Consider the following 144,179-nt stretch of genomic DNA (forward strand, 5'->3'; position numbering starts at 1 on the left):
GCATGGCTAGGACCAAAAGGAACAATTTCACCCATGCATCAAGATCCAAGACATAATATTCTCTGTCAGGTGTTTGGCAGAAAACGTGTTATCTTAGCATCACCAGATGACACAAAATTTCTTTATCCCCACGAAACTGAGTTCTTCCTCAACACTTCGCAAATCAATGCTGAGGAACTGGATTTTGATAAATTTCCACTTAGTAAAAATGTTAAATTCTACCATTTGACTTTGCAGGAAGGCGAATGCCTTTACATGCCACCGAAATGGTGGCACTACATTCGCTCGGAAAGTAAAAGTTTTTCAGTTAACTTTTGGTTTGAGTAGGAAACGGCTGTGTTTTAAATTAATGGAGAAATATTTGTCAATATATTTGTACGAATTATTTAAAAAATGTGTTTTTTAATTCCGAAAGTTAGGAAATTGAAAATTAAGTTTTTGTTTGGATTTGTGTGTGTAATTGTTCCGAAATAGTTTTTCAAATAGAAAAATAGAAAGTTCTTAATAGAAAACCTGGGAAAATGCTTGGGTTCGATTCGGATAGTATAATTCGTTATTAGGGATAAAGAGGTAAGCCTTGTTGTTTTTAAGCCAACCTTATTGAGGTATGCCGGAACAAGTTGAAGGAAGAGAGGAAGGTACCAAAAATGACTTGAAAAAATACTGCAATGTCCCAAAGATTAAAATATCTATTTTGGGTAATGATGATTTTTGTTTACTTTTCCTCGATTCTTACGTATCCTTTTCAATGATACTCCCTTTTTCGGCTTTGTAGATAAAGCTCAACCCTTTTATAGGAAGTTTGATGCCAATTCAACGCTGCCAAAAAGTGCTACAACTCGCTCCCTGTGCCTTAAAGCGTAAAGCGCACTCCTACTTTAGCTGGACTCCTCAAACATCGCAAAGTACAATTATACTAACCAATACATTCTGGTATACCACAGGACTGTGTTCTGTCTTCGATACTTTTTCTCATTTTTATTAATGATCTCCTGCCTACAACTTCTAATGAAATGAAATGTTTCGCATGCGATAGAATTCTTAGCTTTTCATATTCCTTTCCAGAGTTACATCTCTCCTCTTTGGATGTGGGACTGCAACGAAAAAATATGATAAGCTCATCAAAAACTGGACTTTAGAAATAAAAAAAGGCTAAAGCTATTTTTAAACCAAGATAAAGCCAGCTAGTCATAGCTATTATTAGTAGCTAAACCTGGACAGTTCTAGTTAGAGCTATTTTTATTTAACTTAATATCTGTAGAACAATTCTTAAAAAACTACTTTTGAGGTGCTTTTCAAAGAAATTCCAAAATTGGAATGAAGAAATTTGGTTTATTTTTAGCTCATTAATTTCTCTGAATTTCATTTCTGTGCATTCCTCTCCTATGAAGGTTCATTTCACCTGAGTTATTAGCTTCAATTTCACCTAGTTTTTATTGTTGTTGTCTGCTTTGGCTTGAATTGACTTTCTTATAATGAACTGTTATGAAAATCGTCAGGTCCCAAAAGAATGGGATCCATTTTTGTTGAAACATTGTGAATTTTTTAGTTGCTTTACATGTTAATTTTACATTAAGTCTGAAGTAACCCTTCCGTCTAATGTATTCATTAAGCAATCTTAAATACTCAACAGCTTCATAAAACGTGTACATTGCATGTTTTGCTTCGATTTTCCTACACGATAAACTTTATGAAAGTCATCATCACTAATTTCTGACCGTTGTCTATAAACTCGGTCATAATCGCACTTTAACTGAAGAGAAGTCCTAAAATAAGCACTAGCCAAAGCTTTCTAGTGAGGGGTCCATGAATCTTGTTATTTTTATAGCTTTAACTAAGCTTAGCTTAAGCTACAATTAATAACGCAATTGGAGGTGGATAAACTAGCTAAAGCTCAAGTTGCATGAACCTAGCTTTAGGTGTTTTAACTAGTTATTACTTTTAGTTTCGAACTAAGGTGTGTTTTGAATTACACAAAAACCTACACATTGACTTAAAACCTTTTAGTTTAACCTTAAGCCTTACCTTTTTACTTGCGACTTATGTATAGGAACTACATATGTATATGGCAAATATTGCATTCGAACAAAATTTCAAACTCGAGATTTTAATCAAACATGATATTGCGATGGTAGAGAAGTCGAAAAAAGTGGGTCCCGCGATTCCTTCTGGTCTGTTCTTTCTGTCTGTCCACGGTCCTACAGCCTAAACCATTGCGTCGATTGAGTTCAAACTTGGAAGATAGATATGCCTTAGTCGTTTTTTTTCCATTTTTTATTAAGATCAAAACTAACGAATTTTCTCAAAAACAAACCGATAGTTTTTTTTTTAATTTCCCTAAAATTTTTTTATTTTTTAACGTGGCTTCTTTAAATAAGAAAAACGTATTTTTGTATTTCTCCGGAAAGGAACTGCTCATAGAACCGTTATTTCGTTTTTAATTATCTTAGCAACTTATGATTTTTTTTTAAATTAAAAAACCGCTCTAACGATTTTTAAAATAAAAATTTAAAAATCAAATTTTTTTAATTTATAAAATGGCATTTAAATTTTTGAATAGTACCCGTGGCATGATGGTTAGTGCGTTGCGATAGGTCTTGGGTTCCATCCCTGCCTGTGCCACCTAAAGTTTTTATTCACGGGTACTGCCTCTTGCGAGGAATTGACAAATTCTCCAAGAGTAATTCTTGTCATGAAAAAGTGCTTTCTCAAATTAGCCATTCGGATTCGGCATATAAACTGTAGGTCCCCTCCATCCCTGCAATTAACCGCACACAGGAATGTTTGGGAGTTGTAAGTCACCAGGCCCTGGTTCTCCACGGACTGTTGCGCCATCTAATTTATTTATTTATTATTTAAATTTTTGAAGACAAACTTATTTTTTAGGTAAAATTTTGAATCTTAACATTTTTTTGTTTTAATCTCATCTCACCAGATCAAATCCTATGCATGAGCCCAAAATATATTTTGACAAAACTATAATTATGCCTACAAGTATTTTTCATTTCTGTGATGAGTTGTCCTAGGATGAGTTGTGTCTGGGGATGAATCGCGCGGGGTTTTTTGACAAATCAAATGGCATTTATATCTTTGAAGACAAACTTATTTTACAGGTATGTTTTTACTTTTTTTAAACAGACTCTTTGCATACAGGATTAAGTTCGTGCGACCTAGTCGTGCATTTTATTTATTCACGATACCCAATGAAAATCGGGAATAAATGGCGGCGTGGAATTTAATGCTTCGAAAACTTAATGCTGTTCTTTACTTGTATGGTTAAAGCGCTATATACAGAACAACAGGATATTCTTGGTGCATCACCCTTTGTGGAATGATCAGATACGCTATGTTGCCAAAAAAAAAGTCTAAAGATGTTTGAGTTGCAAGGGATGATACATGTATTTTGTCTGTCCTTGAGCAGTATTCAAAGAAGTGCTCCTCTCAACCTTTTAATCGTTATTTTAATGGATTCCTCTCAAGCAGTTTCACCGTAGTACCCGGGTTTCCATGAAAGCCTATAAGTTTACAGTTGAAAACAACTTCAGCCGTAAAGAGATAAGTTCTTTAGCCGTACAACGCGAATGTGATATACCTTAGAAAGCTCTGTCTGATCCAGTCAATGTAACTTTCAAGAATTCAAAATTAATGTAGATTAGATACACCAACACTTACTTTCAAACCCCCCCTTCTATTACTCTCGCCGTTCTTCTGGGATATTAATGGTAACCAAATAAAATTCCACGACCCTATAGTCACTTTATAATTGAAATAACTTGTGGCCTATTCAACAGGTGTCCTTTTCGCAGTGTAATTTTCTATTGAGCACTTACAAGCAGTGGTCCGTCAACAAACGGAACAACGTAATTCAAACGACGATGATCAAAACTAAAAGGAGAAAAATCCTTATTCCTTTGAATTTTTCCCAATCGATCTTCCATTCCAATGCAAGCAGATTTAGTTCTCCGTTCGATTGGCTTTGCGATGATAAAGAAAAAATCACAAGGCCAATCGTTGGAAGTTTAATCTCGAAAATCTCTGTTTTTCGCACTGTGTTCGATAACCGCCTTCACCAGAAAACAAATTGTTCATTATATTACCTCTCCATCTAAAGAAATAAATTAAATTGAAATTTGAACTATGTATCTGAATTTTATTATCACTTTGCAGTTTATCTAAAGGCGAAGAATTAGGGAATCATATAATATTCTTAGAAAATAAATAACGCCGAGATAACATTTTCTAATCTAAAGACCAAAAGTAAATTCGGTCGGCAATCGCCTAAACATAATAAATTGATAGGCAATTTGAGGAAAATTAGATACCCTCCATCAAAAATAACGTCATATTTTCTTAGTATTTCACAACGAAATTAAGAAATGTTGATAAAAAACACCTGTTTTCATGACCTACAAACTTGCTTGAGAATTTAAAGTGTTTTTTTCCTAAGTTTAGAATTCTATACGTGATGACGAAAATGTTATTAAATGTTGTTAATGCAGATTAATTTTTCCTTATCTCGTTTTATTTTGTTAAAAAATGAGTGAAAATGCAGAGAATTTGAACAAAAGTTTTCGAGCATTTTGGCATTATAAATAAATGTAGCTACGGAACTGGCGTTTGTTCTGCTCTGCTCTGCAACAACTTCTCATTCTCGATGACATAGCTTATTTGAACATACGTTCTCACGATAAAACAAAACTGCTGCTTTCTATTTTTAAACGCAGTGGCAGTCACCTAGCAAATTAAGATTTCATTCGATGTAGATTTTCTGTGTAGATTAAACGAATTGTAGATATGCATACACAGAATTATGTCCAGCAAACAAAACAAATGATTCATCGTTTATTATTTTTTGGCAATGCGTTGGAATGTACAATGAACACCACGTTACCCAAGATCTAAGAACACAAAAAGGTTTCAACAACTTTATATTATCATGTTTTTTATTTATTCATGTTGTTGGACTGATTTTTTATTTCTTTTCTTTTTTGTTAAACAAATTACACATAAATAAATAACACAAATATTTTCTTCAATTCTACCATTTTTATAACCTGAAACTGTAGAAAAATACATTTAATAAATCGTAATTTTTAATTCGTAACTAAACTTAAGGGTTAGAGTTAGAGCAGCATCTGACAAATATTAGGTTAATAAAGACAGAGAAGCGTGCAAAGTGTATAAGGAAAGTCTTTTAAAAAAGGGAATTGTATTATTAAATAATAACATTTCTTGTATATATAATGCAAATGCAATGGGAATGGAAAGATCAGACTCAGTCATTCTTCTCTCCTCCGGAAATTGTGACTTTCTTTTGCAGTTTGCTGTACTCCTCTGTCAAACGGTCGTACTCCCTATTCAGAGACTCGGCTTGAGACTTAATGGCTTCCTTGTCCTTCTTTTCTTTGTTTAGGGATGCAGTAAGATCTTGAACGCGCTTCCTCAAATCGGTGATCTGAAGAGAATAAAAAAGAGCGATTAAGTAAACCCGCCTGAAAAAAAACTCTTCTTAGTTCTTACCTCAGTGACTGTGTTGTTTGATCCGGCTTCTTCTTTAGCTTCCTTGGCCTTCTCGGTTGGTTTGCTAGACATTAAGTTGCGAGCGGCATCAGAGGCGCTTTGAGCTTGCTTCAACGATGCTTCGCTCTGAGCCAAGAGACTAGCTTGGGCTGAGATAAGTGTGACGAGGCGACGGATAACCAACACTAAAAAGATGGCGAATCCAGAGATGTAGAAGTTGCGTTGAGCCCGGAACAATCTCATGCTGTGTTGCATCTCAACGTTCAAATGCATTTCACCAGCTGGTTCGGTGTTTGAGTATTTGCGCATCTCACGGATGGCTTCGAGCAGGAAAAGAACAAGAACTCCCAACAGAAGGAAGAAATACGTGTGTGCTTGTTTCCCGAGCATTGCCAGGAATCGTGACTTGAAGAATCGCTGCCATCTGTAGGGTGATGCCACCGGCAGCACCAACAACAGGACAACCACAATTTCTGCGTACAGAAAAGAGGCGATCAAAGTCCAGACGAGACTCATTTTTCTTTTATTTTTTTTTTTTCGTTTAGTTATAAATAGTTTCCAATAGGCGGAATGCTGTGTTTTTATATTTAGGTTACGCTCTGCGGGGAAAACAGAAGTTATTTAGGGTAATCCTTGTGCTTTATTAACTTAAGAAATTTATGAATGACGGTCTTTTATAGTTATAAATAGATTTGGAAATATTTTCACTTACGTGGTCTATCGGAGCCGCTTCAACTGAATTTAAAATCAATTTGAGAGAATGAAAGCAAAATAAAATAAATCTGAGTCACTAGTCACAGAGTTCAAAGATATTTTTATTAAAATGGATGGTTCCAAAGATATTTTGAAAATAAGATGAAGAACTTTCGTACATTCAACTCTCACCTGAAAAATGTAATATTTACCTAGTTCATGAAACAGAGTACTAGAACTATATGAGTGTGAAGAGAGTGGCTTATGGGTTTATTTGTTATTTCTCATGAGAATGGCAGCAAAACTGTTGCTTCTTTATATAAAATGTCTTTGGTGTGATGCTGACAACACGAATTTGCTTATGTGGAAGGGCAATGGGAACGGAACTTATACAATCCACAAGTTTATACGAGGCGGTTGTTGCATAATTAAAATTGTCAAAAATCACACCGAATCCTTTTGAAACTCATTCATAGGATTCTGTGAACAACATGACATAATAAATGTTTTTTAAGTTCAGAACAAAAAACGTCAGTCCATTTCTAAGGCTTGTTGTTGGTCTTGTTGATATATTTTAACGGGGCATGTTATCAGCCTGTCGCCAACCTGAGGTAATAGCATGATTAGTGACTATATTAGCCAAACCTTTTCGAGTTTGCTTTTATTGGCCACCACGAAGAGGCTATTGCCACACTTCCACTATTCAGCTAATGGCTGATCGCCATCAAAATAGTAGCTGACAAAAGACATATGGGTGCGCTTGGGATGTTTTCCTTTTTTCAATAAAATTAGCTTGGAGTGCTCTGTATGAGCTCTTAACAAAATGACAGAAAAGAATTATGAACAAAATCCGAGCACACCGAGCAAAAGATTCAAAACTTAAATAAAAATGGAAAAAATAATTATAATAAAACAATCACCGATCAAATTCTTGTGCCACCTGCCAAATCGGCGGGCACAGCTATTTTTGAGCTCAGAACATGTTCGAAATAAAAAGAAACACAAATTTTATATCCTGAACGTTGAGAGGTAAAAAAGAAAAATAATTTGTTTGACTGTTCAGGCTCTGTTCTGAACTAAAAAAGAAATACGTGTAATGTAATACCTAAAAGTAAAACTTTTAGTTCATATAAAATGATATGAAGTCAGATAAGAATCTGAATAACATGAATGCAACTATTTTTGTTTGACATTTTTTGTTTGTTGTTTTATTTTGAAGTAACTGGAGTATTTCTGCTTTGTCAAATTGAAAATGATGACAGTTCTCAATTTGTCAAAGTTCCTGTCTTCAATACATTGTGAAATTTTTACCTCGAACAAAGCTTGCCTTTAAAAAAGCAATGGCAATTTGAATTAATACAAATTAAGCTCTTACCTATATTACGAATATATGAGTTGCAATAAATCTGACAAGGGAAATTTCATCTGTCACAACTTGTATAACTTTGAAAAATTGGAATAGCTAACAAATATTTGCCCACTACATAAAAGAATAAAAAGTGTTTAATTTAAATGAAAAGTATTTTAAGAGATGGGTAATAAGTTAAAATTTGAATTATGCATTGTGAAATATATTTAATCAACCTTAAGTTGCCTACAACTTAGTTGACAAGTGGGTAGCGACTTTAAGTTGCCTGGGACGATTTTTAAGCAAAAAAATAATTTGACGTTTTAAAATTCTATCAAATTGTGAATTTTCCTTGAGAAAAACAAAAATAAATTAACCACTCGTTTCTCTGATTTAAAAAAAAAAAAAAACAAAATAGAATATAAACGGAAAAAATTAAGGGTGTGCCACAAATTTTGTTTGCCACTGAGTTAAAGAAAATCTAATTCCCCATACATCTTTCAAATGCCGCTTAAAATGTGTTAATGCCTTAATTCGGAAAACTAATTCCACACCTTATTTCCAGATTCCATATTTATGTATAGCAACAGATATATGTTGACATTTGACAACGATTATTCTGGTTCTCGTGTTTTAAAAATCGAAAAACCCGAAAAGAAAATAAACAAAGCTTTCATAGTCAATCGCAGTTCGCTGTTTGATCGATATTAATAGACTAAAGACTTCGATTCACCTAAAACCATTGTAAAGCCAATAAAATGTCGTATACAAACTGGTTAAAAGACATTCGCAATGCAGAGAAAAGTTCCATGATTAGCGGCAGAGTTCGCAAGGTTTTCTACAAATTCCTGGATGGGCGTCAAATGGCTGAAGAATATAGTCTGGACACAGGAGTTATTCAGAAACGAGCATGGAAGAAATCAAAGACTCTGATGGGTGAATCTGATTGGGAAATTGAAGTTGGAGAAACGCCTAACCTCAATCTCAATACACAAAATCCCGAAGAAGGTTTCACAGTCCGCCAGAGTGTAAGCGAACCGATTCTCTCGAAGCGTGTGACCAAACATAACATCGAATGGAGAATTAGAAACTTGCCTTATTCCATTGATACGTATCAAGTCACAGCGGACAAAGAAAAGAGGGCCATTGTCGTACGAACAACGAACAAAAAATACTACAAATCTATTAATGTCCCCGAACTGGAGAGATGCAGTCTGCTTCCGGAACAAGACAACATCTCAATCCACCACCAGTACAACACTTTGATAATAACCTATAAGAAGCCTGCGCTCCTCTGTGAAATGGAGGCAGAGGTTCTACTGGTTCTAAAAGATGTCGAGACTGAGACTGACATGGAAGAAATGTTGCAAGGACTTTTGGCAAAATAGAAATAAAACGCATTTTAAAAAACTATTTATTTATTTTGTTCTTCCAATTCTGGATTTGTATCAAATCCAAGATCGAATGCTGGCAGTTCTAGTGGAGCAAGGCAGGGGAAGTCTTTGCATTCTAACTCAATCATCCAATTATTGGAGTCTTCGTTGGTTGAGGTTGAATTTGAGTTGTTACTCTCACTCGCTCCCTCCTGCTTTGTACCATACAAACTTTCTAGAGTAGACGAGGTGTACTTTGCATCGAAGTTCTCGATGGCCTGATGGATGCACACATCGCTGGGTTTGTCCAAGTCATTTGCTTGCTCTTGCTGTGGTGGCTCAATTGGTTGGGCTGCTGCTGAAGGAACTCTCGAACCCTCGTACTGTGACTGACGAATGTTGATCTGTTTAAGTTTCCGTGAAAAATGCCACTTCTCTGCGTTGAGGACTTCTATGGCCTTGGGAATTGTGATTATTTTGTAGGCATCTTCAATGTAAGCCATGGCAGTCTCCATTGCTTTGATGCCTTCATCGAAACGATTTCGTTTGAGAAACTTGTCCGCTCGTCTCTCATGGAAGTGAGCCTAGAAATAGTTATTGAAATATTTAAATTTTTGTCACTTTTATTAAAAAACATCGTTGTTAACCAAATTCAAAGGAGCGCTTTCCATTGTTTTGATTTTTTCTTGTAAAATTTGTTGTAATGAAAAATATATTTTGTTTTGAAAAATTTTCACTTTCTGTCATGTGAAATGTCAATATTGAGTTTTGAGGAGTGCTGGATGTGTTATTCCAGGAATTTAATGGTGGAAACGCATTTGAAGCGTCAACGGTGTTATTTCTCTAAGTTGCTGGCATACATACGAAATGTAAGCAACTTTCCTAGATTAGAACTTTTTTTTCAAAAATAATTTTCCATTTTAAATAGCACGCAATTTGGGTAGCTGTCACTTTAAAGGGCATATTTTGCCATTTTACAATACAAAAGCTTCAATAATGCAATTCAAATTTTAAAGGTCACCAGAAAAATTTAAAGATTTTACCGCGATGAGAATTGCCCTTTCGAAGGGTCAGTTTTTGAAGTATTTGGTGCATAATTCAGGCTCACTTTGACCGATGGCATCGATTGTGTTTCCTTTGAGAGCCACGGTAGCCTGTGGCTTATTCAAATAGACCGGTGAATTAAGAAAGCCCCACAAAAACAGTCTTAGGCAAGGTGCACACATGCAACTTTATCGAAACCAAATAGTTCAATCGTCAGTTGCCCTAACATCGCGCACATAAGCAACTCTGAAAATAATCAACAAAAAAAACTAATACGCAGGAAACATTTCATCACCTTGACTAAAATTTTCTTTCTCTCGACTTACTGAAAATTATTCAACGATTTAAGTTGAATGTCTGCGCAGTTACCTATAACTCCTTGTGACACAAACTAAGGAATTGGTTCGAGGTGATTGTCTAGTTTGAGTCAAAACACAAACTAAAAAATTGCTCGAATTGGCGACAGAATGGTTTCTGCATGTGTGCGGACTCTCATAGAGTCTATAGTGCTCAGTTTAGAAACCAAACAGTTCCGAAACTTAAAGTTGCATGTGCGCTCCTAGCCTAAAGGGCTCAAATCATACGATCTTGGTGGCCAATTCACTTTGCCTCTGCTCGAGATAACCATTTCGTGAAACGGCTAGTGCAGAATATCGATTGTGTCTTGAGTTCCGTGTCTCGTTCGCCATCCTGTTGAAACTATATGTCTTAGATGTCCATATCATATAATTCAAGCCACAAGAAATAGGTGATCATCCTATAGTGATCGCCGTTGATGGATTCTTCTGCGCACTTTCATGAACAGCGGTAATGTTTTCGCAGATAACCTCATAAAAAGGGAGCAAGGCCTTCATCGTTCTTACACCCATTTGCACTTGTTTCTTGTGACAGAAAACAAGAAAGACAATATGGCCACCATGAGCTGTCAAAATCAATTCGTCCATATTAAAAAACCATTTATAATAAAAAAAAATAATTGGATCATTATGAAAATTACAGGAGCTGGGATTTCTGTCAAGAACCCCTAAAAAACAAAAGTCATGGCAAAAACACTGTACAGCCACCATTTTGAACCTAATCGCTTTTAAAATCCCATTTCCGTAGGTCTGATTTGTTTTGTAGTACAGACATCTAAAAGTAATCTAGAAATGACCTTACTCTAAAATAATATTTTTCCCTTTCAAATAACTTTTATTAATACTCAAATTTATAAACTTTGATTTATGAAAATAAAATAAAATTTTAATCTTATAAAACATACAAATTTGATGTTGCACAAGCATTATGTTAATAAAACAAAAATCAATCCCCTGAATATTCGTAGTGTATGCAAGTCTTTTTTGTGAAAGATATTCTAAATACTCTGAACACATTCATTTTAGTACATTTTTTTGACTTTAAACTCCAACCACCTTCACTCCATGCGGTCAGTACCAAACCACTTCCTGTTCATCCATTTTTCTGTACAAATCTGTCACTTCAATTTCAACCGGCCGAAAGGAAGGACGTTAATTGACCTAAACTTAAAAAGAAAGAATTGGATGCTAGTCATCGAATCCAACAATTATTAGAAAAGAAATCTGCATTCATCCGTTCTACGGGCAGACCAAATATAATGGTAAGCTTTAAATTATGATGTTTAAGTTATTCCTTTGGTAAATTTATAAATATTTTGGCACGACGTATCTCCAGAGTCACAGAAATTGTCTGTGCTTCGGTCGCATTTTTACGTGCAAAATAAAAATCTGTCGAACAGCATCGTTTGACCGCACTGATTCACACACTGCGGCCATGGATTCCGAGACAGAACAATATTCTCCAAAAAAATATTGAAACCTGAATCTAACTTAGTTTTTATTTTTCAATTCTTTTGTAGAATATGACGTAAGTGTACCATAGCATACAAAAAATCAATATGTATCTGTATAATCTTACCTTACAACGTGCCACAGGCATCACCCACGCCATCCATGGAAGTTTCTCGGGAACCAAAGTCCAAGAGATCATTGTGTCGCGTGGAAAGAGCTTGGAACTCCTGCGTCCCGACTCGACCACTGGCAAAGTACACACTCTTTTGACTACTGAAGTCTTTGGATGCATTCGAGCATTGATGTCTTTTCGTTTAACAGGAGGAACTAAAGGTAAGAAGACATATTTTAAACCCTTATATAGTACATATGTATGTCAGTCACCAGTTAGAGAAGCACTACCCAATGCTGTAATTCCCTATTCGATGGGATTCTCTGGCATTGACTTTCAAACAGTCAATGTGCAATAGCAAAGTTATCTCTATGTCGCATTTGATGTTAATTTAAAATGTCTCATCGAATTGAAACTGCGAGAAATATTATTTAACCTCTCCCTAATTTCATGTCCCATACCCTCATGTGAATGATTTTCTTGATTAATTTTGTCAATTGCCTCTTTTGTTTTAGATTACATCGTAGTTGGTTCTGATTCTGGGAGAATAGTCATTTTGGAATACAATCCAACTAAGAACTATCTTGAAAAAGTCCATCAGGAGACATTTGGAAAGTCAGGATGTCGTCGCATTGTTCCTGGGCAATATTTCTCCATCGATCCAAGGGGTCGTGCAATTATGATTGGCGCTGTAGAGAAGCAAAAACTCGCTTATATTCTTAATCGAGATGCCGAAGCAAGATTGACGATTTCTTCACCTTTGGAAGCTCACAAGTCCAACACTTTGACCTATCACATGGTTGGCGTGGATACTGGCTTTGAAAATCCAATGTTTGCTTGCTTGGAAATCGATTACGAAGAAGCCGACAATGATCCAACTGGTAAGTAGTAACTTTTCTATTTTAAAAGACTGAAAATGGTTATTTTTTACAATCCCAAATATCTAATTCAAAATGGCGGCAAAATTGATGTGTAGTTGTTTGAAAATTGCGCCAAAAGAGCGCGAGCGTAGGTATTTTATTCATAAAATAAGCTATGAGATTTTTAGCAGCTTGAAAACTTTTCAAAAGAATACAGAAAGATTGTTAAAATTAATTTTGCAGATAATTTTATACAAAAGTTTTTTTTTCTTTTAAATATGATTTCCGGCTTAGTTCATTCGATAAGTCAAATTGTTGACAATAAATTTAGCTGTATGGAGTCAATAGGGGCTTTGATTATTGGTTTGTTAGTAAAAACGAATGACTTAATATAACCCTACAAAACTATTAGAGCCAGGACCACTTCTAAAACAAATTGGTATTGACCACATTCCGAATTTTCCACAAATAAAACCAAAATGTCGTTCCATTCCTCGATTCACTGACAACGTATACCTACCTGCATCGAAGCATCTATTACCGCGTTTGTCCAAAAAAAAATAGTCCATTTAAATAAAGTATTTTTGGTTCTAAGCCGAATTTAATTTGGAGTTGTCTTTGTGTTAAGAGCATTGTTTTAAAAGTTATTCACGTAGCAGTGCAGTACGCACACAAATAAAACCCAAGTGTCATTTCGATTCCATTTGAATTCGATTACTCGATTTAGTGCCACCATATACCTGGATCGAAAACTCTATTAGATTCCTCGATCTCCTCTTGTAACCAGGGTATATTCAATTCCCAACCCCTCTTATAACCAGGGTAAAAGTTCAATTAAAAAGCACGGAAAAGGGGTTCGTTTTTACATTTCTTCCCCGTTTTTTGTTCAGCGTTGCCATACTTTTTTGAGTTCTTTGATTTTAGTGGTCTAATGCAAAAAGTACTTTTGAAAAGACTTAAACTCGCACCCACCCCAAATCCTATAGTGAGCCCAAGCAGGGGGTTTGCAGGGGGGCAGCATGCTCCCCCTACATACCTAGCTGTTAGTACGCCATGCTATCGATTAAAAAAAAAACTTGTTTTAGGCTCAAAAAAAAGAAATATTTTTTTTTCTATGACTTAAAGTTGTTTCCTTGCCTTAATATTTAAAACATGTTCTATTGAGAACCCTACCTAACTGTAAAGAAAAATGAGAAGGAAATTCGTGCTGCGACAATGGAAAGTCGACCCGCAAAAACTACTTTGTATCAAATCCTAAACTCCTCCTAAAGGTTGCATTACTTGCTGTTAGTACGCCGTTCTATCTATTAAATATAAAACTTGTCTTAGGCGTGAAAGTTGGTAAAAAAAATACCAAAAAAGTAGTGTTAGGTCCTAAAAAGGAAATGTTTTTTGTATGATTTACGGTATTTCCCCGCCTTAATATTTTAAGCCAGCTCTATTGAGACCTCTGCCTAAAAAAACAGAAGAATACTCGTGCTGCGGTTGTGGAAAGTCGCCTCTAAATTAATTTTATGGCTATTGCGAATAATTTCCAACTGAGGCGAATTTTTGACCGCTTTTTTCCGTATGGGGCCACTTTGGTGCCATGTGTCAGCAATAAAGCACCAAATATTATATTCAAGGCGACAATCTTGTACGTTTATTATGCGTAGACATAACCCAATAGAAAATAGTCCAGTCGAGCACGCCATAGGCTTAAGAAAAGGTTCCCTGAATAATTGGTTTGGATTGTTTGGTTTCGTCGCTCAAACCAAAACATTTTGTTGGTAATAAATTCGCACGGTTTGCAAAAGTTCATAAATAACTCTTTTTATTATTAAATGGCAAAGCAAACTAAGCATAAATTAAGTAACTTCTGTCAAAACGAACAACTCCGAAAAAATGTATTGTCAAATTGAAAACCAAAGGTCTAAAAAAAAACACCCGTTAGTTAGCGAATCAGAACAAAGGTGGGTTAAAGTGAACAACATGAACTTGCTTGATGAGTAATTTCAAATATTCTATCTTTTTGTCGTACCTTCTATTCGTCGTTTTTAGTCATTATCTATACCTAACATTTTTCTTTGAACAAGTAGAATTTTAAAACTCATTTCTACGTTTAAATTATTTATATTCATATGATCTTTTTTTTAAAAGCACTTTATAGACAATTTAGTGTGAGGTAATTACTTCCTTCCATTGATATGGCAAAGTGCTAGATTAATTTGACTTCCGAACCATTGGTGTGACTATAAAAAAATTGGTCAACACTTCACTGATGCGAAGCCAACAAAAATTCCACATCTTTTAATGGGTAATGACTTTTTGAATGTTCAAACACGAGCATTATCTCCTAAAATAGGCCAATCGCGCAATTGATGCTTTAAATCGTACTTATAGATAGAGTTTCCAATATAAAGTTTACTTGAGAGAAATAACTAGATCTTTATTTTATTATCAAAAGGAAGGTATTTCATAAGTAATGGAAAACTATATCGGCCAAATAGGCTACATATCCTTCTAACGAAATTTTCCTTGATAACTTTACGAATTCTATCTTCTAGACCTTGAATTAATTAATAGACTATTGGCATAGACCTTATTTTTCACATAGCCCTCAAAGAAAAAATACTAAATGTTTTTAACCAAAAGATCTCGTTCGCCAAATGTTAACACCTCTTCGAGAAATAACTTCTTCCACGTCAATATACTTCGATTCATCTCAAATGTTACAGTAGCCTCCGAAGTGAAAATGGGCCTCATCACTGAAGATGATCCGAATAGTTTTGAGTCATTTGATGTATTTTAGACTTAAAGAAAACTCTTCGAGGGAGTTTTGAATGGAAAACGATCACAAATAAAGTATCGGTCTGTACGGTGGGCTCTAAATTCAAAGAGAGGGTGCGATCTGGTCTCTTCAATAAACCCTCACTTGAAAAGATCAAAAAAGCTTGCTGACTACTTTAGTGCTTTTAAAGCAAAAATAGTCTCAAGTTTTGAAAAGATATTTCTTTCTCTTGATGAAAAAAATATTTTTGTGTTTATAGCCACGTCACGAAGTCAAAGACTATATTGGAAGGCAGGCAAATTTGCCGAAAACGGATCACTGTTTTAAATTCATGGTAAAAAGATTCTTTCAAGGCGTCAAACAACCGATGATTAGATACTTGCTTGCTGGGTTTCGAAGAATTTTTAGCTGAAAGTTTCAAAGGAGAATATAAAAAACCTTTTACAACTAAGCAGTCCTCAACTATCTCTATTAGTTGGTATCCTAACGGTTCACAACTCTCTATGGATACATGCATGAAAAGAAAAGATATCGTATTATCTGATTTCTGTAAAAAATGTGAAGATGAGAAGAGGAAGACTCCATATTGACGAAATGTGTTACGTCTGAACTTTCTGAAGTTCTCATAAAAATCACGTTTATTTGGAGAAGCACTTTGTATGTAACCACCTACTTCCCCCCAACTCTAATCCTTTCAAAATTTTGACCCTAGATACGAGTGAGATGCTTGACTGCCGATGCTGATGCATCACCCCTCACAATCTAACCTTTGTCTTTATTCAACATACGATTTGATATCTCTTGTTTTAATGCCTAACTTTAAATTAGGGCAAGGAATTGACAAAACTGGGTTTCCGTCAACACTGGGTTACAACAGCAATATTCTCAGATCTTGAGGGACGCACACGATTTCGATAACTTGTTTCACAATCCTAAAATTTTCCATCAGTTTTACTGTTGCCAGTGGTGCTTCGCGACGACCCAAATGAGCTGCAAAATGTTCACTATTTTTTGTTAATTTATTGAATCATTTTTAAGTCCATATTTAGTAATAGGAACAGTTTTTAACTATCAAGCGTGCAAAGATGAAAGCTTTAAAAGTTCTCTTAAAAGAAAGAAATGAAACCTCTTATTGGAAAGTCTTTAAAAGCAGTCGCGAATTATTCTTTTTCTAAGTCAATAAATAGAATTGGAACTTGGAGCCTATCTAAAATAAAATATCCCTCGAAATTTATCCATTTACGAAAATTAGGGTCTCATGAGTTATAAATAAATTCGGTTTACCTTTTCACATATTTTATGAGATGAATTGCGATGGAAATTTTATTAGTGTTAGGCCTTAACCTCCGTTTATGTATGCACTTTATAGACATTTTAGTTCGGGGAAATAATGCCCCGTTATTGAATTTGGCAAAGTGCAATATTAATTTGGCCTCCGAACCATTGGTGTGACTATAAAAAAATTAGTCAACACTTCACTGATGCGAAGTCAACATTAAAAATTATTTCTCAATCCAAGTTGGATTCTGCAGCAAGAGAAAAAAGAAACACAAACTTATAAAATATTTCTTTTTTATTTACTTTCAGGTGAAGCTGCCCAAAAAACTCAACAAACACTGACATTTTACGAGCTTGATTTGGGTTTAAATCATGTTGTTCGAAAGCGTTCCGAACCACTCGAAGAACACGCTAACTTCTTGATCTCAGTTCCTGGCGGTAGTGATGGACCATCGGGGGTATTAATTTGCTCTGAAAACTACTTGACGTACAAGATCTATGGCGATATGCACGATATTCGTTGTCCCATTCCTCGTCGAAGGAACGATTTGGATGATCCCGAGAGGGGAATGATTTTTATATGTTCGGCAACTCACAGGACAAAGAGTATGTACTTCTTCTTGGTGCAGACAGAGCAAGGAGATATCTTCAAAGTCACTCTGGAAACCGATGACGATGCTGTGTCGGAGATTAAGTTGAAATATTTTGACACAGTCCCACCAGCTACTTCGATGTGTGTTCTTAAAACTGGGTTCCTCTTTGTTGCATCGGAATTTGGCAACCAGTAAGTTTGAATTTTCATGGAATCCTAACTTCACTTGCTGACAGACAATTTGTCTTTTGCTTTTTAGTTATTTGTATCAGATTGCTCATTTGGGTGATGATGACGATGAGCCTGAATTCAGTTCTGCTATGCCCCTGGAGGAGGGAGAAACTTTCTTCTTTGCTCCACGTCCTCTGAAAAATTTGGTCATGGTCGATGAAATGCCATCCTTCGCTCCCATCATCACATCTCAAGTTGCTGATTTGGCCAACGAGGATACACCCCAAATGTATTTGCTCTGTGGTCGAGGACCTCGCTCATCGATTCGAGTACTGCGCCACGGTCTGGAAGTCTCCGAGATGGCTGTATCTGAATTGCCCGGAAACCCCAACGCCGTATGGACGGTGAAGAAACGCATTGACGGTGAGTTATCTTTTTTTGGATTTTCCTCACTCAGTTTTTCACAATGTTGCATCATAAATTCGTTGATGCATTCATTTAAAAAATAGTTTAAAAAACAGACAAATCAAAAACAGTTTTTCTTTTTTAAATCATCAACTGGTGAACCCGTTATCAAAAGAACATCTATCAAACACCAGTTCTTTTTTATTTCAGGCGGTTAAATAAACAACTGGCCAAAAGACAATTGTGTTTGGTTTTTGTCTGGATAAACACGAATTTCATAAACTCTTAAAAAATATTATACAATTCTTTAAAGAAATAGGTAAGGCAACATTTATAAGAACAAAATAGACACACATCACTATTTGTGGTTGGTTGGTGGTTTTTGTAAAGAGAACAGATACTACACTCTTTTCAAAACACCAATTGAAATAAATATCCCGATTTCCTGACTTTTGTTCCATGGTCTTGGAGAGATGGTATTTTTTCATTTGTGTATAGATTTAAGTTGTTAGAAAAAGCTCTTGGCATGTGAAATGATGATCCATACCGTGTTTCAGTTGAATTTTTTTGATTAAATCTTGGTTAACTGATTCTCCATGCCAGAAAAATAAATACACATATAAAACAAATGTGGGTTCCCAGGGACTTTTTTGTATTAAACCTCGTCCTTTTTTCTTCTTGGTATTTTCTTGCAGATGATTTCGATGCTTATATCATTGTGTCCTTCGTGAATGCCACGCTGGTTCTTAGTATCGGTGAAACTGTCGAAGAAGTGACGGACAGTGGATTCCTGGGTACAACACCGACGCTTAGCTGCTCCTCGTTGGGAGATGATGCTTTGGTTCAGGTGTATCCTGATGGTATCCGTCATATTCGAGCCGATAAGCGTGTGAACGAATGGAAGGCACCTGGAAAGAAGTCGATTTCCAAGTGTGCTGTCAACCAGAGACAAGTTGTGATAGCTCTGTCTGGTCGGGAGTTGGTCTATTTCGAGATGGATGAGGTGAGTTTGAAGTCTTTCTTGATCTTTTTAAAAAGAAAAAAAATATATATATATTTCTCTGATGACAAAAACACCTAAAGAATAACCATGTTGCGACACTATGTGTCCTGCAGTGCTGAATAGAAAAATTCAAAACTTGCGTCATCCTTAGAAATGAAAGTGAAGCAGATTTCTTAAGAGTTTTTCTTTGTTTTTATCCAATTTCAGTCTGGTGAACTAAATGAGTACACAGAGAGGTCTGAGATGCCTGCAGAAATTATGTGCATGGCATTGGGAACGGTGCCCGAGGGAGAGCAGCGGTCGTGGTTCTTGGCTGTTGGTTTGGCCGACAACACTGTTCGAATTATATCCCTCGATCCAAATGATTGTCTATCGCCGTGTTCCATGCAAGCGTTGCCATCTCCCGCTGAGTCTTTGTGTTTGGTCGAGATGGGTCATGGAGAGTTGAATGAGGAGGGACAGGCTCAAGGCAAAGGAACGATATATCTCAATATCGGGCTGAGCAACGGAGTATTGTTGAGGACAGTTCTTGATCCAGTGTCTGGAGATTTGGCCGACACTAGAACAAGATATTTGGGTTCACGACCAGTGAAGTTGTTTAGAATTAAAATGCAAGGAGCCGAGGCTGTGTTGGCGATGTCAAGTCGAACGTGGCTCTCGTACTACTACCAAAATCGATTCCATTTGACTCCGTTGTCGTATGAAACGCTCGAGTATGCTTCTGGATTTTCCAGTGAACAGTGTAATGAGGGTATTGTAGCGATTTCAACGAATACCTTGAGAATTTTGGCATTGGAGAAGCTGGGAACGGTGTTCAATCAAGTTTCGTATCCTCTGGATTATACGCCACGTATTTTCGCAGTTCATCAGGACACTGGGCGAATGATAATCGCCGAGACTGATCACAATGCATACACGGAGGAGATGAAGAATGCCCGAAAGAACCAAATGGCTGAGGAAATGAGAACGGCAGCTGGAGAGGATGAGCAGGAGTTGGCAAATGAGATGGCTGACGCCTTTATCAATGAAGTATTACCTGAGGATGTCTTTTCTTCGCCGAAGGCTGGTTTGGGTTTATGGGCATCTCAAATTCGAGTTGTGGACCCAATTCATGGGCAAACGACGTTCAAGATACCTCTGACTCAAAATGACGCAATAATGTCGATGGCTGTTATGAAATTCGCTGCAGCGGCTGATGGGCGGTATTATTTGGTTGTTGGAGTCGCCAAAGACCTTCAATTGAATCCGAGACTTTCGAATGGAGGCGCTATTGATGTGTATCGTATTGATCCCACGTGTTCGCTGCTTGAGTTCCTGCATCGAACTGAGTGTGATGAAATTCCCGGAGCGCTTTGCGGGTTTCAGGGGCGTTTGTTGGCTGGAATTGGTCGGATTCTGCGCATTTATGACTTGGGAAAGAAGAAACTTTTGAGGAAGTGCGAGAACAAACACATTCCCTATCAGATTGTCAATCTGCAAGCCATGGGTCATCGGATTTATGTGTCAGACGTTCAGGAGTCTGTGTTCTTTGTGCGTTACAAGAGGGCGGAGAATCAGTTGATTATTTTTGCCGACGATACACATCCTCGATGGATAACTGCAACAACGCTACTGGACTACGATACCATCGCTACGGCAGATAAGTTTGGCAACATATCGATCCTTCGTCTGCCTCACTCTGTTACCGATGATGTTGATGAAGATCCAACTGGAACTAAGTCCCTCTGGGATCGTGGTCTTTTGAGTGGAGCTTCACAGAAGGCCGAGAACATTTCGACATTCCACATTGGAGAAATCATAATGTCACTTCAGAAAGCCACCCTTATTCCGGGAGGTTCTGAATCTCTCATATACTCTACGTTGAGTGGAACTGTTGGGGTTCTGGTGCCGTTTACTAGTCGAGAAGATTTTGACTTTTTCCAACATCTGGAAATGCATATGAGGAATGAAAATCCGCCACTGTGTGGTCGAGATCATCTAAGCTATAGGAGTGCATATTATCCGGTGAAGAATGTATTGGATGGAGATTTATGTGAGCAGTATTTGTCAATTGATCCAGCGAAGCAGAAGAGCATCGCCGGGGATATGTACCGTACACCAAATCAAATATGCAAGAAGCTTGAAGACATACGAACCCGTTATGCATTTTAAGGTTGGTTTTTTACAGTTTATATACAATTTTCTTTTTGTGATGAGACATTCTGTTTTACATATGTTAGACTATGACAATCTTTATGATTAAAAATAGAATTACTGAAAATATAGTTAATATAAATTAATGAAAATAAAATATATAATGGATTGGTTTAATAGATTTGTGTTTCTTTTGCTTTTTCAGGTAGCTCTATTTCTAATTGTGCAAAGTCAGCAGGAGAACAAAAAAAAAATCAGAATAAGGTGAGTTTTGTCTGTTTTATCAACTTGAAAAAAGTTTAGTTTATATTTCGAATCGAAGTAATTGTTAATTTTCTTAAAAAACTTCTTTTATTTTAATTTTACTTCGCTTTGACATATAAACTTGGCTTCACCTTCGGACTTATAACAGATCCTTTAAGAGAAAATTTGTACTTCGAATGACAACCAGAAAGCTTTGATACTAGCGTTTGCCTTTCGTTGTACGAATCTTATCCCATAGGGCCTGTGATAAGTTCGACTATAAGTATCGAAATGTTTTTTGAAGGAGTTGTTTTTGTGATGATATAGCATTTACCTTGGGACACCTATGATGTGTTATGATTAGTGTAAACTTATTAATTTCTGAACTCTTCGCCTTCATAATAATTTTCTTTTAGAACGTTTCCAAATATTGGATAAAAATAATAATAATTTTTTAATCTTTTTTTCAGGATATCAAACTTACCGTGGAAGAAGTTGCATTTAAAATATTTATCCATCTATAAGTTTTCTATGTAAGTTTACATTTAAAGTAAAAGAAATAAATTTTGGATTAAATTAAATTTAATTAAAAATTAAGTGTCTTAAAAGCAAATTCATTAAGTGTTAAAAAAGCTCCCGTCGGAGAAGATTCGATCTTGAAATAGTCGGGAGAAAAAACTCGAAAGCTTAACCGTAACTAAAATATTGATACCGAATTTAGGAGTAGAGATTCTATTTGTTGCTAACTCCAAACTTTGGTACTTTTGTTTTTGTTGGGATAAAAGCTATGAAGCTATCCGTAGTACGAATTTCCTCCGACGTTGATGGGGCCCTGTCATAAGGCTGATTATATGTTTCTGAAAGAGTTGTTTTTGTGATGATATAGCATTTACCTTGGGACACCTATGATATGTTATGATTAGTGTAAACTAATTTTCTGAACTCTTTACATTCCAATTTTATGTTAGAAAAATTGATTGCTAATTTCATCTAATTTTCGTACTTGTGTCTTTTTTTTACTTGCAGAAAATATTCATCTTAAACTTTAGCGTGTGTGGAAACATTTTTATTTATTCAAAAGAGGTAAGCATACAAATTTTATTGTTTTACTTGATGTATGTGATTTATTTTTATGATGAAATTAAATATGTTAGACTTATGATGTTAAATGATTTCAAAATTTTTACTGAATTTAAAATTTTAAAATAAAAAATTTTCGGATTTTCTTTGGTTTTATTTTTTAAATTAATGTTTTTTTTCTGTTTTATTTCAGGATTCTCTTCTCTCTCAATGGACTGTATTCAAAATATTAATAAGTTATTTTAAGTCACTTAAAAAAACAAAAATAAAAAAGTAATTTAAATCAAATGAATGTTTTTTTTCTTTTATGGTTCCTAAGAAGTTTTTGAAACAAATTAGTAAGGGGGGGATCTAGAAGGAACTACTTACGTATGTGAATCTATTTGAGAACAAAAAGCATTTCAATATTTCCGCAATGACGTGTTCTTGTTCTTGGGAGAAAATTTCGCGTATCAATCACGATCGGAACGAGGAATTCTCCGATCTTGAACAACTAATCTTTCGAACAGTTGACATGCAACAAATTAGGTAGAAAATATCTGTGAGTTAATTTTTGAATTTCCATTTTCTTGGCAATCGCAAATAAAATAAATGAGAACGCAACAGTACGAGTGTCTAGGGAGTATTTTTAATCCATTTATGTAGTCAGCCACGAATTCCATCTTTTTTCACCTTAACGTATGACAAAATATGCGTTGCGGAAAATTTTTCACTCCCTTTGGATATATTTCGAAAATTGATTGAATTTGCAAAACGAGAACATTTTTATTTTATTCAGCCCTATTATGGTTATCAAATAACAACACGATATTTGATAATTATCAATAAAATTAATGAATCGGTATTATGGTGATCAATTATCAATATTTTTGATAAATAGTGAATAAAAAGATCTATTGTGAATAGCTTTATTGATAAACTCGGTATTACGGCTATAAAACATAATGATACCCATAAAATATTCTATCAGCTACAAAATTTTGGTTTTCGTAAATGGTACAGAATTATAATTGAAATACGATTTATAAAAGTTTTTTTTTGTATTTTTTATTGAATATACTAATTGAAGAACGAAATGCCTTCACTAAAATTGTTGTTTGAAGGCAATTGTACTGAGGAACGAAGGTTTATCGTGCAAGCTAAAGTAAACAGTAAATTTTTTGTATTGACAAACATTTTAAACAACCATTTTAAACCTCCTGGTGGATCAACACAGGCAGGAAAATGCATAAGGCGGTCAACTGCTTCTTCGGTGTCAGTCAATCGATGCAATTTATTGAACCCTCCACCACCGGTCGCATTGAGTCCCATTTTATTTTTCGATTTTTTAATTTTACATTTTAGATCAGCCCATACCTAAAAGGTTATAAATAAAATTAGACAAATTATAAATTAAAATTAGCCAAATTTAAACACTCACTCTTTACCACTTAGTTGAGTCCCGTTCTAGAGGCCCCAAGCTATTCAGTTCCAGAGCAATGTCTTCCCATTTTTTGGTTAGGACTGGCTTAGCACAAATGCCTTTTGCAACCTCAGGATTTTCCTCCGTTAGTTCCACAAGTCTTTCTATTTGTTTTCTGTTGCTATTCTACTCCTAAATAAACAAAATATTATTAAGAAAAAAGAAATTTATTTAATGAAAACAACTTACATACATTATTCCGCCGATTTTATTTATAGACCACATTTAAAAATACTTTATTAAAAAGTAAAATAAATATTCTTCTTAATATGGAGCTCGCTTTTCGCAAAACTTTGAAGTTGGCGAGTCAGAAAAGTTCCCTACGTACAGAATGAATTAATCAACAAACTCCTGGTAAGAGCGTTGATACATATGTATGTATTCAGAATCGCAGAATGAATTTTAGTCTCTTTTAAACCTGTGAACTAAATTTATGTTTTGCTAAAAGAAAGCCCTATTTTCCTATCAGATTGGAATGAATCTTTTAAAACACGTGAGTGCTTTAAAAGTTTTCCTTAGATCATTAAAATCGATGTTCTATTTTTTGAATGCTTATTCTAAGAGGATTTCTTTTGGTAAACTTTCTTCATGAAAAAGTATTTTCCAATTTTGGACCAATCTGGCTGATAGTAAAATAGGGTTACCCAAATACAGGGTCCTGCAAAAAAAAACCTTTAGACGTTTATATTTAAATGTAGACAAAATGGTAAAGATAGATAGAGGTCTACGTGCCGTTTTTAGTAATCATAATGGTGTGTTAGTCAATTTGGTGTGTTAGGTCCGTATTTTTTCGAAGAAAAGAGTTACAGTTAAAGTTAAAGCGAATCGCTACTGTTACATGATTGAGACCTTTCTCCAACCAAACTTAAATCAGTTTACTAGGAACCACAAAGAAGTCTGGTTCCAATTTAAAAAAAAATCAATACAAATTTTTATGTTAAATTGTTTATTTATTTGGCATTGCCTTTTAAAATATGGGAGATCGTTTTGCCGGACCCTGTATATCAACTTTAACAAATACACTCCTCGCCACTTGAATAGGACACCCTGTATAGTTTATTTGCAATCGCTCAAAATAATAATGTAGTGCCCGATATTTTTGTCCATTACTTCTTCTTTCTCCTTGTTCAAATATTAAGTTCTGAAAAAAACTGTTATGTGTCTTTTTTCCACTTTATGTTAGCATGTGTTGAAATTAAAACAAAATTGTTGTGCCTTTATTTGATGTTTATCTTTGACACGCGGACTCATATTTTTTGTTGATTGAACTTATTTGTTAACTTCGACTATTTAATCTTTCGACTGTTTAATCTGAGAAAACCCTAAAATGGGCCGCGGAAAAGTGTTAACCGAGACGGAAAGAGAACAAATCAAAGCCTACAACGACGATGTCTTACCTTTTGCCAAAATAGCTAAACAAATCAAGAAGAGCGGACACGTTATTGACACATTTTTAATTTATCAGTGAAATGCCGAACATACACGCGGTTAATAATGCGGAAAGGTGACTTATTTTAAGAAAGGCGTCAAAGTCAAATCCACATGACTTTTTGGCAAAAATCAGGGAAAAATGTGGTGTTAAGTCAAGTCTTCCAAGTACGCGTCATGTTATTTGGACATCTTAACATATAAAAAGTCTGAAAATAAAGAAAAAGAAAACCTCTTAAACTCGGTTCGAAAAGAGCAAAGCCTCAGTTTTTGTAGCGCACATGTGACCTGAGAGTTTCGGAGTGGAAACAAGTGGTTTTTTCTGATGAAAAAAATCAATTCGGAAGGCCCCGATGGCAGAAACACTTTATTTGGACCGGCTTCATAGCCGTGTTGGAGTTGTAATGGTGATGTAACCTGCGAACTACAATTGCTGTCAACTACAATGAATGCATTTTCTTACAATGGTATATTGGAAAAGGCCTTTTCATACTTTCATACCCTTTTTGAAATCCTTCCGGAGGCTTATCAACATGACAATGCACCAATACGCACAGCCCGGATTAAAAACCTATATACAGAGCTACAATGTGGATCTATTAAGCTGGCGCCCTATTCTTTAGATTTAAATATCATCGAAAATGTTTGGGGATGGTTGACACATCAAGTTTATGAATCAGGACAACAATATTTGAGTGGTCTCAAACTTACTGAAGACATTAAAATAGCATGGAGCTCGATTTCACTTAATTATTTGGCTAGTTTGTATACATCCCTTTCAATCCAGATGTCTGAAGTTTTGGAGGAGAAAGGTGGTTCAACACACTGATAAATATTTTGTTTATCGACACCTTAATTTGTAATAAAAAGAAGCAGACGTCTCCGATAGGAAAATAATAATTCCGAAGTTCCTTAAAACTTCAACATTATTTAAATTATTAAAATTGGTCCCTCATAATTTTAAAAGTAAACTATTGTTGCAGATTTGTAATCGAAAGAAATTTAACGAAGTACTAACGTGAGATGTGAGTCGACAAATGTTAAGGGCATTTTTATTTTGGCAGTTCGGCCAGACAAAAGGTTATGGTCTAACAGAGTGTTATGTTGTTTTCCCAATAATTTAAGTGTAATCACTTGATCTCTTTAATAAATAAATTATGTGTCCCAATAGTTCTTTGAGAACTAGGGCCCAGTAACTTAAAACTTTCAACCGTTGCTCTGTGCGAGTCATCCTGGATTTTTTTTGCTGAATCCGACCGGCTAATTTGAGAAAGCACTTTTCATGACAAGAATTACTCTTGAAGGAGTTCCTCGCAAGGGCCCGTGGTACAGGCAATGATTGAACCTAAGACTTCTTACCATTCTTTTAAAATCTTTGCATTTGCTTAAAGTCGTTGCAATTATTACCAATAGTACAAAAATTGTATTAGCAACAGATTGCATTCTTTTGAAGCCTGTTTAGCAAATAATCAGGGTCTCCCAGAGGTCTAAGAATCTTATGACCATCTTTATTAACAATTCTATATCAAAATGAATCATCATTTATTTAATACTTTCAAGATCTTTGTTCCTGGCAATACTTTGGTTTCCATGGTCTCCCAGAGGTCAAAGAATCTTAGGACCATCTTATTAATAATTCTTGTATTCGTACATGTATTCGTGATGGTTTTCCAAACTTTCAATATTCCGTTTAAGTGTTTACAGTATTTTATACAATTTTGAAACATCTTCATAAGTTTTTTGTATTTTAGCTGTTTTTCATACATCTTAGAGAAACGCTGAACAATTCATATTAAAATAGGTTTTTAACAGAAAATAATTAAAGTTTGTATTTTAAACTGCGTCTTAACAAGGCTATCACATTAAGTTTTTGAAATACCTTTAAAAAAATATATGAATAAAATTTAAAACGGAAATTTGAGCAATAGCGGTCGTTGTTTTTAAACGTGTGGCTTACAATCTGGTAGTACCTTTTTTGGAGTTGTTTTTTTTTTTTGACAGCTGTCACTTAATTTATGCTAAGTATAGGCTGCCATTTTATAATGAATAGACATGCAACTTAAATGCAATTGCAAATTGTGCAAATATATTAGAAATATAATTGGTCGGCTCACGCAATGCGATGGAAACTTTTGGTGTTCGCAGTTCACAGTATGACGTCTTTGTAGTTTTTGTAAGGTCGTGTGAAGTCGGTTGTCTACGAAAATCATCCTGATACGATCGACGCATTGAAAAGAACTTGAGCCGCTCAATTGGAATTTATGTGTGCCAGCAGTGGCGGTTACTTGTCCAAAATCATTTTTAAAACTATAATGGTAAACCTTTATCTTTATAATAAAAGCTAATTCTTGTCCATAACATTAAATTACTTGCATTTGTTTCTTCCTCAAACCACTTGCCTAAAAAAACACCCGTTATTTGAGACTAAAGGGCTCTGTCCCACAATATAAAAGTAATGTCACATTTAAGTTGGTTACCTAATTAGCAGAAACAAATTTAGGATAACTGGAAGTTAATAAGTCAGGTAACTTATTGAATGGATGAAGTATCCAAAGGTACAGATAACTGACAGTTGACAGTGTTAAAAGTTTCATCTTATTTTTCTTCAGCATTGTGAAAGAAATCACGTATTTCGAATGGGAACAAACTTCCTTAAATATTTCCTGTCCTCAGAAGCAAAGTGACATAAGTCCAATTTGTATTTTACTTACTTTTTCTTCCAGACAAAAATAATTAAAATACATTAAAAAGTATTCACAAAGCAAATTATTTCTCTAATTTCCGATTAAATTAAAAAAAAATGTTTATTTGTGTCACTTTGACATATCCTAAAAATAAAAACAGAAAATAGCACAAAAATAACGGCATAATATCCTCAAATAGATTCTGTACATTCCCGAATCCTCCTTTTTTAAATAAAAAACTTTGTATTTTCCTCCACAAAAGTCATATATTCTTTAAGTAATATTAAAATTAAAATATTTAAATGAGTGGTAATTATTATGCGTTTCCGGCTGTTTTTACCATACTTTTGGCATCACTTAACCAAATTCTCTTAAACTCACCACGGACGACCACACCACGCCGCCATGTTTAAACACATACATTGCCATCTCTTTTCACCTACCAGCACCCGCTGCTGAACTCACATCCACCTACAGGCTGTCTCATTCTCACCTTACTTTGCCGAACCGAAACCGAAAAGTATGTCCGGGTGCGAAGTTGGTCGCAATCGCAACGTGAATAAATTGTGAAACATAAAAATATAAATTATTTTCTAATTCTTTTCACAAGGAATAAATATTTTTTAATAAATCAAAACCTTGTCTCTCCAAACCATACAAGTTTTCCCCCCAAGCTACAAAACCGCAGCGCAACTTTGAGAGTAAATAATCTTTTCATTGTTTCGCAACCAGAGCATGGAATTCTTGTAAATTAAAATAAAATAAAAAAAGAAAAAAACGAAAAGAAATTGGAAAAAATGATGAACGCCTAATGTCATGGATCCCAATCCCATCGTCGTCGTCGTCTTCGTTGAATCGGTAAGTCAGAAGAAGAAAGTCCAGATTTAAAATTGAATTAAGAAAATTATTTATAAATATTTTCCAGCATTTAATTTACTATAATTGAACTTTTGAAGTTGTCCTCACCTCAACTCTCACTCACATAAATTTCTATTAATAAAGAATTTTTAAAAAATTCCTCCTCAGCTCAGGTTTTTTTTTATTGTTTTTTTCGGGGAAAATGTGGAAATGTGCTCGACTTAAATAAAATTTGCACAATATTTTCTTTGAGATTTTTACAATTGTTGCAATTATCAAAACGCAGCTAGGTTAAGGTACTTATCTTCAATTGAGGTTTATGAGGAGGTTAAAAATTCATACATCAAACTTTTTTCATTTTTACTTTGGTTTCGGATTCGGACGACATCGACGAAGAGACGGACACGTCGCCTGTCGTGCCATCGTCGTCGTCGTGGTTTGGCTATGGCTATGGCCAGCGCCAGATCCACACTTAATGTGTGGTACTTTTTTTTGCTTCTGTACAAATTCTTTCTTTTCCGTTCCCAGTACCAGACCAGTGGCAATGTTTCACGAAATTAAGTGAAGTGTCGCGGGTTGAGTTCCACTTTTGTGTTCATATTATTCGTCTAAATATAATGCGAGGAGCTTGCTGGTGCTTGCTTTGGGTTTGAGCAGACGAACATGGTACACGGGGGACATAAAACCAAAACCAAAACCTAAACGTCGCTCGCCTTCGTTTCGTCGCCATCGTTGTCGCCCGTCACCGTCGCCGTCACCGAGAAAGAAACGTGTAATGGAATTTTATAGAGGCTAGTAGAGTTTGTGTTGTTGTTGTTGTTATTATTTTGTGCCGAGTGCCGGTCTCTGTTGGTTTTTGGTTATTTTGTTCTATTTAATGGCTGGGCTTTTATTTTCATTGCCTAAAAAAAAAATTAAACGCCTATCAGTTTGACTTGTTTGAGTGTTACTCTCAATAAATGGGTAAGGTAGGTACTACCTAAAGGAGGAGAAGAGTATTGCACATTTTGTTGGTTATTTAATTAATTTTACATTTTGTTTAATTGCAATGTTTTTAAATGCAATGATTTTAATGCAATAATTCAAAGTCCCATGTTATGATGAGTTTTCAGTTTGATTGTGGTTCGGCTTTCGGCATTTGGTATTCGGTTGGATTGGGTCATGATTATGAGGGTGTATAGATAGAAGATAGTGTGATCCTCTTCACACAGCTATATTACTTCTCTGCTCGCTCGAGTAGGTAAGTTAATTTGCCTTTTGACTTGACTTGACGTTGACTTGTTGGCAATTTTTGTGATAAGGCGACAAGTAATTTTTTATTTGATTATTTTTCTTTTATAAGAACAATAATGAAAGGATTTGGTGAATTACTAAAATTTTCATTAATTAAAATGTTTTTCATGCAATAATAGAATTTTTTAAATTAAGGTGTGTGAGAAGCACATATATTTTGTTTTTCTTCCATTGCAAATTGATAACCTACCTAGATAACATAGAATTGAAGAAAAAGGTTTATTTGAATAAATAATTAAAATTTTAATTTTATTGCCGGACATAAAAAACAAAACTGGTTTGATTAAAATAATGCAAAAGAAGATTTTCTTTTAATGCAAGAGACTTATCTGGAATGTCATTTTTAATGAGCGCACAAAATATTCTGATAGTTTAAAGGGTGTTTTTTTAGACCTGTGGTTTTCATGAACTAATAATAAGCACGTAATGTTATGGCAATGATTTCGAATGTCCCAGTTTTGGACCATTTTTTGGAGACATATGTCAGTAATAACACGCCAAATATTCGCTTCAAAGACTTCAATCGTCTCAGGCTTATCAGCGTAGACAAGAGACTTCACATCACCCCACAACAAACAGTCTAGCGGTGTTAAATGTTATTTTTAGCTTAACTATCACGATGAGGGAAACGCATTACATTGAAAGCCAAGACATTCGATTGGTCATTTGGTATGTATTCCGTTCACTGTCCCTTGCGCTCTTTAAACATAAATTTAGGTGCCAATAATTTAAAACTTGAACTTTTTCACTTTTCTTTATATTTACTAAAATCTATAAATCTATTTTGATCGATTGTGGAACAATATTTATTCCTTTCCAATTGGTCGCAAGGTCTCATGCTTTATCGTTGCTTTTACAAACAATGCTCTATTGAAATAGCCACTTGCATTCCTCCCCTTAAACAACTCAACCTTAATACCCATACTGTTAGGAATGCCTATCAGTTTAAATTAGAGCCCAATTTAGGACGTACTGTTAAGTAGAGACATTCTTTCTTTAGCCATACTACACGAATATGGAATGCTTTACCAGGCTTAATATTGTGCAGACATTCAAAACCAATGTGCATCGGTTTCTCTTTTCTAATCCTATCCTCCTTTTCTAACTGCTCGCACTGTGTTTAATCATTATAAGGGTATTCATAACCCCTTTAGTGCGCGCATTATATAAAAAAAATGGACAACAATTCTTTGTGCAGAACTTTAACAGAAGTTATGAAAACATTATTTAAATTGAACCTTGTAAATAGGAATTTGTTTTTTTTTTTATGTGAGCAGAGCACAGGGTTTCCACTCACGAACCACAAGGTAGCCGCTTTGGTCCTCTCCTTTTACCCCCCACATTAAAGATATGGAGTTGATTTTTAAATATTTTGATGTCATATTACTTTACGCTTTGAACACAACATTTTTCAATTCCATTACGTCGATGCATAATTTTTATTTTATTTAAAGAGATGGACGGTTTTTTGGTCTGGAGTAAAAGGAAATGCTTAGATCTAATTGTAAACAAATGTCAGCTAATTACTTTTTCACGGTTCCCATCGATCATCGAAATCAAGCAAGATGTCGTCATGTGTTCTTTCTGTCTGTTGTTCTTTCTCTTCTGTCCTTCTGTCTTGTATTAATGTCTTGTGTTATTATCACCTTACATAGTCTAGTCGCTCAAGGCGCCGTATTCTCTACTCTGTGCATTTATGTGCTGAGTAGTGTGAAATGTAATGTATTGTACTTTTTCACGAAAGCTAGTAAAAACTTTACCAAGTCAATACTTTCTCCATAAGCAACCCATTCCCTCTGTTGAGGTCATTCCCGATCTTGGGCTATTATGTGACCGAAAGCTTAATGTTGAGACTCTAGAACAACGTAGACAGGTATATGACATCTTGCTTATCTATCGTCTGTTTTCTGGCTTTTTTAAATTTCCCAAAACCTCATAATTCATTTTATTAGAACAATTATTTAGTTACAAAGTTTAAGTATTATGGTAATGAATTTGAGATAGCTTTGGCTTAGCCGTCAGCTTGAATGGCAATATATTATAACGATAATGAAAAGTTATATAAACACAATAAAAAGGAAAATTTAACTTCAAATATACTCAGTCATTAACAAATTTTTGTATTTAATAATAAATTTAAGAAAATTAACTTAATTCTTTCCAGTTTCTTTCGTTTAAAAATTCTAATGTGTTCATCATTGTAAAACGTTCCTTACCTTGATATGCAAGTCTTAGGTGTTTGAAGATTGGGCAAATGCTTATAAATTGAAAGTTGTCTTCTTTGGCCTTCATGTTGCACAGCGTGCAAAATTGGTCGGATGCACCATTGTATGGACTGCCGTTAAGGTAGATGAGCTCACATCTCGATTTAAACAGTAGCGATATTTCTTCGTAGCTAAGGTTGTCCTTAAAGTAATTGTTACTGCAGAGGAGAAATTTAATTGTGAATATATAATTCTACATTCAGATTGTGCTTCTTGAATCAATGCGTTACGAGTGTAGTCTTCATTTATGCATATGCAATAAGGAGCAAAGTTGTTCTTTTAAGGAGTCTAGGTTGTAATAAGAGGCAATATTTAGCGATTTCATCATTCACCAGTCGATGTTTCTTTGTTCGTAGCGCAGCAATTCTCATAATTTGAGACATACTCTCCTCTATTGACTTCCTACCAACCGCACCTCTTATGGTTCAAATGAACCCATTCTAAGAATGCTACGGAATGTCAATTTGAATGCAAACATTTTTAATTTCTATATAAACAATTCTTGGAGACATTTTCTCTAAGACTATAACTTTAAACAACCTTTTCCTTAGCTACAAATTACTTAGTTTTTAAGTTAGATTACATAAGTTTATAGCTGAATAAATTTAAATATAGTTTTAAAAAATTAAAGTGTAACATGTCGACGTCATTTATTATCTACAATTCCTTATTTTGGCATTAAATTGGACTTTATCATGTAATGGTGGCTCCCAACGCTCTTAAAGTTGCAGAACCACTTCTGGAAATAAAATTGATTGATTTGGTAATGAATTGATGGTTTAGCAGGCTGTGTGAAGAGTTGACCCATCTTATTGGAACAAAATGTAGCCCAAAAAAAAAACATCAGTAAGCATGGCTTACTAGCGTTTGTTATAAGTCGTAACGGAAGCCAAAATAGTAGGAGCCAGCGCGTTAACCACATTCGTACGCTTATTAAAGCAGTTCGGGGACGAATACCTCTAAAAATAAATAAATAAATTGGGTGGCGCAACAGTCCGTTTGAGAACTAGGGCCTAGTAACTGACAACTCTCAACCATTCCTGTGTGCGATTACTATTGTCAGGGATGGAAGAGACCTACAGTTTTAAGCCGAATCCGAACGGCAAATTTGAGAAAGCACTTCTCATGACAAGAACTACTCTTGGAGAATTTGTCAATTCCCCGCAAGAGGCAGTACCCGTGAAAAAAAAAACTTTAGGTGGCATAGGCAGGGATCGAATCCTATACCTCTCGCATGACAGCCCATCGCACTAACCATCATGCCATGGGTACTACGGAATACTTCTAAAACCCCTTCGAAAAAAATGTTAATGTCCAGAGAATTAAGTAATTTTTCCACATCCATTTCAATGCCGATTGGGGATTACCTACACATAAAGGGCTATCGGCGCTCTGAAGACCATTTGTAAATACACCGATTCTAAAAAGTTATTGTAGAAAGAGTCAAAGGGCTTTTACTTTATTATTTTTTGGAATGAGAATAGTTTTTCCGGTGCAAAAGTTTTGAAGAAAAAAAACTATACAATAAATTATCATTTCAACTAAAACTGTTACCCTAAGAGTCAAACGTAGCCATCCTCACTTCACTTCTGTAGTGGTTTTATTAAAAGTGTCACATCTCGTAATTTCTGGGAACAGTAATGTGAAAACATTTATTATTATTAATAATATTTATTAACAAGCAATTAAAATTACAAGCTAATATAAAATTTAACAAGCCTAGCTGCAGAGCTTGAAAATTCAAGTTACAATTTTTGCTTTTTTGAGAAACTCAGTAATATTATTTATATTTGTTAAGCTGGGATTATTGAGGATTACATATACGGGAATATTTTATAAATTTTTTTAAATTATAGGCTGCGTCAACAGACAATGTACCCAAATTTTTTTAGATCAAGGCGAGTGTTGCAAGTTGCATTTCACAAGTTGTATTGTAGAATTTGGTAGAGTGTCTAACAAATGAAAATGGAAGGATTCTTCTACAGAAAACTGTTGAGACAAACTAAGCCAAGACAACATAAAACTGCTTTAGGGTCAATAATGTAGATTTTAGAAAAGTTTAAAATTGGTTCTCGGGAAGTCCATGTTTTAATCCTTAACTTTGTTTTGTTGTTCCAATTTTAGAGCATGTCTGAAAGACTTCTGGCAGATTTGTTTTTAATTCTTTAGGTAGAGTTAACAAAAGCTGTGTCAAAAATATCAATAGAAATAGTATTGCTTAATTAACTAGAAAGGAACATCTCACAATTGAGCAAAAAATGTCTGTATGAATTTTCCGAATAGATTTTTTTGTTAAAATAAATTTCAACAATTTGAAAGGTAGCTATAGCCTGACATTTTGCACTGTCAAACCACAGACAAGAACCCTAAAAACTTCTCAGGCTACTAAAAAATGGGGATTAAAAAAGAACGTGAAATTTAATGCTTCGAAAACGCAATGCTGTCTTGTATCGTTAAAGCGAGATATACCCCCATTGTCATTATCCATTAATGTCACTTGCATCAAGGACTGAACACCTCGATATTCTCGGTATGTGTCACCAACCACCTCTTGTGGAATGATCACATACGCGATGTCACTAAAAATGCCTCGAGGTGTTTGTGTTTCCTCAGGCGATGCAAGAAATATTTCACCCCTTCTGATCTGGCTGTTATCTACAAGACTTATGTACGTCCAAAGCTTGAGTATTACTCCCATCTCTTGGCTGGTGCTCCTGCAAATTACTTTAGCCTCTTGGATAGTATTGAAAGTAAAGCATAAATTGATAGATGATAATATCATCATAAGATCATTTACTTCGCTTGAACATCGTCGTAAGGTCTATTGTCTGACTCTTTTTACCGCTATTTTAACGGCTTATGCTCTAGTGAAACAGCCAGGTGCATTCCTCGCCTTAAACAGTTCAACAGTAATACTCGCGCTTCTAGGAATGTTCATCAGTATACCCTCGAGCCCAACTTCGGCCGTACTGTCAAATACAGAGATTCGTTCTTCAGCCGTACTACGCGAATGTGGAATGCCTAACCACACTCTGTCTTTCCTAGTCATTGCAATATTCAGGAATTCAAAACCAATGAGCGTCGACATCAACTGAATCTGCAATTGCTTCCTATCAAATAAAGATATGTGAAATGCCAAACAATGACATATTTATATAATGTTAGGATATAAAAGGCTTGCAAAATTCTGATTCCAAAAATTGTATTTCATGTGATTAGATTAGGTTGATTGTTTGCATTTGCAAAGTATCAAAAAGAAAAACTCAAACAAACACCTTGCCATACGTTTTAGTTCACCAATTCTCAACGCGCTTAATTTTTAAAAATAGGACCAATGTAAAACGAAAAACTCAAATGCAGTAATACTAAATCTATTTTGCTGACTTATTGTCTTCGTTTTTAAAAATGAGACCAGTTTTTGTTTAAAATATTAGATTGTTAAAGGATCTTTTTTTATTTGAGTTAAAATCTTAGATAGATGTGTTTGACACATATCAAATGGGCTTATTTTAGCTTATGTTTTCTATTTATAAATAGATTTCTGTTTACTGATTATCTTATTATTTACAACTCTTCCTTAAAATGCCTTTCGATCCATTTATGCCTTAAAACTATAAGTTTAACTAATCGAATTTAATATTTCAGTAAACTCTCATGTTGAACAATAAGCTTCAGAACGAATTAACTTTAAATTTGCGGACCATCGAAAATAAAACTGAGTAGTGTAGCAATGGCACAGCATACACAACCTGTAGCTCATCAACCTCAGCCGCAGATGCAGCAGCAGCAGCAGCAACAACAGCAGCAGCAACAACAACAGCAGCAGCAGCAACAACAACAGCCGCCTCAGCAGACACAAATGCAACAAACACAACAACAGCCTCCAACTCAACCGCAACAATCTGCAACACAACAACAGGCTTCACAAACCCAACAACAGCAGCAACAACAACAAATTGCTAGCACCCCAAATTCCACGGTCTCCCAGCAGAATAACAATTATGCACACCATGCAAGCTCGGCTCAACCCGTATACAACCAGATGCATTATATGCCAGGCGTCCAACCTGTTGCAGGACCTGTCTATCCAACAATGATCCCAGGAGGAATTCCCCCAAATGTTTACGTAAATAACGTAACTGCCAATGTAAATCTTCACGGATGGACAGCTCATCCAGTTCCTACCTATATTCCAGGAGGACCACAGCACTTTATACCTGGTGAAGTGCAACCTGCTATTGCTGATCAGGTAAGTTATTTAATTACATAGAACCAAAACAAATATATTGATTAATTTGGTATTTTCTTTTTTTAAAAAAGGGCACTCAAGTTATGCAACCAATGCAGCCGGTGCCTGTTGCTGCCCCCAACCCAGGACGCAGTGCTCGACGAGGTCGTGGAAGAAACAATAACAACAACAATCGCCGCAACGATTATGTACAACGACAACAACAGGAAAGTCCAGCTCCTCAAGAGATCGTAAACGCTCAGACGGTTGATCCTCAAACAATGGCCAATGCAGCCTACCCACAGTACGCCTATCAATACACGTACCCGACATATTTTGGAGGACCACCACAAAACCACATGGTCCATCCACAGGCTCAACAAGCAACAGGACCTCCGCTATATGTTGCCAGTCCGATTTCAGTATACCCAGGTCATCAAATCTATAACTATCATCCTGGTCTAATATATCCATCGATGATGCATCCGGCAGAATATCAATACGATGAGAATGGCGATGATCAACGCAGTAACGATGGAATGATGCCCCAAATGTGGCATCACCCGATGTATCCTGAGGAATACGTTAACCATGAAATGATTGTGCCCGATGATATTAATCACAATGCTCCATCTTTGGCTTCATCCGAAACACCGAGTATGCTAAGTCCAAACTATCAAATTTACGATCCACAAATGCAACAAACTTTGGAGCTGCAACAACAAATGGGTGTTATGCATATTTACGATGATCAACAACAAATGCAACCTCATCCAGGACATTTGCAACAATTGGAAGACGATATGTCAGACTGTTCTATTCAGATGCAAGGTGGTGCTATATTGCAACCAATGCTGCCGCCATTGGAACAACAACAACCTCTCCATCATATCATACAGAATCAAATTATTCCAATAGATGCTTCAGCATTGGATCAAAGTGGTGGTAAGTGCGAATATTTTATTAATTTTTAACTAAATAATATTTTAAATTAAATTAATTTTGTTAAACGGTGAAGTGCGTATCACCAAAACGGTTCATAAAACATATCTGGTAAAAGCTAATTAATTATTAAAAGGGAAATGTTAGAGTAATCAGTTACTCGAGTATACAATTTTTCCAAGAAAAAGAAGAGTGTGCAACGTATTCTGATAAATATTCCCATTAATTGTATCTTCGTTAACATATTCTTTTACATGAAAAAAAAAACAATTACGTGGCTTAAAAATCACACGAAATAAAGGAAATGAGGGTTTTCAACTAGTAACACATTTTTTGTTGTTGAAGTCGTGGAGTTGATTTAGCAATGAAATTTGTCTAAAAGAGGCTAACTCATTAAAAAACACTATTGCGTTTCGTGCACCATGGAAAATAAGCAAAGTTGTTGATAAAATTGATATAGGAGCTGAACCTTTACCATGGCACGGATACGTATAGAAATGTCTGGTTGATAAACACATAATTGCTCGGTAAACGTTTTCTTAACCCTTTGACTTTCGTGCTTCTTATCCTGCAGTATTTTTCGTATCTCAACCTACAAAACTAATCCTTGTAAGTCGTTTCGTTTCATGTGATTTGACAGCCAATTTATTCAAATTAAAGCAACAAATCTGATCTTTTACACTCTTTTTTAACATAAAATTGGACATGATTATTCAAGAAAAATGGAAGTCAAACTTATTGAAACAGTATGGAGCTCAATAATTTACTAAAGACATCTATGAGAAAACAGTATTTTTAAGTTTATATCACATGGTTTATACCAAATAGTAAAGCTTTAGAAGTGATTTAATGCCAATGTTGATGTAGAACCACAAAATAAATAGTGTTCAACAAAAATTCATATCAGTATTGTTCAGACTTCAAATTCCAGGCTACTTTCTTAGCTAATTTTTCTGAAATGTTTTTCTAAAAAATTTCGCAGTTCTGGAAATTTTTGGATTCTAAAATTCTTTTTTTTTTCCAGTGCAGCATTTTGAAAAGTCGCTAAAAATACTGAAAATTGTTTTGTTGCCTTTTTTCGCCGGCTTTACTACTGACTAAAATGTATAATGGATACTTGGCAGAGTTTCTTTCAAAATTGGTCAATCGATTCATATAACATATGGCTAAAACTTCCAGGGCCTCAGTTTCAGTTTAGTCCTAAACTCTTCATTCGAGCAAAATTCATTATCGGTAATCATTTTTGTGAGGCCTACGATTAAAGCCTTTCATTCATTGTCACATTTCAACGGTTTAGTATATTTAAACATGACCAAGACCGTTGCTTTTGATCCAGCAGTGAACAATCATGGCAACTACTTCAATCAGAGCTACCACATTGGTTAATGCTCATGCAATATATTTTTCTATCAAGAAGAGGTGCAAAATCAAAACACGACATTTTTTGTCAATTGTTTTGAAAATAAAAAAAGAAGCGTCATTCTTATCACAATGACTCACAAATATTATAAGATTTAAGGATGTGAAGGAAATACCACTAGCGCCATATTTGTCTTAAGTCCAAGTGTTACAATTCTGTTAGTAACGACTAGTCATCATTTTCATTTGTTTGATTTAGAAAATATCATCTAAGGCCCTTATTACGAGAAGCAAATCGAATGTTGGACTTAAAGCGCACGTTTGAGAAATCCAATATAAAGCAAAATTAAGATAGGTGATGGGTTAACATCTCTTTTCCCAAACAAACTGGGTTTTGAAGTGAATAAGAAATGATATTAACGAAGTGAGTGATTTCAAAAACAATCGCTTTAGTTCGAATAAGGGCCTAAATGTTATTAAATTGACGATTCTTTTGTTATACCGAGTTTCAGTATTCTACACCCATTATGTTGTTTAATCCATAGACAATTTTATGTTTTTCTGGTTTTTTTTTAAGCCCTCCATGCCAAATTTAATTTTGAAAAGAGCTATTAAATCCTCTAAATAATTTATATTTTAAATTGATAATTTTTCCCCCTTTACAAAACTTTATCATTTTACGTGAATTAAGTCTTCTATGGAATACAATTCTAACTAATTTAGAGGATTACTTCGTTTTTAAATTAAATCATTCTTCAATCATAAAAAGGAAATTTGGTACGGAAATTAGGGGCAGTTCAAAAATCATCGGAGTTTGTGAACTTAACAAAAATGTCGTTTCTCAAAACTTGGCTTGGTTTTACTATTTCATGTGCCACAAGTCTAAAGTCTTATTGCAGCCTTCTACAATATTCTCTCATGTTTTACCTTTGCAGTAAAATCTAATTTAAAGAATTTAAGTTTCTATTGAATAATTTATCGGGATACCGAGTTTCAAAGAGCTATATTGATAGAAACAAAGTTAAGGTTTGTCTGTTCGGTCCCCCGGATTTTTAAGAGCTGTAAGGAGTTTCGCTCGAATAAGATTTCACTTCGAATTTAAAACTGACAATTCAAAAAATAGGTACGTTAAGAAAAAAGCTCTCCATAAATTTTCCCATTTCCGTTATGGAAACCGAGAATATAATCTGGACATAAGAAACCTAACTATCTCAATTTATATTTTGATCTTTATGTGACGAATGCAAAAAAATTGTTTTTGTTGATATTTGTTAAGTTAAAAGCATAGTTTGCCTGTCTTTTTGCTTAAGGAAGAGAATTAGCAACAATGCCTCGAACTGTTCGCATGCACTTAGGAGATCATACCAATACGTTGGAATTAGTAGAATTGTTCCAAGAACGAAAACACATTTTCAATTTCATTGAAGCTCAATTTATATAAACTCTAAGATTTCAATAGCATTATAGAGTAAGCCAAGTAGTTTTTGCGTATTGGTTATCATCACTTAGTTTAATTTTCTCATGAAAATAATTAAAAAAAAAAACATTTATAAATTTAGCTTTATAACAAAAAAGTTACATTTTAACGTTGTTTTCGTCCTCTTCGTCTTCAAAATTCAAGCGAAATTTCAAGCTGTTAAGTATGTGACATTTCGCCCGAATAGAATGTTTCCATAAGGAAAATTTTTCGAAAATGATTTTTTGGGTAAAACTCAAAATAAGGGAAAAAAAAAAGAAATATTTTTCGTAAAGTTCGCGCGAAACACCTGATTCGGCTGATTAACTTGGTGGAAAAAACACACGATATTTGAGACCTCTTGTAAAAACTATAAACGCCACAACTGCAAAAATTGTATTACATAACTAATATTACAATCTTAAGCAAACCATTAAGTGCTTGAATCGTTTCCGAGAAAAATGGTAACTAATTTCTTGGAACAGACTTACATTTTAGTCGCATTAAGCACGTTAGACCGAAATGCACAAAATTAATAGTCTAAAATAAGCTTCTTTGAATGATATGGATACCAGAGTTTGATAAAACGTTTTTCCTGGAATACAATCAATAAACAAATTCTCACAATTCTGTCAAATTAATTTATTTCTTTTCAACTAATTTTTCAATTTGTTGAAATAGCACAACATTCTAAATTAACCTTCACTGATAATAATAAAAAATTAACCCATTTTTGTACAACTTCTGATAAACAAAAGCACATCTTTTTCTCCACCACTCCACTCTTTTCCCAATTACATAATACAATTTGTTCTACATAGACGTAAGAAATTTGCTGCAAAGAATGAAACGAGCATTTAAGATCAATTCATTCACTAAAAACAAAAAAAATAAATTGATCTTCCATACACAACGTTTAAATTCACAGACAGCAGCGATACATGAATCGTCATTTATTGGTTGTTGTACTTGTTTACCATAGGAGGATTTTATAATTAAAACTGACCTCTAAATGTATTTTTTACGAGCTCGCCGTACTACTCTCATTGTTCTTGATTGGTATCTCCTTACCTATTTGACAGCAGTATTTCAGTAGCAAATTAATAATAATACAAAAAAAAAAAACAACCGATCATCTTCAGATGAGAGATCTATAGAAATGCAATCCAGCATGTGTAAATTTAGTTATTGTTGTAATCTAAATTGAATGAAAGTGTAATACGTTTTGTTTGTTTTCTGGTACCCCCCTAAATCTCTTGTTGTAAAGCATCTTGTTTCTTTTGTCATAGTCGTAATGACATTTTAGTTGTTAAATTTATTATATCTCAATTTGTACGTCTGTCGTAATTCAACTACGGTTTTCATAATTAATAAGATAATTAATACGATTGATTTTTTCATTCCCACCTACTACTTAAATAAATGGCAAAGAATATGTACAAATGTCGGTTTCAGGTGATGCAATTTTAATATATTCGTATATACATATTTTTGTATAGATACCAGTTCACCACTTGCACACAGATTTTACTACCGTAGTTAATTTTGTTGTTATATGTTTGTAATAAATTGATTTTAAGGACCTAAGATAAGAAAGAGTATTGGTTGAACTTTATGAATTTTGCTTCATATCCGACATGTAATTACATTTAAACAGTGTTTGTGCACACAAAATTCGCTAGAACTCCATAACTCAAGTAATTGCATTTCAAACAAGGATTATAAGAAGGTTTAAAATAAATAGGTTTACTTATGTTAAACTCCATCATGCGACGCCAATAAAAAATAACCGCTAAAAATGCCCTTTTAAAAAATGTTTATTAAGATTACGTTTACACTCTGGCATTGCTTTTTTCAATATTCTGTTAAAATTGCCATAATATGGTTAAGTCGGAACAGCGTGGCGCCCAACGAAGTCACATTTCTGCCGAAGATTTGTCAAAACATCTCAACGAATGCCATCTTATTGAAATCAAGTGCTTATAGAAGACCTGTGTTATGATTTTTTTTAAAGATGTACGCGAAACTTCCAGAGCTGCAGTCTGTTTACGCTCTTTTTTGGGCGTTGTTAAGAATTGTTCAACGTTTTCAGGGGCTCTGACTAACCTCCGGTGACCAGATTACCCGTTTTTCAAAGCTTTTGGTTAGCAGTAAAATCGTTTTGTCCGTGGTTTTTCATTTACCTTTAATTTGAAATTTGTTTTACACTCTTGACTCCACAAAAAAAGCTAATCGCTATATTTCTCATTAAAAATGGTGACTAACCAACTACACCAGACAAAATGGCATAGTCTGGAGAATCACAACGCTGTGTTGGCACCTCTGTGATGTATCTAAGTTCGTTCTGTAACACTGTAATTTAATTTGTATGGAAATACAATTCTGCGGCTCATAACTATTTTCGTTTCATTTTCTAAACAATGATAATGATCGAGACATTTAAGATTCACAAGTAATTACAATTACACCTCATTGCTGATTTATTTTTATCCAGTTTTAATTGTATGAAATACTCTTGTTTCTTTGATTCAAACTGAAAAACGGAAGAATTTAAAGCTGAATACGTAAACACAGACGAATGACAATTACACAAACAAGTTCAATCCATTACTTTGCCTTTCTACTCAAAACTGATATATCATTTAATTGTTTAGTACGGAAACAAATAAATTTATCTAACTGCATTGCATGTCCTCCATAAAAGAAAAAGAAAATCATGAACAGAAAAAAAGTCTACTGCTGTAAATTGTGTTTTCTTTTCATTCATGTGCTGTTGCTGTTATTGCATCTAACCATTTTACTATCATGTTAAATGGACAGCTTTTATCACGTACCTTACGTACGTATGTGTTATAGTTTTACAAAATAAATCCATTTGTAAACAAATAAATTTATCATGTCAAAACAGAAATCAGATGGAAAAGTTTTTGCTTTAAGGTTTGGAAATTTTGTGTTACATATGTAATACTTTCTTGTTAACTGTCTTATAAAATAAGAAATATGATTGCCTTAAGTTTGTATTTTTTTCACTGAATTCATATAGAAACAAACTTTATTGAGTTTTAATTTTGTTTAAACAGATTGAAAATATCTCCAATGATAAAGTCACATTGTTATTTTACATATTCAAAACCATCCAAACATAAATTGATTAATAGATCCTAAATATTATGTAATGACAGGTGGATAAAAAAACTAAATCAATAACAACTGTATTTGTTGTTTATTTGTAAATCTAATTTTAGATGAAAAAGTTTAGAAAAACAAAAACTTTAACACACAAATCATCGGTAACTCAATGAAATTATGTTTGTTTTTTAAGAATAAATATGTTTCAAACAATCTTTGTTTAATATGCCAATCGGCTTTTAACTTTTTTTGGAGAAACACTTGTATGCATATTTATCTGTCTCTAATCATATCAATGAATTTGTTTTCAAAAAGAGGAAAAATTAAGTTCTTATCATGTTCGAAAGCAAATTTTGGTATTCAGTGGCTAAATTCAATTCAATGCTAATTTAAACACAAGACACACAGGTTTGGTTAAAAATTGTAAGTCACTTGGCACTAGTTTTCTAAGAATTGTCGAAAATTTAGAAGATAAACCAGCTGTGGCCATAATAATAGGAACAAAACTTAATTTTTGGTAACTATGTATGTCTTTCGCACATGTGTTAGGCACATGTGTTAGGCATTTTAATTCAATTAGGTTAGTCCTACATTTTGTGTAACCAACTATAACTTGAATTCTTCTCAAGGTGCTGAATAGCACATTTGAGTGACAATTCTGCAAAAAGAATGTTTAAGAATTTCATTTAGTAATTGAACATTATACATATATAAAAAGAGAAATGAGCACAAAAGATAAAAAATGATTTGCATTACAAATCATTTAACATTTAACATTGCTTTTATTCTGATTTGTATTTGGTAAGAATTTTCTTTTAACCTGGACTTTAAATTTTACATCACTATTCTGTTTGATTTCGTTTGGATATCTATTGTAATACTGAATCGACTGATATATTGTAAATCTAATTCCGAAATTTGTCGTGTGATTTGTGGCTTGATGGATGTTGTTTCGATTTCTCACATGGTGGTTATGATAGCTACTTCTTGAAGATGATTCGGTGTTAGAGAATACTGTTCAATGTTCAATTTTGTGAATGTGGAGCACCATGTTCATTTCTGCTTCATCCTTAACCATTAGAATATGGAGCTGGTTATAAATCCAAATCCGAATAAATTTTGTAATGCATTATTTTGTGCAACTTGTAAATTTTGAATGAAACTGTGAACTGCTGTACCCTATACATTGATTCCGTACGTTAGATGACTATGATAAAGGGCACGAATTCGATCGAAAACGCCAGCTAGGGATGAAAGTTTTTTTTTCGAATGTTTTAATATGTGGTATTTCCAGTTCAGTGATGAATCCACTCAAAGACCAAGATATTTAAACTGATTAACTAGTTCCACAGTCGAGCCTTGGTAGATAATGTTAAGAGGTGTATTCGATTTGCTGAAGACGAAATATTTGTTTTTTTTTTTTGGCTTTAACAAATAATTTTTGGGCATTCATCCTAGATTGAATCTTATCAAGATCATTATTCATCCCTTCTTCGAGTTCAGTAGCAGTTCGTACAGAATACATAAAACTGATGTCATCTGCAAACAATACTGGTTATTCATTTGAAATCAAGTTTGTAAGATCTTGTATATATAGACAAAAAAGTGTCGGTCCAAGTACACTACCTTGTGGTACCCCCATCACGACTGGTTGCTCATGGCTTGTACATCCGTCCAAACTTATGTACTGATATCGATTTTCGAGGTAAGATTTGAATCAATTAAATGAAAAACATCTTACTCCTAAAGCAAAAAGCTTTCGTAGAAGGTTTTTATGATTGACGATGTCGAATGCTTTAGACAAAGCGCGCTGGCAAGGTTGTGATTGTCTTTATTCCTTTGAAGGTGTGATATCATGTCTACCAGTGCTGTTTTTGAGTCTGATTTTTTTCGCTCGATATATTTGAGTAATTGGTTGTTAATAACTTTTTCGATAATCTTCGATAAGATTGGTAAAATTGAGATAATAAGCGATAATTGTTGTAGTCTTCAACATCGCCATTCTTAAAGTCAGGGATAACTCGGGCTGTTTTCATCATACTTGGAACTTAGCCAATTTTGAAGGATTTGTTGATAAGTGTTGTAATCGGAACATCTTGGAATGGGACGGTTCTCGATAAGTTTCAGGTCCAGTACTTGGGGTCATAATTCTACTGAAAACGTCATTTTACGCGTATATTTGGACTTGACAACTTTTTTTTTTACAATCAATATGGTTCCGAAGGGCACGTTTACAGCGGTCAATTCGTTGGACCGAAATCTCTGCTATTTCGTATTAATTATTGGCTTTGAGCTCTTCCAACGTGTCGTGCGTCGGCTTGTTGGCATAAACCAATGACTTAACGTAGCCCAAAAGAAAATAGTGTAGAACTGTTAAAACACATTAAAGAGGCAGCCAATTGACTGGGCCATTTTTGGAGATAACTTCCTCATCAAACACTCGTCTTCCAAGTAATTCGGATCAAAACAAATCGGTAATCATGGCGCATCATCGCTTTCCATTCACAGTAACGTGATAATTGTTATCGTCGATGAACAATAACACGGCAGGCACTCAAACAGCACCAAACAGTTATTTTTGTGGATGAACCAATAACGAGTATTTTGATTATTGAGGAACCCCTTGAGACATCTAATCCTATCTCAAATAGTTGCGGTCACCGACTCCGAATTTCGGTAGGAAATGTTTATAACTTACAGGTGTTGCTCGTTCGTGTATTTCACTATGATGAGAAACTTGAGTTTACTGAATAAATACACAATGACAGTTCGATGATTAGTGAAATGGTGCGTTTATGAATTAAATTGAAAATTATCAAGTTCCTACGACTAATCCTAAAGTCACCGCCCAAGTTTCCAAATAGATTTTATAAGTTTGGAGTTGGAACTTTCTCTCATTGGGCAAAAATTTTATCTAACGGAACTTTCATGGAAAATTGTGTCAAAAATATGCGTAAATATGGTGTCATTAGATTAGAAGCACATCAAATGAATGGAAACAAAATGCAAGTGTTTATATTTTGTTATGTTTTTAAGCTTTTATTATGATTTTTATAATGTGTGATACCACACCAGCCTTCAAAAACAATTTCAAAAATTCTATCTTTTAAGGATTTATAAAGAGATTCTAAGTAGATCAAAGAAAATCTCACTCCAGGCCAATTTGATACCATGAATTAGCGCTTCCTTTTCATCGTATTGCTTTCCTACCTCATGTACCTTACGTGTAAGCTAGTCCCACACATTTTCAATTAGTTAAGGTCCGAGGAATATGGTGGCCAAGGCAGCAAGTGGAAGTTTAGGTTTGCAATTAGGAATTTTACCTCATGGGCTGTGTTTATGGGAGCGTTTTCCTGCTGAACAATCCATGGAATTGGTCCAAAAAGCTCGATAATATTGGGCAATACTGATTCCAGGAAGGCTTTGTATGTTTTCCTAGTCATTTGGTATCTTGGACTACCAAGTTTATAGCCCCATACTATACAATTGAGCCCCAGACGATAACGCCTCCGTTTTTGCTATAATGACGGTTTAAAAATCACTTCTCTTTCCTCAGGTGATGGAAATAATAATTATAACCATTTGGCCCATCTAGGTTAACTTTTTTTTTAAATTTTGCACATCCAAGCTCATGTGATCTTTCTCATTAAGAGGTGTTTTTTTTCTTATACTTCAGGTGCTTTAAGTGTTTAGCATGGCAAATTGTGCATTTAAAAGTGGATAAGCTACCCTTTACATTAGCTTTTTACCTGCCGATAAAGCTAAATTTGATGTTATTCGAAGGATACTTCGCGATTCGCAAAGTTTACGGCAGAGGAAGTGTTTTTTTAAATAATTTTTCGAGAAAGACGATGGTTTTTTAAATGATTGCTGACACAATGATCACTTCGATTATTTGTTTTTCGGGCTATAGCAAAGAATTAAAGACCTTTAGAGCAATAAACATCAATTCTTGCTCTTTCCTCTACTGTCAAAAATTGTGTATTATCCATTTCTATTAACACTCACTCAAAAACAATTCATTTATAAATTTTACCGTTTTTCAAAAATGCTTCTAATCTAATGACCCCATTTATTTTCACATATTCTTGACTCAATTCAAATTTTGTCATAAAAGTATCGTAAGCTAAATCTCTACTATACCCAAATTATATATTTTGTTGTGAACAAAATAGTCCCTCATTTACCATAGTTGTTTTTTTCTAATCCATCATGTATCTTGAGAAATATCTATTTTACTTTTCGAAAAAGCCTGCTTCTTATCTAATATGACCGGCAGTGTTAAACTAAGTGCACTTTGTGGAACAAATTCGTCACTAAATAGTTTGACTTGATTTTTGTTTGCTCTTTAACCTCAAATCAATTTGTAATTAATTGATTAAATGAAAAAAAACTTTCCGTGACGTTCAGTTATATTTATCTATTTTATTAATTTAAATTTTTTTAAATAAAAAGTTCTTTTTACCTCTTAATCGATTTTTAAATTGAGATTATTGTAAAAATTAGCCCAATAGATTTTGTTCTAACTAAACTAACACTTTTTCTTCTGATGATTATTATTTTCAATTATTGAAATTAATAAAATTATTGAAACTGAATCGGTCCTATTTTTAAACGCCACAAGGCTTCATAAAATATTTTAAAACATAAATTCACATATCGTGCCTGTTTGGCTAAATTTCTCAAAAAGATCTACCTTCGATTGGAATAATTTATTTATTTAACATTTTAATATTTTGTATGCTTAAACATTTTTAAATTATAAAGTTTCCCTTTCTAATCGTTTTCGCACTAACTACGGCGCCTACCACCGGTAAGAATTTCGAGATAATTTTCTCACTATCAAATTTTCCTTATATTCTCCTTATATTGTCCGATATCAGAATTCAAAATAAAACCAGGAAAGTGGTGTTTGGACAAATCAGCGATAAAAAAACCGTCCTTATCAGTTTACTCTAAATCTATTTGTATGCCTCAATTATATTAATCTTTTTCACAAAACAAAAATCAATAAAATAATAGCGATTGTAAAACAAGATTTTAACGGCGAACAATTCCGATAAGAATTTCCCATAGTAACCAAGTCGACGATGAACTCTTATGTATGGATAAAGAATTTGATTGATTTTTCTTCATTTAGCCAAATCATGCAAAAGCCCTTCAGCTCAAACACTTTTCTGACCTTCTTTTTAACTTTGAACGAACTAAGAATGTAAATTGCCTCTCCTCCCTTGAACGAGCTGTAAATGTAAATTAAAATTGAAACAAAAATGAAACAGGACACAGTAGTGTTTATTTGTTTGCTAATTTGTATGGCGTTTTTCTTTTTTCTTATATCCCTTCTCTCGTTCTTCATATTGTTTTTTATTTAGTTAATTGCTATAATTTCTTTGTAATATAACATAGTTTTAGTACTTTTTTTCTGATATTTGTTTTTGGTTTGATTTTTTTATAAATAATACTATTTTCGATTAGCACGAATAGTTTTCTTTTTTCCTTCTCTTTTCTTTATTGTTTTACTAAGAAAAAGATAAATTTAACAAAAAAAAAACAATTTTAAGAATTTTAAAATAATGAAACAGCGCGCAAATTTTAATAATTAACTTTTTACAATCGATTGGTTTAAAAAATAAATAACAATTAGTTTTTAGTTCTTTTCTTTTTCGTTTTTACATAAAATTATTTGTCATTCCAATAAGAGGTTTTCTTTTTATAACTTAAACAATTTTTTATTCTACTCGTTTATTTGTATTTGATTTTTTGTTTTTGTTTTTTTATTTAGTAAAAGTATATAATACCGTGTTTTTGCTTGTTGCTTATACAAAACTATTACATTAATTAAACTTCTCTTATACCTCACGTATTTCTTTTTATTATTATTTTTTCTTAATTATTTAAAAAAACAAAAAAGTGAACCTAATGAAATGATTGATATTTCTATCTTTTTGGTTTATTCAAATACTAGAGTTTTAAAAAAAATGATGCCTTATATTAAAATTACAAAAATTAAACAATAAACATACACATTCATCATAAAAAGAAGATACAAAAAAATAACAATTAAAAAATATAACTACTAAATGTACAAAATATATGTTTTTCTTTTTAACACTATCATCATAATCGACACCGTTATTCTTTTTGTTTTAATTATTTTTTGTTTAATACATTAGCAATTTGCGTTTATAAAGAAAAGGGCTATCAGTTAAAATAACAGTTTTATTTTTAAAAGAAAACAATTCAATAAAAAAATATTTTAAATTTACTTTTATAGTGTAATAGATTACAAACTATTCTTCTAAAATGTATATTTTATCATATATATTTTTATTTCTCTCTTTTTTTTGTTTTTAAACATTCTCTCATTAATTAATAATAATAATTTTTTGTTAAATCAAAATTATTTGGTATGTTAAGCTAAGCTGTTGTTTATATGCTCTATGTTGCTACCGCTGATGCTGAATCTGCTGCTAGGGAGGAGTAAAAATGGCATTTTTGAGTTAACAATAAAAATAAAATAATTATTTTAAAATCTCTCTTGAACTCATAAAACTGATTCGGACTGCTTATTATTATTATTCATACCTCCGGGTGGTTGTTCTTGTTGTGGGCTTGGTAGCGTTTTCACAATTTTGGGCACAATTGTGATAGGTTGATCGTCGTCTTCTAGGTCCTCGGCTTGTTCTTCGTCAATTGGCGTAAGGACTTCCATGTGAACTGGCAATTCGTCAGTGTTTGTGCAGCGCTTTAGACATGGTGCTAAAAAGCTGGTCACTGTTGAAATGGCAAAGAACGCTCCAGCCATGTAGAAAGATATGTCGTACGATGCAGTTGCATCATACACTGCGCCGGCTAGAGGCGATCCAATGATGGCGGCAAAACCTCTGAAGAGAATGAGTAGACCGAATGCATTTGTGAGTCTCTCCAAGCCTAGCAGATCGACTAGGATGATCGAAGTTAGCGATATATAGCCGGAAATAGCTATTCCGAAAAACACAGACATAATTACGTAGGACATATAGGATGAGCATAGGGGTGTTGCTGTCACAGCAAATGTGGCTATCAAGAGGCAAATATTATTTAGTAGAAGTGAATTGACTTGCGGAAAATCTGCGACATAACCGCAGATTACTCTGCCAAAGGTGTTTGTAATTCCGATGATTGCAATCAAATATGAGGCTGAGTTGGAGTCAATTCCGTCGAGCATAGCGGCGTCTACTAGATATACAAATGGAACATACAGTCCAGCCATTCCGAAAACGTTTGAAATTCCGATGAGCATGAAAACGGGATCCTTGAGTAGGCTAACATCTAACATAGTATTGAGAATTGCTTTAACGGAATCTGGTATTCCACAGCATGGACAGAGGTCGTATTCTTCACGGTGCTTCTCCGCTTCGGCGAGGGGATCTATCATACGCACATCCCGCATGCTTTTTTCGTATTTAGTGAGTGAAAGAACTGAATTTCTGTAGTTAGTTAGGGATTTTTGTGATTGGTATTGTGGTAGATTGGTGACTGATCCTGAATAGAAAATATCCTTTCGCGAGAGAGGTCTGACCATTTTGCCGCTATCGTTGCGTTGGGATAGAGACATCTTTGATGAATAATTTTCTACACCATTGCTCTCTAAATCTCCTCTCGACGATGCCCGAATGGCTGCCAATGAGGGCTTGTATCGTTCACTGCTCGAAGTTTTTCGAACTCTGTCAAAGGACGGCACTGAACCGTTCTTCGGTAGGCTTTGGTAATCGATTGTGAATGCAGGCTGTGAAGCATTGCGAATCATATCGTTGGAGTTATAAGGACTAGTGGCATCGGTTTCTGAATTACGATATGGACGACGTCCTCGACGGACTTCTAATTGACTCTGACCATCAGGTGAATTTTGTTCGTGTTGATTTTCTGCCACTTTGGCTTCGGTGATTGTGGGTAGGGTTGATACAGGGTGCAAGGTACCGCTTTGTTGTTGCGATGCTAATAAATCTAAATTGAGACTAGAATGTACTCCCGGATCGGCATTGATGGGCATTTTCATTTTTCGCTCCATCGTGCCATCGGGCATTTGGACCATGAAATGTGATCCACCAATCGAACCACGTTCCATTTGCAATCTCTTTTCTTCATACATCCTCTGCATCAGAGGCTTAACCTTCTTCTTCTTTGGATAAGTGAGAGGTCGCATCATTGCACCAAACACAGCGCAATTCAGAATCAATCCAGCAAAGATCAAAAGTGAGTTCTTCCATCCGAACAATTTTAGCAGATATGTTGCGAAGGGTGCGAACGCAAATGTCCCCACACCTGAACCACACACTGCAATACCAGTCGCCAGCGACCGCTTAGTCTCAAAGTAATAGCCTACGGCAACCACAGCCGGCAAGTAGATCATACCAAATCCAAACCCACCCAGAACACCATACGTTAACATAAGCATATTTACAGACGTACTCATGGTACTCAAAACAAACGCAATACATGCGACCACACTCCCCGCTATGCAAACTGCCCTGCAGCCGAATTTATTAGCCAATGCCGACACAATTGGCCCGGCACTAAGGTACACTCCGCTCAGTAGACTTCCCACCCATGCTACTTTACCTTTACCCTCGCCAAAGTAGTCCACAAACTCTCCCAGAAATATTCCAAAAGTATACGCAATACCATCCACAATCATGTTGCACATAAATGACGCGAAGCATATCACCCAGCCGTAACCTCCGTCCGGCGGTGGTGGAAGCTCCTGATATTCACTAATGTCATCGTCATCGTCAGGACTATTGCCCTCCTGTATGTCGGCTGTGAGACGTGCCGCTTCCTCACACGCAATTTCACTGTCAGTTCTTTCAATTTTTCTTAATCGCGATGCGATTTTTGAGTTATTTGAATCAGCCATTTAAAATATATTCGTTTATTCTTCTTTGGATTACCAAGATATGATTATATAAAAAATATTTTTTTTAATTAAAGAATTCACAGTTCATTCGATATGAAATGGGGATTGAATTTTTTTTCAAAGGTACACTAGTTAAAGGTGGATTTAATTATAAAAAAAAAGACAAAATAAAACACAGGCGTTAGGAGTCAGACGGCGGCGTTGATGAAATTAAAAAGTTATAGAGTTGGCGGCGCGGCACTGAGTCTCAAAAGGCAACATTTCTTCGCACACTCATCGTTAAATACTACAAATTAAAAAATAAGTTATCACCGTAGCACTTTACAAATATCGAAATTAAAATCGAAATCGAAATCGATAGTCCAATTGTTATAATATTATTTAGCTTTTATTGTAAAGTAGTTGTAGATTATAATTTCCTTTATGCTTTGCTCTTGTTGTTTAATGTTATAGTTATTGTTGTTGTTGTTATTATTTTCAGCTGAAGTTTGACCAGTAGTATATTTGTTGTTGTAGCTGTAGCTGGTTTTTATCACTGACATTATTTAAATTGATGATAGGAGTTATCTAGTAATTTATTAGAATTAAATTAAATTCTTCAATATTTTTTTAATGTGGCGGCAACGACGACGACGACGACGACGAAGGCGGTAGTAAGAGAAGAGCCAGCCACATCGATATAATAATTATGATGTAGGTAGGTACTATTCGGTTGGACTGCTTGAATTGAAGTGGCGGATTCAACGTTCAGCTACTGCCTCTTTAACTTCAGAACGTTCAAGCTCTAGGTACGAGTACTTGTAGAGTGTGAACTCCTTTATGGCAGATGGTATCAATTGTTTTGTCAAATTTGTGACATTTTTATCAAATAAAGTAGTTTTTGTTTTAAAGTTAGCCAAAGCCGTCACACTCAAAATCGTGGCATTTGTTTTGATTTTTGTGTCACAGAAATAAACTAGTAGTTAGACGTAGACATTAAAGCTCACTCTCCTCACGTTGCGTTGCGCTGTTGTCGCCGACGACCTCTTGTCCAACCGAGAGCTCTCTCTTTTTTTTTGTAATTATATTTATTTTTTCAAAACGACGACTACCTCTAGATTTTCGAAAAGAACAAGAACCCGATAAATGAAATGATTATAACAAAAAATATTTAATGCTTTGTTTTGATTTCTTTCTTCATTGTATTGTATTTCACGTTTATTTTTAAAGAAAGAGATTTTTTGAGTTTGAGTCTTAATGAGTGTTGAAAAGTCAGCGATTTTTCCTTCCAAACTGAAACTAAACTGCCGCGGCTCGTTGCGTTGGGAAAATCGAACGAATAACGAAAACTTTGTTGTATGTCAGGGTGGTAGGTAAATACGAGGAGGAAATACAAAATATACACCTAGAGCAGCACCACAGCACAGCAAGTGGAAAATTTCCTCTTTTTTTTTTTTTTACTAAATATTTATAAATATATTATATGGAGAGTTTTTCCTTTATACTTTTCGTTTTTATTATACGAAAATATGTACGATGAATCAATTTTTCTCTTCTCGTTGTTTTTTTGTTTTTGTTTTTGTGTTTTATTTTATTAAAATTATGTTTCGTCGTTTCTTGGGTTGTTAATTTTATTTCACTCGAAAATTAAGCAAAGTTGTATTTTATTGGGTAGGAAATGTGGGCGAAGCGAAAAATCGAATTTAAACCGATCGAAAAAAAAAAAATCCATTTATGTAAAAGCAAAAGCTAAAACAACAACAATAACCTAATAGAATTTTGAAACTTTTGAGTCAAACAACAACAAAAATTAATACAGAGTGAAGAGAAATTAACAAAATTAAATTATAAAAAAAGTTTTCTTTTGATCGTTCTTGGGTTAAAATTTCGTTTGTAAAAAATTCTTTAATTCGAAAAGAATTTCTATATTATTTTTGTTTTAAGTACTCTCTCGCCCGTGGTGACTTTATGAAATGAAATAAAACCACGACGTAACATTTAGTGTAGAAAACTGTTATACTCACAAAAACAACGTTCTCATGCTTTTTTCTGTTGAAGGTTGTGTGTTTTAATTCTTTTTTTTTTTTTATTGTTAATATGCTTTTCAAGATGCGGACGTATGGAAAATAGTGTAGTGAGAGTGAGAGTGAGACTCTCCCAAAAAAAGATCCTCTCTTTTTGTTCTCACAAAGATATATGCAGTCAATTTTGTTTTTGATGTGTGCGATAAAAAAGTTCTAATTCTGAAATTCTGATACTTCCCCTTTTTGAGCAAAATGTAAAAAACGTGTTTTGGCAATGAATTGCCAAAGATAAAAAAGGTATTTGAAGTTTTTTTTTGTTTTGTTTAAGGAGTTTATTTAAAGTAGTAGGTATTTTTATTGAGAATTTTTTTTTTTAAATTATTGTAGTTTAAAAAATCTTGATAATAATTTTTATTTGATAAGATATGAGAAAAATTTTCTTTGAATTTCTTCTCAATAAATATTTAATTTAAGCTACTTTAAAAAAAATTTAAGATTTATGGAAGCCGTAATTTAATAAGATAAGATTTTTTAAATGCTTTGTTAATATTAATTTAAAGTCGGTTTCGACTAGTTTTAGGGCATTTAATTGAATTTTATGGACATGAAGCTAGAATAAATAAAGAATATGTTTGGTTTTTAATCATGGAACATAACAAAATACTATTTACAAAAATCGATTTTTCATTTATTTTATTTATATTTTCTTTAATTATTTTATTTTTTATTATTATTATATTATTTTTGTCGCTTATTTTTTTTTCTTCATGATATTTTATGATACCTTTGTTTTTAATATTTTAATTTATTTTTATACACATTTTTCTTATTAACTGTTTTGAATTAAGTTTATTTAAAGTTCAGTCTCCTTTTTTTTATTTTAATACCACATGACCCTAGAGGCGAACAAAATAGGATTTTTAGGTATTAAAACAAATATTAAAAAATAATTGGGATTACTGAAACAGAGTTTTGTTAAATATCAGCGATTATTTAAAGCGATTTATTTTAAAATGGTAGCTTTGAAGAGTTTCTGTGATGAAGTCCCCTTTTTTTATGGGTCGTTGGCTGGGCCAATATATCCTAGAATTCTTTTTTATCACGATGAACCAATGACTTATATTAAGTACAATGGAAGTACGAAGGGTTTTTAGGATATATACTATACATATTTATCCAAATGGAAAACTTCTAAAGTGAAAAAGTTCAAGTCATTCGGTTGAAAACTGTCTGAGTTATTAGTGCAGTCAACTAAAAACATGTTGTGTTTAGATAAACGCATTTAAGGGGTTTAGTAGCAGACAATAGTTTTCGAGTACACATACTACTAAAATTAGAAAACCAAGTTCTTTAGAATTTTTGCGGTTATACATTTTGCAGGACCATTTAAAAGTTAAAAATCAATTTTCGAAAATGTAATGTAAATCTTCATTTATTTATTTGTTTATTTATTGAATTCGTTGTACAAACTAACGTTAGACTTTAAGACTAACATAATATTTTTTCTAAGATTTATACATTTAAAATGCTTTAAGCAATTGCAAAAAAAAGCTGAACTAAAGTGTTGAAAAAATGTACTTAAATGTTTTACTTTTAAAATCATCGCTTACGGAATATACCAAAAAGTCATACTTGTTGGAAACTGAAATTAATTGGTTGAGGGAATGTAAGTAAAAGAACTTTTCTTCTAATACTTGAACGGCTATAAATAAAGTTTAATTGTTCCAAAATTGATGGTGATATGACTGACCCATTGATTAATTTTATAATAAAGAACAACTGAATGTACTCTCTGTGTTTAGAAAGCGATGGAAGATTTATGAGCGCGAGCTCTTGATTGCACGGTGGAAGTTCGAGCCTATTAGGCCATGGGAAGAAACTGAGGCAGAAGCGTATGAATCTTCTTTTCTTCCTTCTATTCTGTTTATATGGACTGAATAAAAGGGAGCCCATATTATGCAGCCATATTCCAATGTTGGCCTTACAAATGTTATATAAAGAAGTTTATAAAATATAAGGGTCGCGAAAAACATGTGAAAACCGTTTTATAAATCCGAGTGTCTTATTTGATTTTTTAATAATATAGTCATAATGATGTGCAAAAGTTTACTTTGAGTAAAGTATAATACCAAATAAGAAGAGTCTAATTGATAATTGAAAGTCAAAACATTTTGTTTGCGTGTAAAACACATTGATTTACATTTGTTTATGTTAAAACTTTTAAAGAAATTAGGCTGTTCGTAGTGAAAACTCTACTGTTGTGTGTTGTGTCGTAATCAAACGTTTTTTACAAATAAAATTTCGTTCCAGAAGCGTAATGATAGAAGTCAATTAAAAAAAAAAACTCACATTAAGAACCCTGTGCATAATAGTGGTCTTTTCCTACTCTGGGTGCTTTTTATTTGAATATATTTTATTAATTAAAAGTCTTTAAATTGTTAAACAAATTAAAAGACAACTTTTATTAAAACGTCTTTTTAACACATTTGGTACACATTTTAATTTGATGGTCTCCAAAGTTCTTCTGGAGAAGATGGTCTTCTTACAAAAGAGTCATACATCACCCTGGGTAGAGTTCTAGGGTTAAATTTCTTGCTGACACAAATGGTTGTTTTTAGTAAAATTAAATACATTACAAAATGTTCATAAAAATATTTCTAAAATGTTTATTTTAATTTTAATTTAACATGCAACACCAATTTGAAGTAAGAAAAAAATTGAAAGGAACGACATTTCAAAAATTGAATTAGCAAACTATTTTTTTTAAAACTCATACGCCACAGGTACCATGAAAAAGTAATGTTCCTAAACTAATTGTTATCGATATTTTTGTTTATTAATTTAATTTAATATTAGTATTTTCTATTTGTACCTTTTATTTTTATTTATTATTATTATTAAAAAGTTTGTTTCGAGTCGAATCAGAACTCAACTAAATTGTGCTGCCTTAACAACATTTTGACACATGCATTATTACTTAAAATTTTAATAAAGTTAGAGAGACGTTTTGTGTCAATCGTTGCCAGTTTACTGGTATTATCGAAGAAGGGATTACCGAGAAAGTAATTCCTTCTAATGGAGAGTGCTGGACATGTACATAGAACGTGTTGGACTGTTTCCTCTTCCTCCTCGTCCATGCAGCTTCTACAGAAGTCATTTGTGTAGACCCCTAGCCTCAGAGCATGCCTATATATGAGGCAGTGTCCCGTTATTACTCCAATTATAGCCTTTTGACCGTTTTAAGTCAATACTTGGCCATATTTGCTTGGTTGCCAGGCAGGTGGTACTTTGTGACCATCTAGTATTTGTTGTTTCTAAAGCATATTGCTTGAGAAGATATTTGCATGTAGCAAGTGGTGTTCCTATGTTATGTTTTTGTCTAACATAAGGCAGAAGTGTTCCGTTTTTGTCTACATACTTTGGTGATTGGTTATTTCGTCTAAGCACCGCACCTTTAAAAGTTGCTGTTCGGTTTTCAATTTGTTGGTTATTTTTTTTTTTTTTGATTTTATGAATTAATTAAGTGAATTTGTTTTATGCTTTTATAGTAAAAATTAATTTGTATCACATATTTAACTAATTCCGTGTTATATTATATTATATACTAATGGTATACTATGGTACTAAAAACCACCCTTAAGCCAAAAACCATTTAACTAAAGAGATTCCCTTTTTTCGGATGATGTCAATAATATGAAATAATAATTTTATAAAATGTATGTTTTAAACTATTAAAAAGTCGATGCCTTCTATAATACAGTGAACTTAGAGGCTGTTTTATTTTGTAGCTTATTTTAGAATTGTACCTAGGTCACTAATTTTTTTTTTAAAGTATGTCTTACACTTGGAATATTGAAAATCGTACTCAATCAATATATTTGAAGTACTAAATTCCATCGCAAGGAAGCTTAAATGGCAACATTTTACTCCAACCACTACGAATCATTTATGTTATCCATACACAACATTATTTTTCCATTTTAATTTGTATACTCAATACTGAGACTGAGTTCAGCTGTACGAAAGCTTCTACTACTGTTCCAATTATTGTTATGAAGCATGAACCATGATATAACAAACAAGCCTTTAGCCTATAATCCAGACATTGGCTTGGCACCGGGTTCGGGTTGAGAGAGAACGAGTTGCCATCATAACTTGCTTTTAGGGCAAAGCAAGCAAATACGTTGCCGTACATATGCTCGCTCGTAACTTCCTTTAGCAACAAACAACGTGGTGTATTGTACAGTACCTACATAAACGAGTTTTTGCTAAATACACACTTTCCTACAAAAGCTGAACTGAGACTGACACAGATTGTGTTACTTGTGTTACATAAGTTTAACTGACTCATCTATTTCCCGGTTTTGTTCTCTGAGTTTTTGTCTCTTGGTCCGTTGTCGTCGTAAGGTTTAGTGCTTTTAAAGGTTCCTATGTAGACTTTTCTATCCTAACCTAAGGAGAATTCATGAATTCCCAGAATATAATTCATCAAACAGAAACACATGACCTCTCCAAACAAAAAATGGGTACTTGAAAAATCCGCCAAACTTCTCCCTTTTTTGTTAGAATTTAATTTATGTGTGTGTGTATTTGTGCAAATATATACACACACAGATTTTTTAACTTTACACACCCATACACGTATAAAATGTTTGTATGTATTTGAATCCTCTCACTACACAACTACAAACAAAAATTATATCACCACATGGATATGACATATCGATATAAGTTTTTTTTTAACGCGGCTTATTTTGTTTTGTATTAGATTTAGCTTCGGCGCTGACGCTGAGACTTAGACCTGAGAGAATAAATTTCCAGGGGATCACTACCGTACCGGTACACTACAGACTACAACACTACTCTATACTGCGGTGTGGCGGCTTGAAGCCACATGCGCGCTCTTTTTTCTTTAACATTTATCCAAGAATCTAACAACACCTGAATGGGAGACTCAGCACTTAGCACAGCAGGCATATCAATAGCCATAGGTTAGGTACGTGTCCAATGTGCTTCTTGTCTGTACATCGGACACCCTACCTTCTGATTTTAAGTATCATACTACTCTTAAGAGTGCCAAAGCTTTTTGATAAAATCTAGTTTAACCCAATTCGATGTGTTCGATTTTGATATTCCATACAAAAAAAATGGGATGAGAATGATTTATATAAAGTGGTGGAAGAGCAGCCGACGACGGCGGCGGCGGAGTCCATGTTTAAGGAGTCTTATGCGAGTGATATGCAGGTGTCAAAAAGCGCAGCGTAGCTACCCTACCTACAAATTGTATTAAAAGCCAGTAACGACTGAAACTGAAACCAAATTAAGTATAAAAGGTAAACTATAAATTTATTTGTATATAAATAAAATTATTAAGTGTCATCAATTCTCTTTGTTGAATTTTTCTCTCAACAGAACACAAAATAAAAATAGGTACAGTCATAATGAAATCGAAAGAAGAAGAAAAAAAACTTAAGTGCACTTTTCTTGTAATGTAACACAGTGTCAGTGGCAGTGGCTGTGGCTATGACTGTTGGCTGTTGGCTGTTGCCTTGCCTTGCCAAGTTTTGTTGCATTTTAGTTGTCACGTGTGCACATAGCTTTCGTAGATAAAAAAGAAAAGATAACATTTTTCCCCCGCATTTGTAATATATGTATATATGTAGGACTTAGAATATGTATGCATCTCGTAAAGAGTCTTTCACTCTCAAGTGAATATTAAATTATAATAGATTTGCTTGACCTTGCTCTTAGTTTAATTGGCAACAGCATTACATCAATAGCAATAGCAATGGCAATAGCAACAGCAGTAGCGTGTTACCAAATGGACAGGTGGTGTCATAAGCTTACTATGCAGATGTTGGGGACTCCTTTAGTGTTATTATTACTATAAGTAAATATCTGCATAGCTATATGTAATTACATTTTATGTACTTTTAACGTTTACGCTAATTTTATAACAGTTTAGTTGTTGCTTAAGGTTTTAGGTCAAACTAGAGTTTTAGAAAAATTATTTTTTTTGTATGTATTGTGATGGGAAAAACCTTTAAGCACTCAGTTTCTAAATTATTACTGATTTGCTGTCAATAATTCTAATTCAAGACAACTTAATCCTTTTAAGTATTGATTTCTTTGAGAGATAATTAATTATTAAGGCATTAGGAACTCCTTTATTTTAAATGGTCTGCTGGACCTCAAAATCAATTAAAGATTATGACTAAGAATTTCAAACGCGTTTATGTTAAATTTTCAACCGATTGACTTGAAATTCGGAACATATTTTGTAAAATAAATTGCAAAGTCCATTTGTTTTTAACAAATATTGCATCACTTTGTACAACTTCATCTGCGGACCTGTACTACACTACTCTATCTGACGATAGGTGCAAGCTTTGCTATGCGCCTCAGAGCTTCATCACAATGTACTTACTCGTATAACAGCATTGGCCATTCCAAAATTCTTAATTGTTTAGAATTAATTTCAAAGCACGCAGACTATACCATCCCCAACTACAGTTCGGTAGAAGCTTTGAGATTTCTATACCTTCCAGATCTTTCTGGGGAGGATAGTGCATTACTGGAAAATGAGTCAATCCCTTTCAATACATATGGATCAAAACCTGATGTCGGGGTTGGTTGTGGCGTGTATTCTGAACGAATAAAAAAAGGCCTCTTATTTCGCCTTCCCTATCACTGTAGCATGTTCCAGGCAAAACTTTTGGCGATTGAAGAATTCTTACTTACTTACTAAAGGTGGCGCTACTGTCCTGTGTGAACTAGGGCCTCACCCAACCTTCTCCATCTAGCTAGAACTTCAGTTTCGCGCTCCAATTTGGCTTAGCTCACTTTCCACTTGTGCGCTCCACCTGATTCGCGGTCTTCCTCTACTGCGCTGTCCTGTGGGTGTGGATTCGAACACTTTCCGGGCCCTACGTGACCCAGCCATCTTAGTCGTTGGACTCTTCTGGCTAAGTCTACGTCGTTGTAGAGCCCGTACAGCTCGTCGTTCCATCTTCTCCTTCACTCCCCTTCGATAACTTAGATAACAAAGAACTTTTTTCTTAACGACCCAAGCTGCTTTCATCCGCTTTTGTCATAGTCCATGCTTCTGCACCGTATAGCAGGACGGGGATGATAAGGGTCTTATGTAGCTACACTTTGGTCCTTCGAGAGAGGGCTTAGCCACTCAATTGCTTTCTTAGCCGAAAGAAACAGCGGTTAGCAAGAGTTATGATATCAAAATCTGATATTCGGATTTTCTCAGACATGCAGTCGGCCATTAAATCCTTGGATAATCCAGGAAATCGTAAAGCTTATAAACTCTCGAAAAATGGTTCAGTACTATTAATTTTAGCACGTTTGGCTAATGCTTTCAAACTAATCGCCCCACGTGTAAGATTTTTCTAAAACTAGACGCTATAAAAAAAAAAAACAAAATTAGGGGGAATAACATGACCATCCTAATGCCCGGCTTACCCTAGACTTAAAGCGCTCATTGTGCTTGATATTTTTAAGCATATCGCATATAAGCTCGGCCAACAACTGGCATAGTAGTACCCGTAGCGTGATGAATGCGTTGGACCGTCATGCAAGGGGTTTTTGGTTCAATCCCTACCTGTGCCACCTAACTTTTTCACGGGTACTGCCTCTTTCGAGGAATTAACAAATTCTCCAAGAATAATTCTTGTAATGAAAAGTGCTCTCTCAAATTGTAAAACTGTAGGTCCCCTTCATTCCTGCCAACAGTACTCGTACAAAGGAATGGTTGAGAGTTGTAAGTCACTAGGCCCTGGTTCTTCACCTAATTTATTTATTTAACAACTTCATCACGGACAGCCACTTCAACCTAACTTAGCCTAACAATTATTTGAAGTTTTTCTATGCACAATTATATTTACTCACTTTAAAAGTGCGCCATTTGTCAAAAACCGTTTTTGTATCTCAATTTATTTTGTTGTATTTCCAAAAAAAAAGGAAAAGCCTATTTGTTCCCTTCTCTAAGATAGCCTAACCCCTTTAAAAACTTAAAAGGTTTGCTAGAAAGGTTCGATACCGATTTGCTACTTTCGATGATATCCTTTCAGAAGTCGCATGTTAAACTTCTTATGTTTTCCTATTTCATCGACGACGAATTGCTCATTCAATAAGAAACACACATGTCCTTAATTCGGGATTGGTGATAGAATTTTTGATTGTCACATTAAATTTGAGGAAATAGCTATTTTATATAAGAAAATTGAAGTAGAAGATATTCATTCAGCTTATTAATAAACTGTCAATACTAATCCCATCATCACACAGATGTGATTTACTTTTACAAATTCTTCAAGGAAAATGAATCTGAATTATTATTTTCACTCATAAGTTCGTAACGATTTAAGTTTTTTTATTTTTTGAAAAAGGGAAAGTACCTTTTTTATTGCAAACAAAAACAACGAACTTATTCTGGTGAAGAACCTTGTTAGTTTTAGAAAAAGAAAAGAAAAGAAAGGAAATGAAAATAATCGATATTTTGTGTTGAAAGAGGCAGATTAAATTTAACGACGTACCTCAGTATCGACATTGCGCTTTGACTGTTGACAGTTTTTTTTATTTTTAAACTATATGTGTGGTACTTATTTCTATTTGTTTTAGGTTTTATTTATATTTATTATTGCAAATCCTAAAGCTAAAAATAAAACAAAAAAAAGTGGTCAATAAAAGATTGATTTTTATTGGCGCCTTTTATATAAATTATGTTTTTTTATTTTTACATCGGCACAAATCCGATAAGATAAAAAGTGATTAAATAAAATATAAGAAATCATAGGACAAAAATGTTCTTGAGACTTAATTATATTAATCTCAAGAACACACTAAATGATATCTTATTGATAGGAATAAGTAAATAATAAATTTACCCAAGTAGGTACCATATTATTATATTCTTCGTATTCTGCGAAGTTAATAAAAAATGATTTCAAGCATTTTGAGTTGTGAGTTTTTCACTTCGTTATAAAATTTGTATTGGGAATTTCTAACATTTCTTCATATAATTGGGTGTATGTAATTTTTGAACGTTAAATTGAAGGTTAAATATATTAACAGGGCGGCGTCAATGCCTTTATTAGATTGTTATCGATATCGATATTATATGGTTATTTATAACAACAAATATTTTTGAAACTGTCAATAATAATAATAACATTTTACGCGATTTAATTTCGTTAGTAACAAAATTTTGTTCAAATGTAAATAGGAAATTATTGTAAATATTATTTATTCTTATTTAGTTTTTCAAACTTATTTAATCAAGTATAAATACTTAACCAGACGTACCCAGCCCGAGTATCACTTCAAAATGTAAATTCTTCGATTAGATAAGATTCGGAGTATTTTTGTTTCGAGTTATTTTTCAGATCAGCTGTTCGGAATATTTCTCCGACACTTTAAAGGCATCTGAGAGAATTGCTTTTTCTCCGAATTCCTCGGAAAGAAATTTTTAATGGAAGAAACTGGCAAGAAATATAAACCCTTGGAAAGTGTAAGAATTTAAAAATGAAACTATTTATTTGAGTAACCTTTTGTACTAATTCTTAATTTTGTGTTTCCAGAAGCAAGAGAAAAAATAAATACCCAACTCTACGACGCATATGTGTCAGATGAAACTTGAACCTTTGATGAAGTATACGGATACCTCGCTAGGGTCGAATAATGTTTTCAAGAAATTTTGTCACAAAAGAACATTTCTTGGGCTCAAGTTTTAATCGATTGAGGAATCTTATGGCATTCGAGAAAGTTCAACGTTTTGTTCTTTATGAAGGCACAAAGAATAGTTCAATATACCGTGCTTCATAACAAAAGCATATTATTATTTATTTATATATTTTCTTTTGTTGCTTTTGTATACAGGTGTTTTTTTTTGTCAGCAACAAGCATAAAGTCAAATTATGTATTTTTTTTGTATTTGTTATAATCTGACTTATGTATTATTATAATTGTGAACGCCTAATAAGTTTAAGGTGTGAGCTTCATGTTTAAAAGAAAACATGTGTTTCTATTTTTATAATGAATGTGTTTGTTTTTAGTTATGGTTCTTGAAAACCACTTTGCAAACACTTGTAGATTGCGCACTCATTTCGGAAGAGGCACACGTGAACTTGCTTCAGAACGCATCTAAATTTTATGGGCGTTCTTGCTCTTCTTGGCAGACAGGCCAATAATATATTTATGCTTTTTTTCTTTACCCCTACATATGATAAAGTTAAAAAAGGGTTTTTGTTGTTGTTTTAAAAGACAAATAGACAAATTGTATGACGTAGGTATTTAAAGATTATATGTACCTATGTATGTATGAAATGCTTAGTTAAATAGGAATTATAAACAAAAATAAGGCAAACAACGGTAGACATAAATGTAAATATTTATAAATGTATGTATGTATATCGAAACAGTCGTCGTTCGTTGGGGGTTTAGAAAAATTATAACACAATAAAGGGGTTTTCTTATTATGAGATTACTTAGCATACATAATTTACATGTTTTGGTTTCGTTAAGAAGTTCATATTAATATAGGATAATGAAGCTATGACGTCTTTATCACTTTCTTTTCGTTGTTCATATTAAAGATATTTGAATTTTGCTATAGTTACGCATACCTTTTACTTCTTTAAGAAAATGTCTACTCTAACCCTGGTTATCTTCTATTTTAAGCATGACGATTTGCGTAGGCTTCAGTCTTAAACTTATTAATTCATCACTTTTTACGTCCTGCTTAATTTTCATTAATAATAGAGTTAGGCTTTTTATGCTCTAAAAATATTGAATCAATATTTGTTTAAGAACAATTAAAATTATATAAATAACAGGGTTAGGCTTTTTATGCTCTAAAATTATTCAATACATTTTTTTATCATTTCGAATCAAGCTTTTTACTTATATTAAAGTTTTATATGACAACTTTAAACACAAATATCGGTCATTAACTCGAGGGCAGCAATATCACTAACAAAAATGGATGCATTGTTTTTTGTTTTAATCTTTTGAGAAATTCATAAAAGTACACTACCCATCAAAAGTTTTGAAACATTTTGATCAATTAGTTCAACTTTTTTTCAGTCTCATTATAAATGTTATCCGTGTTAATAGTTTTTCATCCCTCTTTCTGAGTCAAATTGGAGTTAGTTTTTGAATCACATTTTTCAGTTAGTTCTAATCTTGAAGTTAACATAGACACAACCCTACATGTTTGGTGAGTTTACTTGAGATTAAACGTTTTTTTACCGTTATTTTAACGGTTTATGCTCTAGTGAAATAACCAGTTGCATTCATCCCCAGTTCAACCGTAATGCTCGGCTTCTATGAATGCTGATCACATCAGTATACCCTCGAGCCCAACTTCGGCCGTACTGTTAAATACAGAGATTTGTTCTTTAGCCTTACTACGCGAATGTGGAATGCCTTACCACACTCTGTTTTCCCAAGTCATTGCAATATTCAGGAATTCAAAATACCGACATCTTCTTTCAAAACCTCTCTCCTTTTCCTAGTGCTCCCACTGTGTCTGCATCATAAGGGTAGTAATATCCCCTTATAAAAACAAAACGTTTTTTGAAAGAAGTTAATTTATTTATTATATTGTAAAAAATGTCTTTTTTTTGTTCAATTTAAAATTTCATAAATTCATTTGATGAAATAATCTGTTTACTCAGTTTTCACTTTTTTTCTTTCCGTGCTTCGATGAGATTTATCTCAGCTTTCATATTCTTAACTATTGCAAAAATAACATCTGTCTATCAGGGTCTATCTGACCCATTCCTACCATCTCCTCTAAAAAGTTTTAAAAATTGATTGTTATTTTCTAGATAGTTATTTCGTCGTCATCCCACAGAGCGGCTCATTTCCAAGAAATACTTTCTGAAAAACTTTTAAACATCCTTGTTGTTTTTTTTTTTTTTTTTTTGATTTATAGGATGTTACCACCTTGATCGCCAAAATTGGAACTTATTTTTGTTCGTATTTTTGTTTGTTCTCAGAAATCCGCAAAATATGATCTTCAGCTTTTTTTTTTTTTTTAATTTTCGAACTTTTTCCGGATATTATTGTTGGTTCTGTTAGTTCCGTATCTTAAATTCACTTCGCAATGTCTAACCATGTTTTTGATGATGATAGTTTGTGCATTGGGTTCATTTCCACTCAATATTCTGTTCCCAAAACTTTGGAAGCACACCAGTTAAATTTAAAATTCTTGAGCGTACAAATTGAAACTTCTTTTTGCTCATATTTGTATTTATTTTCATCCAAAATATTCGATATCGATAGTTTTTTGACATCTTTGTCGATGTTTTTGCAGTGATGCCAAATAAAGAACAGCTCAGGATTCCTGCACAGTAGAACCGCTTCATCAGATAGCTCTAGATTCAGGATTAAGCAGATCTGGTTTAACTTTGGCTTCAACTCAGCATTGGTAGATATAACCTTAGTTTGTACGACAGCTGTCTACTTTGACCAAAAAATATGATAGGTTGTCAACTGTATAAATGTCATTAAAACTCAGTGAAAACTTTACTTTAATTTTGTAGAAAAAAAGTAGGTACAACTATATCACTGAAAAAGTTCAAAACATTTAATAAATACCTACTTCCATGTCAAAGTCTAAAGTATCATGAATAGTTTCCAGACTTTTGAATAATAGTGTACATAAAATCCAGTGATATCTGTTGTTGTTGGATTCATTGTAATTTATTTATATATCGCATCGAAAAGTTAGCTTTTTGTTTAAAGTTAAGTTGATTGGTTTGTCGTGCACGATAATTGAAATAAATTTCAAACGAAAAGCTAGTCATTTTTTGTATTGACTAATTTCATCACTACAATTTCATTACATATTAAAAAAATGTTGTTGTTTTTAAATAATTTGCATGTTCTGAAGATATTGTTACTAACCATAACGTATTAATAATATTACTTGCAATGCACATTTCATTGCCCTTTTTTCTTCTATACAACTCATGTTTCAACAAAGAGAGAAACAAATTAAGAAGAACAAAAAACAACATTTTGTAACACAAGTAATCAAAACCAATAAAACTAAAAAATAAACACATGCCCGTGCGTCGCTCGTCATCGAAGTCGAAGTCGTTGTCGTTTTGTTATTCTATTAATTGTTTATCTAATATTGAAATTTGTCAGTAGCGAGTTTGGTGAGCTAGGTGGCTCTGTGCGATCACTTTACCGGGCACACTTCCCTCTAGAGTCTATAGCTTAATTCAATAGCTTTGATTTGAATAGGAAAATAGCGAATAACTTGTACCTGAACTTGTCCCACTAAAACACTGAGTGTTGTGTTTTTGTCGTCTCTTTGCAAGGTGTTTTGACATTGAGTTAACCTTTTTTTTTTTCTTTTTTGTTGTTGTTTAGTAGCTGCTGCTTCTGTTTTTGTTGTTATTGCATTTGATAAATTCAGTCAGTCAGTCAATCTGTCAGACTATAGGGAGGAGGCATTGGCTTTTGTAGGAAACTTGCATCGTTGTATTGCGCAACAACATAAAAAAAGATTGATGCGTGCCGCCGCACAGTGCCGCATCATGCCGGTTCACCATGATATTGAAATGCACTTTCCGGTTTATTTTGTTATTTTGTTTTATTTATTATTGTTGGCGCTAAAGCTGAGTCATTAGTATTTTTTATTTCTTTTATTTTTTTCTGAAAATAAAATTGATAGAAAATATTGTTTAGTTGCCATGAGCTTGGAAAATATTGTGAAATTTGCAATTTTTGTTTAGTTAAAAGGTCGTTCCTTCCAATAATGGAGAGAAAAATATTATTATTGTTTTTTTTTTTTTAATAAAACTTCAAATCGTATTTACTGGTTAATCTTCTTCTGCATTGTATCTTGTACCTTTTTTTATCGAATGTCAGTCTAGAGATTAGTGGTAAAGAAGCATAAATGATGTTTATGATGTTGTTTCTAAAGGCTAAATTTAGGGTTTAGAAACAGAACGAATTAAAAAGCAATTCTAAAGACAATCTTTTAATGTCATCAAACTGTCTCTAGTCTGCGATTAGATTTTGAAACGAGGAATGGATTGAAAAATAGGTCTGTTCCCAGTCTTGACCAAAACCAATGGTGTTTCACACTACAAAAATTTGATAGTTTTCGGTAGAAATGAGCGCAAGAGTGTAAAGTAATTTCTCTTCCTGATAAATTCTGCCCAAGAAATTGCCATATGTCATATTGCGGTACGTAAATTCAATGTTACTAGTGTCGTTCTTTCGATTTGCTGATTTGCTTTGTATTGATTGAGTGGCAGACAATTTTTGTCAAGAACGCGTTTCATACTTTCTTGTCAGTTTTCCTTTTTGAGAGAATTTCATCCCCTATCTTCAAAATTTGACAGCTCAAAAAACTAATGTTCAAATTTAGAGATTACATTAAAATATTTAAGGGTTACTTCTTTTGGTTTACGGTGTGTCCAATTTTCGTTATGTATGGAATAGCTAGGAAAAAGTCGGATGCCCCTCATATGGCGTTTTTACCCGGGCAATGACCCCAAGTACACTAAAAGTTAGCAACGACACTCTGAATTCAAAGGGACACTATTTATATTTGTAATTGATATTTTTAATAACTGGCTCTGAATCTCATTGAGCACAAGATAAAAGAGAATAGACATTAGCATTCTGACAAAACACATCTTTGGACTTTTTTGACTAAAATTATTTAAGAAATGATTACATGAAATTAAAAAATGTTTTTTTTAAGTTTAAATCAAGTGTTCCTCTTTTTTTGGCCGACAGCCTTTTATGAAGTCTTCGCAAAATAGACTTCAAAGTCTTGATAGTTAGTATTCCTTTTTTCAATATCACGAATTAAAACACATTAAAACAAAAAATATCATTAAAATTACGTGGTAAATTTTTAGGTTTACTTTTTTTGCCTTACATAATTCCGAATGAGCTTACGAAAAATTAAGTGTGGTCTTGATTTTTCTTCCGACCTGTATTTGGACTAGAGTGCTATTTTTATTTCAAAAAGCCATTTTAAAATATATAAATGTACACTCTGGCGTATACGCACTATTTTTTGCATTTCTTTGAATGTTAATTTCGCGTATTTCTAAAAAAACATTATTCCACTAAATATAATAATATAAATCATTTTTGATTTTATTTCTATTCCATTGCATTTTTAAAAAACACGTTCACGTTCTGAATTCTACGTGAAAACTTTTCTTAGAAAGGATTCCATCAAACATCGCTCGTTGTGAATGACACTCCATTTGTTAGCTCTTTAGAGAAAGCAAATCTTTTTGCTAGGCAGTTCGCCGCCAATTCAACGCTGCCTGTACTTGAGCGAATTAATGATTCTATGGGGCAAATCTTTTTTCGCACTTGTATTGTAGCGAGAGTCCTAGAAGATCTTAACATCTACTGGTCCGGATGGTATCCCCGCTATTGTTCTGAAGAGGTGTTCTTCATCGCTGGCAAAACCAATGCGTAAGCTTTTTCATCTGTCCTACTCCTCAGGTCTCGTTCCGAGCGAATGGAAAACTGCATTTGTCCAGCCTATTCCCAAGAAAGGCGAATCTTCCTCACCCTCTAATTACCGACCGATTGCACTTAAGTCCCTCCTTTTCAAGGTCATGGAAACGCTGATTAATTATCAGCTCAAGAAATATCTCGAAGATCGAAAGCTTCTTAATGACCGACAATACGGCTTTCGTAGCAATAGGTCCACTGGTGAGCTCATGGTTCACCGAACAGTGGAGCAAATCTTTACATAGTTTTGGAGAAAGTAAGATTATTGCACTTGATATTTCAAAAGCAATTAATAGGGTTTGGCATGAGGCTCTCTTATCGAAAATGCGTGCTTTCGGTTTTCATGAATCCCTGCTTCATTGGATTAGTTATTACCTTTCGAATCGTTCAATACAAGTTGTATTAGATGGATTCAAGTCTTAAAACCACAAAATAAATGCTGGTGTGCCCCAGAGCTCTGTTTTATCTCCAACACTCTTTCTCATTTTTATTAATGATCTCCTGTCTGCAACAACTAATCCAATACATTGTTTCGCTGACGATAGTACTCTCAGCTTTTCATATTCGTTTTCAGATTCACACCCCTCTTCTTCGGATGTGGAACTGCAACGACAAAATATGATAAGCTCATTAAATTCTGACCTAAACAGCATTGTACAATGGGGAATAAGAAACCGCGTGGAATTTAATGCTTCGAAAACCCAATGCTGTCTTGTATCGTTAAAGCGAAGTATACCCACCTTGCCATTATCCATAAATGGCACTTGCATCGAGGAAACTGAACATCTCGATATTCTCGGTATGTGTATCACCAACCACCTTTTGTGGAACGATCACATACGCGATGTCGCCAAAAATGCCGCAAGATGTTTGGGTTTTCTAAGGCGATGCAAGAAGTTTTTCTCCCCCTCTGATCTGGCTGTTATTTACAAGACTGATATATATGTCCAAAGCTTGAGTATAACTCCCATATCTGGGCTGGTGCTCCTGCAACTTACTTAAGCCTATTGGATAGTATTGAACGTAGAGCATTTAGATTGATTGGTGATATTACCATCATAAGATCATTTACGTCACTTGAACATCGTCGAAATGTTTCTTGTCTCACCCTCTTTTACCGTTATTTTAACGGCTTATGCTCTAGAGAAATAGCCAGCTGCATTCCTCCCCTTAAACAGTTCAACCGTAATACTCGCGCTTCTAGAAATGCTCATCAATATACTCTCGAGCCCAACTTCGGTCGTACTGTCAAGTACAGAGATTCGTTCTTTAGCCGTACTATGCGAATGTGGAATGCCTTGCCACACTCTGTCTTTCCCAGCTATTGCAATATTCAGGAATTCAAAACCAATGTGCACCGACACCTCCTTTCAACCCCTCTCTCCCCATCCTAGTGCTCACACTGTGTCTACATAATAAGGGTAGTGCGCTTATTATAAAAAAAAAATCAACATACTCAGTGATGATCTTACTAAGTACTTTAGTAATTAGACACAAGTATAGGGATTAGAAAAGTTAGTTGAGTTCCGAAACAAATAATTGTGTTTGCTTTTGCAAAAATAGCGTCAATGTGCGGAACAAATGAAAACTTTGAATCAAATGAATGCATTGAGAGTTTCACATCTGCAGAGATAGCGAAGCATTCCTAAACGCCAAGCTTAAGACATTTAATCATGCACAAGTAAAAAAAATGATATTGGAGCTTTAAGCAGCATAAATGGAACTCACTTTTAAACATAAAATAATTTAAAATCATCAGCATATATAAGACACTGGCTGAACTTTATGTCTCTACGTACATATATTCTTTATAAACATTTTAAATAAAAGTGGACCAAGATGACTACCCTGAGGAACTCCTGAGATGAATTTAGTAAATCTCGAGGTTTGATTGTCTAGTTTAATCGTTTGGATTCTACCAATTAAAAACATTGAAGGAGATTACATACTGAGTCAAAATCTTTACTAAAAGCAGTGTAAATACCAGTTACTTAACTTTGATTTTCAATACAATTATTATTGATAACAAAAGAGGAAACAAATTGCAGGTTGGCGACATTTAATGAAGCCAAGTTTCGAGTTTATTCTTTTTACTACACTTTTGAGCAGTTAAGAAATTGCGAACATTTTGGCAAATTCCTCTGTAATTTTTAAAATTGCTTTTTGAACCAGACTTATAAGTTGAGATCAGAAAGGAAGATTTCTATTCGTCCAAAAATATTCCGGACGATAAAAATAAGTTGAAAATAATTAGCAATGGAAGGCAGACAAATTACAAAATAAAATGTAAAACATACAAAAATAATACCATCGACCCTAGGATTGTGATTGGGCTTAAGAAAAACAGATTCCTTGTGAAGTTCAGTAAAATAGTTAAAAAAATGTAGCAAAAATCTAATATTTGTATTAAAATCAGAAGAAATATTCTTTTTTAAGTTCATTGAAGTTGAAATAACAATTGGTTTAATTTTAAAATCAATAAAACTTCAGAATTTCGGATTAATCTTAGATTAATTTCAATATTCGAGATATAATTTCTGTGCCATGATATCCTTAGAACCATTAATTTGTACGAGATGTAAAAAACTGTTTGTTTGTCATCTTACGAGTCAACCTTTTGTTATACGAGGGAGGTTTTAAGACATTCTTTTCTTTGTCCTAAAAGGAACAAATAAGTTAAAAGATGCATTTAAGATATGTTCGGAATTGGTTAGCAGATTCTTTTAATTTAGGTTTGAATATTTAGTTTTCCAGTCTATAGTTTTCTTAGTTCTTAAGTCTATGTTCAACATTTTATTATTTTGTTTAAATGTCACGAAACAAGAATTATTCAAGTCTAAGTTTACTTAGTTTTTTATTTTTTAAAAAATGTCACGAAACAAGAATTATTCAAAACAACAAACAGTTTAACATTCAATTTGTTGAGGTTTATTTCAAATATCAAATTGGGGTCATGGCTTCTTTCCTGTTGCATTATTTCGGATATTGAATAAAATAAATGATATATTTTTGTTTGCAAAGACACTTGTTTTTTGTTATAATTTACAACACATTCATCAATTACTCAAAAGAATGTTTCTTTTTCAATACCAAAAACAAAAAGAAAACAAAAATGTTAATCTTTTGTTGTTATTGTTTTTTTTTCAACACATCTGGCTTTACTTTTGGCAAACTTACAAACTGGACGATAGCCAGTTTGTTCTTCCTTGACCATAGACCATACAAATTATTTGTCGTTATTTCCTTTTCATTTGAATGAACTCATAGGGATTAGGTCATGCTATCAATTTTAAAATAGTAACGTTGATCTTCTCTCTTAAGTCTTTTAATAATGTAAATTCTCCTTGCTTGTCATTAAAAAAACAGCAGTAGCAGAAAAACAAAATACAAACATTAATTTCACCTCCCCTTAGAATGTTCTGAACATTATTTAAATTCCTTATATTATTACAAAAAAAAAAAGGAGACAAAAAGTTGAAGACATCATGACTCTTGATGAACACTAGAATCGTGTTAGGATGAATAAGAAACTGGGTTATATTTTGTATGGAAGTGTATGTGTACACACATTTGAATGTCAATATATATTTAGTGTGTACGACGTATTCGTGTATTTAATTTGTATTCTTTTTAAACCATTTTCATTGAGTTGAAGATAACTGGTTTCAACCCCTCGGGTATTTTTCTGCGTTTTAAGGGAAGTCTTTATTCTTTTCTTTACATGTTTTCCTTTTTTTGACATACCTGTACTTGAAGAAGTATTTACGTATTTTGAATAAAGAGATTCTTGTTTAAGACGAACGAATTCAGTTTCGAACACAATGATGATAAAAACGCGCGTAAATCTATTATCAAATTAAAGATATATGAAAGCCTTACTCTTTCACAGTTCATAGATATTTTGAATACTGCATACATTGCACATTTATACGAATTTTTTCTGTCACATGCAGAAAATTATTTCATGAATGTAAATCAAAAATAAAAGCTTTGGCTTCCTTGTTTTCTTTTTTATTTTTTTTTAAATCTTTGAAGAAAAATTCAACCATCTCGTCGAAGTCGAAGAGTTCTATAATAAGCACACGCCAATCTTTCGAACCCATTAAACTGATCGTAGGTTGCAGGCTATGTGAGGTTAAAATGTATTATTTTTGGATAACAAAGTATCTTAAGTGGCTTGGCTACCGCCCTCTTATACGAATATGTACTATTATTAGTCTTTAATCGCAGTTGTTTACTCAAAACATATTTTATTATCGGGTGTTGGTTGTATGGTGTATGCCGTGCCGTCGTCGTCGTCATTGATTAGGGATTTAGCAGCAAAAATTTCACAATAAACACTTGTTGTATATTTTCCTAACTTGTTACCAATTGCCATACTTATAGCTTGTAAAATAATCTAGACAATAGATTAAGATCATTATCAATTAATATTATATTATTCATTTTCAATTTGGAAATCTTATCGATATGAAACTATAATAAATTCGTCAATATTAAATGATTTTTGTTGATATGTAAAAGTAGATGTCTTGAGTGTTTGAGTTAAACATGTTAACTTTTTAAAAAAAGGTTAAATTCAGTGAAAGAAGTTGGGCCTTGAAAGAAACATGAAACAGCGAAACATGAGAGATATCAAAAGAAAAGAATTAGAACATGAAAATTGTGAAAGTTAAACATTTGTGGGGATTTCGAGGTCTGAGAGCTTTGAGTTGGAAATTACAGAAACATTTTAAGAACTATGTATTTTCTTCATTCGAAGTTTTACTTAACTTGATTGATATTTGTTCTTTGTTCTTTGCCTTTGATTTTATTTGTTCTTCATTTGAATTTTGTCATTCACAACTTAAGATTTCAAAACTTAAGAGTTTATCAACTTTAGATTTTCTCAAATTAAAAGGAATTAAAAAGTTGACTTCCTAACTTTAGATTTCTTATTAGAACTTGTTTTTGTTTTTGAATAGTCTATATTATGTTCCGAAGAAACTATTTTTGAGATAATTTCCTTTTTCATGAATCAATTAAGAAGAATTTTAAATTGAAGGAAGGCAGTAAAATACGCTTTCACGTATTGAACTTGATAAATGGCACGACTTCAACTTTATTTACAAATTTCGACTTTCAAAGTCTAACACATTGATCTTAATACTTGATAAATCTAAAGTTTATTTGCATTTCAAAGACGAGGTTGGAAAGAACATTTTGGTCAGGTCCGTTACATACCCATGTTAACCGACTTTTTTTTAACTGAACTTAAAGACATGCATATGGTCGATTGTTTCATTTCGTCCAAGGCGGCATATCACACAGAATTTGATACTTTGCGTACCAAATTCCCAAATTGGCGAAGTAAATTGACCGCTGCAATTTAAACAATTTTCTGTAGGGAACCGCAAAGAATTGATGTTATGCCAACAATTCGGAAACTTAAACCCGAAACCATCAACAAGTTTGTGTCACCCACTGGAATGAAATAGTTTTCCATAAATTCCCAATAAAGAAGTTAAAAAACAGAAAAGTTGTATATAAACCAACTTTAATTTGGCGAAGTTTATTTTTTCCATTTTGACAAAGTAAAAACAGTAATTTTTGAATTTTGAAAAGAGTTTATTTCAAAATTATTAAAATTTGTCATACGTTTTTCAACGGATATCAAAGCATACTTTTCCAAAGATTTTTGATGGCCTAAGTTTGAATCGGACTTCAAAATCAATGTATCACTCTTGAAAATTAAAAAAAAAAATATATTGGACTTTTTGAGACTACGTAACTTCATGAAGTAATATATTTGTATTACATTACATTTAAATTCGTGATGATTTCCAAGTCTGTAATCTGTATCTTCAAAATTTAGCATCTTATTTTATTTTCAAGTTGCAAGTCTTCACCTTTTCTACGTAAGCCCCATAGAAACTCTTGGTTGGCTTTTATGCCGATATGGAAAATGTTTTTAAACTGAAAACTGGACAACATTTTAAATGTAACCTTTTGTTGTTGCAACGAATTCGTCGTCTAAACAAGGTTATAACACCAAGTTTTTGATTAAAGAAAACAAAAATACTTACAAATAATATTTGAAAAGAGTATTTTTTAAATGTGATGTATCTGGCAAAGTTGTTGTATAAAACATTAAGTTTTCGACTTGTATTTGAGTCAACGCTACACCACACTTCACATCCATACGGCAGAATAGGTAATAGAAGAGATCTTACATGCAACATCTTACTACTGACAGGAACAAACCTTTGGGATGTCCACAGTAGACGCAATACACTATATAACTTGCCAATTATAGTAGCTGCATGGAGCAAGATTACTAGCAGACGTTACAAATTCAATAACTGAGCCACCCAGCAGAACCGGTGGAAAGCTTGACTTATCAAGGGAGCGTTTGTAAATACACAAAGTTATAGATTTTCTTGGATTGAGGGTGGGGTTATGCTTGAGAGCTTACTGTTGTATAACTACTAGATCTTCATTAACATAGTTAATAACATTTCTTATGCTATCTACAGGAGTGTCTAATTATAATTGGACGTCATCAGCAAACATATGAACTTTACAAGATTTGACCAGTCGAGGAAGCTCATTAACGTAAAGTGAAAATAATAGAGGTCCAAGAATAGAACCCTGAGGGACCCCTGTTGGGACTGTCAGAAATGAAGATGTCTGATTTCCTACAGCAACGCATTGTTGTCGATTAGATAAGTATGAATGCAGAAGTTTCACCGTTAAACGAGAGAATTTGAAATCATACTTAAGTTTTTGGCACAGCACAAAGTGATCGACTGTGTCGAACATCAACAACCAGTAAAAGCGCCGATTTACAGCTTCTTTTTGCACGATACCCGGATTGGTTTGTATCTAGCAGGCTATTGTGTGTTAGGTGTCCTTGTATCTGTTTTAAAAGTAGTTTTTCAAAAGAGGAATGGCAGGATAGCAATAGGCCTATATTCTGTGTAAGCACAGTTTAAAGTCTTGGGGATAGAAAGTATCTTAGCATATTTCCATATTCTCGGATAATCAGAACTAGTCAAGAACTTCGGATTGATTCCATCTATGCCTACCGCGCCTGATTTAATGGACAGCATTGCCTCGACGCTATCTTTGTCTGTAAAACGAGTAAATTTAAAACTTTTTTCAGGGTCGTCGTGTTTTGGGAACAGATAAAGGCACAAACTGGGCATTGAATTGGTTGCAGTCTGTGTTAGCATTAGGTTTTGAAATTCGTTTACCATTACCCAATTTACGCAAGTTTTTCCATATGTTAAATATTAATTTTACGTAGATATTTTTAAAGCTCTTATATCAGTTGAATAAAAAACACTTTAAGGCTTTGAAATGCATTACAACTTTAGATAATATAGCCCCAAAACTACAGATGGAGATTTTTTTCACTTGGACAAAAAAATAAGTGCGTCTTCCTAAATTAGTAATATTATGGTTTTTAACAAAAACCTGAGTATCCTCCATTATTATCCAAACCTTTTTAATGTCGGCACGGCATTGGCTCTATTTCGGCATGTTTGCTGGGGTATGGAATACCATTATCTTTGAACCGCTTCTCACAGTTGGTTTCCATTAGTGAAATATTGACCCTCTAACTAAGGCTTTAGCTCATTCTGGTGATTGACTTTGCCATGGGACAACGGATACTTGTTTCTCTCGAAAACAATCTTTCAAAAGACCTCCTGTATGTTTAGGATTGTTGTCTTGGTGAAATTGCCATCGCATTGGCAAGTTTTCCTCAGAAAACGGTAACATGACATCTTCCGAATATCACTATATCCGTATTTTGTTAAAATGTTATTCAAACGGACTTACACCGTACCAGGCAAAACAGCCCCACACCATTATATTCCCTCCTGCGGGTTTAATAGTTTTCGGTGTATAGCGGGGGTGGTAGTCCTTTTGCTGTCGCCTTAAATTGAGCCCAGAATCCGATAAAAACAAATTTACTTTTGTTTCATCACTCGAAAGGATATTTTCGCCATTTTTGTACGCCCTCTGGTTCGTTTCCATTAGCATGGTTTAAGGCAAATAATTTTCTGGGCCTTAAATTGCTAACCAAAAGGAATGGAACTTTCCCGGCGATTCTTCCTGGGCTATTCGAGTTCTGAAGAATTCTTCAGATCGAGCTTGCACTGACCGCATAATAAATTTGAGCACCTTGTCCTTGTCGAAATGAAAGGATTAGATTAAGCTAGAAATAGTATGAGGCGGTCAGTGTTAGCTGATGTATTTTTCGGCCGGCCTCTATTTTCGCGTGCTCTTCTGGGCTTGAGAGCATTTGTTATTACATTTTGAGATCTGTCTAGGACCTCCACAAAAAATTTGTAGGTCTTGCCCTCATCTCTAAGTCGACGAACTAATTTCCTTTCTTCTGGCGAGCAGTGGACTTTACGACCAATATTCAAACAGTAATGAATGACAAAGTATTGTTGGAAGCTAATAAAATGATTTTAAACAACCCACCTCGAGAGTTTATACCATAAAATAAAGAATATTATAAGAAGCTTGAATTATATTTGGAGCACATCTATTTTTATGGCCAACTTCTAGAACACACAGAATCTTATTCCAACACAAATAACTTAGTTAAAGTAGTCGTGCCATAAATACTGTTACAACTATTTGAACCTGTATAATTTGACATTCAGCTGAATACAACAAGTCACATTAATTGCTTTTAATAACTACTGTTTAGGTTTAAAATAAAGTATAGTCTTAGTTCTACTTTACAAGTACAAAGATGGAGTCCTCAAAAGAAGAAAAGAGAATTGCAGTTGTTGCGCTGCATAAAGCTGGAAAATCCAATTCTTTTATTTGCAAGTTGTTAAAAAACCTCGGTATTAATCGAATGTTTGTGTGGCTTACAATTAAACGTTATATGGATATCTTAAGCGTAAAAGATAGGCCTCGGCCCGGTCGTCCACGAAGTGTGAGGACAAAAAATGTCGTTCGAGCAGTGGCAGCTCGAATTTGCCGAAATCCCCTTCGTAAGCAGAAAATCATGTCACGAAAGATGGATATTTCAAGAAGACCTATGTCGCGGCTAATTAAAAATTACCTTGGGATCAGTGCCTACCGCCGAGTGACTGGGCAGAGATTAAACAATGACTTGAAAAAAATTGGGCTGGAAAGAGCAAGAGCATTGCTCAGACGTTACGGTGATGGAAGGTATCGTAAAATCATGTTTTCGGATGAGACAATTTTCACCATTGAAGAAAAATGCAATCGCCAAAATGACAAGGTCTATGCTCGGAGTTCACAGGAGGCAAAAGATTAAATTGGTAAAGTCGAAAGTGGCCATCATCTACGATGGCAATACAAAGTTGCATTTTTGTAAACAAGGTGTAAAAACGAAAGCAAACAACTACCAAGAAACGTTATAGAGAAAGTGGTGAAGCCACTCAACAATACTCTATTCAATAAAAAGCATTGGGTGTTCCAGCAGGATTCAGCTCAAGCCCACAAAGCCAAATCGACCCAGTTTTGGCTGGAAAAGAATGTTCCTGAGTTCGTCAAGGCATCAGATTACCCTCAGGCAATTCTATTTTATATCATACTTAATACAATTTATAACATATTTGATATTTGTCTTCTTTATTTTCAAAGAAAAATGTGTAACAGTATTTATGGCACGACTACGTACTCGTATAATGCAAATGTATCAAACACACAAAAAATGGACTTAGCGGGTTTGAACATAATGGATACCATGTTTTTTTCTTTCTGACCTAATAAAGAAATAAGGTAAAATTCCAAATAAGGACAATTGGTTAGTAAGCCAGAAAAAAATCTTCTAATTGGAAAGAAGCCATACAATGTCCATGAAAAAAATTCTCCTTAAGAACTTTAATGTCCGTAGGCCTTCATTATAAAAACTATTAAGATGTAGACCTTTTATATTATCTATTTATATAAATTTACTGATATTTATTTATATTTTCAATCTAGACGACGCGACAGCCAAGGTCATGTTAAAAGTAATTCCTATTGACTAAATATCAGACTATTGTCGTCGTGGTGCTAAAGGTCAAAGATTAAATTCTAGCCCATCTCGTCTGAAAAAAAAATTCACCAAAACATAAACCAGTAAATATCCTCAGAGCATTGATTCCTCGAAAAAAGAAATCTACAACAAATGTAGCATTTAAGGCTTACTATCCGAAAAAATAACTAGACCTTTTGGAGTAATACAATAATTTGTCTCCAAATGGTGCATTTTTAAAATGGACAACCTTCCCTACAAAATCATCATTTAGTAGTTTACGTTAAGGAAATGTGTTGGCGATGGATTAAGTTATCGTCACACTTATTCCAACACAGATCCCTTGCGATACCCTGAAAAGTAAGTGTATAACCTATGATTTTAGCTGTTATCATTTTCTAACCACTTAGAGGCTTTAAAGAGAACTGTTTCCTGCAAAGTGTTCGATTTCGTTAAGACTACCGAAGAAATGTTTTCCTAAGAATTTGTATCTTGTGAGACACGTTGCTTAACAGTGGCATTATGCTTACTAGTAATTATAGATTTTTCGTCGAGGTGCTTAATCGAACGAGATCTTCTTTTATCAAATTTGGGCTATAATAAGCTGGATATGGCGAAAGTCTAAAGGCTTTTACCAATGATATTTGCTTTTGTTAATAAACTAATAAACTATGTAATATTTGGAAAAAGAACTATGTACCTCTAGGTTAGGTTAGGTTATAGTCGCCGTCCAAGATGGAAACGGACACACTTAGGCCAGTTTAATGGCCCATTGTGATACCACATGAATCTTGAGGCTTCCTCCTAAGCTCAATGGAACCAGCTTGAGTCCTTTACGAAACGTGCGAGGCTGATTATACCGATATGATTTTGATCGTTAAAGAAGAATTCTCCTAGGTAATTCTTGCGTTTTCGAGCTAGAGCAGGGCATGTGCAGAGAAGATGAAGAACCGTTTCTTCCTCTTCCTCGTCCATACAGCTTCTGCAAAAGTCATTTAGGAATACGCCTAGTCTTGTGGCGTGATTTCCTATTAGACAGTGTCCGGTTATGACACCTATTATCGAGCTCATATGCGATCTGCTTAGAGAGCAAGCACCTTGAACGTTTTTAATCCAGTGTTGGCCAGATGTTTTTTGTGACACGTTGTGATGTTGTTCCGCCTGGTGCCTGCCCTCCTCGCAGCGTCTTGCATTAGCAACAGTTTACAAGTAGCGATTGGTATGCCAGTACTTGCCAAACGTGGTAGGATGGGCTGTACTGTACCGTTCCTGGCGAGTTCATCTGCCTTACAGTTACCTGGAATGTCTCTATAGCTTGGCACCCAGCAAAGGTGAATATTAAACTGTTGCGCCATCTCCATTAGAGATGATCGACAGTTATGGACTGTTATAGAGTTTGTAGAGACAGAGTCCAGAGATTTGATAGCGGCCTAACTATCAGAGAAAATACGGATATCAGATGTTGATATCACGTTTTCTTTGAGCCAAGACAAGACTTCCTTAATCGCCAAAAGTTCCGCCTGGAACACGCTACAATGATTGGGAAGGCGGAATGAGAGACTTAATTTCAGTCGTTCAGAGTACACATCTCCACCAACCCCTTCTTTGGTTTTTGAGCCATCTGTGTAAAAATGGATTGACTCATCCTCCAAGAATGTCCTATCCTCCCAAAAAGATCTGGTAGCTATAGAAATCAGGAAGTTTCTGTCGAATTGTAGTTGGGGGATGGTGTAGTCTGGGTGCTTTGGAATTGATTCTAAGTACCTTAGATTTACGGAGTGGCCAATGTTGTTGTTAGTCCACTGCGACGAAGCATTGAGGTGAATAGCAGAGCTTGCAGCTATTTGTTTGCTAAATATGTCAAGAGGTGTAAGGATCATGTTAAGGTCGTCCTCAGTCTCCATTAAGGATGGACAGTCTACGACTTTTGTAGAGGGTGCATTCGCGATTGGAGAGGACAAGGGTGCATCGTCACCCTCTGTTAGGAGAGAAGACGACGTCCCAGGTTCACCAACCGCTAGTTTACCTTCGGTAGTTTTTGGAGGCCGCTTTCCGCGTTAACCTCATCTTTTTTATAAATTCGAATTTTAATGGTTTCGAAGCCATAGTTTATGGAGCCCTCGTTTAGATCTAGAGGAGCCAAGGATTGTTTATTGAGTACCACAATGGCGCTCCTATAAAGACCCTTCACTTCCTCTAGCTTGGCTATTTTCCAGTTATGCGTCGGAAGGGACGGGTTACATACTTTGACCATCTCAACAATGTCCTCGATACCAGCAGGTTCGATCGGTATCCAGATGCGGGCTCTAGGTCTGCTAGGAATGTCTTCCACAGCGACAACCTCGAGCTTCGCACCTGGCCAAACTTCACCTAACCGGCTGACAGCAAGCTTGTAAAGGTCACAAGATCTCTGGGCGCCACAAACCATGAGTTTGACATGGCCTTGGTGCCAACCCCCATCGCTTATGGAAGGAAGCTCTCTCAAAATGCTCAAAAAGCCACCCGAGAGCTTAACCCTGACCAACTGCCAACGATCAGCCGATATTGTGCCATCATCATCGCTCCTGTCAATGACCGCCACCACGACTTTGCCCTTCGCGACGTCACTGAAACTGGATTGTTTCCTGATGGGATTGAGGGGGGTGCTGGTGTTATGCACCCGAGGCCGTTTTGGTGTCGGTGCGGCCCCCTCAAGAGACCTTTCTCTTTTGGACGTAGAGTCCTTATTGGATCTTGTTGTAGCAAGTATGCTTTTGGCCCTTTCGACGCTAGCGGTTTGCTGCGGTGTCTTTTCAGTCCCCGATGATGCACCAGAGGCCTTTAAGATTTTAGCCGCTTGCCGCCTTTGTCTATAAAGGCCTTTAGAGAGTTTTCCATTTATGGAAGTATTCTCACTAGTAGTGGTAGGGCCATTTTTCACAACCCTGCCACTACTGAAGTTAGGTATCGCTACCTTTTTATTCTCGTTGCTACCAACAGCAGAGGAGGGTCCATTGTTAGCCACTACTCCCTTCTCTGTGTTGGCCGCAAGAGATACGACAGCAGGCTTTGACACCAAGCTGTCGCCCGGTCCTGAAGAGATACCGGTCTCACATGTGTTTTTATTTTTGGTTTTGTTGTTTGTTTTGTTCATTTGTTGGTCCCACGAGACGCGAAGAATAAAGGTCCATCTGCACAGAGATTCACATGTACAGATAAGGCTAGTTAATCCGGAGGTCGCTAGGTATCCGGATACTCCGTTAGAGACTGGGCAATTTTTGAATTGGGCCCCCAGCACGGGTCGTTTAACACCTTAGATCCAGCCCAATAATGATGAGGGGTGGTTAGGGAGGAAGAGAAAGGGTCAGGAGTCAGTTAATGTTAATTCATCATTCTGACGTGTACGGAAAAGATTGGGATTCGGTAACAGCAATTCAGCTAGGTTACCTAGAGTGAGCAGGAGTATAGGAGATAGGACCGTTGCTAGCTTTTTCGCCATTACAACGTAGTGTAAGGTGGGATGGGAGTTGGTGACATAAACGTAGGATAGTATGCCTTGTTTATGTGGGAATGGATAATGGTTTTGGGAAGGTAGAGTTATAAGAAGTTCCTTTAGTTTCAGGACTCTTCTGGAGAAAATTTTCGAGAATCATTGACCTTACTCAGCTTCTACAACTCGACAAGTTCGACGTTCAGAGTAGAAGAAAATGTACCTCCAAAGAGAATGTATTTTTCAAAATACATATATTCAAAATTTAACTTCTTAATAAACTTGTCGAAATTATGAAAAAAACTACTGTCAAACTTGTGTGTTCATTTTGGATTCTCTTCAAGCTATTGCAGTTCGAAAATATTTTCCACATAAAATTGCCGTAATGCAAATTTTTCAAATAAATTTGATTTTTCCTTTTCACATATCAAATTTTATGATATATTGAAGATTTATGTTTAAGTTTTACTATCGCGTGTATAATTCTTCTATAAACACTTTCCAAACCTCGTATGTTCCTACAATGCTCGTATAGTGTAAACCTAGCAGAGCACTAACAAAATGCGCGACTTATAGAACTTCCTGTTAGCTGAGTAGTGAGGGGCATATAAACCTCTCAATACCTCATCATTAGCAAACTAATAAAACAAAAAAGTCGTGTTTTTCTACACACGAGTAAAACAAAAATTATCATTTATATAAAGAAGAAGAAGAAGTTTGAAGGTCGCTCGTCGCCGTTTCGAAGAAGGACACGCAATGTGTAATTCTTTCAATTCACAGACTTATTTGTGTATCATCAGAGCTCAATCGATTAAAGATGATGAAGGAAAGAATGTAAGTTGCCTATCAAGGTCGAAACTACTTCTTATTTTTTTTTTACGTATTTGGAGTAAAAAGTGTTTTCTTTTCTTATTCTTGTAAAAGGACGTTACATCTTTTTTGTAACTATAAACAGTTTAAAAATAAATTTATAAATATTCATCTTTCACCCTGTAGGAAGAATATTTAAGATACAAAGAAGCATAAACTGAACTGAAAAAGAAGACAATTGTTATTATTCTTGGCACAATCTTTTTTTTCTCTTAAAGAATACAATTCCCTGAAGTCCAATGAATCATTCATTTCGTTTGTCTACTTGCCTGCCATTGTGATTTTTATTTTTTCCTTTAAACAAAAAGAAATATATAAACATTTATATTTATATCTATGTATGTAATATGTATCTATGTTAGTACAAAGTGCATTATAATACAGAAGAGTGGGTGTTTTTACTTGTTTTTATAGTAGAACAGAGAATATATAGAAACAAATTAATATAAATTGCTTGCAATGTACGTGAGTACTTGTAATCGTATGTCGATTGTAGATATAATTTATATCCATTCCAAAGAAAGACTTAAAATAATGAAACTTATATTTTTCATTTTAATATTCTTTATTTCAATCATAAAATATTGTGATACAATAAAAATTCATACACATAGTAGAATCATGTTTTTCTTTTTGTTTTGTTTGTTATTTTAAACAAAAGTGCACTTATCATGTTGTTTTGTAGATAATTAATATTGTAAAAGAATGAAAAACAAAATATAACAATAACAAGATAAAAATCGTATTGACAACAGAAACAACATTTTGTTTAAATTTTATTTAATTTCCTTTATGTTCGTAATAAATGTGAATTAATGGAAATAATTTAGCCTAATAAACTAGAAAAGATTTGTTTTTGAATGATATCACAAAATGTTCTTTCAAGTTTGTACTTAAAATGAAAAAAAAAACTTCAAGGCAGAAAATCTGAGGAAGTTTTATCGATAGGTTTTTGAAATTAGTAATAATTTTTAAATACAATGAGATATTAATGCTCAATTCTGTGAATTGATCTTTGATAGCTTCCTTCTGCTTCCTAGCATCATCGGAGGGTTGCCGCAAGTTTTTGAATTGAATAAATCGATGAAGGTATTATAAAAGGTTCTATTTCGCTTAAAAGACATAAAAAAGCTTCTTTGCTTAATCTTAAATTACTTTATTTTACATAATTTTCTTGAAATCGATCGAATTGAAATTGAAAAGTGAATTCAAATCATTTTCGATCGAAATTCGTTCGAATTCATTCTACCAAATTGGCAAAGAACTTAAGAGGCTCCAAAAATTAAATGCTTTGCTATTTTTCAAAATATATTCAAAATTTCAAGTAAATTGGCTGCAAATTATTTGAGTTCTGAATCAAGCAAACTTCAAAAATGCTGCGGTGCCAAAGGCTGTAATTTTAAAATCTTAAATGTTAGCAAAGTTATACCTATATTATTTTTTTTTTTTTTTATAATAAGCGCACACTCAAGGGGATATATTACCCTTATTATGTAGACACAGTGTGAGCACTAGGAAGGGGAGAGAGGGGTTGAAAGGAGGTGTCGGTGCACATTGGTTTTGAATTCCTGAATATTGCAATAGCTGGGAAAGACAGAGTGTGGCAAGGCATTCCACATTCGCATAGTACGACCGAAGATGGGCTCGAGGGTATATTGATGAGCATTCCTAGAAGCGCGAGTATTACGGTTGAACTGTTTAAGGGGAGGAATGCAACTGGCTATTTCTCTAGAGCATAAACCATTAAAATAACGGTAAAACAGGGTGAGACAAGAAACATTTCGACGATGTTCAAGTGACGTAAATGATCTTATGATGGTAATATCACCAATCAATCTAAATGCTCTACGTTCAATACTATCCAAGAGGCTTAAGTAAGTTGTAGGAGCACCGGCCCAGATATGGGAGTTATACTCAAGCTTTGGACGTATATCAGTCTTGTAAATAACAGCCAGATCAGAGGAAGAGAAAAACTTCTTGCATCGCCGTAGAAAACCCAAACATCTTGCGGCATTTTTGGCGACATCGCGTATGTGATCGTTCCACAAAAGGTGGTTGGTGATACACATACCGAGAATATCGAGATGTTCAGTTTCCTCGATGCAAGTTCCATTTATGGATAATGGCAAGGGGGGTATACTTCGCTTTAACGATACAAGACAGCATTGCGTTTTCGAAGCATTAAATTCCACGCGGTTTCTTATTCCCCATTGTACAATGCTGTTTAGGTCGGAATTTAATGAGCTTATCATATTTTGTCGTTGCAGTTCCACATCCGAAGAAGAGGGGTGTGAATCTGAAAACGAATATGAAAAGCTAAGAGTACTATCGTCAGCGAAACAATGTATTGGATTAGATGTTGCAGACAGGAGATCATTAATAAAAATGAGAAAGAGTGTTGGAGATAGAACAGAGCCCTGGGGCACACCAGCATTTATTTTGTGGTTTTCAGACTTGAATCCATCCAATACAACTTGTATTGAACGATTCGAAAGGTCATTACTAATCCAATAAAGGAGGGATTCATGCAAACCGAAAGCACGCATTTTCGATAAGAGAGCCTGATGCCAAATCCTATCAAATGCTTTTGAAATATCTAGCGCAATAATCTTACTTTCTCCAAAGCTATGTAAAGATTTGTTCCACTGTTCGGTGAGATGAACCATGAGATCACCAGTGGAACTATTGCTACTTGTAGTTGAAATATCCATACACTTCTACAATTACTTTAAAATCTAATTAAAGCATTTTAATTACCAATCGTCTCGTTTACAGGCATTTTAATTACATAAATGTAATTGAAAGCAAAAGTAATGTAATTATTGCTTTTTCCAATAATCATTACACACAAATCTAATTAAATATGACGTTTATCAATTACATTTTACGTGATATTAAAAAATAATATCCTGAAATGCTAAGATCCTGTATATTTGATGCTTTAAATTAATTAATAAATAGAGTCCAATTCTAAATGGCAATTCCCGGGGAAATATTTCCCTTTTCCCTACTCTCTCTTTCAATTCCCGGGGATTTTTTTCCCTTTTCAATTTCTCTTATTCTAAACAAGTACGAAAATGGGAAAAAATACTCTGGGAAAAAAGTAGCTATTCTAAATGTCGAAAAAAGGGAAAATACGAATTCATTTGGCGCGAGTTTGTTCCCAACAATTGAGCTGGAGAGTTACAAAATAAAATGTAAGTTTTCTTTTATTTTTTTGCAATAATGATTGATAACATTTCAAATATGTTAAGGTCAAAAACAACAAACAAGGGTCAGCTTGAAATGCTTTTAAATTTGATGGAGGCTCAACGCGATATTGCGTGTGGCTTCCACAAGAAAACAAAGGAGGAAGTGGCATGATCCGAACATGCGTTCCATCAACGCACCCTGCAATGCCAGGAAAGTTATGTTAGTAGTAGTAGTTGCTCCTCCAAAACGTTTAAGACTTCGGCAAGCACTTTGCTAAAACTTGGTTGGGCCAGTCCAACATTGTAGTCTTTTCCCATCCCCGTTTGGTATCCTCCTTCAGCGAAGAAACGCAAACAAGCACTCAATTTTGTTATTGGTGGAGTCGCAAAACTTTTTTTAGCTGGATCACAGGACCTAGAGAGAATATCCAGCAAATACTTGAAGACAACCTTGTTAGTTCTATAATACTTTTGAAACCTAAGAATCAAGTTGTTTAATGAAACTAGAAAAACAAATTTAGAATAAATCATTGTGAATTTACAAGTACTTACAACCATTGAGTCAACTCCAGAGGGTTCGAACTGTCCCTCAAGGATCTTCTAACAACCATTGGGCTTTGATATTCTTCTAACTCCTCTACAAACAAGATTCTTGCTGCAATACTGAACATTTTTTAATTTAATTTACTTATATATGCATTTATTTATGCATAAATATCAATTTCAAAATGTTTGTTTTCCTTTTCTGAAACTTTTGTACACCTACATTTGTACATTCTTGTGTCAAATACTTCGGAACAGCTGTTTCGAACATACAAAATTTTCGTTTCCGAGTTCGAAGGGAAAAACTGTCTCCCGGGGAATTTGGAATAGGAGAATTTTACTCTTGGGAGATCAAGTCTCCTGGGGAATTGTTTTCCCCGGGAATATTAAGAATTGGGCTGATAAAGAAATCAATAGGTTAGGTTAGGTTAGGTTATAGTGGCTGTCCAAGATGGAACGGACACACTTAGGCCAGTTTAATGGCCCGTTGTGATACCACATGAATCTTGAGGCTTCCTCCTAAGCTCAATGGAACCAGTTAGAGTCTCTTACGAAACGTGAGAGGCTGATTATCCCGATATGATTTAGATCGTTTAGATCGTTAAAGAAGAATTCTCCTAGGTAATTCTTGCGTTTTCGAGCTAGAGCAGGGCATGTGCAGAGAAGATGAAGAACCGTTTCTTCCTCTTCCTCGTCCATACAGCTTCTGCAAAAGTCATTTGAGAATACGCCTAGTCTCATGGCGTGCTTTCCTATTAGACAGTGTCCGGTTATGACACCTATTATCGAGCTTATATGCGATCTGCTTAGAGAGAGCAAGCACCTTGAACGTTTTAAATCCAGTGTTGGCCAGATGTTTTTTGTGGCTTGACACGTGGTGATGTTGGTCCACCTGGTGCCTGCCCTCCTCACAGCGTCTTGCATTAGTAGCAGTTTACAAGTAGCGATTGGTATGCCAGTACTTGCCAAACGTGGTAGGATGGGTTGTACTGTACCGTTCCTGGCGAGTTCATCTGCCTTACAGTTACCTGGAATGTCTCTATGGCCCGGCACCCAGCAAAGGTGAATATTAAACTGTTGTGCCATCTCCATTAGAGATGATCGACAGTTATGGACTGTTATAGAGTTTGTAGAGACTGAGTCCAGAGATTTGATAGCGGCCTGGCTGTCGGAGAAAATACGGATATCAGATGTTGATATCACGTTTTCTTTGAGCCAAGACAAGACTTCCTTAATCGCCAAAAGTTCCGCCTGGAACACGCTACAATGATTGGGAAGGCGGAATGAGAGACTTAATTTCAGTCGTTCAGAGTACACACCACCACCAACCCCTTCTTTGGTCTTTGAGCCATCTGTGTAAAAGTGGATTGACTCATCCTCTAAGAATGTCCTATCCTCCCAAAAAGATCTGGTAGGTATAGAAATCTGGAAATTCCTATCGAATTGTAGTTGGGGGATGGTGTAGTCTGTGTGCTTTGGAATTGATTCTAAGTACCTTAGAATTACGGAGTGGCCAATGTTGTTGTTAGTCCACTGCGACGAAGCATTGAGGCGGATAGCAGAGCTTGCAGCTATTTGTTTACTAAATATGTCAAGAGGTGTAAGGTAGAGCAAGGTGTCCAGTGCCGCAGACGGGGTCGTGCGAAGCGATCCGCTTATACATAGGCAGGCTGAACGTTGAACTTTATTCAACTTATCCCTGTTTATACCTTTCTCTAAAGCAGTCCACCATACTGCCACACCGTACGTTAAAATCGGTCTGATTACCGATGTGTATAGCCAATGCGTGATTCTGGGTTGTAAACCCCATTTATTACCAATAGCTTTTTTGCAAGAAAAGAGAGCTACAGTAGCTTTTTTGACTCTTTCCTGTATGTTGCGTTTCCAATTTAGTTTTTTGTCTAAGACAAGACCTAGGTATTTGGCCTCGTCTGAGAATTTTAATTGGATTCCTTTAATGTAAGGAGGGTTGACAAATGGAATTTTGTATCTCCTCGAAAATAAGACCAGATCGGTTTTGTGTGGGTTAACACCCAGTCCACACCGATCAGCCCAGAGTATTAGTCTGTCCAAGGCATTTTGTAAGAGTTCTTTTAGGATATTAAGATGCTTTCCTGAAACTGCTATAGCAACGTCGTCCGCATAGGCTATCACTCTGAAACCCTCCACATCCAGACTAGTTAGGATTTCATTCACCACTAGGTTCCAGAGGAGAGGGGATAGAACACCACCTTGCGGTGTCCCTCTACTAACGAATCGTCTACTAGAAGAGTTGCCCAGTTTTGAATTAATTATTCTGCTAGTAAGCATTAAATGAATTAACTCCCGAAGCGAACTCTTTACATTTAGAGATGTCAGTGCAGAAGTGATTGCAGATGTGTCCACGTTGTTAAAGGCACCTTCGATGTCAAGGAAAGCAACCATAGTGAACTCTTTATGATGGAGGGAATATTCGATGGTGCGTACTAAAGTGTGTAACGCTGTTTCCACCGATTTACCCTTACAGTAGGCATGTTGAGACGAAGACAGAAGTCTTGTATCGATACGTGCCCTTAAATGGATATCGATCAATCTTTCCAGGGTCTTAAGAAGGAATGATGATAGACTTATAGGTCGTAAATCTTTAGGATTAACTTGGGAGCATTTACCTGCTTTAGGTATAAAGACAACTTTAACTTCTCTCCATGCCGAGGGAACATGGACCAGGTAAAGACAGCTGGTAAAAATTGCCTCAAGGATTGGTGCAATTATATCAGAGGCTTTTTGTAATTCTGCTGGTATTATTCCATCTGGTCCTGCAGCTTTAAATGGTTTGAAGCTGTTGAGAGCCCATTGTAACTTATCCTTTGTGATCAGACCTTGTGGATATGTTGTATTTGAACTTGAACGTGCAAAGCTGTTGCAAGTTTCGGTAAGAGAACTACCAGGAAAGTGAGTGTCCAATAGTAGGTTCAGTGATTCATTACTTGAATTAGTCCAGGAGCCGTCTGCATTTTTCAAGCAGCTTGGCATAGCTGGATTAGTTGAAAGAATTTTCCGTAACCTAGAGGCTTCAGAAGTTTCTTCTATCATGCCACAGAAGGATCGCCAAGAAGATCGCTTGGATTTCCTTAGTGCCTTCTTGTAGATTCTTAGGGATTCTTTGTAGGAGTCCCAATGAGAGGCTAGTCTTGCAGCTTTGGCTCGGTTGAAAAGTTTCCTGCATTCCTTCCTGAGCGAGTCAAGCTCTGAGGCCCACCATTGTGGTTTCCTCTTTCCTCTTATGTGTATAAGTGGACAAGAAATTTCTAGCGATCTGTTCATAGCTGAGGTAAGGTCATTGACTTTGTTGTCAAGTTCGTTAGCGTTAGAGGAAGGACTAGATAGTCCAGGTTCTAGTAAACTCTGTAATAAGTTCCTGTATAAAGCCCAGTCAGTTTTCCGATAGTTTCGAAAAGTCAATGGACTCGGGTTATCATCCACATTTATATTGAACTGGATATATCTATGATCAGAGAACGAGTGTTCTTTGGATACTTTCCAGTCCAAGATCATATGGTGTATACTATCTGAGACAAGAGTTATGTCTAAGACTTCTTGTCGAGTTTTAGTTATGAAGGTTGGTTCATTACCAACATTACTTACTAAGAGGTTAGTACCAAGAATATAATCAAAAAGAGACTCACCTCTGTCGTTGATATTCGTACTGCCCCATACAGTATGATGAGCGTTAGCATCGCTCCCAATAATTAGGCGGATCCTTTGCCTTTCCGCTTCAGCGACGACTTTCTCCAGGGTTTTTCCAGGGAGAGGGCCAAGGTGGTCATGCCCAAGATACGCCGATACCAGCCAGAAACTTCCTTTGGTTGTTTCTAGCCTAGCTACGGTGGTATCTTTGTCACTGAAACGATGGAGTAAAAATACATTAATGCTACGTTTCACTAGTATGCAAGATCTAGGTTCACCTTTATCTGTCACACAAAGTGTGTAGTATCCAGGAGTCCTGAGTCCTCGAACAACGGATCCTGCAACCCATGGCTCTTGGATCAGGACAATATCTTCCCCGTTAGTCGCCAGACGGAGAAGAAGTGAGGCCGAGGCCTTTATGGAGTGTTGGAGATTAATCTGTACTAACTGCAGCATTTTGGCTACAATTAGGCAGATCAACCTCCACCACGGTTTTGTTTTGATCCTCTGTGTCTGAGGATGAACCCAAGAGTTCGTCCTCGCTCAGAAGGATCATGTTAAGGTCGTCCTCAGTCTCCATTAAGGATGGACTGTCCACGACTTTTGTAGAGGGTGCATTCGCGATTGGAGAGGACAAGAAATCAATTACCTTGCATGTAATTTAAAAGTGCCTTCTAACCTTATAAACTCATTACGATTTCCAATTACATGTAGTTATGAATTGCATTTTTTCAATTACAATTACAAGTAATTAAAATGTATATTTTTGCAATTACAAGTAATTTAAATTTATATTGTCATTTACAACTACGAGTAATTGTGTAATGGAAAAAAGTTAATTACTAACTGAATGGGTGGGCATAAAAACCTGACACATTTTAAGGACTCCTAGCTCAGCCGCATCAAAACATTACGAGGTCGGGTTTGAAGCAAATAAAAGTAAATAGTTGATGGTTTTTAATCTTTATTTTTTAAAAATCACATCATTCTAATGATGACCATTTCGTTCAATACAATTTTCGAGCCGTTTTTCGAAATTTTTGAAAACTTTGCAAAATTGCCAGCGATATATTCTCGATTTCGGTCCCAATATTTGTCCTAAGTTGGTCCAAAGTGCGTAATTTATTGATGTAGACACGTTGCTTCAGATAACCCCACAAAAAATAATTCAAAGACAGATAAATCTGGCGAACGCGCCGGCCACTGAAACTCAGTGCTGTGAGAGATTAAACGGTCGCCGAAGTGCTTGCATAGGAATTCCAACGTAACTCGTGAGGTATGGCAGGTGGCACCATCTCGTTGGAAAAAAGTACGATTCAATTTATGTCTCCGCTTTAACTGTGGTACCAAAAACGGTCGTAGCATCTCGACATAGCGCTCTGTATTCACGGTTTCGGTGAAGAAGTAGGGGCCAACTATCCCCCACACTGCAACTCCGCACCGGAGGGCATTTCGGGACGTTGTTCTGCGGATTTTCAACATCGTAATAAAGACAATTCTGTTTATTAACAGTTTCATTCAAATAAAAATTCGCCTCATCGCTAATCATTAGGAACTCACGTGCAATTTCTTTGCTGGCTAACTTCGATGTCATTTGCCTAGCAAACTGTAACCTTGCCGCATAATCGGTCGGTGAGAGTTCTTGTGCGATAAAAATCTTCTATGGATGAAAGTGCATTGCTTTCAACATCCTATTGAAAGATCGGAGAGAAATTTTCAACGCTTGAGAATGTTTTACGGCCGAACGGAGGGAACTTTTCTGTAAAGCACTTCTAACTCGATCAACGTTTTCTGGTGTACGCACCGTGACCGAACGCTCGGTTGTTTTTTTTTATCAGCCCGGGCTGTTTCCCGAAAGTTTATAACCCATAGCTTAACCGTATTCCGCGACGCGACGGGATCACCAGGATTTAATTCGTAATTTTTACGAAATTCACTAATAACAGCAATGTAAAAGTTTGTAATGAAATATCGCTCGCAAACGAACGCACGCTGCGGAGCAGTCCACTTCTCCATGTTGACACTGAACAACAACAAAAAAAAAAAACCTTTAACCCTCTACTTTCTGTTCTCGTAACCACGAATATGTCGCGGAGCCAGGGGTCCTTAAAATGTGTCAGGTTTTTATGCCCAACCCTGTATTTGTAATTGTAAATGAAAGTTGAAATTAACTACGAAAAGTAATTATTGTTTTCCAACTCTGATTTCAATTATATCTTCCAAGATAATGACGAATAGTTGAGAATTTTTAAAAGAACAGGGGAGTCATTCCGTAAAACGATTATTGTCAAATTAAAGTTCTGTTCAAAGTTTTTCAAAAGAGGTCTTTATAATTTCAATAATATCAGACATAAATAACTTAGATATTGAAATCATAGTTATATCGTCGGCAGCAAAAAATAAAAACGGCAACAGTAACAATAAAGTCCACAAAATAGTTGGTAAGTTTGATACAAACAACTTCACAACTTCCCATAGACAAAAACCAAGTTTAATAACATTTTTAAGTTATCGAACAAGCGTTATCGTTCGTTGAGTTTATTTTGACATTTCTGTTATCTTATACTGAAAACGATAGATGAGACGAAAAAACAAAGTTACGTGAAGCAAATTATTGACGATATCGTTAATGATAATCGTTTTGAAAATTACGGAATGACTCCCCAGGTTCTTATTCTCCGAGTCCTATTAAAGCACTTTAAAATTCTTTGTATAACATCCAACGAATTTCTAGAGTTTTTGGAAAAAGGTACACTATAAAACAAAAAATTGGAACTATGTCAAGAACAAAAATAACAAAATTAGATAATATCAATAGTTTAGAAGTTACGTACTTTCCTGGGTTGTCATTTTAAAGAGCTTGAGAACTATAAATAATATTAAAAGATGGACATAAGTATTGTTGGAATAATTGAATGTGATATCCGGCTTATATCCACCACGCATATAAGTTACTACTCCATTTGATGAGTCAAATTTTTCACAACTTTTTTCCAAAAAATGTTACAATATGGCAAAAATGATGGATTGAACATTGGTTTCCAATGTTTCAAGAATTGCTAACTTGACCTCATAAGCAGATGACTTAACATAGCCTCATAAAAAATAATCGATAGACATTAAGTCGCAACAAGTATGTGCCCGATAAAACGGGACTACTTCTGGAAATAAAGTCACCAAATTGATTTAGCAATGAATTGATGGTTTAGTGCGTTTAATGACAAGTTGCGCCGTCTTTTTGAAACCAAATGTTTTCGATGTTTCGCTGATAAATGTTTGTAAACAAAACATCGGTCAGCAGTGGTCGATTGCAGATCCTTCTTCATTTCGAAAGAAATGGAGAAATAACAAACAATTAATTTTAATTGATGTAATACTGTTTATGACTTATTCGATTGTCTTCGCTCCATGCACGAACATTTTTCTTATTGACGAATCTGTTTAACCAGAAATGAGCTTATTCATAAAAACAAAATAAAATGGACGAAATGCTCTTAGCCGGTAAATTTCTACATTGTTGAAGCTTCATTCTGGTGTTCAACGATTCATCATGCAGTGCGAAAACTTAATGAATAGAAATGTCGACAACTGTTGACGTTCTTAAATGTCAAATTATAAACAAAAAGAGACATCAAGACTAGCTTGGTCAAATTTCAGACTTTATTTGTAATATAAAATCATAGGTGTGCAACTTTCCGGAAATAGTCTTGATGCACTTTTCTGTCAATCAGTCTATAATTAAAAATAGTTTAGTTAAAGCGAAATGAGAAATCTTAATCTCATGATTCTCAAGAATTCAATTCCTGTAAACAAAATTATAAAAATAAACATGTTAACCAGCTTTGAAAAAAAAAGTAATTAATTCTTGACAGAGTGTGAAAGATAAATAACAATATTTTCTTCAAGTAACGTAATTTTTCTACTTCATTACTTTGTTATTAAAATGTAATAAAAATTTAAAAATGAAGATACAAACAAATGAAATAAATCTTTCCCACACGCCTACTGCCACACCTCCCTTTAAGTCTGACATCAACTGTCTGCCTAGCAACACAATTTACTATTGTATATATTTTATATTTAGGTAAATAGATATGTGAATATGTATTTATTTTTTAAAGTTTCTTCATAGTTGCTAATTAGACAGCTTGAATTTTAGCTGACTCTATAAAATTGTTTGCTCTCACTCTACACGAGTGTGTCTTGTGCAAACACAAAAGTGCATCAGAGCAAAACAAAGCTCATTATAAAAGCTAAATTAAAACTATTATACCTGACTGCCTGCTTCGTCGTCGTTTGACGCTCGTCCCCATCGACGCGTCTTGTCATCGAAAAGAAATTTTCAAAACTTTTACACTCTCATACATTATTGAGTTGAGATATTTCTCCACTTTTGTGATAGTACAAAAAAAAAAAAAAAGAACTTATCCAACTACAATTATAAAATAGAACTCTCTAAGGGTTATACAGTCAGTGTACCGACAGTGTACTCGTCTCGAACAATGAGAGTGAGAGTCAAAAAATAGGGGAATTCTACTCAGCTGATTTTGTAAAATAAATACAAGGAAAAAAACACCCTTCAAAGAACAAAGATACAATATCTACAAAATGTAAAAATAAATTAGGAAGAGCTTTTGGATAATTGTTTATTCTAGCAAATGCTTTTATTGTGTAGGAACGAACGAACAAGTAAAATAGGAATTTTGACGCAATGTAATTTATCGTGTCAATGTGTTTTGTATTGTTTTACTTAGTTTGGTTCATTATACCCTGCGCCTGCATTCATATTGATGGTTATGACAGAATCCAATCGACATACAGTTTGCAAATCTTGGCAAGTGTTGCCGTTTAATTTATTTAAATGCATCTATTTTTTTGTTTGTTCTTGATACAAATATTTTTTGTAATCAGATACTTGATATTTCAATTATTATTATCATCCAAACAAACGTAAGAGCCCCACTTGGACGCTAATGAATAATTTTAGCACTTCATCACTTCAAGAGTTGTTGTTAAGTATCATAAGAACGATATTAATTAGAATGCATTGATTGTTATTAAATTAATATAATTTTTGAAGTGATAAACTGTTTAGATAGTAGATGTCGGAACTAAAAAATATACTATCTTTCGCTTAAATAGACAACAAAAGCTATGAAAATTCGTTGAAACTACTCTGGCCTAGCGTGTTGGGGAGAAAACGTGATTGAATTTAATTTAAAAATTTTCATTGCAATACTGCATTGCTGTTGTTGAACATGATATTGAAAATTGATGAATTAGCAACTATGAATGAGTTGAACATTTTGGATTGATAAGTAGCCTATACAGTTTCCCATGTTTTTAGTTTGAGGAAAATTTAAAGACACATAAGTTTTGATTCTTCTTATATTTGTGTTTAAAAAGATACACAACAATTTATACTTTTGGGAGTAACTATTTTTATCACTTAAGTAAAGCAACTTCCTATGAATATAAACGGTTGAAATGTTGCCCAACTAAACAATTAAGAATTGAATGGAGAAAAATCTTTTACTATAGTCTTCTTTCTTCAAAAAAGTCAAAGTTTTGTTAAAAATTTGATTTTTGGGATAGATTTTGAAATTATATCCAAGTTTTCTTTAAATATGGGACATTCCAATAGGTGTAGCCAAAACAGTGCCTCAAAATAGATCTAGACATCATTTTGGAACTGCTCAATAAAGACACATTTATAAGTGAGAGCGAAAGTAGACTGAAGTTTTGCAAGAATTTTTCTTCTTGTGTCATGCAAATCTATTGAAACCAGTGCAAATTTTATAGGAAAATCCTAAAGCCTATTTATTTAGGGTATCTTCTGCAGAACGTTAGTTTAAACTCATAGTCTCCATAGAAGGTGCAATTCCAAGTCTATGCGGATTAGTCTACAGAATTCAAGGATCGTTTTGGCCTTAATTTTCTATTTAACTCCTTTGTTAGATCACACTTAGAATACTGTTTTGTGATTTGGAATCCTTTCTACAATATTTATTCAAATAGAATTGAAAAGATAAAAAAATTACAAGGTTTATAATTCAGAAATTAGGTGGGAACATCGAAATCCCGTCGTCGTACTCGACTAGATGTAAACTTCTTGGAATTTAGTCACTTGAAAATAGAAGAAAAATGTTTTCAGTAATGTTTATAAGTGACATTTTGTCGCATCATATCAAATGCCCTTTCCTTTTATCGTTGATAAATTTGTATGCTCCCTCGTGTCAAATAAGAACACGTTGAATATATAATAAATTATGATGTCATTAGGGGAGAGGGGGGAGGGTTCACTTAAAAGTGTTGAAACAAAAATTAATACATTTGGAATGGCTTCAAAAATGTTTTTTTGTCGTCTTCACGCTTCTCACAATTCAAACCCAAGATCATAGGACTACTGTTTAAACTGAGAGATGTCAGTATATGGTTACTTCTCTTAGGTGACCGTGTGTCCAATTTTCGTTATCTAAAAAAATATGGTCTTTAGATGGCTTTTCCGCAGAATGTATTGTATTAAATTTAAATGTATTGTAATGTTATCGAAGCTCTTATTTCAGGAACAAAATTTATGTTCTGAAGCAGTATTCTAATTTAGCAAAAGAATAAGGAGAACAAAAATAAATAATTCATGAAGAAATATGCAACTTTGTAGTTAGCTCCATTATACAAAATTAAGGAGAATTAATCAGCCTTATTACAGGTAGTACGAACTCCTAAAAAAAGTATCATTGGTTAAGTGTCTTAAAATCTACTTAATTCGGATCTCATGAAATTTTATTATTGTTTTTATGCCAAAATACTTGATATTACACTTACCTCTGACTCGATCCACAATATGATTTCAAACTGGCATGTCTCAAAAGAGAATTCATTCTCTGACCACAAATTCATTTAGTTTGAGCTCAAAGATGTAGCAAATACATCTACGGGAATTCAAAATCACCGGAATACTAACTAGCACAACTGCTAAATCACAAACTTCTTAAAAGCTCCTCCAGTAAAGATGACCTTTCTGTAAATCATCTCACCGAAGCCTTAAATGAATCAATGAGATCTTCATGCCCTATAACCATTTTAAAGGGTAAAAAGAAACCTTATTGGTGGCGTAAAGAACTAGAACCATTCAGAAAGAGCTGTCGCAAACTTTTCAACAGATCTAAGTACACTAGATCTCCTTCTGACTGGGACTTATACAAACAAGCTCTAAAGCAATATAAAAAAGAATTAAGAAAGAGTAAGAGGTATTCTTGGAGAAATTTTTGTGGTAAAATAGAAAATACTTCAGAAGCCTCAAGACTCAGGAAAATTCTCTCAAAAAGTCCAACAATACCCAGTGCTTTAAAGACAGAAGCAGGCACGTGGACTATCACATGAAGAATCTCTTAATCTGTTATTAGACACCCACTTTCCAGGTAGCTCTAACATAATCAATGACTTAACATCAGAGTCTTTAGCTTATACAAGCGATTTAGTTGATCGAATAACGCGGGAAAAACTACAATGGGCCATAGACAACTTTGATCCATATTAATCTCCAGGACCAGACGGAATCATTCCGGCCGAACTACAAAAAATGACATGATTATTCCACCATTTGAAATCATTCTGACAAGCTGTGTAAGGTTGAGATATATTCCCAAAGCCGGGAGAATGGCAAAAGTAGTCTTCATTCCCAAAGCAGGGAAACCCTCACACGTTAACCCTAAAGATCTACGACCAATCAGCCTATCATCCTTCCTTCTTAAAACCTTGGAAAGATTGATTGAAATTTATATCAGACATAATTTAAAACCATGTCTCATTTCCACAGCTCAACATGCTTACTCTAAGGGAAAATCAGTAGAATCAGCACTTCACTCGCTGTTACGTACTATTGAACATTCCCTCGAATACAAAGAATATAAGCAGGTAGCGTTCCTAGATATTGAAGGAGCTTTCAACAACGTCAGTTACCAGGCGATCACAACAGCAATAAATAAGCTGAAATTAGAGAAGTCACTCATAGATCTTATAAGTCTCATGCTCAAAAGCAGGACAATAATTTCTAACATGAGAAGTTTTACTAACACCAGATGGAGTCCTTTCGCCTCTTTTATGGAACATGTTAGTAAACGACCTACTTACAGCATTGGAAGCAGAGGGTTTTAAGATGATTGCCTATGCTGACGACGTTGCGTATCCGTATCTGGGAAGGACTCCCAAGTTCTCTCGGAACTCCTACAAAATGCCCTAAACAGGCTAACTAAATGGGCTAAGCATTGTGGATTGGACGTCAACCCACACAAAACAGAATTAATGCTCTTTTCGAGAAGATATAAAATTCCTCAGATTAGCCCACCCAAGATTAGAGTAACACCATTAAGCTTTTCCGATCAAGCTAAATATTTGGGCCTCATTTTAGACAAAAAACTAAATTGGAAGGCAAATATTGATGAAAGAGTCAAAAAGGCTACTATAGCGCTTTTTACTTGTAAAAAGGCCATATGATCAAAATGGGGCTTCTCCCCAAAAATAACCCACTGGCTATACACTTCGGTAATCAGGCCGATACTCATTTATGGAGCCGTCGTATGGTCGACCGCACTGGACAAGATGGTAAATCTAAATAAGCTCATTAAAGTCCAGCGGTCAGCAGGTATGTGCATCACAGGAGCACTTCGCACAACACCAACCGCAGCACTGGAAGTGCTTTTAAACCTAACACCACTTGACATCTTCTCTAAAAAGGTGGCTGCCAACTCATGTGTAAGGCTTAGAGCCATCTCTCAATGGACCAGTAACAATACTGCACATATTACTATTCTAGACTATTTTAGATCTATCCCAGATCGCTTAGACGATACCACCCCAAAAATGGTATTTGGTAAAAGATTCCATGTGTCCATCCGTTCAAGATCCTCCTGGGAAGAAGAGGGACCCCTGGAAGACGATGCGGTACACTTCTATACTGACGGTTCAAAGACCGATCACGGAGTTGGAAGTGGTATCTTTTCAGAACAACTGAATCTCAGTCTATCCTATAGACTTCCCAATCAATGTAGTGTATTCCAGGCAGAAGTAATGGCGATTAAAGAAGCACTATTGACTTAAAACGGTCAAAAGGCTTGATATCACTGAGCAGACAAAGTATAAGCTCTATAATTGGAGTAATAACGGGACACTGCCTCATAGGTAGACATGCTCTGAGGCTAGGGGTCTACACAAATGACTTCTGTAGAAGCTGCATGGACGAGGAGGAAGAGGAAACAGTCCAACACCTTCTATGTACATGTCCAGCACTCTCCATTAGAAGGAATTACTTTCTCGGTAATCCCTTCTTCGATAACACCAGTGAACTGGCAACGATTGACACAAAACGTCTCTCTAACTTTATTAAGAGTACAAAATGGTTTGTTTAAATTCATTACTCTCCCATGAGTAACCTCATATGTGGTATCACAATGGACCCTTGAGGTCTACGTGTGTCAATGACATCTGGACAGCCACTCCAACCTAACCTAACCTATTCCAAAGTGTTTATATTTTTGAACGAAAAATAAAGTAATTACAAATAAAAATCAGTGTCAAGGGCTTTTGAAAATGTTTTAAGAAAAACCTGAAATTGATCAAGTAAAAACGGAGGTAAATAGCTCCGGGCCACTTTATAAGAACTCCTAAAGCTAAATAAGATGGCGGAATATATAAAATGCATTCTTTTAGCAGCATTAAAGGAGAAGTGTTATAAGACTCACTGACTTCCTTCGATCTTTTGGAGACGCAAATTCTTCCGAGAACACAATGAACATTCTGAATGGGACTACCTTGCCGATGTTTAGATGTCATCAAATGTCAATCATATGTTTCTTCAAGCCTTTTAAAAGATACAAAAAATACAAAAACCAATCTCCAAATATTAAAACATGTTTTTAATGTTCGTCTTCCTAACGTACTTTTTTTTTTATTTATTACAAAGATTGGAACAGCTTAGTAATCCGTGTTTAACGGCTTAAAACAATTAAATCAAAATATCTCACATTTTCGTCTTCCTTACGTACTTTTTTTTTAAACTTATTACAAAGATTGCAACAGATTAGTATTATTAAATCAAAATGTCTCATATTTTGGCTTAAATCAGCTGATTTTGAAACTCCGGAAATAGGGTTTCTGTGTATGCTTTTTTGTTTTTGGTCGGAGCCTATGATGTGATATTTATTCGTGATCGGCGACTTGTTGTGAGGAGCTCTTTGATAGGGTTAAATTAATTAATTAAAAATAAGTATTTTTTGTACCATAAATTCTGTTCGGAAACGTTAAGGCCTAGTTGCTCAAAACATCCATTTATTCTGTTGTTGTAAGTATCCAAGTATAATCACTACGCTTTTGTAATGGTTTTATTGAAAGTCTTCATACTTCATAGTTTCCCCTACCGACGTTTTTTGGAATGAATGTGAAAAAGGTTAAGTTGTACCATAGAGATGTGGGAGAGGGTTTGAAAAAATGTTTAAAAATACTATTTTCAGTGGAGATACATAGATTCTTCTACAAGATTCTGGTGAGACAAACAAAGCCAGGAAAAAAACAGAGTGCCTCAAGGTAGGTTTTAGAACAGCTTAAGATTGGCCAAAAACACAAATAAAGAAACATTTACAAATGTTTACCATTCAAGTTAAACATTAAAACTTAAGAAATGTTGCCTTAAACAAGTGTAAAAGTCATGATTACCAACAACTAGGTATTTTTTATAATAATTTTAACCGTAGCTGTAGGTAAGAAAATAAGCTATCCCATCATTATTATGATACGAAACTACATTTGTGTGGAAAGTGCCCCATTACACTTTACTCAATATTTGCAAATTGCATTATTTCCATAAAGTAATATCTAGAAACTCAAATATGCCTTATCTTCGTTCAAAAAATATCTCAGGGTATTGCTAAAGATATCATACTCAGGGTAATGCATTATATTTTCATATCAGAACCTTCAAATGATTTCAGATAACTTTATGTCTGATTTCATACAAAATTTAAACAAATAGTAACTTTTAAAATTTATTTGTAGAAAACCCATAAATTAACTTCAGCCATTTATATAAAAATAAACACAATCCGCCGCTTGTCATTAAGGAAATGTAAACTAAACTACTAGGCCATCCATTGTTGCAAATTTGATAAGAAAAATTCTCAAGAAAAATCTTTGGAGTTTGTGTCTTGTGTCTTGTGTTTTGTTTTTCTTTTTTTTTAAATAAAAATAATGTAAGTTAATACAAATTATTTACTTAGCCATGCGATTAATCTAATCTATATATGGCAAATCCAACGAACATGTGCCACTTATTGATTTGAAATTCTCTTAATAGATTTTATAATAATAAGTTTTGAATTGTTTAAGTACACTACTGCTTAACTAAATAAGATAAGATTAAAATAAAAGTATTATCTTATTGATTAAGCGCAAAATAGGCGTCAGGATATTGATGAAAATAAAAAAGACTCAAACTAAATAGCTTATAGCTTGTCTTATCAGTTTGTTAAATAAATTGATTCATTTGGCCTCCATCAATAAAATATTAATTTCAATCGTAATTAGTTTTTGAATCTTTTAACGATTATTATCTTCAACAAGTTCTAGTTTTTTAGATGTCCCAGTTGAATTTTTTTTGGACAAGTTTCGATTGAATTAAAAAAGAAAGTAATATTCCTTTTGTTTTGATAAAAGTTTTATCTACATCAACAAAAAATTATTATGGGATGCTGTGTGTTGTTGCTTTTATTAATTAAGCTCAATTAAGCAACGAATTTGTTATCATTTTCTTATTCATATTTGTATTCATATACGCCTTTAAATACTATAATTTCACAAACAGACAGAGGCTTAGGCTTATTGAAATAATAATAAAGCATTGGACATAATTATCAGAAGCTTTTACTCAATTTGTTTTTAGTTTCATTTTTAACGGAAATATAGATAGTTGGTCATTTCAACACCCCAGATATAAAATTAATCATCTGAAAATGGTTCAGTGACCTTATTATTACTCCAACAGAAATGTATATGAACAATTTTCCACTTTTTGCTAAATTTCTGATGAAATGTAGTCTTTTACTTTTAAGACTCACTTATGTTACATAATTATATCACGACTCATTCTTGACCTGGTAATTAACCTTAGTTGTCAGTTCCATCAGAACTATTATTATGTGTTGCTAATTCCCATGAAATTAACATTGAAACTGATGGTGCTATGGTGGTGCTCTCGTACATAAGAAAGACGCCGCCAAGCCGCGCCGACCATTTATCTAAATTGACTTGTTGCCTAAAAAATTGTTTTGAATATGTTAAATTGAATATTTCCGCAGAAAAAATTTCGAAATTATAATACAATACATAAACGTATTCGACCTTAATTGACAATGAAAAACAACTGAGATACCGTATGATTGTAATAAAAAAACATTGAGACACACAATTCAATTTAATTTTGATCACTTTGTTTAACCAAACTAATTTAATTTGTTTTTTTTTTTTGTATTGCAGGATCTGATCATTCTCTTCACGAACAACATGTGCCAAATACCAACGAAATTGGCCTCGAAGCAGAAATTCCTGAGCAATGTATCGAAGTTGCACCTCCCCAACACCAGCAAATGCAGCAACAACTTCAGCCTCAGCATCCACACCATCATCATCAGCACCAACAGCCACCGCAGCAGCAACCACAACAACAGCAGCAGCAACATCAGCAACAACAACAGCACCAACAACAACATCAACAACAACAGCATCAACAACATCTTCAACAACAACAAATGCAACAACAACAGCACATTCAACAGCAGCATCAACAGGAACAGCAACAAATTGTGCAGCAACCTCCACCAATTAATTATCAAAAAGCTCATCACCATCATCCTCCACCACAGCAACAGCAGCATATTCAACAATATGTTCCAAGTACAAACCAAAACACCGTCACAAAAGAAAATATGCGGGATATTAATCAAAACGTGCCAAATAGCGCTTCGCAACATGTTTCAAATGCAAGAAATCAACAAAAGGATCATATTAACAATTCGCATTATAATACTCACATTGATGATTCACATCAATCGCAACACCAACAACAGCAGGCTCACCAACATCAACAACAGCAGCAGCACCAACAGCAACACCATCAGCATCATCATCAACATCAGCAACATCAACAACACCAGCAATATCAACACCACCGCAATAGCAACCAACAACAACAACAACAACAAAATCCATCTGTGCCTACAAACAGCAACGCAACTGTCCATAATAACGACTCGTCAGTCCAACAACTGCCAACGGCGGCGCCAATGGTTAACAAAACAATGTCCTGGACGAACTCCCATACGAAAAAGAGTACCGCATCTGTAGCGGTAACTGCCACACCAGCATCCACACACAAACCGTTCAATCATCATTCGAAGCCGTCATCGTCGTACAACACCTCAAACAACACCCATCATCAACAACCGCAAGTGAAGAATTATGGTACAATGAAGACTCCATCGTCACCTGTTGCAAGCTCCAACATCAATAATTTGATGACAACCGCGCCACCACCTCAACAAGTAAATGTTCCTCCAACCGAAAGAAAATACAATGGCCCAGGAACAATGGAAAACAAAACCTCGGTATCGACTACCTCAATCGCTAGTTCTGTAGTTCCACAACAATTCCAACAAAACTCGGCCACTGACTCAAAATCCACAACAATTCAACAACAACAAATTAAGAAGACCGAAGTTCTTAACTTAGCCCCTCCAATTTCAGCGAATGCAACAACCGCTGGCAGTTCGTCATCTTCTCAATCGTGGGCAAGTTTATTCGTCAGCTCAAACACTACTAACTTCACGACATCGCTGGCATCAAGCTCGGTAAATCCAGCTCCTGCATTACCACCACCATTCTCATCAAAGAAACCAATTGCTAAGGTTGCACCATACGAGGGATTAACTCCAGTTACCCCAACTCCACCTGTTGTCACTCCTGGTGCTTTGTCTTATTCGGCAGCTTCAGCTCAGAATCTTCCACCACCAACTATGAACAACAACATCAACCAAATGGGAACATCGAAACAAAAAGTGTCTCCAGAGACTCTTCTGTCGACGGCGGCACAAAACAGCAACATCGACGAATGGTCTTATAAGTTTGCTGATTTGCTGACAAAATCGAAAACAGACTTCTCGCCGGCAAGTTTGAGGCCAAGAGGTTTAACGAACCCCTCAAACTATTGTTACATCAACTCCATTCTACAAGCCCTAATGGGATGTGCACCATTCTATAACTTGATCAAGTCGATTCCCAAACAATTGGTTGCACTCAGTACTGAAGTTAATACACCCACAATAAATGCAATGTAAGTATTATTTTATTTTATGTTTTTTTTAAATACAATTAAAACATTTTTAAACGGTAAAAATATTTCTAAGTTAAAAAAGAGCATCTTAAGTTTAAGTTTTAAGCTTTCAATTTAGGAAAATAAGTCATATGTTAGGCAGGAGTGTAAAAAAATATTTTATCAATTCACAAGCTAGTCAGCGGTTTGCTCTCAGCTTTGGAGCAAAAAGCGTTACACTTGTGGAAGAACAAATTGAATTTAAATCCGAAACCAATGATGGACTGTTCTAGCCCATCGTGGATGACGATTCACTTTCAGAACTTTTCTAGAGTTGAAGTAAATAACTTGATTATTTATTTCATAGTTGAAAAGTAAACACATTAAACTCTAGGCTTTTAATATGATTTCTTAATTGGACATCCCACAAGCTAGTCAGCGGTTTGTTCTTGTTTTTGGAGCAAAAAGCGTTACACTTGTGGCAGAAAAAATTGAATTTGAATTCGAAGCCAATGGTGGACTGTTCTAGTCCATCGTGGTGGACGATTCTCTTTCAGATCTTTTCTAGAGAGTTGAAGTAAATAAGTTGATGATTTATTTCCTAGTTGAAAAGTGAACACCTTAAACTCTAAGCTTTTAGTTATTTTCAATATCATGATCAAAATTTAGTGTGATTTCGAAATTGAATGCCCCACAAGCTAGTCAGCGGTTTGTTCTTATTTTTGGAGCAAAAAGCGTTACACTTGTGGCAGAACAAATTGAATTTGAATTCGAAGCCAATGGTGGACTGTTCTAGTCCATCGTGGTGGACGATTCTCTTTCAGAGCTTTTCTAGAGAGTTGAAGTAAATAAGTTGATGATTTATTTCCTAGTTGAAAAGTAAACACCTTAAACTCTAAGCTTTCAATATTATTTCTTAATTGGACATCCCACAAGCTAGTCAGCGGTTTGTTCTTGTTTTTGGAGCAAAAAGCGTTACACTTGTGGAAGAACAAATTGAATTTGAATCCGAAGCCAATGGTGGACTGTTCTAGCCCATCGTAGTGGACGATTCTCTTTCAGAGCTTTTCTAGAGAGTTGAAGTAAATAAGTTGATGATTTATTTCCTAGTTGAAAAGTAAACATGTTTAATTTTAAGCCTATAATTATTTTCAATATCAAAAGGACCAAAAATTTAGTGTTTGGAAATTGGACGTCCCACAAGCTAGTCAGCGGTTTGTTCTCAATTTTGGAGCAAAAAGCGTTACACTTGTGGAAGAACAAATTGAGTTTGTATCCGAAGCCAATGGTGGACTGTTCTAGCCCATCGTGGTGGACGATTCTCTTTCAGAACTTTTCTAGAGAGTTGAAGTAAATAAATTGATGATTTATTTCCTAGTTGAAAAGTAAACATGTTTAATTAATCTTAAGCCTACAATTATTTTAAATTTTAAAATGATCAAAATTTAGTGTTATTTCGAAATTGGACGCCCCGCAAGCTAGTCAGCGGTTTGCTCTCAACTTTGGAGCAAAAAGCGTTACACTTGTGGCAGACCAAATTGAATTTGAATCCGAAGCCAATGGTGGACTGTTCTAGCCCATCGTGGTGGACGATTCTCTTTCAGAGCTTTTCTAGAGAGTTGAAGTAAATAAGTCGTTTGTTTATTTCCTAGTTGAAAAGTGAACACCTTAAACTCTAAGCTTTTAGTTATTTTCAATATCATGATCAAGATTTAGTGTGTTTGCGAAATTGGATGGCCCACAAGCTAGTCAGCAGTTTGGTCTTATTTTTGGAGCAAAAAGCGTTACACTTGTGGAATAACAAATTGAATTTGAGTCCGAAACCAATGATGGGCTGTTCTAGCCCATCGTGGAGGACGATTCACTTTCAGAACTTTTCTAGAGAGTTGAAGCAAATAAGTCGTTTATTTATTTCCTAGTTGAAAAGTGAACACCTTAAACCCTTAGCTTTCAATATGATTTCTTAATTGGATGCCCCATAAGCTAGTCAGCGGTTTGTTCTCAATTTTGGAGCAAAAAGCGTTACACTTGTGGCAGAACAAATTGAATTTGAATCCGAAGCCAATGGTGGACTGTTCTAGTCCATCGTGGTGGACGATTCTCTTTCAGAGCTTTTCTAGAGAGTTGAAGTAAATAAGTTGATGATTTATTTCCTAGTTGAAAAGTAAACATCTTTAGTTTAATCTTTAACATAGAAAATAAGATGATATAACTATTGTAGATTATTCACTTAAAAGTTTGTATACTAAGATCTAAAATTTAAGTTAATCTAGCAATTTAAGACCTACTTATAGTTGTTAAACCTTTAAAATAGTATTTTATACTAACATCATTAAAACAAAAAATATATGAAATAAATTTCAGGTTGCAGTTTGCATCCGAGTTTTCCTCATTGCCCTCGGGATTGCGTTTGAATCGTCCATTGAAACCAGTCAAAGGTAAAGATGAAATCGGCGCTGAATTGCATTGTGATCCAGCTTTTGAACCAACTGCCATTTATAAATTGTGGAACGATAGTCGCGAAGAGCATGTTGAAGGAAGACAAGAAGATGCCGAGGAATTCCTAGGCTATGTTCTGAACAAATTAAACGATGAAATGTTGGAGGTATAATATATTTAAAAAAAAAATATCTATGAATAAAATCAATAAAGCTTAAACACGTTTTAAAATAGGTTATTAAATTGATTGCAAAACCAACAGTAGAACAAAACGGAAATGAACAAGCTCCTGACAACGATGAAGGACAAGTCTGGCAGGTAATCTAAAAATGAAGCATTATATTTTTATGAATTGTTCATTTAATTTACAAAACATTATTGTCTCTTCAGATAATCAATAATCGTAATAAGGGAATTGTAACAAGGCAAACAGATTTTGGTAAAACACCCTTGAGTGATATCTTCAGAGGGGAAACGCGTTCTCGTTTGCAACGCGAAGGTGAATACTGCACCGATTCAATATCACCATTCTTTACACTTCAACTCAATATTGAGGTAAATTATTGTAATGTTTGTAATCTTTAGATGTAATATCATGTTGAAATTTAATTTGTATATAGAAAGCTGCTTCTGTGAGAGAAGCACTCGAAATTCTTGTAGGACGGGATCAACTAGAAGGCGTAACGGGAAGTAAAAGCAAACAAGAAGTTGTTGCTTGGCAACAAACGACTTTAGAGAAACTGCCTGTCGTATTGATATTACACTTGAAATGGTTCAATTATAGATCTGATGGATGCACAAAGATACTTAAGACCGTAGAGTTTCCAGTGGAGTTAAAAATTGATCCAAGTAAGTATAATATTTAATTTATTTAAATTATTTAAGATTAGGTCTAAATTATTATGCTATAAAAGTCCCCTCTCACCTCAGTTACTCAATTAAAAAAGAAAATTTCGACGTTATTAGGTGTTGTTTATTCCCTTTGTTGTATTTGATGTTCAAATATTAACAAACCTTTGCTGCAAAGGTCATAAGAAAACTCCAATTTTATCACCTCAATGTGTATAGAATGATCAAAAATTGTGATAGATAAATGAGTGGCTTTTTCCAAAGCAGGTGTCCTGTGTCTCATTTCAGGATCCCCCGTCGAAAAAGTTACAAAACATTCTCTACTTTTGTTTGAGTTGAGTATTTTAATAAACATTTCTGCAAAGGTCACAAGAAAACTCCCATTTTATCACCTCAATGTGCATAGAATGATCAAAAATTGTGATAGATAAATGAGTGGCTTTTTCCAAAGCAGGTGTCCTGTGTCTCATTTCAGGATCCCCCGTCGAAAAAGTTACAAAACCTTCTATAATTTTGCTCGAGTTGAGTATTTTAATGAACATTGCTGCAAAGGTCACAAGAAAACTCCCATTTTATCACCTCAATGTGCATAGAATGATTAAAAATTGTGGCAGATAAATGAGTGGCTTTTTCCAAAGCAGGTGTCCTGTGTCGTATTTCAGGATCCCCCGTCGAAACAGTTACAAAACCTTCTCTGATTTTGATTGAGTTGAGTATTTTAATAACCATTGCTGCAAAGGTCACAAGAAAACTCCCATTTTATCACCTCAATGTGCATAGAATGATTACAAATTGTGGCAGATAAATGAGTGGCTTTTTCCAAAGCAGGTGTCCTGTGTCGTATTTCAGGATCCCCCGTCGAAACAGTTACAAAACCTTCTCTGATTTTGATTGAGTTGAGTATTTTAATAACCATTGCTGCAAAGGTCACAAGAAAACTCCCATTTTTTCACCTCAATGTACATAGAATGATTAAAAATTGTGGCAGATAAATGAGTGGCTTTTTCCAAAGCAGGTGTCCTGTGTCGTATTTCAGGATCCCCCGTCGAAACAGTTACAAAACCTTCTCTGATTTTGATTGAGTTGAGTATTTTAATAACCATTGCTGCAAAGGTCACAAGAAAACTCCCATTTTATCACCTCAATGTGCATAGAATGATTAAAAATTGTGGCAGATAAATGAGTGGCTTTTTCCAAAGCAGGTGTCCTGTGTCTCATTTCAGGATCCCCCGTCGAAAAAGTTACAAAACCTTTTATAATTTTGCTCGAGTTGAGTATTTTAATAACCATTGCTGCAAAGGTCACAAGAAAACTCCCATTTTATCACCTCAATGTGCATAGAATGATCAAAAATTGTGATAGATAAATGAGTGGCTTTTTCCAAAGCAGGTGTCCTGTGTCGTATTTCAGGATCCCCCGTCGAAAAAGTTACAAAACCTTCTCTGATTTTGATTGAGTTGAGTATTTTAATAACCATTGCTGCAAAGGTCACAAGAAAACTCCCATTTTATCACCTCAATGTGCATAGAATGATTAAAAATTGTGGCAGATAAATGAGTGGCTTTTTCCAAAGCAGGTGTCCTGTGTCGTATTTCAGGATCCCCCGTCGAAACAGTTACAAAACCTTCTCTGATTTTGATTGAGTTGAGTATTTTAATAACCATTGCTGCAAAGGTCACAAGAAAACTCCCATTTTATCACCTCAATGTGCATAGAATGATTAAAAATTGTGGCAGATAAATGAGTGGCTTTTTCCAAAGCAGGTGTCCTGTGTCGTATTTCAGGATCCCCCGTCGAAACAGTTACAAAACCTTCTCTGATTTTGATTGAGTTGAGTATTTTAATAACCATTGCTGCAAAGGTCACAAGAAAACTCCCATTTTATCACCTCAATGTGCATAGAATGATTAAAAATTGTGGCAGATAAATGAGTGGCTTTTTCCAAAGCAGGTGTCCTGTGTCTCATTTCAGGATCCCCCGTCGAAAAAGTTACAAAACCTTTTATAATTTTGCTCGAGTTGAGTATTTTAATAACCATTGCTGCAAAGTTCACAAGAAAACTCCCATTTTATCACCTCAATGTGCATAGAATGATTAAAAATTGTGGCAGATAAATGAGTGGCTTTTTCCAAAGCAGGTGTCCTGTGTCGTATTTCAGGATCCCCCGTCGAAACAGTTACAAAACCTTCTCTGATTTTGATTGAGTTGAGTATTTTAATAACCATTCCTGCAAAGGTCACAAGAAAACTCCCATTTTATCACCTCAATGTGCATAGAATGATTAAAAATTGTGGCAGATAAATGAGTGGCTTTTTCCAAAGCAGGTGTCCTGTGTCGTATTTCAGGATCCCCCGTCGAAACAGTTACAAAACCTTCTCTGATTTTGATTGAGTTGAGTATTTTAATAACCATTGCTGCAAAGGTCACAAGAAAACTCCCATTTTATCACCTCAATGTGCATAGAATGATTAAAAATTGTGGCAGATAAATGAGTGGCTTTTTCCAAAGCAGGTGTCCTGTGTCTCATTTCAGGATCCCCCGTCGAAAAAGTTACAAAACCTTCTATAATTTTGCTCGAGTTGAGTATTTTAATGAATATTGCTGCAAAGGTCACAAGAAAACTCCCATTTTATCACCTCAATGTGTATAGAATGATCAAAAATTGTGGTAGATAAATGAGTGGCTTTTTCCAAAGCAGGTGTCCTGTGTCGTGTTTCAGGATCCCCCGTCGAAAAAGTTACAAAACCTTTTATAATTTTGCTCGAGTTGAGTATTTTAATAACCATTGCTGCAAAGGTCACAAGAAAACTCCCATTTTATCACCTCAATGTGCATAGAATGATTAAAAATTGTGGCAGATAAATGAGTGGCTTTTTCCAAAGCAGGTGTCCTGTGTCTCATTTCAGGATCCCCCGTCGAAAAAGTTACAAAATCTTCTCTAATTTTGTTTGACTTGAGTATTTTAATGAACATTGCTGCAAAGGTCACAAGAAAACTCCCATTTCATCACCTCAATGTGTATAGAATGATCAAAAATTGTGATCGATAAATGAGTGGCTTTTTCCAAAGCAGGTGTCCTGTGTCTCATTTCAGGATCCCCCGTCGAAAAAGTTACAAAACCGTCTCTAATTTTGTTTGAGTTGAGTATTTTGATGAACATTGCTGCAAAGGTCACAAGAAAACTCCCATTTTATCACCTCAATGTGCATAGAATGATCAAAGATTGTGGCAGATAAATGAGTGGCTTTTTCCAAAGCAGGTGTCTTGTTTCAGGATCCCCCGTCGAAAAAGTTACAAAACCGTCTCTAATTTTGTTTGAATTGAGTATTTTAATGAACATTGCTACAAAGGTCACAAGAAAACTCCCATTTTATCACCTCAATGTGTATAGAATGATCAAAAATTGTGATAGATAAATGAGTGGCTTTTTCCAAAGCAGGTGTCCTGTCTCTTATTTCAGGATCCCCCGTCGAAAAAGTTACAAAACCTTCTCTACTTTTCTTCGAGTTGAGTATCTTAATAAACATTGCTGCAAAGGTCACAAGAAAACTCCCATTTTATCACCTCAATGTGTATAGAATGATCAAAAATTGTGATAGATAAATGAGTGGCTTTTTCCAAAGCAGGTGTCCTGTGTCTCATTTCAGGATCCCCCGTCGAAAAAGTTACAAAACCTTCTCTGATTTTTTTCGAGTTGAGTATTTTAATAAACATTGCTGCAAAGGTCACAAGAAAACTCCCATTTTATCACCTCAATGTGTATAGAATGATCAAAAATTGTGATAGAAAAATGAGTGACTTTTTTCTAAAGCAGGTATTCTGTTTTTATTTTTGCAGAAGCCCTTGTCGAAAAAGTTACAATCTAGATTAATAATGTCTTCTTTTTTTTAGCTTTGGTTTAAAAATAGATAATCATATTTATTTATATTGGCTATCCATGAAACTTCTTTTTTTAAGCGTTAATTGAGTTTGAGTAATAAGGGGTTCCCTAATCTAAGTTCTAAAATTTAAGCAGTTAACCATTTTATTAAATCGAAACATTAATTTTACTCTCCAGAAATCCTATCATCAAAGAAATACTCCCAAAAACAACGCGTCTATCGCCTTTTCGCTGTTGTCTATCACGACGGGAAGGAGGCATCAAAAGGTCATTACGTCACCGATGTCTATCACACAGGATATTCAAGTTGGTTGCGGTTCGATGATAGTACAGTTAAACCAGTTAGTGAACACAACGTGTTACGTCCCAGAATTCCACGTGTACCCTATCTACTGTATTACAGACGTTGTGATACAATGCCCAATTTACCACAATCCGCCAATACAACGCTTCAAGCTAATGCCAATGCGAATAAGTAGTAAGATTAAAATATATAAATATTAAATATTTTAGGTTAGAGATACATTTTCATAGGTGACTGCATGGTTTTAAAAAAAAGAAAAAGAATAAGTTTTGAGTTCATAAAATTATAGAATGTAATTATTATGAAACATTAGAAAATAAGGTATGTGTAATATTATAACCAGTTCAGATAGGTTTTTATCTAAAATAACGGGATATTAGTTTTTGTATGTATAGTTTTTTTTTTTTTTTAATTTTTATTTTAAGAATCAATATTTTATGTGGATGGTATTATTTAAACAATTAACAAATAAATAAAGAAAAGCTACATAAATATGCTTTTAGCACTAGTTAGGAATTATTCACTGACTAACTTTAATTAATTGGGCATACAAATTAAATACAAAATAATTTTGTTTTTATAAAGTTGTTACCTAGAGTTTTACCTGCTCTATATTTTATTGTTAGAAAAAGAATTAAATCTTTATTACCATTAATGTATCTTTAAACAAAAAAGAAAAAGCAAAAGATAGCAACAAAAAATATCATTTTTATAAAATAAAATGCAATTTTATTGTTAAGTGAACAACTGTATATAGGATATTACAAAACGAGAAAACAAGATCCGGGAATTATGATGAAAACATGAAGAACATAATTATATAAGTGTATCTATACCATAATAACATAATGGATATTATGCTCTGTAAATAATGAATTATGTTGTATTAAAAATAGATTTAACTTTTTACAAAAACTTATCGATATCGATTACTAAAATACAAAATCCATACATACTAATGTCGTGTGTTAATATGTATCTAGTTAATACATACATAAATATGTATAACACTTAACAATTAAATTTTATGTATTTTATTTCCAATTTCTCACAATTTTATTTAATGTTCACAATCAACTAGACTGACTCATCATAAAAAGAAGAGTATAATTTTGTTTTCCTTTTATTTTTTTAATTTTGCAAAATCAAATCAAAATCAAACAAAAAAAATACAAACAATAAAAAAACAGCAAAGATTTTAAAGCCATTTATTATTATTTTTTTGTCAAATACATACTTTTGTTGGTTATCATCATCATGCAACTGGTTTGCGCTATGAACCTTGAAAAAAGTCCACTATATAATTATTATTTGACTCACAATTTTTGTTTCTTTTTTTTTTTTAAAGCTTAGATAGAATGTTATGAAAAACACAATTTTTATTTTAACTAAACAAAACAAATATATGTATTTTAATTACTATAACAACCAATTCAATGTTTTTGAAAGAATATAAAATGTTATTTTACTTTGTAAACATTTGTATTGTAAATAATAAACTGCTAGAATAAAATGAATACAATTTTACTTACCATAGCTTTTAGAATTAACTTTATCAGTTGAGTATGTGTCTTCTTCTTTTTTTTCTTTAAATTAATTTCAAAAATTAAAATGTTGAATTTTTATTTTTAAATTTGCTGTACAAAAAGTAAAAAATATAAAAAAATAAAAAACGATAAAAGCATGTAAAAAATATAATGTGAAAACGTAAAAGTTAAATTAAAACAAAAAGAAAAACGATATAAATGTTTTTATTTTGTAAATAGTCGGTCATGCTTAATGCGTATATAACACATAAAAACATTAAAAAATAATATTAGAAGAAGAATAAGAAGATGTTTTGTTATTATCTAATTGTTATGATTTTAAAGCACTTTATCTGTTGATTCAAGAAGAAGAAACAAACAAAAACAAACAACAACGTTTTTATTGTGTGTTATAAGGCGGCACTTGTAAGATCTTTAATTTAGTTAGACGACAGATGACTAAAAGTCACGGAATTTTAAATTTGTACCGATATTATTGTGTAAAGGCTTTGACAGTGCCTTAAACAAATTATGGGCTAATATAATTAACTTACAGGTTTCTATATATTATTTTGAAAGTCATTACTTTTTGTTTTTAGTTTTTTCTTTTTATTTATTTATGTTTATGAAAGTTGAATTATTTGAGTAATTTTACTATATACGATAATGAAATAAAATAATGTTTATCCTTATTACGGTGGTCAATATAATGGGATCAATTATAGGTATCATTGGGCAGGTTTAGACGGGACTTGAATGTAGGACAATGTAATCAAGTTTATCACAGATTCCATCTTAATTGGAGACTTACGAAATTTCGGAAAACCCTATCACGAAAACCGTTCATAATGCAAAAATGTATGAGATTTTCCACTACGAACGTATCTGGTCATATTATTTATCGACATTTGTAAAAGTTTCCGTTTGCGATGGAATTTGTGATAGGGCTGAATATGTTATTGTTAACTTTTAAAAAATTGCATTACAATCAAGGCTTTATTGGGAAATTAGTCAAGTCCATCTTTGACAACGTTACTCGTACACAGGAATTGTTAAGAGTTGTAAGTCACTAGGTCCTAGTTCTCAATGGACTGTTGCGCCACCTAATTTATTTCTTTTTTCGTGAAGAGAAATCCCCCTTAATTTTTAATAAAGTTGATCCACTTTTGTCAGCTGGTAACGTTTTTTCATTTATCTAAAAAGAAGAACTTTAATTTTCGGTAATTTACTAACTTTGTGTCTTTCTTCATTTAAATATTTACATACAAAATTTCGTTGTAAAATTAGAAATGAAATCAGGACCATACAAAATAAGGGATTTGTTGCTTTTGTGAGTAGTTAAAGGTAAATTTTGTGAAGTAAAGTTCCAAATTTGAGTTTAATGAAACCTGCAAAACGTAACTAGATATCTAGACTTACGTTCAAAGTTAAAGTCCCTGATGCTGCCTGCCCATTGGCTTACATCATTGAAACCAATCATTGAAATCCCCAAACAATTTTATAGAAATTTGTCATTTTAACTGTATAAAAATCACAAATAAATTCAATTTGTTTGACAAAATAAAATTAGTTGTTCAGGGAAATAAATTACTATCAGGAAAATAGTATAATTTTCCAGTTTATATTTTTAAGATTTCTTAGACCTTTTCTCAGACAGATTGACAAGGTTTTTTGAATTTTTCGACTGAATTATTGAGAAATCGAATCATACAAATTCTGTTCACAGATTTCTGGCAGCAAATGTCAGCAGTTTTGTGTGAGAATACGGAAATCTCGGAGATTCCAGAAATATAAACTGATCAAGTGTATTTTTATTCAAAAAGCAAGAAATAATCTGCAATTTATTGAATTTCTAATCATTGATCAACATATTTTCCGTATTGGCTTCAATAATAGCTATAACTGATCCCAAACATTATAAAGTTTAAAGAGAAGTCTGAAGGCAACGAGAACACCGAAGGTTCTATTTTATTTGAACTACGACAGCGCTGCCTTGTCCTTTTAGTCCTTTTTCTAAAGGGTTACATCTAGTTAGCAATCGAAAAATGTATTACTTTTATTTGGAAAAATGTTTTATTCATGTTTGGAACTGCTTTTTCGGATAGTTGGTTGTGTTTCATAAATTTTGTTTTGTGATAAAGTCATTAATGTATCAAATATAATTCCGAACCGCTATTAAAGAAACACCGTCTTCTATAAATTTTACAATAATAATTTTTAATAAAAAAGTCCAAACAAACTAAGTTTTTGTTTTGTCTTATTTAGACTTAAATCAAAGGATTTTGAAAAATATGGTCCGCTATAGAAAGTGACAGCCTTTTGCCATAAACAAGTAGGCAACATTTCAAATTTGAAAATGCTGTTTTGATAGAAAAACTCAGTTAAAGTTTGCAAATCGGTCGCGCATACAGATCTCCATAAAAATAAAAATAAATTCATTCAGAATCCATCGAAAATTAAAAATCAATTTTCTCCCAAAAGTTCTAACCAGGTGTAACATCGTACCCCCCCCACACACACATTTATTTTAAAACGACTTCCGTAATGAGAGTAATTGGCAACTAAAACGATATTGATTAAGTTATTATTTGCTTAATGTATTTTATTTGTAAAGTTTATAATTTGTTTTTAATAAACAAAAGATTTTACTACTTTGCTGGACAATGACAATACTAGTTTAATTATAATTTTTAATTTCTTTGAAGTGTTTCCTCTTAATCAAACCTTATTTTTTATATTCATTTTAAGCCTTTTTTTCAATGAACATTTTAAAATAAATTTTTTAAAATTCTTACAAAATCGCTTAAGAAAATCTAATAAAAGGCAAACATTATTTAAGATCTTAAAAATGTATTTATAAGCTTTAAGGTTTAAATTTTGGCATTACTTTTTTTTAGCACACGTACATGATTGTGTTTTTAATTTAACAAGCAACATAAACATACCCTTTTTTATATTTCAACCGTAATTTAATCGGTAAAAAGCCTTAATTTAGTACAAAACTTATCTAATACCTTGAGAATAAACAAGAAAAGCCTTTTATTTTCTTATCTTCTATTACATTTTTCTTTAATAAACAAAAATTCTTTCCGACTGTTTTCAAATATTTATTATATTATATATATTTTTATTTTGCTTAAAATTAAAATACTATATATTATATACATGCTAAACATGAAACAAACAAAAATTAAACTAAATGAATAAAATCAAAGCTTACTTGAAAAGTAAAACAAAAACAAAACAAAATAAAAAAAAATATTAATTATTATTAAGGCATAAATCCAGAATTATTATATTATATGTAAACATTCATATTTATATGTTATAAATATAAGCTGAATTAAAAAAAAATAGATTATTATAAACAAAAACAAAAAAACATTAAACAAATAATAAATATTTATGTATTAAAATAGTCCTTATATAATATTCAAAGAAATTAATACAAAAATATAAATCATCAAAAATATATTAAATTAAAATTAAAAAACAAATTATTTTACTATTAAATAAAAACAACAAAAAAATATATAAATAAAGGAAATAGAAACAAAAAACAAAAAATATTTAAGATAATGTGCCAATCTAAAATAGAAGTCTACTGAATTATAACTGAAGAATTGGTAAATTTGCATGAGTGTATAAACTTTTTACTTTTATAAAATAAAAACAAAGAAGAAAAAAATAAAAACAAAATAACGTGCAAAACAAATTAAATAAGGTTAACTAGCAACGGCAATGTCAAAAGAGAATTAAAAAAAAATAAACAAAAAAAAAAAACAAAAAAACATACGAAACAATTTATTTAAATAGGTTTATTTTTTTGTAATAAATATAAGTCGATTGTTTAAAAACAGTTATACATCAATATTATACATAAATAAATAAAAATAAAAAAATAAACTTTAATATACATAAATCAATAGAAATAAAAACCGTTCCTAACACGAAGCAAAACTAGCATACAAAATAAAAATGGAACATTTTTGCTACGAGAACTAAATTAGATACAACAAAATAAATAATAATATCTTAAATTAAATAACAAAAAAAACTATATATACATAATAATAAAGTTAATATTATTTCTTTTGTTTGTTTTAAGTTTAAATATAATTGTATTGTATGTGTAATTTTTGTTTTTGATTTGTTTAATAGAGAGTTGTGGTTCTTGTGTTAAAAATGGTTAAATATTAATTCTATTTTATAATGTTTTAATTATTATTATTAATTTTAAATTGTTAAACAAAAAAAAAAAACAAAAAAAAACAAAAATCGAAGTGATATAAGTTGTTGGTGTAAAATGATTTATTTAGTTTATTTATTTCCAAGGAAAGAGTTAACTAATGTTATAATTTTGGTGTTTAAAAAAAAATGTTATTGGCTTTTTTTGAACATCGACTATAGTAGTTTTTTTTTTTTAATTAATTTGGCTTGCTTATAAACTATTTTTGTTTACCTTATGTTTGAGCCCTAAGAACAGTTAAGGTTATTGATTACCTTAGAAGATTTGGGTGTATTCATAAATGCAGAAAATCTATGCTGTACAATCGTATTTCTTTTCTGATGCATTTTTTGTGAACGCAATCTTAATGCAGAATGTTTTCAGTAGACAAAAAGGTTTGACTTAGTTCGACTTGTATGTAAACAGAGTTCATAAACGTCAGAGAAAAATGGCTGCCAATCAAAATTTGATGAACTTGATTTTTGATTGGCTTACCGAAAAAGAAAAGAAATTTATAATTATTTCTGCAGCCAACCAAATTCAGCTGGCAAAGTCTGCCCGACGCTGACGGCAGTCTGACGTTTATGAACGGTAGGTGCTGCAGTTCGACTAGGTTAGCTCGATCGAAAATCTGACTTTATGAATGCAGATAACACAGTTCTTAGTTAGGCTGACGTTTATGAATACATTCTTTATTTCATTTAAATAATAACTGATTAAGGTAGAGTGTTTTCCTAAAAGTCGGAAACCATCGTTAGTGAAATCGTTGTTTTGCTTTGTTGCATTAATGAACACACTTATTCTGCAGAACGTGCTTAAGTACGATTTTAAATAGTCACACAATGTTCATAATTATCACACAATTTTTTTTGATAACCAAGATCTCAAAGGAAGAAAATGTTTCTACTTCCTTAATTTTAAATCCATAATGAATTTTTCCAGACCTGAAATATTTGTCCATGATAATTCATCTTGCGATGATAATAAGCTTTATTCAAAGCAGGAGCTTCTTTTTCCACTTTATATTTCACTTTTAACTCCTGTGCTTTTGCAATAAAAAAATGGATGTACAATCTGCGCGATATGTTCTGCAATTCATCTACGTTTTATCGATCGCAAATCTGACTTTATGAAAATGTTTAACGCAGGTCTAAGTTATTCAGACGTTTATGAAAACACCCGTAATTGCCACATTTTAAACAAAAACTTCATTTTAATTTCCTTAAACAAAATTCTTACATTTATTTTTCAATCGAATTTCATAATAAATTACGTTGATCTAAATACATTAAAGATTCACACCGTTAAAGAAAATGGGAAAAAGTGGACAGATTGACTTTGGCTGTGTTGTAATACTTTGAGAGTTTCAGTTTTTAAATTAAAATAAATACAAGATTTTTACTTCTTTTCTCTTGTTTTAATTAAAAATTATATTATTTTCTATATCAGCCGACTTAATTAGTTTTTATTTAATCAGAGACATTTTATGTTTTACTAATCATATCATTCCATTTAAAGTTATCTTATATTCTAACAAACCACATGACAATTTTTTCTTTTTTTTTTTAATAAAATTATAATACTTTTTCCGACAATCAAAACATTACTTGCATTAAAAGCACAAGATTCATTTAAAAAAACCATTTTTCTTTTATTAATTGCAAATTAAATAAAATGTCGTCGTCCCAATTTTGTTTATTTTTTTTTACATAAGATTGGTTGAAGCTTTAGTTTTTTAATTTTATTTCTTGAAAAACAAGTTGTTCAAATTGTCCATTTAGAACATAAACATAAAGTAGATTTTTAGTAGAAGAAAAGATTTAACAAAAAGAAAATTAACTAAATTGTTGGGAAACTTTTTTGTTTTTATTTAAAAGCCAAGCTTAACAGAAGAAAAATTATAAAAAAAGAAAAAAGAACAATTCATTAAATATTATATATACATTATACGCCTTCATTATATCTTAAAATAAAATTAAAAAACAAAAACAAATTAAACTAAAATATATGACAAGACAAAAAATGTTTAAAAAACGAACAAAATTAAAAAAAAAAAACAAATACACAATATAATAAATACAACAATTTTTACTAGAAATCAAAAAAAAATATTAATGATTAAACATACAAAATATATATAAAATAAATGAAGTTAATCTAATAAATTGGCAAGTGCACTTATCATAATTAAAAAAAACAAATAAATTAATAAATAAAATAAAAAACAAAAACAAAAAAATAAAAATACTAAACCATTTATGTAATACGGTAATAATTTTATGGATAAAACAAAAATTAATTATATAGAACAAACAAAAAAAAAATACAAAAAATAAACGACAAAAAAAAAACAAAAAAAAATATAAAATATTATAATAAATTATAGACAAATTAAAATATTTGATTGAAAATATATATATATATAAAAAAAATAATTAACGTGTTTTATTTGCATTATAAATTTTGAATGTAAAAATTTGCGGTTTTAAACTTGTAATTAGAAAAATACTAGGATCAAGGGAATTCCTTTTTTTTTAGCACATCATTGATGGTACTGGGCCCTTACTATGAATTACGAAACCAACAGCAGAAAATACGAAACTCGATGAAACAAAAGTCAGCTTGTCAATGAGCCTACTCGAATATCAGACGTTAACGGCCGAGCAGAAAATACCCTTGACTTGTTTCTCACTTCTAATCCTGATAAGTACACAATCAGTGTATTGACGCCTCTAGGCACATCGGACCATAGTGTTATATCTGCTAATTTCTCGTGTCAAACAAATCCAGTTAAAGAAAGAGCTCCAAAGAGAACCGTTTGGCAGTACGAGAAAGCCAACTGGGACGGTCTCAATAATTTTTTCAGGATCTTTAACTGGTCGCTATGCTTCCTCGGTAGCGACGTAGACTCCAGTGCAGATATGATTTCTAGTATGATTCATTTGGGAATGGAAACATTTATCCCGAATAGGGTTAAAAGTATTAAACCCAAGGTTAAATCATGGTTCGATTCGAGCTGCAAAGAGGTTATCAAGGAGAAAGAGGTGAGCTTCCGGTGTTTTAAAGCCAACCCAACTGAGGAAAACCGGAAAGAGTTTAAGCAAGCCAAAAAGGCCTGCAACGCCTATATTCGAAGGACCAAATTTTTACATGACCAAAAATTACGGCGAAAAATACTGCAATGTCCCAAAGGCAGTAAGAATTTTTGGTCATTTGTAAAAAACATGAGGAATTCTTCCTCTTCCTCGGTTCCTATGCTTGTTGTCAATGACACTCCTTTAGTTAGCTCTATTGATAAAGCCAACTTATTTGCAAGGCAGTTCGCCGAAAATTCCACCTTACCAGATAGTGTCATGACTCCCCCAGTTCTTGAACGCGTAAATGATTCTATGGGACCAATCTTTTTTCGTACTCGAACTGTGGCGAGAGTTCTTAAAGATCTCAACATTCATAAATCCGCTGGCCCAGATGGTATCCCCGCTATTATTCTGAAGAGGTGTTCTTCCACGCTAGCAAAACCACTGCGTAAGCTTTTCCATCTATCCTATTCTTCTGGGCTCGTTCCGAGTAGTTGGAAAACTGCATTTGTTCAGCCAATTCCAAAAAAAGGCGAATCTTCTTCTCCCACAAATTACCGACCGATAGCACTAACGTCCCTTCTTTCTAAAGTCATGGAAACGCTGATTAATTATCAGCTTAAGAAATATCTTGAGGAACGGAAGCTTCTTAATGACCGGCAATACGGCTTTCGTAGCAATAGGTCCACTGGTGATCTCATGGTTCATCTCACCGAACAGTGGAACAGATCTTTACATCGTTTTGCAGAAAGTAAGATTATTGCACTTGATATTTCAAAGGCATTTGATAAAGTTTGGCATCTTGCTCTCTTATCGAAAATGCGTGCTTTCGGTATCGACGAATCTCTTCTTCGTTGGATTAGAAATTTTCTGTCGAACCGTTCAATACAAGTTGTTTTGGACGGATTCAAGTCTGAAACTCATAAAATAAACGCTGGGGTGCCCCAGGGCTCCGTGTTGTCTCCGACCCTCTTCCTCATTTTTATAAATGATCTCCTGTCTGCTACTTCTAATCCAATACATTGTTTCGCTGACGATAGCACTCTTAGCTTTTCATATTCGTTTCCAGACTCACAACCCTCCTCTTCGGATGTGGAACTGCAACGGCAAAATATGATTAGCTCATTAAATTCCGACTTACACAGCATTGTACAATGGGGAATAAAAAATCGTGTGGAATTTAATGCTTCGAAAACGCAATGCTGTCTTGCATCGTTAAAGCGAGATAAACCGTCTTTGCCACTATCTATGAGTGGCACTTGCATCAACGAAACAGAAAATCTTGACATCCTCGGAATGTGCATCAGCAACCACCTATTGTGGAGCGATCACATACGCGATGTTGCCAAAAAATGCCGCAAGATGTCTAGGTTTTTTGAGACGTTGCAAGAAATATTTTCTCCGTCTGATCTGGCTACAATCTACAAAACCTATATACGTCCGAAACTTGAATATAACTCTCATCTCTGGGCTGGTGCTCCAGTAACTTATTTAAGCCTCTTGGACAGTATTTAAAAAAGAGCTTTTAAAATGATTGGTGACATTAACATCATGAACTCGTTTACATCACTCGAACATCGACGCAAGGTTTCTTGCCTCACCCTTTTTTACCGTTATTTTAACGGACTATGCTCTAGTGAAATAGCCAGTTGCATTCCTCCCCTTAAACAATTTAACCGTAATACCCGCGCTTCTAGGAATGCCCATCAGTTTACCCTTGAGCCCAACTTCGGACGTACTATGAAGTACAGAGATTCATTTTTTAGCCGTACTACGCGAATGTGGAACGCCTTGCCACGCTCTATCTTTCCCTGTCATTGCAATGTTCAGAAATTTAAAACCAATGTACACCGACACCTCCTATCCAACCCTTCCCTCTTTTCCTAATGCTCACACTGTGTCTTTGGCATATTAAAGGTATAAAAAACCCTTTTAGTGTTTGCTAATTATAAAAAATAGAATGCATTTTTTTAGCAGCCTCGAAGAAGGTGTCATAAGAATGAATGAACTTTGACCAGCGGAATAAAAGATCCACAATCTTTTGGATTCGAAAATTCCTCCGAGCCTTTAGAATCAAATGAACCTTGTGAACAGAACTAACTTGCCGATGTTGCGATGTCATCAGACGTAGTTGATGTGAGAAATGTTCCACGGCGTCTTCCAACCACTTCGCGTCAATCATATGATTCATACAGTCGTCGTGTAATTTATTAATTTATTGCAAAGATTGCAACGACAATACTATTAATTTTTAAAGACAAAAACAAATAAAAACAAGAACAAATCGAAAGATGAAAAACGAACTTTTAATTTTCTTATTTTGACGCATATCAGCTGATTTTAAAACTCCGAAATTAGTATTTCTGTGTGCCAATGCTTAATTGAATTCGTTCGGGGCTTATGATGTTAATGTATTCGTATTCGTAGCGTAACACAATTTTCGGGGACTCTCTACGAGGGACTCTGTGATAGGGGTGAATGCCGAGCAAGGGGGAGATTTAGCCTTTTTTGAACCATGTGGTTTTTAGGTTTGACGTTACATGATTTGACTTTTGTATTTCGATAACACAGTGGCTATGTAAATGTAAAAGTAGATACATAAAGAATATAAAATACACTTAGTGTACATTTATGGTTAAAATTTTATATATCAACATTATTTGGTAAAATAGGCTGAACATTCTCCCCGTCTAGAAGGACTAAATGCGCTTCGACAACTGAAGGTCTCAACGTCTGAAAGTGCTTCAACGACCAGGGGCATGAATTTGAGGTTCGCGGCGGATCGTTTTCAATTCGACCTTTCAAATTCGACTCGCTTCGTATTTCCTTATTAACGAACTCGCGGCGAAGCGAAAGTAGTTCTTCCTATATTCCAGTGATTTGACACTTTGGTTTGACTTTTTCTCTCTATATTCCAGTGATTTGACACTTTTGGTTTGACAGCTTTCCACAGATTTTGTTTTGTTTTGATTGAATTTGTAAAATTTGCGTTGATTTATTTAATAAACAATATTAAAATTAAAAAATGGAATCAATTATGGTGTATATTTATTCTGAAAGTGAGGAATTTGAGGAATCCTCAAGATTACGGTTGTCCAGGAGAATACTAAGGAGCAAATCTTCTCCTCTGGATCTCCCTTCAACTGAAATCAAATTAATCAATTAATTTACACACTTTGTCTTAATAGATTTATCAAACTATTTCGACTTTCGAAAGAAGACACAGTTCATTTGTTTTAGCCCGATATTCAGGACCGACGAGTGCTCCCGTTGCAATGCCCTTATTTTTTTTTCATAAAATCGACGAGAGCCAACAATTGATGTCGATTTGTTTGCTTGTTTTTATCGTTCCTTGAATGAATTTTAAAATTTTATATTTTATTGTGGATAAATTATAAGAAAATTAAAATAAAGCTAACTCACATTTTTAAATTAAAATAAAGAAATAATCCAATAAATCGAACACTGAATAATAATAAACACTCTTTCGCCTGTTAATCCGTCAAAAAAAAGCTATCGGATTCAACTCGCCAACAAACATTATGACATTTCAAACTCGCCTTCGAATTCATTAATTGGTCGAATTCAAAACGAAGAAGGCGAAAGCGAAAGCAATAATTGAAAAATGGCAAACTCGCTAGCTCGATATAGATATAGATGAGTCATTTTGGAGCGTCCTGAAGGATTTTTGATGTTCTAGACGAAAATAAAATCACACCCAAAACCATCACCTGATCCTTCCCAATCCCCCAAATCGATCATGGGTTGAAAATAGATACGTGACTAGTACTAGAAAAAGATACTCCTAATCAAGATCTATCATTATAGATATAGATGAGTCATTTTGGAGCATCCTGAAGGATTTTTGATGTTCTATTTAGATAGGATACATTTTTATCGCACAGATCTGGCTCAGGAATTGCAATACGTAAAGAACCTGTTAAAAAATGGCCTGAGGTTTAAGGTTTAAGGTCATCGGGATCTTCAGAGAGAGGGGAAAGAGGACGGGAGTTAAGGATGCGCTCTATCTGGATAATAAGAGTATCAAGCTCTTCATATATCCAAGCCGCTAGATGTAGAATTCGTTTCATATGATGTTTTGCAGATTTTACGGGTGCCTCCCAAATTAAAATGTGGGGATCTAGGAGGAATGTGCTTCCATTCGATGCCATTGTCTAAGAAAGTTTTCATAATTTTTTATTTAGACTGTTGATCTTGAAACATCTTATAAAGCGTCATCAGCTCGTTACGTGCCCCAATATAATTTGTAACATTATATACATTACACTATACATACATAATGGTACTGCAAAGGCCTCTCCTGCTGATGAAGCGCCGCAAAGCACCCAAGAACGAAGAAGTAGGCAGATCTCCAACTGGTTCAAGATGAACAGCTTTGCCGGCAAATACCGCTTCATATACTTTCACGGCCGCTTTCCCACGACGCCGAGAGTGAACCATACAAGGTTCGCAAAAGTCTGTTCCCACAGTTGTAAAAGGACGTGAGGGCTTCACATGCACAGGCTAGTATTGTTCACGATTGACAGCAATCCTTGTTCTCCTACATGGTGATATTTTATATGTTTATCTCCTATCAAAGCCTTTGTAAACGTGATTATTTCGAAGAAGTGCTGGATGTTTATGCTTATATCCAATATCAGCGTTATTCATCATTCCACAAACTCTAAGTATTCCCTTTTCATCAATGAATGGATTGAGGAAGCAAATGCTTGATTTGGGAGAATCCATAGTTCGATTGCTGTATCATCTTCATAAGACAATGAAGAGCGTTGTCCATTCCCTCCAATGTAAATGGCCCATCTACTCTTTCCTTCTTTCTATATAACGCTTAAGCGTTGTGAACAAATCTTAGAATATAAGCAGCTTCTCTGAGTGTTCTCTGATGATTATTGTTGAATTTTAAATTAATCACAAAATCAGTATCTTCTTGTAATGTAAAGGTATGTTTCTGCGCTCAAGAATGTTTTCATCAATTATATCTACAGACTTCGAATTAGGCCAATGTTCGTCAGAAAGGTATACAAATTCTGGGCCATGAAACGACAACTTTGAGATCATCAATTCACAAGGAAATGCTCAGCCGCATTTTGGTTGGTGCTTACATGACGCCATTGATCTATGGATGAAAGATTTTGTATTGTTGCAACTCTGTTTGCGACGAAAGTTTGCCAATGATGCGATTCTGAAGACGATGTTTATGGGATGCATATTGTTCGAACTATACAAAAACATTAAAGCCAAATGTTTAAACTTTCGCGTAATCTTCAAATTCATCTTTGTCAAAATGGGAAACAAAAATCCAGCCAGGGGACGAGTGGTATTGTCTCGTTTTCCTTGAAATTGTTTAACTTTTTTTTATATTTAAAATTTTTTTAGTGTTGTTGTCACTTCAAAAAACAAATTTTTATATTCTCTTTAATCTGTCAAAAAACTGTCATTCAATAAGTCCAACGTGTAAACAGACAATTTTTAATTATACGACAAAGAATTTGCAACAGATTTTCTACCAAAAAACTGTTTAATATTTGAATTAAATTCTCCAACCGTATAAACGGACACTTTTCACTTGATAAAAAATGGTCAATTGTCATTTAATTGGATGCTATTGGAAGAGTTGACAAATCGGCCAATTTGGAAAATCATCCAATCCTGTCTACTAAGCTTTAGTCTAATGAGGTTTTCCATAGGTAAATTCAGATTTTTTTTTTTGGAAAATTTAGTTTTTTACGTGGTGCAGGGAACAGGAGGAAATTGTTGTGTCATTGCATTAGTGTTATTTCGTGTACTTGCTAACGAGAGCGGTAGAGTTGTCAAATTCACATCTAAACAATTTTTAGTATTAGTGCAAAAACCGTTAAATTTGCCGAAAAATCCAGATCTGAAGATTTGATCTTGAATCCAAAATAAATCAATTAATTTTGCCTCATGGAATGCAAGAACATGGGAAATTTGTGTTTTGACAAATCTTGGTGAAAGACAAATTGATTCTTTTTTACCTCGGAAAACCCCGTTAATCAGTTCAGAAGACAATCTTAACCTGTCACCTGATTCTGAAGGTGAGGAGGCATCAATAAATTAAATAACAAATATGACGGAATCTGAGCGGTTCAAGGAGAAAGCATCGATAGGTTCACTGACAGAAATGATAAGATCGAGCGGTTAAAATTAAAAGTCTTGATTCTATTGTACCAGTTTATATAAAGTTTGTAATCGATCATAGTCAGCATTACCATTTTCCAAAACAATGAAAAAGAAGTCATACAAAAATAAAAGTTGAAAAGGATTGGACGCTTGACAGATATAACAATTGATCCAACACACTGAGGCCAGACGATGTTTGTAGGATAAAGGTTATTGAGGCTATACTTTACCTGAACACACGGTATAGCAAAACATTAAAGTCAAATGTTTAAACCTCAGCGCAACCTTAAAATTCAAATTTGTAAAAATGCGACATAAAAATCCAGCAAGGCGACGAAGTGTCTTGTCTTGTTCTCTTCGAAATTCTTTAACTTTTTTATATTTAAAATTCTTTAAAATGATGTTGTCACTTCAAAGACACATTTTTACATTCTCTTTAATCTGTCAAAAAACTGTCATTCAATAAGTCCAACGTGTAAACATACAATTTTTAACTACACGACAAAGAACTTGCAAAAGATTTTCTACCAAAAAACGGTTTAATATTTGAATTAAATTAACCAACCGTATAAACGGACACTTTTCACTTGATACAAAATGGTCAATTGTCATTTAATAGCATCCAATGCTATTGGAAGACTTGACAAATCGGCCAATAAGAGAAAATCGTCCAATGGTGTCTACTTAGCTTACAGGTAAATTTAGATTCAAAAATTATTTTTTTTCGTGGTGCAGGGTACATGAGGAAATTTGTCTGTCATTGCATTAGTGTAACTTCGTGTACGTGCTAACGAGTTGTCAAATTCACCGCTAAACAAATTTTAAACTTTGAATTAGTATTAGTGTAAAAAACGTTAAATTTGCCGAAAAATCCAGATCTGAAGATTTGATCTTGAATCCAAAATAAATCAATTTATTTTGCCTCATAAATGTAAGAACAGGGGAAATTTGTGTTTTGACAGATCTTGATGAAAGACAAATTAATTCTTTTTTCCCTCGGAAAACCCCATTAATCAGTTCAGACGACAATCTCAACCTTTCACCTGATTCCGAAGGTGAAGAGGCATCAATAAATTCACCAAAAAATATGGCGCAGTCTGAGTCACTGACAGAAGTAATATGATCGGGTTAAAATTTAAAAGTCCTGATTCTAACAGTTTATTTTAAGTTTGTACTCGATCATAGTCAGCAGCATTTCTCTTTCCAACAGATCCAACAGATTCCATAATCAAGCATTTTTCTTTAGAGAAAGGTTAATTCATTGCAGCAGATTTGTTTGTTCACAAACGTCATAAATGACATCAGTGTAGCGTAGATTGTGAATGTGATTGCATCCATATTTCTTTTACTGCCGAGAGCGCGGGTACGTTTTATATTGATCAATTCTTTTTTAAGTTTCTTGTCTGCAATTACGTTTACTTTTTTTTAAGAGAAGAAGAAGCTACTGGCAGAGTGTGTTAAAAATTAAACTTTAAATTTAAAGAAAAAAATCTCACAAAAAAAAAAAACAAAAATTAAGTGTCGCGGACGGTGCTCTTTAAAATGTATAAAGCTGATCAATTTTTCGTCTTTGATGTCGTGGATATAAAGAAACAATTTGTCAAGGGCGGCGGCCATTTTTGAGTTCTTTTTTTGACGTTTATGAATGTACAGTGACATTCTTTCTTTTTGATGACAGCTAGTTGCGATTTTGGTTAGTTAAATTTTTCCTTCATTTTACTTTTAAATGTCTTTTTTTTTAAAACAGTGTTCATATTATTAAAAAGTGTATAATTAAAATTTAGTCGGGTAATTAATATCGCCATTTGTAAATTGAATGAATGTGAATAATAAAAAAACATCAAAATTAAATAGCATCAAGTGGAGTTTCGGATAAGAAACATTTTAAACTTGAGGTGAACAATACAAATCCATCGAAAAAGTAGGTAAGTGCAATTATTTTTATTAAGTTCTACTTTATTTTATTTGTGAAGTGTACGTTGTTATTTATTAAAAACGTTAACGTATTAACGTTATATTACTTTAATCTAAACTTAAAACTAACATATTTTCAACTTTGTGTAGCAAAAAAAAATGTAAAGCTTGAAGATTTGAGATTGTCATTTGTAAAATCAATGAGTATAGAAAATTTGTTAAATTTACTGATTAATTGATGTTATTTTAGTTCGTTTAATTGCTTATAAATAAACTCGTGTTTTTTGGAGGTAAACAATTTAAGTGGGCAACACGATGGGCGCGTTCATAAAGCTAGTGACTACGTAGTCAAAATTAAACTAGATTTGTGAATGCAAAATTACGCTACAAAGCTTGTCAATCTGGAACTGTCATATGCTGACAAATGCAAATATGTACATAATGTATCAATGAAATTAAATTTTCGACACAATTAGAAAGATTTATATTTGTATTAAATACTAAACGATTTATTTCATTTTTAATTCGTGTGTCTTTACCGAGCAGCTGATTGTGAAACTTCAAAATCATTCTCCACTAACTTTGTAGCCGAATTTTTTACACTACATCAACGGAGGAATTTAAACTACTTTTGTAGATAGATTTAGCCAATCAGAAGCCCTTGACTATGTAGCCACTAGCTTTGTGAATGCGACCAATTTTAACAGGTGGCTTTTTTCTCAACTGTCAAGTGATTTAATTTTAGTTTAGTTTGACATTTCCAAATTGTGTAAATTTATTTATTTATAATGTTGAGAGGTTTAGTATGAAATTAATGCAACTATTAATAATGTGTTATTTCGCTTGTGTTTAGGTTTCAGAGTTTCGTAGCTAGATGTCGCACGCTGAGCGCGAAACACTGAAACCTGAGACATAGAACAAGACAAAAGTTTGTTTGGCTCGCTCTTGTAAAATTTATATTTTAACGGGCATTTTTTTTTCCTGACGCGCCCAAGCCAGTCGAAGTGATTCAAAATAGATTTTGTAATCTTGAAATAAAAGTTATGTCTTCAATAAAGAAATATTATACCATAGAGGTTTTTTTCATATGCGAATTTTGTTTAGATCTGAAGCTCACTTTTAATTGAATGGATACGTCAATAAACAAAACTGCTGTATTTGTAGTGATTATAATCCTCTAGTGTAAATTAGACAACGTTACGTTAGGTTAGGTTAGGTTATAGTGGCTGTCCAAGATGGAAACGGACACACTTAGGCCAGTTTAATGGCCCATTGTGATACCACATGAATCTTGAGGCTTCCTCCTAAGCTCAATGGAACCAGTTAGAGTCCCTTATACGTGAGTGGCTGATTATACTGATATGAGAGAAGATGAAGAACCGTTTCTTCCTCTTCCTCTTCCTCTTCCTCGTCCATACAGCTTCTGCAAAAGTCATTTGAGAATACGCCTAGTCTCGTGGCGTGCTTTCCTATTAGACAGTGTCCGGTTATGACACCTACTATCGAGCTTATATGCGATCTGCTTAGAGAGAGCAAGCACCTTGAACGTTTTAAATCCAGTGTTGGCCAGATGTTTTTTGTGACTTGACACGTTGTGATGTTGTTCCACCTGGTGCCTGCCCTCCTCGCAGCGTCTTGCATTAATAGCAGTTTACAAGTAGCGATTGGTATGCCAGTACTTGCCAAACGTGTTAGGATGGGCTGTACTGTACCGTTCCTGGCGAGTTCATCTGTCTTACAGTTACCTGGAATGCATCTATGGCCCGGCACCCAGCAAAGGTGAATATTAAACTGTTGCGCCATCTCCATTAGAGATGATCGACAGTTATGGACTGTTATAGAGTTTGTGGAGACAGAGTCCAGAGATTTGATAGCGGCCTGGCTATCAGAGAAAATACGGATATCAGATGTTGATATCACGTTTTCTTTGAGCCAAGACAAGACTTCCTTAATCGCCAAAAGTTCCACCTGGAACACGCTACGTACAACCACAACAAAATGATAGAGCTATAAAGATCCATAATTACTGTCTTTTTCGTTCATCAATTGAACAAGAATAATGTGCAGGGGCTGTGGTTCCAACAAAACAGTGCAATTGATTTATTGAACGTTGGTATTCGCATAGTTTTTAATTACACACCTGTGATTTAGTCTCCAGGATCGTACGAATTAACGTAGCGCTACTTGACTATTTTCTGTGGGAATATTGAAAGCCGATAGTCTTAGGTCTACACCAATAAACCGGAAACGATTGATGCCTTCGAGGGCAATATTCACCCGGTTTTTGACTTAGACCACAAGTCTAAGAAATAATCGTAGTTTTAGGAAATTGGATCTTCAGATAAGTCTACGTCTGAGCTAGCCATGGCGTATTTTTGTATGTTCAATTTTTTGGTCTTAATCTAAATTTGGTATTAAGCTTTCTTAAACAGCGATCTGATTGTGTAAGATTTATGGTTTTTGCTAAACTTCATAAATAGTCAAATGAAGACTCATATCATATTACAATTACAAATCGTAAAATCATTATACAGTTTTTTTTTTTTCAGAGCTAGTTTTTGTTTTAAAAACACCATGTTATGAACTTTTTAACGCTTTTAATTAGGAATGTTTTAAAAATGTCAAAAACCCAATTATTCGAATTCTACTACTTACTTAAGGAGTGCTACAATCCGGGGTGGACCTGGGCCTCAACCAACATGCGTCTCCAGCCATCTCGGTTCCTAGCTCGCTGTCTCCAGTTTCGCACGCCAAGTTGGTTGAAGTCTTCACACACCTGCGTGCCCACATGAGTCGCGTTCTTCCTCTACTGTGCCGTCCCTCGGGATTGGATTCGAAGACCTTCTGGAGCGTTGATGTCCATCCGCTCTACATGACCTAGCCATTTAAGCCGTTGGACTTTAATTCTGCTAACTAGGTCAGTGTCGCTGTACAGCCCGTACAGTTCGTCGTTTTATCTTCTCCTCCATTCTCCATCTATGCGTTCGGGACCAAAAATAACCCGAAGAATTTTTCTCTCTACTCATCCTGTAACACGCTCTCATCTTTCTTTGACAGGGTCCAGGCATCAGCGCCATAAATGAAAACCGGGATGATGAGTGTCTTATAGATGGTGATTTTACATGCTCGAGAGAGGACTTTACTTCTCAATTGCCTTCCAAGTCCAAAGAAGTACCGATTTGCAAGAGTTATTCTTCGTTTGATTTCAGCACTGGTGTCGTTGTCGGTGTTTATAGCGGTGCCTAGGTAGACAAAGTCCTCAACTACCTAAAAGTCATAGCTGTTATTATTATTGTTCCTTGTGCTTTTTTGATAACAGCATATGCTTAGTCTTGGCCTCATTGAGCATTAAACCCATCTTCTTCCCTTCCGTCGCAATGCTCAAAAACGCTCCACTGACATCACGCTTTGATCTTCCAATTATGTCAGTATCATCTGCGTATCCGAGTAATTGGATGGACCTTTGGAAGATCGTGCCTCTAGTGTTGACGGTTGAGTTTTGCACAATTCTTTCCAGAGCGATGTTGAAGGAGTCACCTTGTCTAAAACCTTTTTTGACATCAAATGCATCAGTACGATCTTTTCCGTTCTGGATAGAGCAGCTGCCAATCTCAATCGTCATTCTGCACAAACGGATAAGTTTGACAGGGATGCCAAAACTAGACATTGCTCGGTAGAGCTCTTCCCTATGGATGCTGTCATACGCGGCTTTAAAGAGATGGTGGGTATCGATTTGAAGTTCCTTGGTTTTTTCCAAGATCTGCCGTAGTGTAATATTTGGTCGATAGTGGACGTTCCTGGTCTGAAGCCACACTGATAAGGACCTATCAGGTTGTTGACGAACGGCTTCAGATGTTCTGATGCCTCTGTAGTGGCGAAATTAATAGGGTCTCCTTTTTTCTATGTATCGGGCTAACTATGCTGAGATTCCACTCATCGGGCATGCTTTCTTCCGACCATATTTTGGAGTTGAGTTGATGCATGCTCCCTAATAAGTAGTCGCCTGCTGCTTTGAAAAGTTCGGCAGGAATGCCATCATCTCCAGTAGTTTTGTTTGACTTCAGTTTAGATATAGCTATCTTCACTTCGTCGAGGTCAGGTAGCCGGAATTGTTGATCTACGTCGCCTAGGTTGAGTGGTTCCATCTCCCTTGCAGCAGAATTCGGTTCGTCATCGCAGTTACATAATTTGGAGAAGTGATCTTTCCATATTCTCAACATAGATTGCGGTTTTACTACGATGTTCTCGTGATCGTCCTTACAGACTTCGGTTCGTAGCTGGTACCCTTGGAAGGTTTTTTTTTAACTTTTGGTAATAATTACGAACCTCATTCCTGTGGAGACATCCCTCTATCTCTTCGATCTCGCGCTTCTAATGCTTTTTTTTCCCATCTCCTCTTCTGCTCGTAGAGCTCGCGAGCAGCTCTGGCCCTTCTGTGAAGCACCGTTTTGTACGCATGTTGTTTTGCTGCGTGCGCTTACCGTCATTCGTTCTCAAACCAGCGGTTTCGCTGTGGTGGCCGTGTAAAACCTAGCACTTCAGAGGAGGCTTCTCTAATGGCTGCACGGCAATGTTGCCAATGGTTTTGAATGCTTAATGCAGGCAGCATAGGACTCCTTAATAGGTTATTAGAGACTCAATCGGAAAAGGACATGGCAGTCTCCTGCGATTGTTTTCGAATTCAGTACATGCAAATGTTTTAGAAAGAATATTTCTGGTAATTGAAACACAATCAAAAGCTCTGAAAATGTAGAGAAACTCAATTAACCTGTTATTTTAAGGACAACGTCTAACATTCCCTATAAAAAGCTTCCGTTTTGAATTTCAAATGTTGGCTGCTATGAACTTAACGAAAAACTTCATGAAAGAAGACAAAACATAGATTTACAAAAGCGAATGAAAAAGAAAGCAATACCAAGTCTCTATTAAATACATATGAAAAATCCTTGACGTATACCATAAACAACAACAACGCCACAAATCAAAAAGTCTACAAAGCTTTTAAGCTCAAAATGCTCATAGTCGCAGGACTAGACTCCACTCCAACAACAAACATTTCTCACACACAGGACATCAACAACAAGACAAAACAACCTTTCGCATACCAAAACTCGCTGAAAAGAGAAATTCCAAACTGTCAATTCAAACAAAACCAACCAAAAATTCCAACACAGGGGTTTTTTGGAGAAATTGCATTGATATTGATTGCCCAAAAAATATAAAATGTCTCTCACTTTCTCTCTCTCTCTCCTGCCATCAGCACAGCACAGCACAGGCCATCAGGGAGTCGAATCCTTGTTAAAAAACCAGCAAAACCAGGAATATAAACGAATCCTAGTCTTGTTATTTTATATCGTCGAAGTCGTCCTCGTCGTCGTTGTACTCATCTCTTGCTGTATCGTTAAATTCACCATCTTTTCGTTTAGTTTTCCTCTGACTGTTTAGGGCGGTTCCGCAGGCAGGCAGACCAGTAAGACGTGCAAAAGAAAATATATAAAAAAAAGAAAACGGATAAAATTACAAATTTTAGATTTAGCAAAATATTTATTTCATAAATAGTTTGTTTTAAAAAAAAGTAATTTATTTTCCTTTAAATAAAATAATTAAAAACTTTGGAAATATTCCAAAAACCCAAACGAAAAAAATATAAATTCCTTGAATGATGGGAAAGTGTTTTCTTGGATGAAAATTCCTAAACGAACGATTTTCCTCAGAACAAATGCAAAAATAAAAAAGTGTGTGAAAAATGAAAAATATGGAAATTCAAGGATATTTTTGAGTTTCTTAATTTAAACCATTTATTAAAAATATGAGAATAAACGATTAATTTAAGTTTGTGTCTACTGGAAAAGAACATTTTTGTAAAGAAATTTCTTCTTCTGTTTTCTGTGTGTGTATGTATGGGGAGTCCTTTTCCACCTCCCCCCTCATCACCCATAATTTACTTCTTAACCAAAAAATAGAAAAAAAAATAATATTTTTCCCTGCCAAGGAATCTCCTAATTATATCCTTTTTTTTCTTTCTAAATATCTTTCTCTCGAAAAAGGACCTTTTTTTTGAAGTTATATAAAGTGAGAAAAATAACGTTTTCCAAATTATATATTCTTCTTCGATAAGAAAGAAAAACATGTCTTGAAGGAAAATATAAAAGCCATTATACCTATGTCCTCCCTTTTGCAGGTACACAGGCACTTTCTTCTGTATTTTAATCATAATCGTCTTGTAGAAGACGTAAAGTTTACATAGAAACCTGCTGAAAACCCCTCGTCTCGTTTCGTCTCGTGTCGTGTCGCCTGTTCCAAGGATCTAAAGAGCTAAAGACCGACCGACCGACAACTTGGACGACGAATCCAATATTTGATGTAATTCGAAAGAAAAAAAAGGATACAAAAAAAGGACAATAGTGTTCAAGAATCAGGATCAAAAATCAAAATCAGTGAAACTCAAGTGAAAGTCAAAGTATCCTGCAGTGTGTGTGAAAGTGTTTCGAAAACAATTGCTTGCAAAAAGCTGAATTAAAACGTTTGTAATAATAATTTAAGTGCTGAAATACCTACCTCGATATTTTTATGTCCTGTCCAGCAGTAAGGAAAAACAGCAAACAGAAAGGAGCAAAGCAGTAAAGCAGCTCATTCAACATTTATCTCATCAAGTTACATATTTCTGTTGTGCTGGATTTTGAATTTTAGAATCCTGAGAGTCTGCTTCAGCTTCAGTTTCAGTTTCAGCTTCTGCTTCTGCATCTGCGGCGACATCGACATCGACAACGACGGAAACGGAAGGAGCGAAAGAGAGCGCGAGTAATCTAATGAGAAATAAAGGATAAAAAGGATAACATAGAAAAAAGAGCAGAGAGTGTATAGTTTTTTTGTGTGAGTAGAGTGGAGTGGAGTGGACTGTGGAGTTGTGTCCTGTTCATACTGTTCACTGAGCTGTTATTCTGCTCAGCTCAGTTCAGTTCAGTTTAGCTCAGCTCAGCTCATATATTGCCTTTGCCGTTATTCCTCGTTCCTCGTTTTCGTATATTCGTTATCGTAACTATCAAAGTTCTTGTTTTTCTTTTTGTGTTTTTGATTCTCTTAATTTTTTGTGTGTGTGTGTTAATCCTGCTGGCTAAAGGCTAAGGCTAAGGAAAAGGAAAAACTACGCTCTGATTGTTTTGTGCCTTTTAGCGTTCGTCTTATACGCGAGTGCGAGTGTTTTCCTTCATCCTTTTCGTTTTTCTTCTCTGCCTTCGTCTTCGTTCGAATGTTTGCTCAAAGTGAAAATCATAACAAGAACACAATAGAATTTTTCTAAAATATACATTTTGCAGGAGCAACAAAAATAAGAATAAATAAAAATAACATAAAAAAAATAAAAAAAAACGATTATGCAAAGGATTAAGCTTTTCGTGGCAGGAATTGAAAAGTGTTTGTGAAGTTTTCCACTTGCACGAGGTCCTTTTTTCAATCGCATAGCATTTTGTGTGTTCAAAAGCAGCAAGGTATGTTAATTTTAATTAAAAATTACTTTATCAGATCCTTGACAAAAACAAAGAAGAAAAATAATATTATTTTTTTTCATTGTTTTTTAAATTTTATTTTGTTATATAATAAAGGGTGTTTTTATATATGCGAGTTGTTTTTCTTTTTTCACGCCCTAAAAAACGGCTTCAAAGCCAGCCTGAGTTTTTGTTTCGTCGCTCGTCCTGATTTGTGTTACTTACTTCTGTGTGTTTTTTTGAGGGGGGGGGGGTTTAGCTACTGTGCTTTGTGTAACATTTCTCCGTGCGCAAAAAATAAAATCATTGTAAATAGATATTTGGTTCAATGCGTTTACTTTTTGGTTTTTAAATTGGATCAGGGACCCGATATGAACGTCATCAGCAACGTCAACACTCTATGCTCAACCAAGTGAAATCCTTTTTTTTTCGTTTTTGTTGTTGTGTTTTTGGCCTAAAGCTCTGTACTATTCGTCCTTTTGGTTGTGAGGATGTGAAGGATGAGGAAGAGAAGAAGAATTTGGCTATGTTCTGCTCTTATCCCCCTCAAATATTTTGTCACTTGACAAACATTCTTTTTTTGACAGATTGACTTTGTGGCAGCGAGCAACAACACAATGTGTTTGGGGGGGGGGGGGGGTTTGAGAGTTTTGGCATAGAAAGAAACAGGGTTTAGAGATGATATCGAAAAAAATATATATTCCTATTTGTGTACCTATCAGCGGGGTTGATTTAGCGGTTCTGCTGTCGAATGGAGATGGTAATTTGTGATGGATTTTGTTGATTTTTTTTCTTGGTTCCCAGACCCAAGCGCCCAATACCCAGAACTCAGAGAAATATTGACACTGTTTTGGGGAATATATGTGCTTTTTCTGTGATGGGGGTTTGTTTACGTTCGTTTACGAAAGTTGAGTTCGATGAGAGAGGCAATTTTTTGATTTTGTTCAGATGAAAATCGTGTGTCTTTTCTTTTTTTTTTTGAACTCCTTCGTTCTGTCAAAACGCTCGCGTACCTTCCTCTAGAGTTGATTGGGCCTAGTAAGGGATTGTGTTAACATGTTTACACGAGGGTGTGTAACAAATTTGCAGCTATCAGGAAATACCTATTCGACGACAGGTTGTTTCTATTTTTTTTTTGGAATTGTATGATTGATGAATATTTATGTAGCTATACACAAAACACATAATATGTAAATGTCTGATGTTTTTAAAAAGGTACATAGGACATTAGGCAGGTAAAAGTAAATTAACTTACAAAAATTGGAATGATTGTTGTCTGTGACAATACGCATTGAAACCAATTAGTTTCAGCAAACACTTAAAAAATAACCGTTCATATTTACCTTTGAACATGAAAATAGAATTGTAAATATCTCAAATGGATATCCGCCGCCAGAAATTTTAAATTAGGTGTTGCCAGCGGTGGTATTCTATGCGGAATTAAATTAAATATTGCTAGCAAAAATATTAAATTCAAAAATAGTGTCTTCAACGGAAACATTATTTAATAATACCAATTTACCTTAATTTTAGTAATTGAAAACTTAAATTTGAAACTTTGCAAAATTTTCTGGTGAACCAAACTAATGAAAATATTCTAATCATTGGTGACTTAAACAGTCGAATAGGAGTTTTCCAAAATGCTTCGTTGTTAAATTTTGAACAGTTTGCATTCCAAAGAGAATCGGTTGATAAATGGACGAATTCAAATGGCAACTTATTGACTGAGATGGTTGAGGATTTTGGGTTTTACATTCTAAACGGGGTTTCCAAAAGTGATTCCACTTGCAGTTTTACATTCATTTCTAGTCAGGGTTGTTCTGTAATTGACTACTGCTTAGCCAATGGTGACTGGCTCAAAATTGTCAATGATTTCGAGGTGATCAAGGCTACCTATTCGTCGCATCTTCCTATATGTGCCTCTTGCAACAAATTGAAAACGGATGCAAAAAGCTTTGTTGGATTAACTCAAAATCCGATATGTGTAAAAGAAATCTACTTCAACACCCAATCAATCCTTTAAGTCTGGTTTCAAACACAGTAGATGTCTCAATGGATTTAATTTTTGACACCATCAGAATATCAGCTGTCAAGAGTATTCACAATAGAGCAAATAACTATAAATCTTATTGGTAAGACGAAGAATTAAGGAGACGTAGAAACTAATCTTTTGCGTTTCTTAAAATCTTTAGAAAAAACAATAATTTGGCCTCTAAGACCCTATATCTTCAGGCAAATAATTGGTACAGAAGATTGTGTAGCCTCAAAAAACAACAATATCTAAAAAATATGGCGTTGAATCTCATACATTGTAATGATTCTAGATGATTTTGGTCAAATGTACGCATTCTAGCTGACCGAAATAATAAGTCAACGGTCTCTTCTATTGATGTGGATACAATAGCTACTTACTTCAAAACACTTTTCATAGCAGACCCTGGGCAAATGAACATAAGTTTTGCACTACCATTCACTTTTATTGATGAGTTAGATTGCCGATTTCCAATGCTAGCGCTAATAGTGGATTTGTAAAAAAATGAAGGATAATAAGGCTCCGAGTCTAGATGGCATACCGGCCGAGTTTTACAAAAATGCCAGCTCACAATTTCTAAAACAAATTTGACTTTTAATAAACAAGATGTTTATAGATGAGACAATTCCAAATAGCTTCCTATCTTCATACATTTCTGTGATTTAAAAAAAAAAGATCCTAATTTACCTGAAAACTATAGATGAATCTCTGTTCTCAGCTCTTTGCGAAAAATGTTCACTCAATTACTGTACCTAAGGCTTGTTTCCTAGGTTGAAAGAAATAATAAAATTAGTTGTTTCCAAGGTGGGTCCAGAACAAATCTCTCTACAATTGAAAAAATTTTTTCTCTAAAGAGTGTTGCTTAACGTTTTATTGATAAAAAAGAACCTCTATGCATTTTTTGTAGATTTCAAAGCTCCCTTTGTCACTATAAACAGCAGGTTACTTCAAACTTACAGGCTTGTCTACAAAGTTCATAAGAATATTTGAACAACTAATATCAAATACAAGTTCAGTAGTAAAAATTTGTATGAGATTGTCAAATCAATTTAAATCTCAAACGGGAGTACCACAGGGTTGCATTTTGAGTCACTTGATTTTTTCCCTCTTCATTAATGACATTGAAGATCAAATTCCAGGTGGTGTTATTTTTATTTTATTTATTTTTTATCTACAAGCGATTTGCTTAACAGATACAATTACAAAAATTTTTACTTTTTTATTTTAAATATAGACTTATACAATAATTCAATTTTAAAAATAACACATACATTGAACGAGGAAATTGCTAGTGATTTTGGTTCATTTTTTCCATAATTTTTTCTATGCAGTTTTTCAAAAAGGAAACAACTTCTTCTTAACTGTCTAGATGGTACATAAATGGAAATCTGAGAAAGCAAAAACGGACTTTTTATATGATAGCAAAGTATATCTCTCACAAACATTACATCATGAATTTTTCTTCTAGATTCTAGGGATTTTATCCCGAGCAATTGGCACCCAGCTTTATAGTCTGGACTTAAATTCCAACGCATTTTACGAAACACAAATTTAGTAAACCGCCTTTGGACCTGTTCAATTCTATCAGAATGAACTCTATAGCATGGGTTCCAAATCACATCAACATATTCAATTGTTGACCTAACCAGTAAGGTATAAAGGGTTAGTAAAACATAAGGATCCGTAAAATCCTTACTATTCCTTTTAATGAAACCAACTAGGGTGTTTGCCTTAGCCACAATGAAATCTATATGCTTTTTTGGAGACAAAGTATTATCAAAAACAACGCCTAGATCTTGGATATTGTAAACTTTAGTCAAAAGATTCGATTCGATTTTATATGGAAAATTAAGAGCTAATGCAGATTTAGAAAATGATATAGCTTTGCATTTTCCAATATTAAGTTTCAAACTGTTCAAAGAACACCATGTAGAAATATGGTTCAAATCTTGTTGAACTCTTACACAATCATCAAGGGTTTTTTTAAAGTACAATTTTAAATCATCAGGATATAGTAGATAATTACAATTTTGTATTATGTCAACTATATCATTAATATATATTAGGAAAAGTAAAGGGCCAAGATGACTCCCTTGCCGAACGCCGGAGGTACATTTTATACTTCTCAAAACTTTGTGGTCAATAATTACTCGTTGAGTTCTGGCTTCTAAATATGAAGAAATCCTTTAAAGAATCTCAGAATGAAAACCAAAATATTGAAGCTTTTCAGTAAAATAATATGATCTACTGAATCAAAAGCTTTACTAAAGTCGGTATAAATAGCATCTACTCGACATTTATTCTCCATTACATTTAGGACATATGAAAAGGAAATAGCCAAATTAGTCACAGTAGACCGACCTGATACGAAGCCATGTTAAGACTCAGATAAGCATTCCTTTATCATAAATTCCATTTTATCTTTAACCAGACTTTTGAAAAGTTTGGGGATGGCTGAGAGCTTGCAGATTCCTCTATAATTTTCTACTAGATTTTTAGAACCAGCCTAAAATATAGGAACCAAAAATGATTCTTTCCATTCTGGTAAAAAGAACCCCATGGACAATGAGTTGTTGAACAATTTCAACAGAGTCAAACAAAGAGAATCACTACAATTTTTCAAAATGCTTGATGGTATTCCATCGGCACCGAAACTATTATTTTTGGAGATGTACTTATCAAGGTGCTTTTATATGTAGATGACCTTGTCATTCTAACCGATAATCCAGAGACTTTGCAGCTTCAGATTAACAAATTAAAACAATATTGCGATACTTGGGACATTAAAATAAATACTTTAAAGTAAAAAGGTTTTAGATCTCAAAACCGCACTAATAGGACTAATCGCAATGGCACCTTGACGGCCAAACATAAATGTGTTGACTGATTACAAATATCTAGAATTTACTATAACACATGACCTACATTTTGGAGCTCTTTTAAAAGACAAAGTAAAGGTAGCAAAAGCAGCTATCAATTGTACGTGGTCAAACTTCTTCAAAAGTTACTCTATAGATGCGTCGACTAAATTTAGAGTATTTGAGACAACTTTCAAAAGTTCTTTCTTATATGCTAATGAAGTTTATGGATACAAGGAATTAGAAATAATCGAATTAGTCTAACGGTACTTTTTCAAACGTATTTTCAGACTCCCTGCTAATACACCAAACTACTCCATTTGCATTGAATCTGGCCTGCCTCCAATTTACTTAAAAAACCTTAAAGCTAATGCAGACAATATTGTGGAAGTCATGAGTAGACCTAATAATAATATTCAGAAAAGTATTATTTTGATAGCTCTAGGGGGTAGGTACTCTCCTTTTAAAGACTGGTTTGAATTGGAATCAGAATATAATTATTCGTTGTCACTAAGTATTGATAATTTAGAAGCATTTAGAAATTAACTGTATGAACTTATTTCTATTGAATGATGAAACAATGTATCTAAAAACAATAAACCGAGCAAGAGAGTCTGCTACAAGAACAGCTTACTCTAAACTCAACTTATGTCTCGGGTATGACAAATATTTTCGAAATGAGTTTACTGCCAATGAGATAAGTCTAATCTTTAAAATGCGAATTGAAATGCCTGAGCTTAATTATAGACACAGAAATTATTTGAATCCAAATTGTTCACTATGTAACCTCAATCAGGCTGAAAATATTTCTCATTTCTTAGCGTTTTGTCCAATCATACACGCAATCCGAAGATTATATTTAAATATTTCGAATTTTAAAAGAATGATGAGATTTAGTAGAGAAAAAATGATAAAAGTGTACACTATACCAAAAAATTGTTCATACAGGTGATTCTTCAAAATAATAGCTAATAGGTATTTTAAGAAAAACAGATTTTCAACCATTCTTTTTTCAATTTTGGTATTGTTTACTATACGATGATTAAAAACAAAATAAATTTGTACAAACTTCATGAAGAAAAAAAAATGCAATAAATTAGGGAAAGAAGGAAATCAAAGGCCAAAAATTGCACGTATAGTGACACAAAACTTAATTATATATATGTATGCAAGTTTTAGTAGCAAGTGTGATAACCTTTCTCTTTTATAACATCTTGAAGGTGATTCTTCATAGAGAGAACTATATTTGAAGTGACTTCCGGCGAAATTTTGTTCGATTCTTCCAATATCACGGCTTTAAGCTGTTTTTTATTACTTATTTTTGATTCTCGGAACTTTCTTCCTAAATAATCCCAAAGATGCTCAGTGGGATTAAGGCCTGGGGAT

General features: G+C 34.2%; 7 protein-coding genes across 9 annotated transcripts in view; 4 read left to right on the forward strand and 3 right to left on the reverse strand.

Annotated features, from left to right (window-relative positions):
- Positions 1-357, forward strand: part of LOC129945943 (bifunctional peptidase and arginyl-hydroxylase JMJD5) — a 1,466-nt gene extending 1,109 nt beyond the window's left edge. Inside the window, exon 3 of the mRNA XM_056055926.1 lies at positions 1-357. This exon is cut by the window's left edge and continues 452 nt beyond it. Within this exon, the coding sequence (XP_055911901.1) occupies positions 1-327 (327 nt within the window). The 3' untranslated portion in view covers positions 328-357.
- A 4,669-nt stretch (positions 358-5,026) lies between these two features.
- LOC129947484 (B-cell receptor-associated protein 31) lies at positions 5,027-6,392 on the reverse strand. The gene is made up of 3 exons (XM_056058060.1): positions 6,233-6,392; positions 5,521-6,119; positions 5,027-5,455 (listed from the first exon to the last, which is right to left on the reverse strand). Exons 2-3 carry the CDS (start codon positions 6,034-6,036, stop codon positions 5,276-5,278), a joined length of 696 nt encoding a protein of 231 aa, XP_055914035.1. The 5' UTR covers positions 6,037-6,119; positions 6,233-6,392; the 3' UTR covers positions 5,027-5,275.
- Positions 6,393-8,166: 1,774 nt separating this feature from the next.
- LOC129945456 (protein DPCD) lies at positions 8,167-8,974 on the forward strand. The gene has a single exon (XM_056055222.1). The coding sequence runs from the start codon at positions 8,320-8,322 to the stop codon at positions 8,947-8,949; it is 630 nt and encodes a 209-aa protein (XP_055911197.1). The 5' UTR covers positions 8,167-8,319; the 3' UTR covers positions 8,950-8,974.
- Positions 8,961-9,693, reverse strand: LOC129945457 (uncharacterized). The gene is made up of 2 exons (XM_056055223.1): positions 9,582-9,693; positions 8,961-9,518 (listed from the first exon to the last, which is right to left on the reverse strand). The coding sequence occupies exons 1-2, from the start codon at positions 9,603-9,605 to the stop codon at positions 8,976-8,978; spliced, it is 567 nt and encodes a 188-aa protein (XP_055911198.1). The 5' UTR covers positions 9,606-9,693; the 3' UTR covers positions 8,961-8,975.
- A 1,743-nt stretch (positions 9,694-11,436) lies between these two features.
- Positions 11,437-21,886, forward strand: LOC129944429 (splicing factor 3B subunit 3). Of its 2 annotated transcripts, XM_056053855.1 has the most exons (9): positions 11,438-11,596; positions 11,855-12,119; positions 12,414-12,779; positions 17,116-17,590; positions 17,658-17,992; positions 18,670-18,977; positions 19,185-21,129; positions 21,316-21,374; positions 21,824-21,886. In XM_056053855.1, exons 2-7 carry the CDS (start codon positions 11,894-11,896, stop codon positions 21,126-21,128), a joined length of 3,654 nt encoding a protein of 1,217 aa, XP_055909830.1. In that variant the 5' UTR covers positions 11,438-11,596; positions 11,855-11,893; the 3' UTR covers position 21,129; positions 21,316-21,374; positions 21,824-21,886. The 2 variants fall into 2 exon arrangements, with proteins under 2 accessions (XP_055909831.1, XP_055909830.1); XM_056053856.1 differs by lacking the exons at positions 19,185-21,129; positions 21,316-21,374; positions 21,824-21,886 and adding an exon at positions 18,185-18,293 and having other exon boundaries at positions 11,437-11,596; positions 18,670-18,807.
- Positions 21,887-28,497: 6,611 nt separating this feature from the next.
- Positions 28,498-120,829, forward strand: LOC129945399 (uncharacterized). The gene is made up of 9 exons (XM_056055132.1): positions 28,498-28,865; positions 36,068-36,671; positions 36,743-37,595; positions 104,210-106,061; positions 108,405-108,645; positions 108,714-108,797; positions 108,870-109,034; positions 109,100-109,328; positions 113,386-120,829. The coding sequence occupies exons 2-9, from the start codon at positions 36,153-36,155 to the stop codon at positions 113,685-113,687; spliced, it is 4,245 nt and encodes a 1,414-aa protein (XP_055911107.1). The 5' UTR covers positions 28,498-28,865; positions 36,068-36,152; the 3' UTR covers positions 113,688-120,829.
- LOC129945400 (monocarboxylate transporter 14) lies at positions 48,808-54,383 on the reverse strand. 2 transcript variants are annotated; one of them, XM_056055133.1, is made up of 2 exons: positions 50,122-54,383; positions 48,808-50,006 (listed from the first exon to the last, which is right to left on the reverse strand). In XM_056055133.1, exons 1-2 carry the CDS (start codon positions 52,430-52,432, stop codon positions 49,975-49,977), a joined length of 2,343 nt encoding a protein of 780 aa, XP_055911108.1. In that variant the 5' UTR covers positions 52,433-54,383; the 3' UTR covers positions 48,808-49,974. The 2 variants fall into 2 exon arrangements, with proteins under 2 accessions (XP_055911108.1, XP_055911109.1); XM_056055134.1 differs by having other exon boundaries at positions 48,808-50,003; positions 50,122-54,382.
- Positions 120,830-144,179: the final 23,350 nt, after the last annotated feature.

The sequence above is a fragment of the Eupeodes corollae genome, chromosome 2, assembly GCF_945859685.1.
Source record: "Eupeodes corollae chromosome 2, idEupCoro1.1, whole genome shotgun sequence".
NCBI classification, from domain to species: Eukaryota; Metazoa; Arthropoda; class Insecta; order Diptera; family Syrphidae; genus Eupeodes; species Eupeodes corollae.

Excerpts from the sequence above, each read along its gene's own strand:
- LOC129947484 (XM_056058060.1), bottom strand. The coding sequence starts at position 6,036 with ATGAGTCTCGTCTGGACTTTGATCGCCTCTTTTCTGTACGCAGAAATT. Across the intron at positions 5,456-5,520 it reads CAAACAACACAGTCACTGAG|ATCACCGATTTGAGGAAGCG; the intron begins GTAAGAACTAAG and ends TATTCTCTTCAG.
- LOC129945456 (XM_056055222.1), top strand. The coding sequence starts at position 8,320 with ATGTCGTATACAAACTGGTTAAAAGACATTCGCAATGCAGAGAAAAGT.
- LOC129945457 (XM_056055223.1), bottom strand. The coding sequence starts at position 9,605 with ATGGAAAGCGCTCCTTTGAATTTG. Across the intron at positions 9,519-9,581 it reads AAAGCGCTCCTTTGAATTTG|GCTCACTTCCATGAGAGACG; the intron begins GTTAACAACGAT and ends AACTATTTCTAG.
- LOC129944429 (XM_056053855.1), top strand. The coding sequence starts at position 11,894 with ATGTATCTGTATAATCTTACCTTACAACGTGCCACAGGCATCACCCAC. Across the intron at positions 12,780-17,115 it reads AGCCGACAATGATCCAACTG|GTGAAGCTGCCCAAAAAACT; the intron begins GTAAGTAGTAAC and ends ATTTACTTTCAG. Across the intron at positions 17,993-18,669 it reads GGTGAAGAAACGCATTGACG|ATGATTTCGATGCTTATATC; the intron begins GTGAGTTATCTT and ends ATTTTCTTGCAG.
- LOC129945399 (XM_056055132.1), top strand. The coding sequence starts at position 36,153 with ATGGCACAGCATACACAACCTGTAGCTCATCAACCTCAGCCGCAGATG. Across the intron at positions 108,798-108,869 it reads ATGAAGGACAAGTCTGGCAG|ATAATCAATAATCGTAATAA; the intron begins GTAATCTAAAAA and ends TTGTCTCTTCAG. Across the intron at positions 109,035-109,099 it reads CACTTCAACTCAATATTGAG|AAAGCTGCTTCTGTGAGAGA; the intron begins GTAAATTATTGT and ends ATTTGTATATAG.
- LOC129945400 (XM_056055133.1), bottom strand. The coding sequence starts at position 52,432 with ATGGCTGATTCAAATAACTCAAAAATCGCATCGCGATTAAGAAAAATT. Across the intron at positions 50,007-50,121 it reads ACAAGAACAACCACCCGGAG|CAGCAGATTCAGCATCAGCG; the intron begins GTATGAATAATA and ends ACTCCTCCCTAG.